Genomic DNA, 121,896 nt, shown 5'->3' with positions numbered 1-121,896 from the left:
AGAGGCCCCCAGATCTCCAGGGGCTGGGTGGTTGGCCTTTCTCTGAATTCCCCTCAGAAGCCAGCATCTGAGCTCAAACTGCCTGTGCCTGAACCCTAAATGGTTATCATCACCCTCCAGTTCCTGCCCTGATCCCATGCAAAACCACTCTCACACTTTTCTAGCGACAAGGGAGAGGAGTGAGTGTGAATGTTGAGGGGCAGACTCCCGCTAGTGCTCAGACTCACCATGGTCCAGCTGTGTCCCCAGCCAAAGCACACGGTCTGACTCTTCAGAGGATGCCCCATGCACCTGCTGACCTTCTGCTGTAATCCCAGATTGCTTCCAGTGATAATGCTGGAACTGAAATATGTGTTAATGTTAGTTTCCTATTGCTGCCATAAAAAAATGATTACAAACTTAGTGACTTACTTAACACAGATTTACTATCTTAGGGTTTCACAGGTCAGAAGATCAGTAAGGGTCTCAATGAGCCAAAATCAATGTCCCTTTCTTCCTTTCTGGGGGCTCTATAGGAAAATCTGTTCCCTTCTGTTCTCTGCAGGAAAATCTGTTCCCTTCCAGTGGCTGCCCACTGGAAGACGGTCCGTTTCTTCACCTTGGACATCAATAATGTTGCATCTCTCTGGACCTTTCTTCCCTAGTCACATCTTCCTCTAACCACAGACATGAAGAGTTCTGCTCACCTATGTGATCAGACTGAGCAGGGCTATCTCCCCATCTCAAGGACCTTAATTTCATCACATTTGCAAGATCCCCTTTGCCACATAAGGTAACATATTTATAGATTCTGAGATTATGATGTGGACATCTCTGGGGCCATTATTCTGCCTACCAGAGTTTCCTCTTGTAGCACAGGGCACAATATTCTTTTTTAGAGACTGCAGTTGCAAATTGCATGAGATAGGAATATGGAGAGAAAATGAATTCATATATCATTTAGAGGACTAAACAAGCCACGTTTCCTTGATCCAAGACCATTTACTGAAATAAATATCCCTGCTTTGAAAATATTTTTTTGAGGGAAAAGGAAGTTCAACCATATTATAGGTATCCCTAGCTCACAAGATATGTCCAGAATTCAGAAACAATACAGTGGGATGGAAATGTGTCACAAAATCAAAGGATACCATAATAATATCAATTAGTGTCTACTTCTCTTTTTATACCTGAATATTTGGTCTCAATAAGATATGATTATGAAGTAGGCAAGGTAGGAGATTAAGGCACATAGACGCTTAATGGCTAAATTTAAGTTTCCTAAACAGATGCTGGGACCCAAAGCCAATCTTTGGGTCTGATGCTGGGACAATCTCTATTTTGTGAGGCACGTCTTTACAGAGAGATATTATTTCCTCAGTGATCAATGAGCTTTGGGTTACAGACCCCTGGGGAACCAGTGATTAAAAGTATTGTGAGTTCATTCAGATGTTAAGCATTGCCTGAAGCTTGAAAAGGTAATGGATTTCTGAACCTTTCAAATATATACAGGAACTGGTATGACTGAATATGCCATTTCCTTTGCTAATGTACTGCCTTGAGAGAAGCATCCTGACGTTTCATTTTCCAAATTAAGTGGGGTACTAAAAGTAAAATTTCCATTGTATGAGCATCTGAAATAGAAATACATGTTAACCTTTTTCTTAAAAAAGTTGTGAATCATTTTTCTCCGTCACTTCTTTTAACTTTCCATCTTTACAGGTAGGAGGGTCAACCAGACGGATATAACAGTACCTCCATTCAATAGTTATATGACAATCCATTTTAATTCATCCAACAAGAATTTCTTGTATATCCACCAGGTGTTAAGCAAAATTCCAGGCATGGAGGCTACAGCAGAAAAGAAAACACGAAAATTCTTGCCCTTGTGGAATTGACATTAAAACCCTTAAAACGTGAAATACTTAGAACATTGCTTGGTTCTGAGGAATAGCTGGAGAATTATTAGTTCTCATGATTATTATAATTATCAAGTTATGTAATATCTAAAAATGAGCATTCTAAAGTTTTTTTTTTTTTTTTAAATAGGACAAATTCCTCTGTATATTTAGATAGGAGAAATGAGAAGTCCAAAGAGGCAGAAACATTTTGCCGTGGGGTTCTTTCATTAAGCATTCTTTAGCATCATCATGTGGTGAAACCACTGACTTGGAAAGCCTGTTAACTGAGGCTTATTTATTTCTTTGTGACCGTGCTGCTCAGCTTGCAGGTTGTTAGTTCCCCAACCAGGGACTGAACCCCAGGCCTCTGAAGTGGAAGCACCAAGTCCAAATCACTGGACCACCAGGCAATTCCCTAACCGAGGCTTAAAAAGTTTTGCTAGTTTGTGCTGCGGCCAATGAAAAAATTTACACAGAGAGAACTTTATGTGTTTTTTTTTTCTTTTTTTTTCTTGTTTAAGTTGTTTCATCTCGCTTCTCTCCCTCCTCCAGAGCTAACTGATGATGCGCACTAGTGATGAGGACACGGACACCAGCCTGCTCAGGACTCTTGGTGTCCCCATCACTGCGACTCGGCCTCATCCAGCTCTGACTGCGGCTAACACTCAGGGTGTCTGTAGTTCCCCTTCAGCCGTCACAAAGAGGAAGCCTGGTTCGCCCAGCTGCTCTTTCTCTGCCCACAGCCCCACTGCAGGCCCACAGGAGTATATGGTTTATCTGTACGTAAGCCACGTTGCCATCCCAAGTCACATCAGCAGTAACCGGAAGTTCAGGCAAAAGCGTCGTGGGCACCAGTACCACTTACAGCAAGGACTGGTGGGCCACCCTCCGACTCAGGAGGTCTTGAGGTGGGATCCAGGAATTTGCACTGCTAATAAGTTCCCTCCAAACGCTATTGACCCTGCTGGTGAATCTTGTGTGTTTGTGTGTAGCAGATATATATATTCTTCTTTATCCATTGCCGATATTCACTATGGTTGCTTCCATATCTCGGCCATTGTAAATAATGCTGCTATGAACTTTTCTCAGTAGTATTGTTGACTTTTTCAGCTGTATACCCAGGAGTTGACCTATTTCAAATCCTGAAAGATGATGCTGTGAAATCGCTGCCTCAATACATCAGCAAATTTGGAAAACTCAGCAGTGGCCACAGGACTGGAAAAGGTCAGTTTTCATTCCAATCCCAAAGAAAGGCAATGCCAAAGAATGCTCAAACTACCACACAACTGCACTCATCTCACACACTACCAAAGTAATGCTCAAAATTCTCCAAGCCAGGCTTAAGCAATACGTAAATGGTGAACTTCCAGATGTTCAAGCTGGATTTAGAAAAGGCAGAGGAACCAGATATCAAATTGGCAACATCTGCTGCATCATCGAAAAAGCAAGAGAGTTCCAGAAAAACATCTATTTCTGCTTTATTGACTATGCCAAAGCCTTTGACTGTGTGGATCACAATAAAATGTGGAAAATTCTGAAAGAGATAGGAATACCAGACCACCTGACCTGCCTCTTGAGAAACCTGTATGCAGGTCAAGAAGCAACACTTAGAACTGGACATGGAACAACAGACTGGTTCCAAATAGGAAAAGGAGTACGCCAAGGCTGTATAGTTGTCACCCTGCTTATTTAACTTATATGCAGAGCGCATCATGAGAAATGCTGGGCTGGAGGAAGCATAAGCTGGATTCCAGATTGCTGGGAGAAATATCAATAACCTCAGATATGCAGATGAAACCACCCTTATGGCAGAAAGTGAAGAGGAACAAAAGGGCCTCTTGATGAGAGTGAAAGAGGAGAGTGAAAAAGTTGGCTTAAAGCTCAACATTAATAAAACTAAGATCATGGCATCTGGTCCCATCACTTCATGGGAAATAGATGGGGAAACAGTGGAAACAGTGTCAGACTTTATTTTTTTGGGCTCCAAAATCATAGCAGATGGTGATTGTAGCCATAAAATTAAAAGATGCTTACTCCTTGGAAGGAAAGTAGTGACCAACCTAGACAGCGTATTAAAAAGCAGAGACATTACATTGTCAACAAAGATCCATCTAGTCAAGGCTATGGTTTTTCCAGTGGTCATGTATGGATGTGAGAGTTGGACTATAAAGAAAGCTGAGTGCCGAAGAATTGATGCTTTTGAACTGTGGTGTTGGAGAAGACTCTTGAGAGTCCCTTGGACTGCAAGGAGATCCAACCAGTCCATCCTAAAGGAAATCAATCCTGGGTGTTCATTGGAAGGACTGATGCTGAAGCTGAAACTCCAATACTTTGGCCACCTGATGCAAGGAGCTGACTCATTTGAAAAGACCCTGATGCTGGGAAAGATTGAGGGCAGGAGGAGAAGGGGACAACAAAGGATGAGATGGATGGATGGCATCACTGACTCGATGGGCATGGGTTGGGTGGACTCTGGGAGTTGGTGATGGACAGGGAGGCCTGGCGTGCTGAGGTTCAGGGGGTTGCAAAGAGTCAGATATGACTGAGCGACTGAACTGAACTGAGCTGAACTGAACCCAGGAGTAGAATTTCTGGACCATGTAATAATTCAACTTGTAGATTTTGAGAACCTTCCAAACTACTTTCCACAGTGGCTGCAGCAACTGACATTTCCACCAACAGTGTTTAAAGGTGAACTTTTCTCTGTATCCTTGCCAACATTCCTATCTGTGTTCTCTTTGATGATACCCATTCTGATGAGATCAGACCAGTTAATCCTAAAGGAAATCAATCCTGAACGTTCACTGAAAGGACTGATGCTGAAGCTGAAACTCCAATACGTCTAGGAGTTTTATGGCTTCCAGTCTTAGTTTTAGGTCGTCAATGCATTTTGAGTTTATTTTTGTATATGGTGTTAGAGAAGGTTTTAATTTCACTCAGACTGGAAAAACCGAGGGCCAAAATCATGGGGCAGGGATATCTAGGTGGAAGCCCTTGAGAAATGTGGCTTTGCAGACTTCCCTGAGCTTCAGAGCCTGCTGAGAACTAGTATTGAGTATGGAGAAGCAACAGTTCACACTGATGTAGGAAGACCCTGAAGGACTCTTTGCCCCAGGCACTGCCCCCACCCTCTTGCCTGCCAGGCATTATGCTGGTTAAGTCTCACTATGGCCAAAGTGAAGAAAAGCTGGGTCTCATGAAGAAGAAAAGAGATTTAACTCTAAAGGAGATGCAAGAATTAACTGGCAGAGTGGAGAAGTTAGAATCCCTCAGGCATTGTCAGTGGGAATGTAAACGGGTATAGACACTTACGAAAACAATTTGGCAGCTTCCTCAAAAGGTCAGACACAGAATTACCATATAACCAAACAATCCCATTCCTAGTATATATCTAAGAGAAATGAAACATATGTCCACACAAAACTTGTATACAAATGTTCATAGGCTATTCAAAGCAGCATTATTCATAATAGCTAAAAAGTGGAAACAATCCAAATGTCCATCATCTGAAGAATAGATAAATTAAATTTGGTATTTTGGCCATAAAAAGGAAAGAAGTGCTGACTTGTGTTACAACATGGAGGAAACTTAGAAATATTATTCCAAGTGAAAGGAAGCAGGCACAAAAAGCCGCATATTTTATGATCTCATTCACAAGAAAATTCCAGAATAGGCAAGTCGATGGAGACAAAAAGTCGACTGTGTGTTACCCAGGGCTGGGTTGGGGGATGAGGAAATAAAATGACAATTATTGAGGTTTGGAGTTTCTTTGGGGAGGGTGATAAAAATGTTCCAAACTTCAGTTGTGGTGATGGTCATATAATAATCTGAATATATGAAAAATCACGAATTACATACTTTATAAAAGGGTGAACGGTATGATGTATGAAGTATAATTCAATAAAGCTATTTTAAAATGAATTAACTAGCGCATATGAACCATAGCCAGGAGAGGCAAACCCTGGGCCGGAACCATGTGGGCGTCTGATTAATGCTCGGAAAAAAAAGAATGGATAGGCAAGAATATACTGACTTGGAAGAACTCACCTTAGACTTGGGATTTCATACCTCAGCAAGGACCCCAGGGACAGGGGCAGACACACTATTAGAGTGGATCTAGAAGCTGTGAGAAATCCGTGGCTAATGTAAATGAAGGTGAAATGCATGGGTTGCTGAGTCACATGGAAGAAAGGACTTCATAGTTCAGGGAAGTAGAGATGCTATTTGGATTTATTCTGAGAGGCTAGAAGACCCACCGAGCACCATATTCCATGGGAAGGTCCTGAGGACATGCTACCTGCCAAGGCAGGCACCGGACAGGGGGGCGCCAGCATCACTCAGCAGTTCAACAGGAGAGGCTCACATTGTCCTGGTCCCAAAGGGAGTATACTCTTTCGTGCCCAGGAAAGTTTCCAATGGACTACAAGCCACGACTTCTATCAGGCCACGTTGGACTGTTTGTGTTCAGGGATCACCAGGCAAGACAGGGAGTCTCTAAGTTGGCAGAGAAAATGACCCTGATTAACAGGAAAAGTGTGAGAACAAAGTTATGAACAAAGCTAGTGGAGGTGATGGAATTCCAGTTGAGCTATTTCAGATCCTAAAAGATGATGCTGTGAAAGCGCTGCACCCAAAAAAAAAAAGAAAGTGCTGCCTTCAATATGTTAGCAAATTTGGAAAACTCAGCAGTGGTCACAGGACTGGAAAAGGTCGGTTTTCATTCCAATCCAAAAGAAAGGCAATGCCAAAGAATGTGCAAACTACCACACAAGTGCACTCATCTCACACTCTTCCAAAGTAATGCTGAAAATTCTCCAAGCCAGGCTTCAACAGTACATGAATCGTGAACTTCCAGATGTTCAAGCTGGCTTTAGAAAAGGCAGAGGAACCAGAGATCAAATTGCCAACATCCGATAGATCATTGGAAAAGCAAGAGAGGTCCAGAAAACACATCTATTTTTGCTTTATTGAATACGCCAAAGCCTGTGACTGTGTGGATCACGGCACACTGTGGAAAATTCTGAAAGAGATGGGAATGCCAGACCACCTGACCTGACTCCTGAGAAACCTGTATGCAGGTCAAGAAGCAACACTTAGAACTGGACATGGAACAACAGACTGGTTCCAAGTCAGGAAAGGAGTAGTCAAGGCTGTATATTATCACCCTGCTTATTTAACTTATATGCAGAGTACATCATGAGAAATGCCAGGCTGGATGAAACACAAGCTGGAATCAAGATGGCCGGGAGAAATATCAATAACCTCAGATATACAGATGACACCACCCTCATGGCAGAAAGCAAGGAAGAACTAAAGAGGCTCTTATGAAAGTGAAAGAGGAGAGTGAAAAAGTTGGCTTAAAGCTCAACATTCAGAAAACTAAGATCATGGCATCCGGTCCCATCACTTCATGGCAAACAGATGGGGGAACAGTGGCAATAGTGACAGACTTTTTTTTTGTGTGTGTGTGGGGGCTCCAAAAACACTGCCGATGGTGACTGCAGCCTTGAAATTAAAAGACGCTTGCTCCTTGGAAGAAAAGTTATGACCAACCTAGACAGCATATTAAAAAGCAGAGACATTACTTTGCCAACAAAGGTCCACCTAGTCAAAGCTGTGGTTTTGCCAGTGGTCATGTATGGATGTGAGAGTTGGACTATAAAGAAAGCTGAGTGCCAAAGAAGTGATGCTTTTGAACTGTGGTGTTGGAGAAGACTCTTGAGAGTCCCTTGGACAGCAAGGAGATCCAACCAGTCCATCTTAAAGGAAATCAGTCCTGCATATTCATTGGAAGAACTGATGCTAAAGCTGAAACTCCAATATTTTGGCCACCTGATGCGAAAAGCTGACTCATTTGAAAAGACCCTGATGCTGGGAAAGATTGAAGGTAGGAGGAGAAGGGGATGACAGAGGATGAGATGGTTGGATGGCATCACTGACTCAATGGACATGAGTTTGAGTAGGCTCCAGCAGTTGGTGATGGACAGGGAGGCCTGGCATGCTACAGTCCATGGGGTCACAAAGAGTTGGGCACGAATGAAGAGACTTAGCATGCACACAGTAAGCTTTTACTCTAACTGAAAGGCAGAACTATTACACAGTTGTGTGTGTGTGTGTGTGTGTGTGTGTGTGTGTGTGTGTGTGTATGAATATTTATTTATTTAGGTGCACCGGGTTTTTGTTGCAGCACATGGGCTCTTCAATCTTCACAGTGGCCTTTGGGATCTCCTAGTTGTGGCAGGTGAACTCTTAGAAGCACGTGGGATCTGTTTCCCTGACCAGGGATCAAATCCAGGACCCCTGCATTGGGAGTGTGGAGTCTCAGGCACTCGAACCCCAAGTAAGTCCTCATTATACAGCTTTGAGATGGTATCTCACACTTTTCCTGTTCACTTTAGTTCAGTCGCTCAGCCCTGTCCAACAACACAGTATGGTACTGGCACAAAGACAGAAATATAGATCAATGGAACAGAATAGAAAGCCCAGAGATAAATCCACGAACCTATGGACACCTTATCTTTGACAAAGGAGGCAAGGATATACAATGGAAAAAAGACAACCTCTTTAACAAGTGGTGCTGGGATAACTGGTCAACCACTTGTAAAAGAATGAAACTAGAACACTTTCTAACACCATACACAAAAATAAACTCAAAATGGATTAACGATCTAAATGTAAGACCAGAAGCTATAAAACTCCTAGAGGAGAACATAGGCAAAACACTCTCCGACATAAATCACAGCAGGATCCTCTATGACCCACCTCCCAGAATATTGGAAATAAAAGCAAAAATAAACAAATGGGACCTAATGAAACTTAAAAGCTTTTGCACAACAAAGGAAACGATAAGCAAGGTGAAAAGACAGCCCTCATATTGGGAGAAAATAATAGCAAACGAAGCAACAGACAAAGGATTAATCTCAAAAATATACAAGCAACTCCTGCAGCTCAATTCCAGAAAAATAAATGACCCAATCAAAAAATGGGCCAAAGAACTAAACAGACATTTCTCCAAAGAAGACATACAGATGGCTTAAAAACACATGAAAAGATGCTCAACATCACTGATTATCAGAGAAATGCAAATCAAAACCACAATGAGGTACCATTACACGCCAGTCAGGATGGCTGCTATCCAAAAGTCTACAAGCAATAAATGCTGGAGAGGGTGTGGAGAAAAGGGAACCCTCTTACACTGTTGGTGGGAATGCAAACTAGTACAGCCACTATGGAGAACAGTGTGGAGATTTCTTAAAAAACTGGAAATAGAACTGCCAAATGACCCAGCAATCCCACTTCTGGGCATACACACTGAGGAAACCAGATCTGAAAGAGACACGTGCACCCCAATGTTCATCGCAGCACTGTTTATAATAGCCAGGACATGGAAGCAACCTAGATGCCCATCAGCAGATGAATGGATAAGGAAGCTGTGGTACATATACACCATGGAATATTACTCAGCCATTAAAAAAGAATTCATTTGAATCAGTTCTAATGAGATGGATGAAACTGGAGCCCATTATACAGAGTGAAGTAAGCCAGAAAGATAAAGACCAATACAGTATACTAACACATATATATGGAATTTAGAAGATGGTAATGATAACCCTATATGCAAAACAGAAAGAGACACAGATGTACAGAACAGACTTTTGGACTCTGTGGGAGAAGGCGAGGGTGGGATGTTTCGAGAGAAACAGCATTCGAAACATGTATATTGTAGGGTGAAACAGATCACCAGCCCAGGCTGGATGCATGAGACAAGTGCTGGGGGCTGGTGCACTGGGAAGACCCAGAGGGATCAGGTGGAGAGGGAGGTGGGAGAGGGGATCAGGATGGGGAATACATGTAAATCCATGGCTGATTCATGTCAATGTATGGCAAAAACCACTACAATATTGTAAAGTAATTAGCCTCCAACTAATAAAGATAAATGGAAAAAAAAAAAAGAGTCTTCTCCAACACCACAGTTCAAAAGCATCACTTCTTTGGCACTCAGCTTTCTTTATAGTCCAACTCTCATATCCATACATGACCACTGGAAAAATCATAGCTTTGCTTGGTGGACCTTTGTTGGCAAAGTAATGTCTCTGCTTTTTAATATGCTGTCTAGGTTGGTCATAACTTTTCTTCCAAGGAGCAAGCATCTTTTAATTTCAAGGCTGCAGTCACCATCTGCAGTGATTTTCGAGTCCAAAAAAATAAAGTGTGTCACTGTTTTCACTGTTTCCCCGTCTATTTGCCATGAAGTCATGGGACCGGATGCCATGATCCTAGTTTTCTGAATCTTGAGCTTTAAGCCAACTTTTTCACTCTCCTCTTTTGCTGTCATCAAAAGGCTCTTTAGTTCTTCTTCACTTTCTGCCATAAGGGTGGTGTCATCTGCATATCTGAGGTTATTGATATTTCTCCCGGCCATCTAAACTCCAGCTTGTGCTTCCTCCAGCCCAGCATTTCTCATGATGTACTCTGCATATAAGTTAAATAAGCAGGGTGATAATATACAGCCTTGATGTACTCCTTTCCTGATTTGGAACCAGTCTGTTCCAGTTCTAAGTCCAGTTCTGTCCAGTTCTAAGTGTTGCTTCTTGACCTGCATACAGGTTTCTGAAGAGGCAGGTCAGGTGGCCTGGTTTTCCCATCTCTTTCAGAATTTTCCACAGTGTGCCGTGATCCACACAGTCACAGGCTTTGGCGTATTCAATAAAGCAAAAGTAGATGTGTTTTCTGGAGCTCTCTTGCTTTTCCAATGATCTATCGGATGTTGGCAATTTGATCTCTGGTTCCTCTGCCTTTTCTAAAGCCAGCTTGAACATCTGGAAGTTCATGGTTCATGTACTGCTGAAGCCTGGCTTGGAGAATTTTCAGCATTACTTTGGTAGTGTGTGAGATGAGTGCACTTGTGTGGTAGTTTGCATATTCGTTGGCATTGCCTTCCTTTTGTATTGGGATGAAAATTGACCTTTTCCAGTCCTGTGGCCACTGCTGAGTTTTCCAAATTTGCTGGCGTATTGAGTGCAGCATTTTCACAGCAAAATCTTTTAGGATCTGAAATAGCTCAACTGGAATTCCATCATCTCCACTAGCTTTGTTTGTTGTGATGCTTCCTAAGGCCCACTTGACTTTGCACTCCAGGACATCTGCCTCTAGGTGAGTGATCACACCATCATGATTATCTGGATCATGAAGATCTTTTTTGTATAGTTCTTCAGTGTATTCTTGCCACCTCTTCTTAATGTCTTCTCCTTCTCTTAGGTCCATACCATTTCTGCCCTTTATTGTGCCCATCTTTGCATGAAATTTTCCCTTGGTATCTCTAATTTTCTTGAAGAGCTCTCTAGTCTTTCCCATTCTATTGTTTTCCTCCATTTCTTTGCATTGATCTCTGTGGAAGGTTTTCTTATCTCTCCTTGCTATTCTTTGGAACTCTGCTTTCAAATGGGTATATCTTTCCTTTTTCTCAGCTATTTGTAAGGCCTCCTCGAATTGAGAGAGAAGGTTGATACTTCTGGAGAATCAACAAAGTTGCCATCTTTGATAAGGACAACTAATAATAGCAAACACTTAAAGGATATTTATTTTTATTTATTTATTTGGTTGCACTGGGGTCTTAGTTGTTATGTGCGATCCAGCTCCCTGATGTAGGATCAAACCCAGACCCCCTGCAGTCGGAGTTTGGGAGTCTTAGCCACTGGACCACCAGGGAAGTTCTAATGGGAAACTTTTTTTGAGGTATTGTGGAATGCTAAGCCTTGTACATCTTTATCTTATTTAATCTTCATAAAATACATAATAAGATGCTGTTATTATTCCCATTTCTCAGGTGAAGAAATAGTGGCTTAAAAGGTGAATACCTCTTGTACGTTGGTAGCTTTAAACACAACTCTTTCTGAGTCTAAACATTTGCTTCTCTTTATGAGAAAGTGGTCATGATAAGTGCCATTCACTTTTCCTTAATTAAATAAATATTCACTAAGTGTTTAAGTGCCAGGTCTTGGCACTTTTGCTGATATAATGGTGAACAAATAAGCAGGATACTTGCCTTTCTAAAGCTTATTGCCTAACAGTGGGGCAGGACCATGAATCAAAGGAATTCAGGGCTCGATAGGGCAGCAAGCTTGTGTTGAGACTGATGAAGATAATCTCTGACCTGGAATCTATATTTGGGCACAGTTAATATGTGAAACCTTGGATAAAGTATTGACCTTATAGTCTCATTAACTGTAAAATGGGTATAGTAATAGTAGGTTTCTTGACAAGTGGTTGTGATTTCAAATGAGGAAATGTGTGAAAGCTCTCGGCAAACTGCAAAACAGTCAGCAAGTATGAAAGAACTTGAAATATTTTTTTCACTTTTTTCCCAAATGAGATACAACTAACATACGGCATTAGTTTCAGGTACAACAGAATGATTCTGTATTTGTACATATTGCAAAATGGTCACCAAAGAACTTTCCTTCATATTAATAAAAATTCACACATAGAAAGAATAGAACAATAAACACTCAAAAAAAACCCCATAAACCAGCTTTAACAATGACCAAGTCATGGCTAACTGCTTCATCTCTAGCCATCCCCCTCTTTACTGGATTTTGAGAAGTAACTCCTTGGCAACAGCATGTCTTTTTATCTATCTATTATCTATTTCAATACATATATCTCAAATGAAGAGATTCTTTTTAAAAAAACATACCTACAGGGACTTCCCTGGTAGTTCAGTGGTTAAGAATCTGCTTGCCAATGTAGGGGACAGGGGTTCCACTCCTAATTCAGGAAGATCACACATGTCATGGGATAAGTAAGCCCATGAGCCACAACTATTGAGCCTGTGCTCTCGAGCTGGTGCTCTGCAACACCAGAGAAGTCACCATAATGAGAAGCCCATGCACTACAACTACAGAAAATGTTCTTTCAGCAATGAAGACCCAGTGTGGCCAAAAATAAGCAAACAGATAAACAATTTAAAAATAAACATACCCACAAGGGCTTCCCTGGTGGTCCAGTGGTTAAGAATCCACCTTGCAATGTCGGGGATACTGAATTCCATCCTTGATCCAGTAAGATCCCAAATGCCACGAGGCAACTGAACTGGTGTTTCATGACTACTGAGCCCATGCGACTAGAGTCTGTGCTCCTCAACAAGACAAGGCATCACAATGAGAAGCCTGCACACTGCAACTGGAGAGTAACCCTAACTCTCCACAACTAGAGAAAGCCAACGTGTAGCAACGAAAATACAGCACAACCAAAATAATTATATTAATGTAAAAAACCCACAAATACCACTATCACTCTTAAAGAACTGAAAACAAAACTGACAGTAATTCCTAATTTTACAAAATATCATAATTTGACTTAATGGCTATATTTCTCTGGTTGTCCTAAAAAATTTGAGATCAATAGGTCTGAATCCATATTTAGACAAGATTCATATCTATTGCAATTGGCTGAGATTTCATTTTTAACCTATAGGTCCTCTCTTTTAGGTTTTTGTTTTGCCTTTTTCTTTCCCCCCTGAAGAAATTGAGTCCTATAACAGTCGTTCTTAAACTTTAGCGTGCACCAGCGTGCTTTATAAATCATCTGGAGAACTTGTTAAAAGCACAGATTGCTGCGTCTGGTCTCCAGACATCCTGATTGAGTACTGAATCTCTAACAAGTTCCCAGGTGATGCCGATGCGGCTGGTCTGGGACAACACGTTGAGAACCACAGCCTGGATTTCTCTAACTGTATCCCCGGGAGAAGGAAATGGCAACCCACGCCAGTATTCTTGCTTGGGAAATCCCACGGACAGAAGAGCCTGGCGGGGGCTACAATCAGTCCTTGGGGTGGGAAAAGTGTCAGACCGCACACAGTGACTAAACAAGGGCAACAACAGCAACAATCCCTTGGAGAGGGTTCCTTCAACACGTTCATCTTCCATTTTCCTGTTAAGTGAAGCTTATTGAGATGCCTACATAACAGCATAATGTTTTAAAAATGAGGGTTTGGGACTTCCCTGGTGGTTCAGGGGTTAAGAATCCACCTTCCCATGCAGGTAACTCTGGTTCCATCCCTGGTCGGATAACTAAGATACTCCATGGCACAGAGCAGCAAAGTCCAGCGCCACAGCTACTGAGATGTGGGCTTTAGAGCCCGTCCTCCGAGAGAAGTCAGTGCTTGGATGAAAAGCCATTGGCCGCAAGTGAAGCCGCTGCCTGAGGTAACCAGAGAAACCCATGTGCCCAAGAGCCACAACAAAGCGCCAGCACAGACAAAATTATGTAAACAAACAAACAAAAACCCTTCAAGGTTTTAAGGTACGTGTTAGAGACCTAATGTGGATGGGTTTAAATCTCTTCAGACATTTATTTGCCTTGTAACCTTGGGCAGATCACTTAATTGTTCCGTGAACTCAATATTCAGGGTCCTCCTGGGGAGTAAATGTTCACCTAGTAAAATGTTCAGCTAGCCTACTGCCTGGCACATAGTAGTGAAAGTCACTCAGTCATGTCTGACTCTTGCCACCCAATGGACTGTAGCCCGCCAGGTTCCTCTGTCCATGGGATTCTCTAGGCAAGAAGACTGGAGTGGGTTGCCATTTCCTTCTCCAGGGGATCTTCCCGACCCAGCAATTGAACCCTTGTCTCCTGCATCACAGGCAGATTCTTTACCGACTGAGGTAGGAGGGAAGCCTGGCACATAACAAATGCTCAATAAACTTGATTATAATTTTTTTCAACCAAAAAATAATAATGGGGCGCACAGGCTGCGGAAGCTTATGACTTCTGGGCTTTTGTTGTTTTTACGTAAGCAGAGCCAAGGAGGAAGGCTCTAAAGGAGACCTACCTGGAGAGAAGTGGAGAGAGGACAAACTCTCAAGGCCACTTCCTAACTCAGCCTGGGGCTTGGCCCCTTTAAGGAGGGCGGGGACACGTGACCTACAGGGTCACATGGCTCGCGGGACAACATGGCTGCGCCCGCGCTAGGGCCAGCTCGAGGATGCGGCGCCGGGCTCATTCTTGTCCTCTTGTTGTCGCTGTTCTTGCTGCTAGGCTGGGCGGCGCGGGGCGAAGAGGCTGGGCCTGAGGCAGGCGCGCCGTCCCTCGCGGGCTCCTGCGGTTGTGGCAATCCCCAGCGGCCCGGGGCCCAGGGAAGCTCGGCAGCCGCGCACCGATACTCGCGGGAGGCAAACGCCCCGGGCTCGGTCCCCGGAGGGCGTCCATCCCCGCCCACCAAGGTGCTCTCTCGATTCCCTGATGATGGGTGGGGGTCGCCAGGTTCCTCTACAGGGTTGGGATGGGTAAACCAAGTGGTTGGAGGAGGGCAAGTAAAGATTAAATCACATCGCCAAGACGCGCACTGGTCGATCTGGTTTGATGAGAAGTTCCTCCGCCCTCCAAAACAGCTGGGTCTTGGGGTTCTGCGTAATTCTGAGCATTAGGTAGTGGTTTGAGGACAGTTGTCTCTCCTTTTCTTGTCTGTCATTTCCTGCTTCCTCTTCCTTCAACCCTATCTTCTTGACAAGGTTCTCAGAATTTTAAGTTAGACAGACGTAGGTTTAGACTTCCCAGATGGTGCCAGGGTTATGAATCCATCTGCCAATGCAGGAGATGGGGTTTGATCCCTGGGTTGGGAAGATCCAGTGAAGTAGGACATGGCAACCCATTCCAGTATTCTTGCCTGGAAAATTCCATGGACAGAGAAGTCCTAGGCTCCTCTCATTAATTGTGAAGGAATCAGGACACTGGGTGTCAGTATCTATAACACTGTTGTATATTTACCAGTAGTCTCTTACTGTCGATTCTGTTTCTTTAGTACTTGTCCTATTTATTCTGCTGTCCCTAGCACTTTAGCAGATGTGAAGAACTAAGTAAAACAGTGGTAGTAGTTGTTGTTGTTGAGTTGCTAAGTCGTGTCCAACTCTTGTAACCCTGTGAACTGTAGCTTGCCAGACTTCTCTGTCTGTGGGATTTCCCAGGCAAGAATACTAGAGTGGGTTTCCAGTTCCTTCTCCAGGGGATCTTCCCAACTCAGGGATGGGACCGGGCTCTCCTTCATTGGTAGGCAGATTGTTTACCACTGAGCCGCCTGAGAAGCCTCCTGCAGATCTTATCTAATCTCTTTCCTTTCTGCCCCTTCACTATTTCCATATGCTGACACAGTAGTATCTGTTTACTCTGATATAACGAATACTAAAGATACTTGACTGCTGGTGTCTCACCCCAACTAGCTTGTGAGAGTGATGGGGGTCAGGATCATGATCTTGTGACTCTGTATAGAGTGTTAGGAGGTTGGTAACTGGACTTCTTTTTGTTTCTCCATCCTGTGTTGTAATTATTGGCATTTAAATTTTTGTTGTTCCTCAAAGGATGCCCTGAATTATTAGCATTTATCTTTTGTGTGGTAAGGAGCTTTGGTTACAATTACAGTGTGTGTTGGCCATATTCCTCTAACTTGAATGGTGATTGATAGTCTGTCCCTCCTTCTGTGAGAAAGCCATCTGTTGCTCTGCTTAGTAGCAGGGTTGCTGTCTTATTTGCATGTACACTGGTCTGTGTCAAACTTTTACCAAGGACCTTCTGGCCAGTACTGGACATTCCTCATTTTAAAAGCTCCAATGTTTGATTGATCCCAGAATATGATGTAGGTATATTTTGAATTACATTTTTAAGATATGCTGTTTTTTCAGCCCTTTAGAGTGGTTTCATGTCCAGATTGAGTATTGTATGGGTCATCTTTGGCCATATTTTGCATTCACTTTAAACATTAATTAAATTAATTATATTTTGTTTACATGCATTTATTTTATGTTCATTTTCACTTCCATTCAGTTTCTATAATGTTTAACAATTGTTGAGAACACAGCTCACAAGCCTTGAAGGACTCCTAAACTTAATTCTTGAACATGAAATGGACTTCTTATCAAGACAAAGGACTTCTTAGGGGGCTATTCTTTGTCTCTCTATTTTCCTTGTTTTCCAGTGTTTTAGTTTATATGCAAATGACTTTAGTCTCATTCTGACACTTACTGATTTATTCTGAATTTTGGAAGTCCAGTATTATGGGAGAGATACATGGTCCTAGTGATAACTCTTTTTCCTCTTAATTTTCTTTCTTCTTTTAGAAAAAGGATTTTTCTTTTTGAGCAGTTTTAGGTTCAGAGCAAAATTGAGAGGATGGTAAAGAGATTTCCCATGTATTCCCTGCCTCAAAACATGCATAGCCTCTCCCATTATCAACATCCTCCACTAGAGTGATATGTTTGTTACAACTGATAAACCTACACTGATATATCATAATCACCCAAAGTCTATACACTTGACCCGTGAAAAACATAGGTTAGGGACACTGGCTCCTTGTGCAATCAGAAATCCTTGTATAACTTTATAGTTGGACCTCCATATCTGTGGTTCTGCATTCCAGGATTCCACAAACTTTAGATCATGTATGACAGTACTGAAGTATGTATCTTTTGGGGAAAAAAACATATAATTGTACCCTCGCAGTTCATACCTGTATTATTCAGCAATCAATTGTAATTTACTTTAGGGTTCTCTCTTTGTGTTGAACGTTTTATAGGTTTAGACGAATGTACAGTGACATATATTCATCACTATAGTATCATGCAGAATATTTTTATTGCCCTTAAAATCCTCTGTGCTCTGCCTATTCATCCCTCTTCCTCCTCCCCACTGGCAACCACTATCTTTTTACTGTCTCCTTAAGTTTTGCCTTTTCTGTAATATCTTATATTTGGAATCATACGATATATAGCCTTTTCAGATGGACTTCTTTCACTTAGGGATATGCATTTAAGTTTCCTCCATGCCTTTTCATAGCTTAATAGCTCATTTATTTTTAGTGTTGAATAATGATGCATTGTCTGGATGTACCACAGTTTATGCATCCACTTAACTGAGGGGCATCTTGCTTCCTTCTGAGTTTTGACAATTATGAATAAAGCTGCTATAAACATCTGGGTGAAGATGCTTATATGACGACATATAGCAGGAGTATGTTTAGTTTTGTAAGAAACTGCCAAACTGCCTTCTAAAGTGTCTGTACCATCGTGCATTCCACAGTGTATGGGAGTTCCTGTTGCTCCACACCCTTGTCAGCATTTGGCGTTGTCAGTGTTTCCGATTTTGGCCGTTCTAAGATGTGTTCTAATGGTATCTTGTTTTAATTTGCATTTTTTGGTTGACATGCTGAGCATCTTTGCCACCTGTATATCTTCTTTGGTGAGGTTTCTGTTAAGGTCCTGGCGTTTTTTATCGGGTTGTTTTCTTATTGTTGAGTTTTAAAGGTTGTTTATTTTGGATAACAGTCCTTTGTCAAATGTGTCATCAGCAAATATTTTCTGCCAATCTGTTGCTTGTCTTCACAATTCCTTGACATTGTCTTTTGAAGAGTGGTCTATGTTTAGATTTTTTGTTTGTTTGTTTCTATGTGAATATCCAATTGTACCAACATTTGTTGAAAAGACTGCTGTAGCTCTGTTGTATTGCTTTTGCTCCTTTGTCAAAGATAATTTGCTTGTGTTTATGGAGGTCTATTTCTGATCTCTCTCTGCAGTTTCATTAATCTAGTTGTATGTTCTTTAACCAGTGCATGTCTTGGTTACTGTAGTTTTATAGTACATCTTGAAGTTGCATAATATCTTTCCTCCAACTTTGTTTTTCTCATCAATAATGTGTTGGTTCTTCTAGATCTTTTGCCTCTACCTATAAACTTGAGTATCATATTATTGATATCGATCAAATAACCTGCTGGGATTTTGATTGAGGTCGTATTGAATCTGGTTTTTCGTTATTTAGTTTAATTCAACAAATTTTTATTTGACACACATGTAAGACTGTGTCCTGTGTAAGGGGCATAAAGAAAAGAAAGACTTATGCCCTACCTGAAGGCATTTATTTGTTGATAGGTCTTTCTTTCTTCTCTTTCTGTCTTTCTCTCTCACACACACAGATTCACGAGTACATGCAAGCATCATTTTTCTATCGTGACTGTGCTCTAGGAGGAGTATGTACAAAGCAGTTGGAGAGGAAGAAAGAATCTTCCTGGACAAGTCAGGAGGTGCTCAAAGAAAAGCTGCATTAAACTAGGCTTTGGAAGAAACATTTTCAGCAGTTGGGGATGGTGGGGCAGCTTGAAGGACCTTTCAAGGAGGAGAATAGCATGGGTACAGACAAATCATTGTACAAATGCATTGGTGTATTCTAGGAAATGTAAGTAATTTAAGGTTTCTGGGGGTGACATTTTCACCCTATTTTATGTAACACCTTTTAGGTGTGAGTTGTTTTTTTTTTTTAAACTTTAATTTAATGAGCACTTGGCAAGATGAGGTACACAAAGAAGTAAATAGCACTGGGCTTTACTCTCAAGGAATTTAGTTTCACTAGAAAGGTAAGGCAGCAAGAACTGTCTGGGAAACAGTAGAGGTTCTTTCAAATTTTACTTAAGTTCCCTCTGGTTAACAAAATATACAGTGCTCTTTGAGAAAGCTTGTCTAACAGTGTTCTACACTGCTGAGTATTTTATAAAAAGGTATCAAAATATTTTAATTTCCTTGTATCTTTTACAATAGTTGTTTGATGTGGCATTGAGGATAATGAGATGATAAAATTGTATGTGCCATCTCTGTTTGTATAGGTGAAGTCAGTTGATTTCCTGTCTGAGAATGGTTTGATAGGGTAATGCTGACCCAGGTTCAAGGCGTGATTGAATGCCATCTCTCTGACCCCTTGCCTCCAGTAAGAAGTAGTGTTTTTATCCTCTGTGTTCTCAAGTATTTTGTCATTGTTTGAGGGAAATGTCTATATTTTCTTTAAAGTAGTGTTATTTGTGTAATTGTTTGATATATCATTCCACATGGGAAGCAATTTTTTAATCCTACTTTAATCTCTGTATTCTCTGAGTGCTTTACACATTTAAGCACGGTGTAACAATTTCTGGAATGATCTTACGTTTTGGTTGTTACTGGCTACAATATTGAGAAACTGCCAAGGGAATAAAGGGCATCAGATACTTTTTAAAGAAACCTTTGGCAAGTAGTCATTTTGCTGTATCTCATCCTCCCAAAGATCCTGTGAATAGAATCATAAACTCACAGGGCTTGAAGGGACTTTGGTATTCCATCTGCAATTAGTGGCAAGAGAGTGAGAGGATGATGGAGGTAGATAATTCTACATAGATAGTTAAGGAAGCACTTTGTGGGAAGAACCAGGGAGCTTGGTTCTCTTGTTCACTCAGCTTCCTCCAAGAACTTTTAGCTTTTTGCTTAGGTTTGAGAAGAGGAAAGAGGGAAAAAGGAGAGTGCTACACAGAAGAGTTGCATATAAGTTAATTTCGTATTTGTGTATAAAACAAAAACCCATACTTTGTACTGCGGTTATGGGAATGTTGGTTTCCAGGTTACTTTAACTGAAATTTGCTGCTGACACATTGAGTTTGTTCTTTAACAACTAATTTCATTTGACTTACCTCGTTTCAGAAGACCAGACCTAACTAGTGAATGTATTGATGAAAATGCATCTATTTCAGAGCTGACTTAAAAGTTTAGGTTTTTTACTTTATAAGCTGTGAATATGAGTCTGTCAGCAGCATACGAGGTAACTGTTATAATATTTAAATATATCTCACTTTCTCTGTTTAAAAAAAAAAAAACCCACAGAGGCAAGTGAAAGAAAAGATTCTTAAAACTAGCTTCCTGTTATTGTTCAGTCACTAAGTTGTGCCAGGCTTCCCTGTCCTTCACCATCTCCCAGAGTTTGCTGAAACTCATGTCAGGCTTCCCTGTCATGCCAGGCTTCCCTGTCCTTCACCATCTCCCGGAGTTTGCTCAAACTCATGTCCATTGAATCGGTGATGCCATCCAACCATCACATCCTCTGCCACTCCCTTCTGCCCTCCGTCTTTCCCAGCATCAATGTCTTTTCCAGTGAGTTTGCTCTTTGCTTCAGGTGACCAAAATACTGGAGCTTCATCTTCAGCATTAGTCCTTCCAATGAATATTCAAGGTTGATTTCCATTAGACTTGACTGTTTTGATCTCCTTGCTGTCGAGGGGACTCTCAAGAGTGATAAAAAACTGGGGGAGGGGCTCTCACGACTGGGAAGTTCAAGTGCAGCTGTGGCCCCAGACACAGCTGGATCCAGGACCGCAGGCAGCATCTCCAGGTCTCTCCTTCTCTCTCTTGACAGCTCTTCTTTCTTCTGTGTTGGCTTCACTTTTGGGTAGTATCCCTTCTCAGTTCAGTTCAGTTTAGTTCACTCAGTCGTGTTCAGCCCTTTGCAACCCCATGGGCTGCAGTATGCCAGGCCTCCCTGTCCATCACCAACTCCTGGAGTTTACTCAAACTCATATCCATTGAGTCGGTGATGCCATCCAACCATCTCATCCTCTGTCGTCCCCTTCTCCTTCTGCCTTCAATCTTTCCCACCATTAGGGTCTTTTCAAATGAGTCAGTTCTTTGCATCTGGTGGCCAAAGTATTGGAGTTTCAGCTTCAGCATCCTTTCTACTGATAAAAAAAAAAACAACAACTGAGAGAGAGAGGTTTCTTTCCCTCATAGCACCAGCAAAAGTTCTGAGATTAACTGTGAGTGGGTTGTGTGTCTGTCTCTAGTTGTATCCCTGCGGTCAAAAGAATGTGGTGATGAAAATCATCAGACCTGAGTCACGGGAGGTGGAGCAGTCATCCAGCTCCCCCGCCCACCCCGCGTCATACTCTCAGCTGAAGAAGTGGTTTTCAAAGAGATGTCACTTGCTCTTAGAAGAACAGGAAGGAACAGGTGCCAAGTGAGCAAAAATAATAGATGTTCACTGCACCTGGCCAGAGTGTGTAGCCCGAATACAGTCCTGGTGCTAAGAGGGTCACTTTGACTTCACGTGTGCTTTTGGCTTGGCAGTAGCAGAAACTGCGGCGGCAGTGGGTTTGAGCTTACTGCCAAGGAGGAATGGACTGTTTGAACCTGGACCTTTATGAAAACGTGGTGAAAGTGGTTCTTTGTATTTGGCTTATGACTGTGAGACCGGATGCTCCGGGTTTCAATGGAACAGCACCTTACATTTGCAGGACTGAGATTTCACTTCACTAGTATAATTTGGGAATTACAGTACAGTGAGAGCTTTGTGGGCTATTTTTGTCTATCGCCTCCAGAGTGGAAACTTGGCTTCTTCGGTGTGGGTTATCTCTGACAGTCAATGAAAAAGAGGGGGTTGGGGGGAACCAATCCAGGAGTCCACAGTGGAAGTCATGATTGTGTTCGCATTGTTGGCACTCACCTGGAGGGAGAGTGGGATCAGAAACTGAGATAATCGTAAAACTTCATTCGCTACAACAAAGCCCACAGCTTCCTGTGGACCTTGTGTTTGTAGGAAGGTATGAACAACTGTTCTTAGAAAAGGACCTCCTTGTCTGCTGCTGGAGAGCTTTTATTTTTTTCCTTTAAGTCCTTTATCAGACATGAAACCTTGTATTAGATCATTTTAATAATCATTTTAAGCTTTCATCTACAGGCTTCTATTTTTCTACTTCTTTGCAGAGCTGCTTAACATTCTGACTTCTCATCTCAGGACTGAGGGATCTTGTGTCCCAGATGCTTGACGAATGATGAGAATAATGTGGGAACCTAGCTCCGTCTCTGAGCAGAGTCTATTCAGCAGGTTTCACTGTGATGCAGACACGCTATCCATGTCTGAGATGGTGTTATAGAAGAAGGAGAATTTTTATAATTAGGAATAATTCAAATGATACATTTTTCATTGTATTTGTGAAATCATCTGTTCAGTCAATGAAGTTTCTTTCTCCCCCTCTTCCTTCTTCCCTTCCATCCTTCCTTGAATTATGCACCATACTAGGAGCTGGGGGTAGAGAAATCAAAACTTTATTTTTGGTCCCCAAGGAGCCTGGGATCAAGGGCAGGTGTTGGGATAGAATGGTGTTTAACAAAGGACCCCTAATGAGTAGTGTATGCTGAGCCAGCAGACGGAAATGTAGGAAGGAAAGGCTTTCTGTAGGAGATAATCCTTGAACATGAATGTCATTTACAGAGAGATGAAGTGCAGATAGAGTCCAGGGTGAGAGAGATGGGCTCTGATGCTTCAATATTTTATTTAACTCTGAAAGGTGATGGAGAACCCTAAAGAATTTAAGTAGGAAAATGGCATAATCAAATTGACACTATACTGTTTTTTTGAATAGAGAGTACATTACATGGTTTTAAAACTGAAAAATAATTGTCTAGAAGGGTGTATAGTGAAAAATTTTCCACTTACATAATAACCTTGCCCTCCAACAAGCACTGCATGAGTTTCTTGAATATCTTCTCAGAGCAGTATTCTGCAAATGTAAACAAATACAAAAAGAAAATGTGAATCTATATTCTCCCCTCACTTCCTTTTCACACAAATGATAACATACCATGCTTTCTTTTTTTAAAAAAAATTTATTTATTTTAATTGGAGGATAATTACTTTGCAATATTGTGATGGTTTTTTGCCGTACATCAACATGAATTGGCCATTGTCCTCTCCATGCCTTATCCCTTTATCCTGGTGAGATCTCTCCATATCCATATATTAGAACTGTCTTCTTTCTCCCTCAATTTTCCTTCTTTTTCTTTTCTTGTGGCTGCTTAATTTTCCATTTTATGGGTGGCCCACCACTTAGTTAATCATTCCAATAGTGAAGAATATTTAGGTTGTTTCCAACCTTTTTCTGTTCCAAGCAGAGCTTCAATAAATTGTGTTGGATCCAGAAGACAGATATTTTGGAAGGTTCAGTAGGGGCTTGGATATTTGTTGTATGAGTGGTTTGAGTGGAGGGTTGATGGCTTAGAGAGGAGCTAGGAGAAATGTGAAAGTGTGAAGCTGGAGGCAAAGGAGCCAATTGTGAGGCTACTGCATTTATTGAGAAACAGAAAAGGGGAGAGATGAAAGGGATATATATTTAGGCGACCCAGTAAAACTGACTGATTGCTTTACTCTTGGGATTAGTGGATGGGCGAGGTCAGGGATGACTTCTTAATAATAATACATTGGACATTAAACATTTATTACTTATGTCATAGATGAAAGCAGCTCCATTTTCCTTGGGAAATACATGCACAAAATTGAAAGCAACCACCAGTAAAGAGAGTGGAGATAGAGAGTAGGAAACCATGATTACTGATCATTACTTTCTGTTACTTCTGATCTTGTTTTTTGAACTCTTCTGCTCTTATTACTAAGCCACATTTTCTGTTTTTATTCCTACTAGCTATTACTCTTTAGTTTCTTTTTTTCTTTTCCTCAAGTCGAATTTTTGTTTTCTAGATCAGAGATCTGACAAGTCCTAATCTGCTGAGAAGTGAGTGAATTGCTTTTTCACTCAAATGATTAGCATGTAAGACACTGTCTGCAGAGTATACTTCTGATACGTATGATTGTGTTGCTGTTTAGAAATTGAGATACAAATGATGTGTCATAAAACTCGCCCTCTGAAAGTTTACAATTCAGCATTTGTATTAGTATAGACACAAGGTTTCAGCAAGTATCATCACTAATTCTGGGACATTTCATCACCCTGAAAAGAAACCCCATACTCATTAGCACTTATTCCCTCTGCCCACCTCCCTGCAGCCTCTGGCAATCACTAATCTACTTCCTGTCTCTTTGGCTTCAGCTCTGGGCATTTTGTATAAATGGAATCATACTATACACAGCCTTGTGTGAGTGGATTCTTTCATTTAGCATCGTGTTCTCAAGGTTCACCTGTGTGGTACTTCATTTCTTTTTATGGCTGATTTCTATTTTGTGGATGTGTGACATGTTATTTGTTCATCAGTGGACAAATGAATATTTGGGTTGTTTCCGCTTTTGGGGTATTATGAATAATGCTGCTAAGCACATTATTGTACAGGTTTTTTCATGGATATATGTATTCTTTTATCTTGGGTATAATCCTAGAAGTGGAATTGCATGATCATGTGTTCACTTTTTATGTAGCTTTTTGAAGAACTGACATTGTTTTCTAAAGCAGCAGTGCTATTTTACATTTCTGCCAGCAACTAGAGAATTGCAATTTTCCTGCATCCTTGTCAACACTTGCTCTTATCTATGTTTCTGGTTACAGCTGTGCTGGTGGGTGTGAAGTGGAATCTCATTGTAGATTTGGTCTGCATTTCCCCAATGATGCTGACCTGTGTTTATTAGCTGAAAATTTTAGGTGTGGTCCTCCGATCTTAAGTTTAGTGCTAGGACAATATGTGAACAAGGTAGCCTCAGTTGCTGCCCTCTCGGTGTTTAGAATTTATGTAAAAGAGTTGTTCAGTCACTAAGTCATGTCTGACTCTTTGAGACCCCATGGACTACAGCACGCCAGGCTTCTCTGTCCTTCAGTATCTCCCGGAGTTTGCTCAAACTCATGTCCATTGAGTCAGTGATGCCATCCAACTATGTCATCCTCTATTCCCCTCTTCTCCTCCTGCCTTCAGTCTTTCCCAGCATCAGGTTCTTTTCCAGTGAGCCAGCTCTTTGCATGAGGTGGCCAAAGTATTGGAGCTTCAGCTTCAGCATCAATTCTTCCAATGAATATTCAGAGCTGATATCCTTTAGGATTGACTGGTTTGATCTCCTTGCAGTCCAAGGGACTCTCAAGAGTATTCTCCAGCACCCCAATTCAAAAGCATCATTTCTTTGGTGCTCAGCCTTCTTTACGGTCCAACTCTCACATCCATACATGACTACTGGAAAAACCATAGCTTTAACTATGTGGATCTTTGTCAGCAAAGTAATGTCTCTGCTTTTTAATGTGCTGTCTTATAGATAGAAACAAAGTAACTGAAGTTAGAGTTTTGATAAGCTATTAAACAAGGACAAGGCATGGTCCTTAGTAAGTGTTTTAGATTTTCCATTTGAGTGATTTAGGTCTTTTCCATTATCATTGGCAACCTCGACTGACTGAGTTGGTTTTAAAAGATATTATATGTGGCATTTTTATATTTGCTTTTTAAAATAGTTTAAAAGGAATAAGAATATAGTAAAGGAGGAAAATGCAGAGATGTATGAAGTGAAGTGAAGTGAAGTCGCTCAGTTGTGTTTGACTCTTTGCAACCCCATGGATTGTAGCCTACCAGGCTTCTCCATCCTTGAGATTTTCCAGGCAAGAGTACTGGAGTGGGCTGCCATTTCCTTTGGATGTATAAAGAAGTGGAATATTCTCTGTGCCTCTGACCTCCAGTCATTAGGAGCTTGGTGACTTTTGCTCTTAAACCTGCTTCCATGGTGTGTACAGATATATTTTCCTTTTTTTTTTTTTAAATTTTTATTTATTTATTTGGCTGTGCCACTTCCTAGTTGCAGTATGTGGGATCTAGTTCCCTGACCAGGTATTGAACCCTGCCCCTCCCTGCATTGGGAGCACAGAGTCTTAGCCACTGGACCACCAAGGAAGCCCTTTTTATTTTTCATTTATTTATTTATGCATGTGTGTGCAGATATATATCATGAAGAGTTTTTCCTAAATAAATCACTGTCCTAAAGAATCTTCACTTCTTTCTGTGACTAGTCGTCTGCTGGGGTATGGAGTCATCTTATTCATTTCTCAGTGGCCCTGTGGCGGGGGTTCGCTCGCTGGGTGCGGGCACTTTACACGTGACCCAGGTTCCCTCTGGCTGCGGTGGCCTGACTTCCCGTGTTTCCCCTTTCACTGCAGATGGTCCCCATCCCTGCCGGAGTGTTTACAATGGGCACAGATGATCCTCAGATAAAGCAGGATGGGGAAGCACCTGCGAGGAGAGTTGCTATTGATGCCTTTTACATGGATGCCTATGAAGTCAGTAATGCTGAATTTGAGAAGTTTGTGAACTCAACTGGCTATTTGACAGAGGTAACGGGATTGGAATGGGGAGGAAGGACTTCATCATTTGACCACTTTTTACTGTGTTCCCAGTGCTGAGCACTTTATATATGTTTCATCTAATTTTTGTTTTCATAGAAACCCAGCGAGGCAGGTTACTTTTCAGGTGGCAAACTGGGGATTATCAAAGCAGCTTGCCCTGAGTCCCATAGCTGGTTAGTGGTGAGGTGGGGTTCAGGCCTTGCTGGTGGGACCCCAGCACCTGTCTTTTTAACCTTGACGCTCGAGTACTGTAACATGCCAAGAGTGCCACTGTCCACTCGGGCTTTTTGAGATAACAGCATGTAAAGTAAGGCCACCCTTCCCTCTCAAAAAATTATAGTTCATCTGTTTCAGAAGCATGGCATAATTCATAAGTGATAGATGAAGAAGTGCAGCTTTTCACTTTTGTGGTTTTATTCCAGTGCCTGATGACACACAAGGTTTCCTTTGGCAATTCCAGCATTTGCTGTGGTTGCTGAATCACAGAGCGATGTTCTGAAAGTGGATGTTTGTCCTCAGTGGTCCTAGGAAGAGGGAGGCTTTCTCAATGATGGAAGCTTCTGAGTGTCTCAGATATCCTTGTTATACATATGTAGGTTTCCCATTTTTCTTACCAAAGGAGTCTTCCCTTGCCTTCAGTGTGTGGAGTCCCTGCCTTGTTTTTGCTTTTGTTTCAGGGTAGAACATCTTTTTTATTAAAAAAAAAAAAAAATTTCAGAGTGAATACTGAAAGCAAGACAACTTCCAAATTTGGTTTTGCATTTCTTTGGCATTTCCTAAAATATACAGAGTGATTGCCTCTTTGTCCCCATTCCTAGTGAGAAGTTTCTGTTCTTTTTGTTTCATGAGAATACTCTCAGATCAAGTTCCTCAATAGTCTGCTGAAGTTAGAAGATGGCTTCTAAGGCAGGAAGTTTCCCATAGACTAGGGTTCTCCATCGAGATTAGACAGAATGAGTAGAATTTAGGGTGTCTAGGAGCATGGATGACGGAATACTACATCTGGATTTCTCTAACTGAAATTGAGCATGTCCTTTAGTTAGGAAGTAGACAGTGTGGTACAGAAATGGCAGCAATGCCTGTGACTTTGTCCTCAGCAGAAATCACAGACACTTTGTGTCACATTATTCTTATCGTAGAGCTCTTAATCTTAAAATTACTTGTATTCATCTCCACCTTAGAAATGATAATTATGAGACCTGCCACTAGATCTTATTTAATATATTAAAAAATTAAAAAAGACAGATATGTACCTATAGACACACACCTGTATATATTACTATAGCTCACATTTGTTTTTGTGAATATTTTGATATAACTCAGTTTCTTTGTAATTTTGTTGATTTTGTTTTATACACTTAAACATTTTATTCTGAGAAGGACGTTCTTAAGCTTCACCTGACTGCCAAAAGGGCCTAGGGAACAAAAAGGGTTAAAGCCCTGCTTTGGATAAAATGCTCCATGTTTTTATGGCACTTTACAGTTGTTTGTTTTTGTTTTTTTCCATTTCTCTAGCTTCATTTTACATCACACTTCCATTGCTCATCACATTCTGATCCTGCTGTTCTTGTTTCTGTTCCTTGCAAACTGGACACTCTCTCCCATCTTTGGGGCACAGCCCATACTTTCCCCTGCATGGGATTTCCTGCCTTTCCCCCTTTTTTATGGCTGTCTCCTTCTCCTTCTTGAGTCATCTCATTTTTCTCAGGGAGGCTTCCTCTGCCCACTCTCAAAAGGAGACTTTTCTCAAGACTCTCCACTTTACAATGTCAAATAAAGTTGTACTTATTTTCTTCCTTTCTTTTTTCAACTTGACTTTTGTTAAAGGTGCTCCATATATAAGTGCTCTAAGGTCAGAGTCCATGCTTGTGTAATATTGACCTTGTATCTCTGTCATGTAGCCCAAAGGCAGGCATCTGTTAGGTCTTTGATCAGTGTTGTTGAATGAGGGAGTGGTCCAGGTTTTTAGACATGGTGATGCCACAAGGAAATACAGGAAGAAGAACTGGGATGCATAAAAGTTGATGAGCTCGAATCAGGAAAAAGAATTTGAGGCGCTCATAAGGCCTGAAATCCAGGGATGTAGTAGGCAGTTACTCTCATCTAGTGAGGAGAGGATATGTATGCAGGTAGAGATTTGAGCATCATTTGAAGTGCTGGCAGTGGTTAAAATGATGAAATTGCCAGAGGCAGCAGGTCTGTGCCTCTCAAGTGGGATCTCTTAGACCACCTATATTAGAATCACCAGCGTAGCTGTTCATACATGCAGGTTCCTTTGCCTCACCCCAGACCTCCAGAATCAGAAGCTCTGGGCTTGGGGAGCAGTAATGTGTAGAGGCAATAAGTTTGCCAGCTGATCTCAACTGCACAGGGCCCAGGAGCCACTGGAATAGAGTAAGAAGATCAGAGGAGCAGGGGAGAACACCAGGGAGCAACAGTGTTTTAGGGGCTAGAAGGAGAGCCCAGGCATTTCAGGAGATGAGTAGGAAGAATCCGTAAGGAGAAAGAAAACCGGAAGAGTAGAATCATGGAAACCAAGAGGCTACTTTGCATATTTGCTGATTGGGGCCACATGCAGCAAAGAAAACCAAGTAGATACAGACTTGAGACAGTAACATTAAATAAAAATGATTAAAATACAGATTTCCGCCCGGTGTTCAAGTTGGCCACTTGAGATTTATCAGCACAGCGGACGCCTTAGTGGCGCTAGAATGGAGCTAGAATTCTTAGTGGAGCTAGAATGTGTCAGAATATCAGCAAAGAGTGCCATTTGCTTCTTTTAGCTAGATTCCAGGAGTAGAACAAAGGAAAAGGTTGATATGTGATCTGATATGTAAAGAATCCTGTTATTTTCCAAAGTCATTTATAATACTTGGGGAGATGTGTTTCCATCAACAGAAACAATCACAGGCTCAAAAGCTAATCTGTTCCAGTCTGCATCCTTATCAGCTACATGAGCCTAAAATGAAAATGGGCTCTGTAAGTGACACTAACCTGTTTTAATAGGAAGCCAGATGCTTTAATGTCATTTCTGAATCCTTTGGGAGATCACATGATAAAATTAAGTTCATTTGGACAAGAAGAACCACTCAAGTAGCGTACACAGAAAATGGCGCTTGTGAAATGTGTTTCTGCAAACTTTTCTGGATTTTTATTTCCCTTCTTTCCTTCAGGCTGAGAAGTTTGGTGACTCCTTTGTTTTTGAAGGCATGTTGAGTGAGCAGGTGAAGTCTGACATCCAGCAGGCAGTAAGTAATGTTTTAATAGGCTCTCATATTTCTCTACTGCTCATTAGAAACGGCTTGGGTGAAAAATCCAAACTACAAGCCCTTCCCCTTCCCCCAGATACCTCACCATTTTCCTGCTATAGATTTTCCCCTAGGACAGGCCTCTGGACCAGGACACCATGTCTTGAAGAAAATAACACAAACCTGGGATAATGTCTAAAGTGTTGAATCTGACTTGAGCTACTATCTTGTGAACCTGAGTATAAGTGAAGCTTACCTGGGCTTTAAACACTTCTGGGCTTCTTTTACTTATAACCCTCCATTCTAGAATGGAGGGTTAAATGTGTGTTTTTGTTTTTTTTTCCTTCAATTTATTTCTATTCTTAAAGTCTTGGTCTCATCAGGTGTTGGTATGGAGAGAGAGCGTCCTTTTAAAGGATTCGTGAATTCATGTGATCAGAGTAACATTTATGAAAGGGGCCCTTTGCTCTGGATGATCACAGGAAATTGAGGCCAGAACCTGGTCCTTACCATCCAGGGTGAACCCTCTTTTAGAGGGGATTCTGGGGAGTCGTGGAAGCAGTGGATGAGGCCTCTAGAAGCACCTGTGTGGTGAGGGGAGCTCAGGGTTTCTGTTGCAGACATTTTAGTAGGTTTGTGTATATTTGAAGTGAAAGTGAAAAGTGAAAGTGTTAGTCACTCAGTCGTGTCTGACTCTTTGCGACCCCATGCACTGTAGCCCATCGGGCTCCTCTGTCCATGGGATTCTCCAGGCAAGAATACTCGAGGAGGTTACCATGCCCTCCTTCAGAGGATCTTCCCAAGCCAGGGGGGTGAACCCGGGTCTCCTGCTTTGCAGGCAGATTCTTTACCGTCTGTGTATATTTGCGTATATATTTACTTATCTGTCTCATGAGAAGGCAAAAAATATACAAGGGAAGGAGGGTAGGTAAGCTGGAAAGCTGAAGGTTTACAAAACAGGGCTGAGGATGCAGAAGAAGGAGGTGGTGAGAGAGGAAAGGAAACAGGGTCAGCTGACCCCAGAGAGACTGAATAAGACCTCGACCTGGAAGACAGGAATTCAGCACTAATCTTCCTTTCTTATATAGGTTCCCTTTCAACTCCTGCCTGAATCTCGTCTTTATGTGTTGGCATCACCATTCTCTCTTGTGAGCTAACCATCCTGGCTTGAGCTGGCTTTCTGTACACTCATGTAGAAAACCTGGGGGAGATGAGGGGGAAAGATGAGGTAAAACCAGACTTGCTCTCAAGCCATTTTATAGGAGAATCAAGCCTCCTTTATGTATATATTTCATATTACTTAATTTTTTATTTTATTTTTTGTCCTGCTGCCTTGCAGCATTTGGGATCTTAGTTCCCTAACCAGGGATGCTGAGTCTTAAGCAGTGGACTACCAGGGAAGTCCCAGTGTTTTAAAAAACATGACTGAGTTCCATCTGAATCTCAAGGTTTTCTTTACAAGTTTACATTACAAGTCTGTTATGTTATATGATATACCCTGCCCCCGCCTTTTTAAAGGGGTTTGGGGTCACACTAGCTTAGTGTTGATGAGCGAACAGCTCAGGCTGTCAGGTCTTGTTTTGCGATAGGGAGTGCAGATGGGGGAGGGCACGCACTTTTTTGTTTTTTTTTTGGGCACGCACTTTTTTGTTTTGCGCTTTCAGATACAAGGCCTCTTGTCACTTGAGAAGCTCTGAGCGCTTTAGGCATAAAGACTGATTATTACTAGGTTCTGCCGGTGCCTTGTTAAATCCACAGTGAAGTGTGTGTACTGGTAACTAGGACGAGGATAAGCAGCTGTTACCCGGTCATAGTATTGGTCACTCACTTAAGTGCTCATAATGGAAAAGCAAGCCTTTTAAATCATATTTAGAAAGGGCTGGAATGAGTGAAATGAACCTGTTGGTGATTTGAGGGAGCTAAGTTTTTGTTTTTTCAGCCTCCTCTTAGGTCTTGGCATACCCTCATGCACTAGATCTATTTTTAAGCTGGTGTTTCCACGAGTGTGGGAGAGGAGATGGGCCACAAGGTGACTTTACGTGAAGCAGGTGAATCAAGGTGGTACGTGGCCAAACATAAGATCACACAGTCTCAGGCTCAGGGCTCTTATAAGACCTGATTAAGTTGAGAAGAAAGTCTCATCTGAGTGTTTGCTTGTCACTAAAACTCAGTGAAAGTGAAAGTTGCTCAGTTGTGTCTGACTCTTTGCGACCCCATGGACTATACAGTCCATGGAATTCTCCAGGCCAGAATCCTGGAGTGGATTCTTAGTTCCCTTCTCCAGGGGATCTTTCCAACCCAGGAATCGAGCTCAGGTCTCCCACATTTCAGGCAGATTCTTTACCAGCTGAGCCACCAAGGAAGCCCCTAAAGCTCAGTAGTACTTGCTAATCCCCCTTTTAACATAAAAAATAGGCCTCAAAACCTTCCCCAGGTTTCACTGGCTGGCCGGGATTTATTAATGTGATTTACTCTTATGTATATTTTAAATGTAATTATTTTATAAGATTATTAACTTTCATGCAGTTGTTTTAGATATTTACAGTCATGTGATTATGTTTCATGTAATTCTTTAAAATAAATGTAATTAAATTAATTATTTTAAATGTCGTAAATGTTCTCTCATGACAGGAAATACTAGGGATATACCTTTTCAGAAAAAGCCTTTCCATTGTAAAAGAAAAATCAAATACAGATCACACAAATCATGTGTGTCATTTTACTGTGTTACTCTAAAGCAAACATCATTGTAACCTTGTCTTAAGTCAGAAATTAGAATTTTGCCACCTGCCCTAGTGACCCCAACCATGTGCCACATCCTGATCACCACCCGCTCTGTCCCTGAAGTAGCCACTGTCTTGCTTTTTTTTAAATAGTTTTTTTTGTTGTTTGTTTGTTGTTGTTTGGCCGCACCATGCAGCGGGTGGGATCTTAGTTCCATGACCAGGGATCGAACCTGTGCCCCCTGCATTGGAAGCACGGAGTATTGACCACTGCACCACCAGGGAAGTCCCTATCTTGCTTTTTAAAGTAGATTCTTCTCTGCATTTCTTTATAGTATTATCAGCAGGCGTGTATCCCCAAGACTGCCAATGTTTAGTCCTGCCCATTTAAAGCAAATTTGTGTCTTTTAAGATTTTTTTTTTACTAAGTTAAGACTATTATCATCTGTGGATTTCCCTTCCATTATCCTGCTCCTCCCCAGCCCCTGGCCCTTGTCTGCCGCACCCTCCCCACCCCTGCACCCCCCAACAATTTATCTGTGAAAGAATCCAGGGTTTTTTTCTGGATTGCCCTCTCATGTTGCATCTCAGCTCTTCTTTCTGTCCTGTGCATTTCCTGCCAGTGGTGTCTGGATCCATAGGCCTGATCAGATTCACGTATGGACCCCATTGCAAGACCTCAGTGACACGTTCTTACACCACCAGGCACATAATATCTTTCTCTCTTTTTGTAATGTTACCTGCTGTTAATGCTCAGTGTCAAGATCCATGAGTTCATTGGGAGTTGGAAGACGTTGAGAATATAACAGTTTTTTTTTAAATTAATTGAGATTTTATAAAGAGGTGGTTCCCTCATCTGCTATTTTCTTAACTGTTGATACTGTTCATACAAGAAAGATAGAGTAGATGCTTGATTCTTTACTAAAGAAGCGATCCCCTATTCCTCTCTAGAAATAACCAATTAGATTTCTTTTTTTTTATTTAAACATTTAAAGAATATTGTAAATTTACATGCGGTTGTAAGAAATAATATAGATATCTCATGCACCCTTCCCCTGGATTACTCCAGTGCTAGCATCTGAACAACCATAAAACAATTTCACAAACAGGAAGTTGACAGATGAAGGTAAATCTGGTTTTACCAGTTTTATATATACTCATTGGTATGTGTGTATTTAGTTCTGTATTGTTTTAGCAGAAATGTAGATTTTTATAATCACCAGATTTTTTTTTTAAAAAGTCATGAACCTATGGATTTAAACATTCTTAAACATTCTTTGTTTTCTTCTTTAGGAACTCTTAATATATCTGTTTGTAGGATTCAATTTCAGTGTTTATCACTTCTTTTGAATCATTTCTATATTTTTTTTTAATTAAAATCTTTTCTTCCTTTACATCTTCTTTGTCTGTTAGATATTCTTGTATTCATTTCTGAAACGGCCTTTTCTTTTGATTTAGTTATTTCTTGATTTATCTATCTCATCTGAGTTTGCTGATCCTGTTTTATTTTATTCTCTCATGAGTCATTTTCTTAATGCCCTTGACCTCATTTTGACATGGTGCTTTGAGCATCACTTACCCTTTAGAAGAAGGCGTGATCCAGGGTAGCTTCTGTCGCTTGAAGAACTCTTTTATCTTCAGTTGTGCTCACATGGGCCTCAAAAACATGATCTCCTGTTTGCTCAGAATTTCCTGCATCTCTTCCCTTCCACTCCTTCTCCTTTTCTCTCTTGTCCCTTGTTTTCTAGTGTTTGATTTTATTCTCGCGGCTTTATCCTTGGTGAGGGACTCTGTTCTGGAAGGGACCCTAGCAGGTCAGTGTCAGGAATTCTCGGGCCAAGACTGTTCAATGGCCTTTGTACTTTCTCATCACGGGTCCCTAACGCGCACTTACGCCACAGTGGGCAGACTCCATTCCCGTTTTCATTGCTTCTTCACATTGTAATTCTCTGCTTTCCGGTGATACCTGCTGGCTGCTTTGGGATTTTCCTCATCATGGCTCTGATGACTTGTTGCTTTCTTCTGTTTTCTCCTGTCCAGCCATGACGACCGTGCAGGTTGTGTGGCTGTTGGCAGTTTTCCTTTGCATCTTTGTGTTCTGGTTTGGTCAAGGTACCTTGTCACATAGATTGGCTGTGCATATTGTGCTTAGGATTTGGGTGTTTTATCTAGTGGTTATCTAAGTGCTGTGTCTGGTTCTACACATCGACTTGGAGAGATTCAAACTGTGCTGGTGCTGCTGTCCTCTTGGGTTTGTTAGTTTTTTAATATATAACGTTTAGAGTCAAAGCATCAGTCTAGCTCTCAGGGTTTTCTTGTAGAGATAAATGGTGAATTTAATGGTGAGAAACAGAGTAGATGTGTGTGCAGAAGTTTACCTACTTGTGATTATTACTTGGATGTTTCATTTAAAACAGTGTCTTAAAAACTATAGATATCAAATCCTAGAAGGGATTAAGGCTAGCTTTTGTTGTTGTTTTTTTGGGGTTTTGTTTTTTTACTCTAGATAACTTAAAATACCTTAAAAAGATGGTCTTTAAAATATATAATTTCTAAAGAGTATGTTTCATTTTTACACTTGTGTCATTAATGTATCTCCTAAATCTTCGACAGAGGAATAGCAGTGAGATGGGAAAAAACAGTTCCTCTTGGTGGGAACCTGAGAAATAATGATCACTATTTGTTTGTGCTTTAACACTTTCAAAATTGTTAACAGTTTAAGGAAACAAATTGCTGAGTAAGTGTCCTTGAAAAAGGAGGATGAGAAGCTATTTTGAGACAATCTTTTCAACCGAAAGCCAATTTCATTAAGGATTCAGAATTACTAAGACTGCTTCTCCTTTTTCTTCTTTTTTCAAATTTAAAAAAAAAAAAGTCTCTTCTGCCTAAAGGACATCTTTTGGTAAATGTTTTTTTTTATTAATTTTGTTCAAATATATCTTGCTTCATTACTGAAAGATGGAAATGGCAACCCACTCCAGTATCCTTGCCTGGAAAATCTCATGGACAGAGGAGCCTGGTGGGCTGCAGTCCATGGGGTCGCAAAGAGTCAGGCACAACTGAGCGACTAACACTTACACTGAAAGATAATTGAGCTAAGTAAGGATTTACAGTTGGCAGTTATTTCCTCCCAGTACACTGTAGGGTTTAGTTCACTGTCTTCTCGTCTTTGTCATTGCTGTTAAAACGTCAGCCATCAGGAACTTCTGTGGCTGTTCTTCTGTAGGTCATCGAGTTCGGCCCACTGTTAAAACGATCTCCTGTCTTTGTTATTCTTCAGTTTCACTGTGATTTGCCTAGATGTTGGTTTCTTTCCATTTTTCTGCTTCAGTTTCATTGAGTTTCCTGAATCTGAGGACAAGTGTTTGTAAATCATATCTGGATTATTCTTAAGCATGATCTTTTTGAGTATTGCCTTTTTCTCCATTCTTTCCTCTGGGGTTCCAGGTAGATGTTGGTTAGTCACCCAGTCTTCCATGTCTCTTAACTTCACATTTGAGTGAATATATGTATGTGTGTATATTTATACTGTGTATACTTAATATGGTTATTTTTTAAATATATGTATATATTTTATACTGTATACCTTAGTATGTATATTTCATTTTAATTTCTGTTAGCTTTTGGCTATATCTTTGGTGTTTTTTTTTAGTCTTCAAATATATTTTGCTTCATTACTGAAAGATAATTTAAGTATCTTTAAGTATAAAATAAAATTAAAGTTTAATTTTTAAGTATAAAATTAAAGTTGCTCTTAGAATTAGAATATACACACCTAACTCCTCACAATCTGCTACAGAGTTAACATTTTAAGACTTACTATAAAAAAAAAACAATAAGACTTACTATAGAAGCCTTATTACCATGTAGGTTCCTTTATCCGACTCCCTATATTATAGTTGTTATATATAGTAAGTACATCTTCGTAAATGGGAAAGAAACCCCAACATTTTGCTTATAACACTCATACATATTTTTTATAATTTAAAGGAGAAAATAATCTATTCCATTTACCCAAACTATTTTTGTTGTTCTTCCTTTATTCCTAAAGTTCCATATTTCCCTTCAGCTGAAAAAACTTGCTTTCGCATTTCTTTTAGAGCAAGTCTTTTGGTGACGAATTCTCTTACTTTTTGTTTATCTGCAATGTGTTTATTTTACCTTTATTCTTGAAGGATGTTTTCACTGGATACAAAGTCCTGGGTTGACACTTCTTTGCTTTCATGACTTTAAAATATTGTCTCACTCTTTTCTGTTCATGTGGTTTCTAATAATAGACATTTGAACCACTAATCTCTCATATGTATTGTGTCATTTGTTTTACTGACTTCTTTCAAGATATTTCAAAAATCTTTTATCTTTAGCAGTTTGATTATAATGCTTTTGGACATTGTTTTCTTAGAGATTATCCTGTTTGGGGTTTGTTGAGGTTCTTGTGTCTGTAAATTTATGTCTTTAACCATATTTTGTGGAGTGTCCAGCCATTATTCCAAATATTTTTTCAACACCAATTTCTCCTCTCATTTTGTGATATGACACGCTAGTGTTAGACTTTTTATTATTGAAGAGGTTCCTTAGACTTTGTTCATTAAAAAAGTTTTTTTTTCTCTGTTTTTAGATTATACACTAGTGATACAATCTAGTATTCTAGTGATATGTCTTCAAGCTTCCTGTTTTCTCTGTCATTTTCATTCTGCTCTTAAGCCTACCCAGTGAATTTCAGATACCATATTTTGCAATTCTGAAGTTTCCTTTTTAAAAAATAGCTCCCGTTTCTCTGCTGAGAATGAATGCCTAGCTTTTTATTCATTTCAAGAGCATTCACCTTTATGTCATAGCTGATAGTTATAATAGCTGTTTTGGTCTTTGTCCAATAATTCCAACATTTGGGTCATCTTGGGGTTTGCACCTGTTCATTTTCTTTTCCCTTCACTTTTGGATCTCTGGATCCTGTTATAATACTCTGGAGAATGTTGACTTTTTTTTTTTGAGGCAGTTAACCTGGTAACCTGGTTAAGTACAAATCAGAAGTTTTGCCTTGTCTACCACTAGTAGTGATTTTGTAGCTCTGTTTGTTCTCCTTTTCATGCTAGCGTAGCACCTTAATTATTTTTTCTTCATTCTAACTAGAATTTTACTTTTTAAAAAATTATAGTTATTTACAATCTTGTGTTAATTTCTGCTGTAAAATGATTCAGATATGTGTATACAATATTTAAAAAAATATCCTTTTTAGTATGGTTTATCTCATTTCACTTGTTAATCAATTTCTTATAGCGATATTAATGCCTACCTAAAAAAAAAAAAATGCCTACCTAGTTGTTGTCATCAGTTGCTAAGTCATGTCTGACTCTTTTTGACCCCATGGACTGCAGCATGCCAGGCTTTCCCTGTCCTTCACTAAACTCATGTCCATTGAGCCTACCTAGTAGAGTATTGTAAAGATCAAATGAAGTCATGTTCATAGAACCACCTAGTAGTACAATGTCTGGCACATAAAGAGCCTTTTAGTAAATGTTGCTCTGCTTTCTTCAGATGGACTGTCTCTTTGCTTGGCTTAATTGAAAATTTAGTTAAATTTCCTTTGCTTTACTTTTGCCCATTCCTAAGAATTGGCATTGCCACATATAGCATTGTACCAAATTACAGTGATATTTTCAAAGGATTTGCTGTCATGGGATAAATCTTCTTGGATTATCTCAGAGTCCTTGGCTAGAGGAATATACAAGTGATACATCTTTTTTGGTAGGAAAGTGAGATAAAATATATGTAACATAAAATTTACCATTTTAACTATTTTTAAATGGATAATTCATTAAAGTTACGTACATTCCCAATGTTGTACAACCCTCATCACCACTATGCACTTAAAGAACTTGTTCGCCATCCCAAACAGAAACTCTGTACCATTAAACAGTAATTTCCTATTTTCCCCTCCCCAACCCCTGGTAAACCTTGATTCTACTTTGTATCTGTATCAATTAGTCTGTTCTAAGTGCCTCATAGAAGGAATCTTACAATATTTGTCCTTTTATGACTGGCTTATTTCACTTAGGATAATGTGTTTAAGATTCATTCATGTTGTACCATGTATCAGAATTTCAATCCTGGATAAACAACAAAAGGCTACTGTATAGCACAGGCAACTATATTCAGTATTCTGGGATTAACCATAATGGAAAAGAGTATTTTTAAAAAGTGTATTTATATGTACAACTGAATCACTGTTGTACAGCAGAAATTAATACAACATTGTAAATCAACTATATGTCAATAAAAAAGAATTCCATTCCCTTTTTAAAACCGAATAATATTCCATTGTTTCTGTATACCACATTTTGTTCATTTTATCTGTCAGTCGACATTTGGTTTGTTTTCAGCTTTTGGCTATTATGAATAATGCTGCCACGAACACTGGTGTACAGGTGTCTGACTGTGCTTTCAGTTCTTTTGGGTGTATATAGTGACATTTATTTGAATTCATGCCTCCTTGATTGTCTGCCATCCATCAGTGGGGTCTGTTTTTTGGCTTGTGGAAGAAATGAGCTGAGCTCCCTCTGTCTGAGGATTTCCTTTCTGGATTTAAATGTAGCCTGTTTGTTTAGCAAGCCATCAGAAATGTCCTCTTGTCACCTAGGTACTGTACTTCTCCTGGGAATACTAGGATGAAAGCTACCTTCCCTGTCTTTTAACTGCTCAAAGTCTAAGGAATGCAGTAGCATTGAATTCAAACCAATATTAGGTGTTTTTTTTTTCTGAATTATGACTTTTTAATATGAAATATATTAGAGAAACAAGAATGAAAACACGTATATCATCTGTTTAAAATTTATCAAAAAGAGTAAGAGTATATGAAGTCCATCCCATCCTGAAGTGGAAGTACCTCAGCAGTGCCGATGAAGAGAAGTGGTGAGGAGTAGGCAGAGATGCCTGCAAAGCTGAATTTGTTAGGGTGATCAGGGAATGCCTGTGTGAGGAAAAGGCATTTTAGGGAAGCCTTTCAAGTGAGGAAGAACAAACCTGGGGATCAACTAGGACAAAGCTCTGCTGGAGTGCCTTCCATGTCCTGATGCTTTGACTATCCATATTCAGCTTTGCATGGTCAGGTTTCAGCTAAACTTACTCTGGGCAGTCCATTTGAAATGCCTGTCTGTTGTCCAACATTCCAGATTGAGATGCTTCCATTTATTTGTTCTTACAGCTTCTTATGCCTTCCTTTCACATTATTTATCTCACTCATCATTATTTGTGTAGGTGTTTGTTGAATGCCCTTTTCTTTACCTGAACCGTCCTGTGACAGTGGGTGAAGCTGTTCCCGTATTATTCACCATCTCCCAAGCATAATACCTGTCACTTAATAAAGACTTAATAAATATTTGCCAAAAAATGAACAAACGCCATTTGAGTATCCTCTATGGGAGCATTCATTTTTGAGAGCCGCGGGGCTCAGACCTGGTATGACCTGTCTCATGTTGGAAAGGCAGCTTTTTCTTGGCATGAGAATGCTGATTTGATCAACAGGGTGAAGGTGAGTTCACAGAAACTGAGTTTTTCAGGAAGTCTGATCCAGGGTTGGCTGATTGGATAAGAAGAGAACATGGTCAGACAACCGTGTTCTATGTCTGGTTTTGAAAAGGCTGGTTGTCTGCCTGTCCTGGGAATCAGTATGTGGTGTAGACTCAGGAAGCAATTGATAACCCTGGAAGGTGAGAATCCAATAAAGTAGGATAACAGGGCACAGTATTTGATTCCAACCAGCTCTAAAACAAGGTCCCTGATCAGAATGAGTGTTAGTGAGGCACGGTGGGCTCCCAAAGGCTCAGATTTCAAATATCTCTTTAAGAGGTTCTTAAGTGTCTTTTCAAGTCGTGGGTCTTTTGAGGTCTGACTTGGATTAGAAAATAAAGATGATTCTCTCATCTCCTACCTCCCAGGTGTTGGCATTTGTGCTGTAAACCTCCACAGTGAGACAAAGACTGTCAGGTAGGGAGTTCTGCCCAGGGGATACGCAGCTTTAGGAAAAACTTATGCAAAAAAAAGAGGATTTAGAATGGATGAAACTTTCGGAATCATCTGTGAAGAACTTTCCTCTTATAGATGAGGCAACCATGGCCCAGGAGGGGAAATAGCTTGTCTCAGTTCTGGGAAATGTTTAAAGGTAGTGTGTGTGTGTGTGTGTGTGTTTAGTCACTCAGTTGTGTCTGATTCTTTGTGACTCCCCACACTTAGCGTGTGTGTGTGTGTGTGTGTGTGTGTGCTTGCGCGCGCTTAGTCACTCAGTTGTGTCTGATTCTTTGTGACTCCCCACACTTAGCGCACCAGGCTCCTCTATCCATGGGATTTTGCAGGCAAGAATAGTGGAGTGGGTTGCCATTTCCTGCTCCAGGGGATCTTCCTGACCCGGGGATCGAACCCACATCTCCTGTGTCTCCTGCATTGGCAGGTGGGTCCTTTACCACCAGCGCCACCCGAGGACCAGCCTAGTACCTTTCCGTCAGAGGCCCTTTTGCAAAACCCATAGGACAAGGGCTGATTCCCCCTCTCTATAAAAGCATGTCCTGTTGAAACACTAAAGTTTTAGTTGGTGTTTATCCAGCAGAGGGTCACCCACGGTGGGGAGGGGTTTGGAAACCATGGAAGCCTCAGGAACAGGTGAGCTTATTTGTTAAATAAATGTTTATCCCATTTATACTATGCACCAGGCAGTGTTCCAAGTACTGCGGATGTAAGTCCTCACTCTCCTGGGAGTTATAGCTCTAGGGAGAAACACACTCTACACAAGTGAACTTTTAACTAACTATGCTAATGGCCTGTGAATAAAATAAAACAGAGTAATGGGGGAAAGAGTGGTTGTGTATTGTGGGGTTGGGCTCTTTTATGTGGGGGGTCGTGGGGTGGCCTCTCTAAGGAAGTGACACCTGAGCTGAAACTTAATTGGTGAGTAGGACCCAGCATGACCAGTAATGAGGGCGTGATAAACAGGGGGAAATGGGGTGGGAGCTAGGCTTAGGTTGGAGAAGTAGCAGCAGGTGGATGACCTAGACTTTCTGAGCCTCAGAGAAGTTTGGGTTTGTTCTTTAGTGCATCTGGAAGCCACTGGATCTAGTTAACTTTTTTTTTTTTTTAATTTATTTTAGTTTGGCCGTGCTGGGTGTTTATTGTAGCACATGGGCTTTCTGTAGTTGCCCCCAGCATGTGGGATCTTCGTTCCCCGATCAGAGATCAGAGCCGTGTCCCCTGCAGTGGAAGTGGATTATTAACCCCCCGACCACCAGGGAAGTCCTCTCTAGTTAACATTTTAAAGAGAGCACTCTGACCTCTGCGTGTGTTTTGTCGGAGGCCAGGTGTGACATGATGCGGCTGTGGAGCAGGCTGGCAGGGGGAGAGATGCTGAGAAGGGTCTGGTGTTGGGCATCTGAGAGCAGAGGGGGCAAAGGAGAGTGAGGACTCAAGTATGACTCCTGGGTACTGGCCTGAGCATCTGGGGAGGCTGTGATTCCCTTCACTTGAGATGGTAGAGCCTGGGGAAGGGTGAATACGTGATTGAACCTAAAGAAGACTAAGAGGTGAAAGAATTATGATTATTCTACACATGTCTGCAAGGTGATCCAAAGGGAATTTGACTTGTTCCACGTGATGCTTGGAGCCTGATCAGTGCCAGCAGATAAAGGGCTTTGGAGGCATTTCTCTTCCACTGTTGATGAAGCCCTCTGTTGGTTAGAATGGTCTGAGCTTGAGTGTGTACCTGCAGGGAGGTGATGTCTCTCCGCTAAATTGTTGAAGCTAAGATGGGTATCATCTACAAGTAGAGTGACCATTGTAATTTATGGTCCACATTGGGATATTTTTCAGAATAAAATGGGTTGCTCTTAAGTATGCCAGAATAACAAGTATACGTCTGGACTGCCTTGGTTAAATGAGGACTGTTGTTCATCCTGCCTTGCATATTCATCCTAGGGATACTGTAGAGAGGATGTCTTTGGTTGGGTGTGGGTTGAAAGCAGGTGTCCTCTGGGCATCTTTCAAAGTCTAAGGTTCTGAATATCTTTGGTGTATTTTATTTCACAGAAAAAGTTGATGTTCAGATTTTCTGGATTAAGTGAAGTACTCTTACGGTACAGGCAGATCAATGAAGTAGGCGTGTAATAAAGGCAGCCTCTCCTGTGGAGCATCCTTCTCACACCCGTCCTACCTCACTTGCTCCTCTTCCCCTCCTGTGGGACACATTTGCAGAGTGACACCCCCTGACTTTAGTTGGGTGCCTGTCCTTGGGCATGCAGTACAGCCTTGAATTCATCTGCTTATTTGTCTGTCTTCACCCCTAGATCGTGTGCTTGGCTTCTCCACGCCCCAGGCCTCTCACAGGGCTGCATAGGACAGACACCCATCACATGTTTACTGAATGTATAAATGAATGAACGAATAGCATTGTAAATGAGTTCTTCAGCTCTCTTGTACCAATGGCTATACATACTTGTTTTCTGAATGCTTATGCTAAATCCACACTGTAGTAAGCCTATTGATAAGTTCTCTTACTAGGCTGACTTTGCTGATTGAGAAAACCAAACTGAGAGAGGCTTGGTAACTTGCTCACTGTCACATAGCTAGTAAGTAGTCAATAGTCAGGGTTGGAACCTACCAGACACTTGGCTCAAAGACCATCTCCCGTTGCTCAGAACTTAACCATGACTGTTATGTAAGCAGTTCAAAGATTTTGAGAAGTTCTGCAATTAAGAAAAACTAGTTTAACTTGATTACCTGAGTGCTTTCCTGGCTGGATGGACTGCTCTGATTGTGGAACTTCCTTCCACCTATCCCCTGCTGCCCCCCTCCTTCCCCCTGCCCCCATAGCTGTTAGCTATTAACATCTTGTGGAAGACTCTGGAAACAGCTTTTGGAAAAGCCTGGGTGGTAGAACAGACTTATAAATTGAATACCTGCGGCTGTGGGTTCTTTCCCTGGCTCTGCCACTACCTGCCACATTTCAGGGCTTATTTTTCCATCCTTAAAATGAGGGAATTTAAACAGTTGGCCTCCCTATCCTCTCACCTTTAGAACCCGGCAGCATTGTAAGCTCGCCTGTGTGAAGCATGCAGCCAGGCTGGGAGAGCTTCTTAGGTGCCTTTTCTGTCTTCTGTTTGACCTTTTTTCTCAGAAGCCTCAGAACTTGTAAGCCACGAAAACAAAGTACAGAACGAATCAAATATCATTCAGATTTTCGGTAATTTCCCTGTTTTAGACATTGAGAAAGGTTCATAGGTAAGCCAGTAGCAATTCAAGGAGCTTAAATGAAGCCTTTTTGTAAAGAGTTGTAATAAAAGCTTCTTTGCCTAAAGGAATAAAAACTTACTTAAAAAAATAAAAAATTTTTTCTCTTGTTTTTAGAGTTTTTTTTTTTAAAGCCTCAGATCCCAGACCTAGAGAGCATTATGCTAAGTTAAATAAGTCAGAGAAAGACAAATACTGTATGTTATCACTTATATGTAGAATCTAAAAAATGAAACAAACCGATATATAAAACAAAACAGAAACAAACTCACCTATTTAGACAACAATCTCGTGATTACCAGTGGGGAGAGAAAAGGGAGGAGAGGCGAGATAGGGGTAGGGAATTAGAAGATACAAACTACTGGAAACTAAATAGATAAGGAACAAGGATATGTTGTACAGCACAGTGAAAAATAACCACTGTTCTGTAATAATCTTAAGTGGCGTATACATTATACACCTGAAATGAATACAATATTGTAAATAAACTATACTTCGATAAACAATTTTTAATAAAAAGCCCCAAATCTACTTTCGCCGTATTTCTGCAGGTCTCAATGGAGAGTGAGTCAACTGCCTCACTTTTAAAGGGTTCTTGGATGCTAACGATCTTTTATGCGTTTTTTATACATTGTCTATAACAAGTGACACTCTAGGATTTCTGCTCTTCTCTTAAGGACATGTAATAAATGTTTAGAGCATACAAAGTGGTATTTCAGGAATGCAGTGAATTCTATAATGAGGAATTTGACTAAGAACTGGAGCAAAAATGTTGAACATTTTCAGATCTGCCTTAAGTTTCATAAATATTTGTACTCTATGAAAAAGCATGCATTTTTCTGCCTCACACATTCTATTAAGTAGTCAAGGTACCTGATTTAGGATTTAATTTGAAATAAGCTGTCAGACCCGACTACCTATCTATTTTCATGATGAATTTGTTTTTACTCTTTATTCAAGCTTACTTCTCAATTTTCTACATTTGTATTGTAGAAAATACAAATTGTATGGGGTGCTGAAGAAAGAGATTTTACTCATTGTGTGCTTCCTATTCCACTTGACTCCTTCAGTTGCATTTGATTCTCATCCAGTTTTATTTATACTTCATGAATTTGAACAGATCTGCGATTTCTTATTGTTCACTGGTGCCAGTTGAAAAATTCTCCCAGGCTGTTTTTATAGGGGTAACTGTCATGTTTATACTGCGTTTCAAAAAACATCCATCTTTTTAATTTGCTTGTCTAAATGCATTTAATTTTTAAGAGAACAGTTGTAAAGTTGTGAACTTGACATTTTTACACTTGAATGTGCATATTAACACAGCGCTTTGTCTTTTTCCTGCGCCGACTTTATTCTGGGCTGTGTGTGTATAGGAAGCATAATTTACCCCTTCTGGCAAAAATAAAGGCACCGTCGCTGTCTTCCCCCTTTTCTTTTCTTTTCTTTAAGCTGTTACTACAAGTCTGGCCATGTCCCTAGGGAGAGGTGGGAAAAGATGTCTTTGCCCTCTGAAGTCCATGTCTCAAGGGGACGTCAGTACTCACACGGATCCTATTTACATTGTAATTGGTTGCTGGCTGTCTGGTACAGCTGTTTCAACTTAAACCCAAGACAGTTGCTATGGAGATGGTTTGACTAGAAATAGGTCAAGTAAAGTCCTTTTCTCCCTGGATGTAAGGGAGTGCTGTAACTCAACTAGAAGTGTCTCAGTTGAAGAGAAAATGCGTAGATGGGCAACCACATCCACTGCCCCCACAGTTTCTCTTTGTAGGATGAGGCTTATCACAGATGCCAGACCGCTCATGTTGTTGCTGTGACTCTGGAAAGAACACATCTGAAGACTCTTTCTGTTAAAAGGAATCATAGATGCTACAATTTGCAGTGTAACCTTGTTTAACTGGCTTATGTATGACTCGAAAAAGTTGCCTGGAGAAGGCAATGGCACCCCACTCCAGTACTCTTGCCTGGAAATCCCATGGACGGAGGAGCCTGGTTGGCTGCTGTCTATGGGGTCGCACAGAGTTGGACACGACTGAGCAACTTCACTTTCACTTTTCACTTTCATGCATTGGAGAAGGAAATGGCAACCCGCTCCAGTGTTCTTGCCTGGAGAATCCCAGGGACAGGGGAGCCTGGTGGGCTGCCGTCTGTGGGGTCGCACAGAGTCGGACACGACTGAAGTGACTTAGCAGCAGCAGCAGCAGAAAAAGTTGCTTATTTCATAAGTTACTAAACATAGTAGAATGGCATTTATTTTCAAGACATGACCAGGAGTTCAAGAGCAGGTCTTTTAAAATATGGTTAGCAATGATATTTGGAAGAAGTTATCTGGTGACATCGGATGGGATTTGTTGTATGTTTGTCTAGAAAGGATGTCTTTCCCAGTCCAACTTGGCTAAGATGAGTGATGTACTACCTGTAAGCTAAGTCCTCTGTTGTGGGTGACTCCGATGCTTATCTTTCCTTCTTCTTGTGCCTGGTGCGGAAGTGGTTCCTGACTCTGCATCTGACCATTGTGATGTAGAGTTACAGTCTTTCTCATAGGCGGGGGTGTCATATGTTCCTCTCATAGGTCCCCAAGCTTTGTCTAGTTTGGGGCTTCATGAGTGTGGAGACAATTTTTTTTATTTGTTTTATCTCTTTTAAAAATTTATTTGTTTTTTAATTGGAGGATAATTGATTTACAATATTGTGTTGGTTTCTGTAATACATCAACATGAGTCAGCCATACATACACATGGCCCCTCCCTCTTGAAACTCCCTCCCACCTCCCACCCCATCCCACCCCGCTAGGTTGTCACAGAGCACCGGGTTTGAGCTCCCTTGGTCAGACAGCAAATTCCCACTGGCTATCTGTTTTACATACGGTAATGTGTGTGTTCCCATGCCACTCTCTCTACTCCTCCCACTCTCTCCTTCCCCCCACTGTGTCCACAGTCTGTTCTCTATGTCTGCCTCTGTATTGCTGCCCTGTAAATAGGTTGATAAGTACCATCCTTTTAGATTCCATATATATGTGTTAATATATGATGTTTGTTTTTCCCTTTCTGACTTACTTCACTCTGTATAATGGGCTCTAGGCTCATCCACCTCATTAGAAGTGACTCAAAATATGTTTTCTGGCTGAGTCGTAATTTGGTTCTCATAGTTGGGTGGGGAGTAGGATGCTATTGGCATCTAGCGGGGAGAGGTCTGGGATGCTGTGGGGCATCCTACAGTGTACAGAACAGCCCCCTCCATCAAGGAATTATGTGGCCCAGTAAGTCAGTAGTGCTGAGATGGTCTGTATTGGATGGGTTATTAAGAAATGTAAAAGATTTCGGGAAAGAATGACAGTAAGAGATCTGGAAAGCAGATATGGAAAATGAGAAAAGTGTGTGTATATGATGGGAAAGAAATTGAGTAGGAACTATAGCACTGATGTGTGTACCTGGACCCACCAATTTGAGTTTTACAGATATTTTTGGAAGAAGATAAAGTGAGTAGTTAACCATGTAAGATTAGTATTAATATGTACAATAAATAATTGAGAAACTCTCAATATACCAACTGTCTTAAGTCATACTCTCAGGATTCTGGGAGTTGAAGATTTCCTTTAGGAATGAGGTTCCTAAAAAGGGAACCTGGCAGACAGTAGGCGCACAATAAATATATGCGACCAGAGTGAGTTGAGGGGAAACAGAGAGAAAAAGGGAATGGACTCAGAGGCCACAGGGGCAGCTGCCCCAGGTCTACCCACACAAGCCAACTCTGTGGAATTTCCCAACTGAAGAAGGCTGGGAACCTTGGAGGACTTCTGCCATTAAGGCTTGTGTTTGGCTGTCTTTACTAACGCTGTGCATGTGTGTACCCTGGGATCCAGCCATTCCACTCCACAGCGTGCTCTCAGCAGGAATGCTTCTGCATATTTCCTGAGTCATGAGCTACCAAGAATGTTCACAGAAGTAGCACCATTCACAGTAGCTCAAACTGGAAACTGCCCAAATACCCATCAGCAGTAGAAGAGATAAGTAAATCCATTAAAAAAGTTGCTAATGATGGAATATTTCAAAACACAATAGGGTATAAGAAAAATAGGCATTCTAGTTTCCACCACCCAGATTTAACAAAGGCTAACATTTTGCCATATTTGCCTTTTAAAAATTCTTTTTTTTTTTTTTTTTCATTTGAGAAATAGAACCTTCTGGTGACCTTAGTGTTGGGAATGGGGTAGAATTGGGTGAGTGATCTCTGAAGATCTTGGAAATGTTAAGAGTGAGATGTCCTGAGCTTTCTCTGCACGTCTTCCCTTGACGTGGAATGAATTACCTGTCACTGGCACTTAAATGGGCTTCCCTGGTGGCAAATATCAAACAGTGTAGTCAGCGAGAACACCCCCCCCCACCCCCCGCCCTGATTAAAGATTCCACAGTGCTGCAGAAGAAAGAGGAGGAAGGCCTGCCTTTCACCTCTCCTGCTCTCTGAAAGAGAAAACACTCTGCAGTAATGTCCTCAGAGGACATAATGCCTCTTTCATTGAGATATAAAAGAATTTGGCTTTTCCCATCAAATTGTGATTGGAATACCGTGAATGTTTTGATTGTGCTGATGTGAGAAAAAGAACAAGAACGGAGTTTGGTGTTCTCGGTGATTGCTGTAATTGTTAGCCGGGCACACATCCCCCATCTCTTCCACTCAGCCCGGCTCGTCAGGACACAGAGGACTGAGAGCAGCATTGTCTTGGGGATACCTTGAGTCCATTCTGCTTTACAGCAGAAGAACCATTTGCAAACTTCTGTTCTTTACTTAGTATTAGCATCATTGATGATGGTAATTTTTTTGGGTAACTCTCTCCTTGATTGTCATGAGGTCCATGGTTGACTGCTTCCCTTTACTGAGTGCTTGCTAAGTGCTTGGCATAGTCCTAAGCCCTGGATGTATGTTTGGTTTCCTCGTAATAATCTCTGAGATAGGCATTGTTACTGTTTTCATCTTACAATTGAGAAAACAGATGTAGGGAGGTTCAGTAGGGAGGTTGCCAAGGGTTATTACCCTCTGCATGGCAGAGTCATAATTCAAATCTCATTTTGCCTGACTCCAAAATCGTTTTTAACCAATCTCTAAACAATCCCAGGTAGTGCAATGGTAAAGAATCTGCCTGCCCATGCAGGAGATGCAAGAGATGTGGGTTTGATCCCTGGGTTGGGAGGAGGAAATAGCAACCCATTCCAGTATTCTTGCCTGGAAAATTCCATGGACAGAGGAGCCTGGCGGGCTGCAGTCCATGGGATTGCAAAGAGTCAGACACACAAAGAGAAAGCACAAATGAATGAAAATGAACAAAACAAGGCCCACTTGATGTTGGTACATGGGTTGACAGAGCTGTAAAGCGGGAGTTAAGGTCCTGGGAACAGGACGTGAGCTGAGCACTTCCCAGTCCTTTTAGAGTCACCCTGCTCTGAGTCTGCGGTGGGAGCCTGGGAGGCTGCTCTCATTTCACAGATGAGGACTTCGGGGCCAGACAAGCAGTGGGCTTGCCCAGAGCCACACAGCTCATGTTGGGCTGGATATTCACCAGGATCTTTTGTGCACACACTCCAGCTCTGTATTCAGTCTCCTACCACCTTGGTTGACCTTCAGCCTGGCACCAAGTTGTAAGATTAATGTTGTTTCCTCATCTTTTACATCAGAGTGGTACCAGCTGTCCCAGTTGTTAGAGATTATAGAGCATTAGCTAGCAGTGTGTCTTTTTAAGATTCTTGGAAAGATACACCATTTAGATACATATTTGTTTAATCACTGCGGTGCTTTATGATGCGAGGTAATACCTTTTCTAAAAAACTTTTTATGTTGTATTGGGGTACAGCTGATTAATGTTGTAGTAGTTTAAAGTGAACAGTGAAGGGACTCAACCTTAGATGTACATGTATGCATTCTCCCCCAAAGCCCCCTGCCATCTAACCTGCCACATAACACTGCCTTTTTGTTTGTTTGTTCTGGGTGCACGTGTGGCTTGCTGGATCTTAATTCCCCAACTCGGGATTGAACCTGGAGCATAGTCCTCACTACTGGACCACCAGGGAATTCCCGAGATAATGCTTTTTTTTTGGGTTAGATTTAATTACATATACATATTTTTGATATTCTGGAAGAATGATTTGGTAATTTCATGGAAGTTGAAGACCTTAAGTGAGATTTTTTTTTTTTTTTTATTCTGCATGGACTAAATCTGTTTTTTTAGAGCTAACCTCAGCTTATCCTGTGTTGCTCTGAGGTTGCAGCTGCTCCGTGGTGGTTACCTGTGAAAGGTGCTAACTGGAGACATCCAGAAGGGCCCGACTCTACTGTCCTACACAGGTGAGACTGGTGGGTCTTAGCCTAGATGATACTTTCATTTCAAAATCAGTTCCTATGATGTTGAAGAGAAACTCAATGTCCATTGTCTATAAAAGAGTATGATGAACTCTAATCCGTTGGAAGGGGAATAGGATGACTAGAAAGAATCAATGTACAGACCCAAACATTGTGCCTACGTCATGGAACACTGTTAAAATTCTTTTCTTTTCTTTTTTTTGATGTGGACCATTTTTAAAGTCTTTATTGCATTTGTTACAATATTGCTTCTGTTTTATGTTGTGGTCTTTCTGCTGCCAGGCATGTGGATCTTGGCTCCCTGACCAGGGATTGAACCCACACCTCCTGTGTTGGAAGAAGTCTTAACCACTGGACCACCAGGGAAGTCTCTGGAAGGCTCATAATAAGTGGCCTCTTGTCATCCTCATTTGGCCTTTTAGAGGGTCCCCTCCTGTCATTCTTTCCCCTTTTGACAGTCCTATTACAAATCTCATGACGTGTAACCTTTACAGATTGTTCTTCCTCATGAGTAGGCCATCATGAGGACGGAGATTGCCTCACAGAGAAGTTGGTATCTTGCCAAGTGGCCACTGTAACAGCTAGGCCTTGGGTATAGAACTCATGTTCTCTGCGGTCCTGGACTGACATACTTTGAAGCCACCATCTGACTGAAAAACCACAGAGCTGCAAGTCGGTCAGCAAGTCTCCAGGGTGGCAAAGAAATAATTATCTCAAGCAAAAATAGAGTAACACTTTAAGCCCTGGAGGCAGAGAAAGGTTTAGGTCAGGACTCAGCGTCTCAACAGCCCAAGAAAACTGTTCTCCTAACCCAGTTTTTCAGATGGGATTCTCGAGTCTCCGTTTTCAACATTGTTCCTGCTTACTGCCCTCAGTGTGAGGGAGCCGGAAGTACAGGCAGTTCAGCTCTAGGGATACAGCTCCTTGATAAATGTCATTCTTTCAAACTCTTGAGTTGGTAGGCCCTGGGGTAGAAATAGACTCTGAGGTGGAAAGTTGTGGGATTCTCAGATACCTCCGGTAGATGACCTTCTTGCTGCTGCTGCTGCTAAGTCACTTGAGTCGTGTCCGACTCTGTGCGACCCCATAGATGTCAGCCCACCAGGCTCCCCCGTCCCTGGGATTCTCCAGGCAAGAACACTGGAGTGGGGTGCCATTGCCTTCTCCGTGATGACCTCTTAGCTCCCAATATATAGCTTCTTTCTGAAATATCATAGTAGAAGAAAAAGCTGAAGACAGAAGGAAGACCCAGAGTGAAATGTATTTTATCCACTGAGTCCTTTTGAAAAAAGTACATGTCTTTAAACATCAATGCTGAAAACAGTGACTGGCGTGTAAAGGTACTCAATAGACGCTTTGGAAAGAATAAGTGAAAGTCACGGTGTAATTACTATAGGGAATTCAAAGATGCTTAACAGGGACTTCCCTGGTGGTCCAATAGTTAAGAATCTGCCTGCCAGATTCTTAGAGTAACTCAGAGGGGATGTGGATTTGATCCCTGATCCCAGAACTAGGATCCCACATGCCACAGGGCAACTAGGGTCTCATGCCACAACTACTGAAGCCCGTGCACCCTTGAGACCGTGTTTCACAACAAGAGAAGCCACCACAATGAAAAGCCCATGCACCACCACAACAAGACAAAGCAACAGAGTCCTTGCACAGCAACAAAGACCCAGTGCAGCTAAAAAAAAAAAAAAAAAAGTTTAAGAAATGGGCCAGGAATGAAGAGTCCACTGGAGGAAGAGTGAGCAGGAACTAAAGTTATTGGTGCTGAATAAATATGTTTATCCCCTTATTCTCAAACTTCCCCCTAATCTTCCCTGCCCCGCTATACTGTTAGAAAAAATAGAGGCTTACTTGGAATATGCTGGAGTGAGGCAAATAGAGCAGACTCATCTACAGCAGAATGACACAAGAGTTTAAAGCCAAGTATCACAGATTGGATTCTTTGGAAACAGATGCTGAGATAGAGCTTGGTGTGCAGACTATTTATTAGGGATCCACACCTGTGGGAGGGACGGGGAGGAAGCAGGATTGGGCAGAGGGAGAAGCCCAGACTGCAGGGCAGGTCCAGGAAGTCCCAGCCAGTCCCTCGGGGGTGGGGTGGGGGGGCGTGCTCTGGGGCATAAATGACCCATAGGATTGAGCCCTGGGTGAACCCGCATGGCTGTGCCTTTATGCTCCTGCTGTGGTTGGTCGTTGGTGACTGTGAGGTGGCTCTTTGCAACTCTCCTGAAGGAGCTGAGCGTTGGAAGCTTCTGGTCATACCATGTCCAGCAGCTGCAAAATCGTTCTTTCCTCACAGAAGAAAGCATTGGTTGATGCACCTGGCTGGTGCAACTCCACACCGGCTGCACCAAGTTGAGATTCTCTGGGGTTTCAGGCCTGCCAGCAAACTGGAGTAATGGTTCGAGTCTGGTGCCAGGAGGGATCAGAACCTATTTGGGAGCCTGGGATGTCAGAAACCCTTGGTGGAGGCGGACAGAAGTGCGGTGGGGCTGGGTGGGGGGCGTTGACCTGGGGACCAGGCCCACCTCCGCGTCACGGATTGAGGTGAAGGCGGAGATGGGCGGTTGGTGGGAGCCGGTCCCTGTTTCCTGTTCCGGCTCCGCCCTCCTCACTCTGCGTCTCTGTTCCCCAGGCCCGACCATCCGGTTCTCCACGTCTCCTGGAATGATGCCGTCGCCTACTGCACATGGGCGGGAAAGCGTTTGCCCACGGAGGCCGAGTGGGAGTACAGCTGTCGAGGAGGCCTGCAAAATAGGTACTTGGAGGGTCTCCCCTTGCTTAATAGTATGTGGATCTTTTTTCTAAATCCACAGGGACTTACTCTGGACAGTTGATTTAAAACCACAACCACCAGGGCAGCTCTGTCCTACTGGGCTTTCCTCACCTTGGTGAAGTTCCGTAGAAAACACCCATGCGGAGGTGGGCGCCAGCCACGCAGCCACATCCCCGGGCCACGAGGTCCTCCTTCGAGCCTCTCTGGCAGGCTGCCTTCGCTTTTAGGGGTTTCTTATGTTAGGCGTCTCCTGAAACATCAGTATTTCTCTGCTTTCAGAGCCATTATACACAAAACTCACGATTGGGTCTCAGCTTCTAGGAAAGGCTCCTTAAAATAGTGAAGGCTTTATAAAAAAGTGCGGTGTGATGATGCCCCGTTATGCTTCCGTATATGACCAGAATGATGGCTGCTCTCCCAGCCTCCTGTAAGCCCCTCTGTTAGTGAGGTGATTTATATCAGGCCTGGTGAGTCCTCGGGAGAGACTGAGGTTGTTGTGAGCTTGACATGATCTGGTTGTGTGGAAGTTAAAAAAAAAAAAATTCCTGATTAAAAGCTTTATGTATTAAAAAAATAAAATAACTCGCTTGGAACAAGCGAGCAGTGCGCTCTCTCCCTTTCACTGCCTTCCTCTTCTTGACTTGGGTCCAGAAACCTGTGTATGTTTGACAGACTGATGCCGGTGTCTCTTCTGACAGACTTTTCCCCTGGGGCAACAAACTGCAGCCGAAAGGCCAACATTATGCCAACATCTGGCAGGGCGAGTTTCCTGTGACCAACACCGCGGAGGACGGCTTCCGAGGGACCGCGCCAGTGAGTAGCGAGGTTCAGAGGGCTGCAGCCCCAGCGCACGGAGAAACCGCTAGAAATGAGGGAGCATGTTGCTCAGTCTCTGCTCTACGTCTGGTACCCTTCCTGCCTTCATCCACTACCGCACGTGGCAAATGCTAATACTGAGACGATCTTTTTCATGACACGTTTTTCTTTCTGATTCTATAATGCTATAGAAACTTTGAGAAAAACCAGAAGAGTTGCAAAGGAGAAAATTGAAAGAACGTGGAATCTTACCACCCAAGATAGATAACCCCTATTAGCATTTTGGTGGAATTCCTCCCATTCATTTTCGGTATTAATGATACCAATAATTGCTAGGAGTTCATACTTGCAGTGTGCCAGGCATGATACTGAGGTATTTGCATGAATTATCTCAGTTAATGTTTCACTCTGTAAGGTAGGTACTGTTATCCCCATTTTTTCAGGTGAGCATTCTGAGGCACAGAGAGGTTAACTAACTTGCCCAGGGTTACACAACTGGAAAGCCACACATCTGGGATTTGGACCAGGTTGGTTTGTTTCTAAAGCCCATGCTCTTAACTACCATAGGTGCCAGTGTAAATGTTTCTCGTGTTTGTGTACCTATATATTTTTTACATATTGCTTTGGGATCATACCATTATATTTAAAATCCTACTCTTTTTTCCCTGTGTAATATCAGGAACATTTTGTCTGGCGTTAGCAGTTCTTCACAAATACATGTCTTTTAGCAGCTGGATAGCTTGTCATTTGAATTAACCCTAATTTATTTGCCTCTTATTTTTGCAAAGTTAGGTCTGTTTTTTTGCTAAATAACAACATCTTGTGCGGAAATTGGAGAAGGCAATGGCGACTCACTCCAGTACTCTTGCCTGGAAAATCCCATGGACAGAGGAGCCTGGTAGGCTACAGTCATGGGGTCACTAGGAATTGGAAACAACTGAGCGACTTCACTTTCACTTTTCACTTTCATGCACTGGAGAAGGAAATAGCAACCCACTCCGGTGTTCTTGCCTGGAGAATTCCAGGGACAGGGGAGCCTGGTGGGCTGCCGTCCATGGGGTCGCAGCACAGAGTCGGACACGACTGAAGCGACTTAGCATCAGCAGCAGCAGCAGCAGTGCATAAATATAAAATTTTATCTCTGATGATTTAAAAAATTTTTTTATTGAGGCATAGTTGATTTATAATGTTGTGTTAGTTTCTGCTATACAGTGAAGTGAATCAGCTACACAGATGCATTTATCTGCTCTGTTTTTAGATTCTTTTCCCATACAGATCAATTCTGTGTATTGAGTAGAGTTCCCTGTGCAATACAGTAGATCCTTAATAGTGTGGTGATTTTTTAAAAGGTAGATTCCTAGCAGTGAAATTAGTGCGTCAGACCAGAAAAACTTGGTAAGAGTTTCAGATACGTAATGAAACTGTTTTCTGGAATGCATGTAGCATGTTTCCCTCCATGAGTATTCCTTTCTCTCTGCTTTGTCAGCAGAACCATACACTAATGAAGCAATGATAAAAGCATTTTGTTTTTTCTTGACACATTGAGCAAAGATGTCTTGTGGTAGGGAAATAGCACCTTACTGGATTTGTTTTTACAGAGGATAATATTCTTTCAACAATCTTTCAAACAGTTGTCATTTTAAAAAATATTTGTGTTTTTAATATTTGTTCACACAAAAATAATTCTTCCAAAATTTGTTTATAAATGTAACACACATATGTTATTTGGAGCAGGACCAAATGATTCCAGAATTTCAACTGAAATAATAAACAAGTGAGAAAGACAGACAATTTTTGGAAGAGATGAGGGATGAGAAGACACTTGACTTTTCAGAACCTGAAACATACTTTGAGCCGTATAGTTAAAGCATTACAGTTGTTTTTGCAGGGGTGCAGAAGCAATGTAAAAAAAAATTGCATGAGAATATGTTGCCTTTAAATAGGCATAGGAACTCAACATGTGTGTGCTTTTAAAATTTCACATGTATGAGTTAGGTATATGATAAAAGCACCAACACAAACCAGTGGGAATTGGATGTATTTTTCAACAGAGGCAAAATTTATTTGCTACTCTACAGCAAAGTGAAGTTGGTTCTTTTCAGGTTTCCTTCTGGATAGCTTGTGCTCTCAGGGGCACATAGTTTTATTCAGTAAAATGAGTGATTAGAGACCTTGGGGTCTAAGAGATCTCAACCTTTTTCTCAAACTGTACATGGGTAAGAAGGCCAGTTGTTATCTCATGGGCCACTGTTGGTCAGCAGAACCTGTGCTGCAGGATGAACACAACAGGGAGCCTGATGAAGACGCTTGGGAGACCCCAGGAAAGGTGACACGTGATGCAGAAGAGGACACTCAGCCTTGAAGCACATATAGCATAGGCTTCTGATAGACCCAGGCAAATTACATAAGCACCTGTCAGTTATAAAAGACCATGAGAATCTGTATTGAACAGTTATGAATGTTTTACAGCACTTAATGGCTGCAGAATTTCATATCGCTCTTTAGACAGATGAACCTCCAAGGAAAAAGTCATTTATTCTCAAGTCAGTGCATCTTCTCAGAAAATAACAATTTCCATATGAAATAAGGATACTTTACAGATATTTAGAGTTGGAACATTTAACTGGGGATGTTCAGCAGATGTCTGCATTGGAGGATGTTCAACAGAACTTACCTGAAGAAGTTGCCATGGAAGTTCCTAAGATAAAATTAGAACATTTGCCAGGACCCGACATGAGAAATACTACCTGAAGAGAAGGAAAACCAACACATTGTAGAGAGGTCACGTCCACCTTTGTTTGGAATGAGACTTGACAAAAGATTTCTACCTTTAAAGCGGGACTATTTCTCTCAGGTCCTCCTTAGCTTCCTTGTGGCCACAGGCCTTGGTCCCTGGAGAGCAGGAATCGAACTTCCAGTGATGGGATGGACTACAGTGAAATAGTTCCCTCACCTGCTGTTTTATTTTATTAGTTTCACTCACTAGTTTTATTTTTTATTTTTTTTTAGTTTCACTCATTAGTTTTAAATTGAGTGAACTATTCTGACCGCAGTGAACCTGAAGAATTGGTTTTCTGTTTGATTGGACCTCTGTTGTAAGTTATCAGTATGTTTTGGCTTTCATACATATCTACTCATTCACCTGAAAATAAACATGTTGAAAGTATTTCTTCTGAGCTTTCTGGAAGGAAGTTTTGGTTGGTGTGACTAACTGAACAAAGAGCAGTTAAAATATTTATATTCTTGTGGTAATTTTGGGAGTGGTGACCTCCAGATTTTATCTCACTTAAACATCCAGTTGTTTACAGAAGGAAAACCCCTCAAACCTTTCAGTAGATGCTGTTATTGTTTTCTCATCTTAGGGTTTAACAGCACCACATAGGCTGACTTGCTTGCCCAGCATTTGTTGTGTGTTGTCATGTAAAGAGGACCTTAGACTGGCTGACCTCCATTAGTCTGCTCTCTAAGTCTGAGAAATGGTTCCTCCCTCCACTTCTCCACTTCGTTCATTCCATCTTTCAGTTGCTCTCATGCCCCCTTGCTCCTTTCCATCTTTTCGCTGAAACAAATTATTTTCTTCTTTTCCTTCCAACTATTTTTCTTATTCTTCTTCATTATCTCCAAATTCTTGAAAGAACAGTTTATGCCTCTGACCCCTTCTCCTTCACTGTCTCTCTGACCTTTAACCTCTGACCTTGATTCTCATAAGATGCTTCTACCTTTGTGGAGGAGGGTTCATCTTCAGCTCGAAATCTCTCCCTCTAGGGAGTTTCTGCATATCTTCTTTCATTCTCTTACCCTACTAATCCCACCCTGCCTTTCTAGATTGGATGTTTTTAATTTTTGGCATCATCATTCTTTCTCCCTCATTAAAACTCTTTCACGTCTGTGTCATCAAACCCTTTCTGCCTTCAGTCGACATGCATGGAATTACTGAATGAAGCAGTGAATAGGTACTGCTGTTTCCATAATGAATGCTGAGTTTGGAAGCAGAGTGGTAAAAATTTTCAGCTTTCCCCATCATCTGGATTAAGTTTTTTTCGGAGTAGCATCATAACTTTATTGAAGTGCCCTGGATTGCCCACATATCAGATGGTTCCAGATTTATGTGTAGATCTAAAACCTTCTGAAGTCAAGTAGGAAATTAATTTTATTCCTTTTAGTTCTACTTCATTAATTGAGAAAAAACATGAACTTACAAAAAGATTTTTTTTTTCAAAAAGATTTTTTAAAAAGAACCTCAATGATATCTTAATTTTTTTTCACTTAAAAAATAAAAGTTTCCCTCATGTATGAGCATTTCTCATAAAATATGTTAGGAAAAAGTTTTGAGTCCCTAAAATAGCAAAACTTGTTCTGTATGCATTTACTATTCAGTCAAAGGTTTTTCTCTGGTCCTCCTCCCCACCTTCCTCTACGCTTTAGTACCATGTCTGTGACATAATTATGTGGCAGACTGTCTGATCTACCTTTGAAATGTGATGTAATTGCTGGCTGAAGAGCCTGTGCAGCTTGCCTCATGCTTCCAGGTCCCAGGGATTGCAAACTTTCTTTGTTTTATAGATAGCGCTTGATAATGAATTCACAGTTTCTCTATAATAAGGAGTCCCATCAGTGTTTTGACAATAATGACTCAGGCTTAAAGATAAACTGGTGAGTTGGAGGGGCTGGTGGAGAGGACAGAATTGGCTTGAGGTCTCTCTGTGCCTGAAGATGTTGTGGCCAGCAGAGCTCAGCTGTGATGACAAGACTGATACTGGGTATAATGCCATTTCTCTCATGCTTCTGAAAGTCCCCAGATAATTTACCTGCCACTTCTCAATGAGATACGGATTTGACTTATGATCAATACTAGTCTCTCTATTAAGAATTATCTCATTGACTTTCTTACCATGTAACATAAACTGTTCTTAGGTTTCTGAACTCTCTTTGAGAACTCAAAGCTGAAAAGTATCTTCCTCTGTTTTTATATTGGTCAGATTGTATTTTCACTGTTGGAATGAAAATTCATATTCATACTTTGAAGTAAGAGGTCTTTGTGCATTTTTATACTAAAGAGGCTTTCTAGACAAGGTGAGTAGATTGACAACATTTCCCCCTTTTTTTAATTTTTAGGTTGACGCCTTTCCTCCCAATGGTTATGGCTTATACAATATAGTAGGGAACGCCTGGGAGTGGACTTCAGACTGGTGGACTGTTCACCATTCTGTTGAAGAAACGATTAACCCAGTGAGTATTAGTCTCAGAATACATATTATGAAAAGGTTACACCCATCTTTGGGCAGATTATGGTAGGAATTTCGTGTGTTTTGGCTATTTATGTACTATTGAAATTAATCTTGGAATTTCCCCAAGGAATATTAAGCACATCTTTTTTTTTTTTTCAACCTTAAGGCATTGTGAAGAAATGTTTGTGGACATTTTATATGCTGCTGGATCGTTACAGTGATAATGATTTGAGGAAATCTGCCTTTAACTGTAGAAATTATATTCAGCCTCATAAATGTGATCAAAGTGATGAGATGTATAAATAACTAGCAAAATTCATTAATGTTCATTAATAACTATTGAGATCTGGTAGGTGGTATTTATCATGTTGCTAATTGCCTGAGTTTTCATTGGCTGAAATTTTGATTGAAGAACATTGTTTGGAGAAAATGAGAAGGATGTTTTCTGGGTGAATGTTGAATCAGGAAGTTGAGTCATTTGATGATTATTTCCTGAACTCCACAGTATGTCAGTTCATAAACCTTGGGAATGTAGTAAAATTAAGTTAAATTTTACCGTCTCTGGCATGGGAGTACTATTAACTGCAGCTAGTGGGCTACTCTGCCTCTAAAGTCAAGCTCTCTCAGCATATATAATAATTTAGACACTATAAGAATTAGGTGTGCAGGTGGGAAGTACTTCCTTTAAAAAGAACATGTCTGAGTATTTCTTGTGTGAACAGATTGGGGGGGATGCCATTTAAAAATCCTATCTCTAGCAAACTAGACAGTCATAAATCAGATCCAGGAATATATATTTATACCCAAACTAGCTAGACTGGGAACTTAATATGCTTAATTTTAAACCTTAACCTCTTGAAAACTTACAAAAGGTAATGATAAAGACAATTAATTCTTTGATCTCTTCTCAGTGAAAGGTTAAACAGCTCAGAGTAGTTGAAGAAATTGTCAGACTCTGTGCCTCGGGCCTTTTTTTTTTTTCCCGTCAGAATTTGGGCATAAATTTGTGTGATATGCTTGATTTTTCTTCACAGAATAACACATGAATTGCTCATGAATAATCTATAGACAGAAATCTCCTTTCTTGGGGACAGATGAAAAAGCTGATTTCTTCAGAAATGGTCACTTCCTCCTTGTTTTCCTTGGCAGGGCTTGTGGAATTTGTGGTCAAAGGCAACCCATCTCTCCAACATGAGAATAAGGTTGTGAAATTTTCGGTGGGTTTGAGGTTGGGAGATGCCATTCTCTACTGGCACAGTGTGACTTGGCGTTTGCTGTCAGAAGCAGAAATAGAATTTTTTTCTCCCCTTAGATGAAAGCATCTGCATGTTTGGAAAGGGTGCACCAGGCTTCAAAATTCTGGCAAGTTGTGAATGTATTTCTGTGACCATCTGTTGTCGAGCTGAGTGCTTATTAGCTTTCAGTTTTATAATTGCTTGTGTTGCTTCTAAGGATTTACAGAAAAATCCTTATATTCTTGTTTTCAGGGTCCCAGGCTCTGATCTTGGATGTTGTCTTTGCTCTATGAATCGTTAGCCTTGTAGGTTTCTGTCACAAAGGCCTCATATGCTTCCTGGTTTGACTGGGATTAAATTCACCAGTTTGGAGGACTGATACCCAATTCCCTTGCAAACGCAGACTCTATCCTTCAGATCTTTACAACCAGCACCGCTGTCGTCTCTCATCTGTTTTACTGCATCAGTCTCCCCGTTGGGCTCCCTGGCTTCATTCTTTCTGCTCTGTTGCAGCTGGAATGATCTTTATAGAGAATACGTTTAACGCTTTCACTCCTCTGTTTAAAGAATAAATAAAGTACAGACTCTTGAACATGACTTCTGAAGGCTAAAATAATTTAGCCATTGCTGATCGCTCAATGACCACAGCTTTTTCTTCCTTTCAACATTTCATTTTGAAACATTACAAAAGTTCAGAAAATAGCATAACAGAGACCTATGTATCTGCCATTATGATACATATTTAACATATATTGACAGCTTACTGTATTTACTGTATTTCTTTTAACCAAAGAAAAATAACAAAAACTATTCTGTCAACACTTGATAATTGTCTGTATTTTTAATTTAAGCTGTTCTGGTCTGTGTATAGTGCTATCTCACTGTGGTTTTTTAGTCATTACATATATATACATATATTTTTATTTTATTGAAGTAGAATTGATTTATAATATATTAATTTCTGCTGTACAGCCTAGTGATTGAGTTTATGTATATATATACACACATACATTCTTTTTCATATATATGTATATATGCGTACTTTATTTTATTCATATACACACATTCTTTTTCATATGCTTTTCCATTATGGTTATCACAGGACAGTGAATACAGTTCCCTGTGCTATACTGTTGTTTATCCATTCTTTATGTATGAGTTTATATTTAGTCATCATATATTAAAGTCTGTATCTGATAACTCTCATAGCATGCCACGCTGTTGACCTGCTTCCGTTGTGTGTCATTCTTGGGTTTTGGTTACATCTTATTTTCTCACATGCTCCAGTATTTTTTATTGAGTGCCAGACATTGTGTGAGATAAGTTGTAGAGATTATTTGAGATCTGGAGAGTGGACTCTTTCTCTGGAGCAGGCTTATCTTTGCTTCTGGAAACTTACATATCATCTTAGGTATTCTAGCCAGTAATTGAGGTGATTTGAAGCTCAGCTTCAGTCCCTGTGAGGGCTAGATGTGTACAGCTCTTCAGGGTGCCAGCCAGCAGGCTAGGGGGTTTCCACAACTCTTCTTCCTTGGAGGGCCCTGTGCAAGTTGCTCAGTTGTGTCCGATTCTTTGCGACCCCATGGACTGTATAGTCCATGGAATTCTCCAAGCCAGAATACTGGAGTGGGTAGCCTTTCCCTTCTCCAGGGCATCTTCCCAATCTAGGGATCAAACCCAGGTCTCCCGCATTGCAGTCAGATTCTTTACCAGCTGAGCCACCATGGACGCCCTAAGCTCCAATTGTTTCATTGGTCCATGAGTCTATACAAAGTTCTGTTCAGCTTCTCAGTATTATACTTGCTGCAGCTGGAAACAGCTGACCTCTGGGGAAAGAAGCTCACCTCTCTGGGCTTGTTTTCAGTCTGGGATTTGAGCTCAGCAGTTCCTCACAGCTCTTGATAGTTCTCAGCTGAGCGGGTTTAAACTCCTATTTCTCTTCGAGGTCTTAATTTATCTGCCTTTCTTCCCTAAGGGCTGTGTGTCTCCAGTGCCTAGCAAAGAACCTGGTCCTGTAATAAAGCCAGTTCCAGATACCTAGAATCAAAGAGAGTTTGATCACTGTTCATACTGGAGGTGTTTCAAAAGCAAAAGCTAGGTAAAACTTACATTTTCAGGGTAAATTTTGAACCAAAGTAAACATTTCAACCCAGGAACGGACCCCTTCAGTGTCATGTGTATATTTTAGCTCCAAGACTAACTCATAATGACAAATACTTTTCAAGCTTCTTTGGAGAACTTGGGAACAGCCAGTGCTCTGTAGGCAGAGGCTATTCAGGGAATACCTTTTTCTTGTTCAGTGACTTCCAGGGAGCAAAAGTTAATCATTAGTGTTTATTTTATTGGCTAGTAACACCTTGTATGCTTTGTACACAAAATCCTAGGAGAGGCGGAGGTATTTGGCCATATGGAGTGAGGGTCAGTTTGGTCTTGCCTGGTCGAAGGTTCTGGGGAGTGTGCATGCATGCTTGTGTGTAATTTTCGAAACTGCTTAGAATGACGTCTTGTCTTTCTACACAGGTGCAATCCAGAGTGTGGCTGCTGATGCTACTGTTTTTTTTAACCCAATTAAGAAGTAATTTGTATGTGTGTGTGTGTGTTTTCCTTTGCAGTTACCTTACCTAGAAACCCATATTCATCTCTGGAAGTGTGTGGTGGGACTTGTATCCTTAGTCACTCAGTCATGTCTGACTCTTTGTGACCCCATGGACTGTAGCCCTCCAGACGCCTCTGTCCATGGGATTTCCCAGGCAAGAATAGTGGAATGGGTTGCCATTTTCTCCTCCAGGGGATCTTCCTGACCCAGAGGTCGAACTCACACATCTCGCATTGGCAAGCAGGTTCTTTCCCACTGAGCCACATGGGAATCCCCCAGAAATGTGTGGTACTTTCAGTCAAAGACTATATAGAACTTATCTAGCATCCTAACTTCCCACACCTACATCCTTACTTCACTACCCTAGTACCATATCCAGGGTGCCATGGTACCCTGGTTCATGGGTGATATAAAAGGATAGAGTAATATGTAATATCTTTGCCACTCTCACTTAAGGTACACAGTTTCATTGGGGCAGCTTTTTTTTTTTTTTTTTGTCCTAAGGGAAAGAAATACAGCCTTAGAATTAGTCAAAGTAACGTGGATTTTAGCTCTGCCACTTGATATTAAAGAATCTCTCAAAAAAAATTAAAAAAAAAAATAGAGGAATCTCTCTAAGTTTAGGACATACCCCAAGTTTCCTTATATACAAATTGGGACTAATTATACCTATCTCTGGAGAAGGCAATGGCACCCCACTGCAGTACTCTTGCCTGGAAAATCCCATGGACGGAGGAGCCTGGTGGGCTGCAGTCCATGGGGTCGCTAAGAGTCGGACACGACAGAGTGACTTCACTTTCACTTTTCCCTTTCACGCATTGGAGAAGGAAATGGCAACCCACTCCAGTGTTCTTGCCTGGAGAATCCCAGGGACTGGGGAGCCTGGTGGGCTGCTGTCTATGGGGTCGTACAGAGTCGGACATGACTGAAGCAACTTAGCAGCAGCAGCATACCTATTTCATGAAATTGTTGGCAAATTAGATCTGATAATGTTGCATGTGAAAATATAATGTTAGACCCCAGAAGTACTATTGTGCTAGTGATTTACTTTTTTTTTTTTCTTAATTATTTTTTGCTACGTAATTGGAAGATGATATGCTTCTTTTTGGGCTTCCTAGGTAGCTCAGTGGTAAAGAATCTAGCTGCCAGTGCAAAAGACGTGGGTTTGATCTCTGGGTTGGGCCCATCCCCTAGAGAAGTAAATGGCAACCCACTCCAGTATTCTTGTCTGGAAGGTCCCATCAACAGAGAAGCCTGGTGGGCTAAAGTCCATGGGGTTGCAAAAGAGTTGAACATGACTGAACAACTGCACACACACAAATACATGCTTCTATTCAGCAGAATTAATAAGAAATGTTGGCCTTTGGAAGCAGAGGAGGAGAAAATGATGTTTATAAATAATGAATGCCTAATATTCTTCATATCCTTACCTTTTGTTAACTTATCACGTAGTCATCCTTACAATGAAAATCTCTCTTTGTGGCTCATTAGAGTCCAATGGGAATAAAGTTTCCCAAAAAGTATTCCTCCTCTGAATGAATCCCTGATGCTAGTCAGACGCTATTAGCCAGAGATTCTGTTTGTTCTGTTTTTGTCAATGTGGAGTTTGACTCTTCAGTTCGATCATATAACTCTAGACATTTTGGGAAATGTGTTCTGTTTTGCACGGCTGCGGGGTTGTGGTGTGGGATTGACCAGGGAAAACATAAGCCCTCTTTTTGTGCTGGCTGTGGTTTGGAGTCTGCACTCTGCTTGTTTTGAAGAACACACCTCTGACCCTTGCCTGTCGCACAGGGCACGTGCCAACCTCTGACCTGAGGTCAAAGTGGACCATATATTGGCAGATGCCTCATGGTCAGTCCTGTTTTTGCCATTGGGTGGTTGGACTTGGGACTTGGACTGCATTTGTCCATCCTCTAAATTCTGCCTTTATTTGTTCCTCATCCCCGTAATGCCTCTGGCCACACACCACTATATGAATCAATGAATTTTGTGCATCAGAAATGTTAGACTCCTGCTTAGCCTGTTTCCCAGACCTCCTCTGCTTTTGGCATGAGACTGGCCTTGTCTCAGCCTGGCAAGAGACAGTAAATATCACATCTTCCTGAGGTGAGACTGTTTCACCCATGGACTGCCCCCTTGGCAGCCCAGTCAATGCAGCTCACATTCCTGGAATACCACTATTAGGTAGCAGTGCCCGGAGAAGTTGATTAAGGATTTTTATCTCACATAAGACCCTTTATTCACGTATTTTCAATGAGGACAGTTTAGAATAAATCAGTTTGATGGAAAAGTAACCTGGTGTCCAAAATGAAAAAGACATGAAAATATTCAGGAAGTTGACTTAAACTTGATAATAAATTACTATGGTTGTAAATTATACTTAATAAGTCCCAAAAGGAAAGCAGGGTGGTCAAAAAAATCAGTCCCTTGAGACCATGTTTATGAAAAGAATTTCATCTTCTTCTCCCTAGGGGAAGATGGAAATTGTTCCAGAGGAACAGCTGATGTTGATCTATAGCCACTTTTCTTTGTGGTTGTGGAGTGAGGTTGGTCATTCAACAACCGCAAAAAACTGTTGACAAATAGAGGAAATAAGCTCGAGTATATATGGCTCATATATTTAGATCCTGTAAATGCATTTTCAAACACAGTATCCAGTTACATGCTTCTTGCTTGAAAAGAGTGAATGCTAATTTCAGTTGCTATTTGGAAGGTGGTAAAAATGCTGTTTGTTCATAATATTACCTTCAGAGTCTCATGTTACAGCTCTTGACTCTTCCTGAGCAGATAGTGCAGGACACCCAGATGTATCGTGGCTCCCTCTCTTAGTTTGGAGGACCAGTGGATCTTGGTGGGAAATGAAAAACTCCAGCCTCTACCACTGTAGGATTCTTGTTTTGATCCCAGGGACACTTGTGGTCCTGCAGCCTTGAGCTTCAAACTTCCTGGGCCAGAGAACTGTCTAATACCTGGGGCATCTAGTTGTGTCATCGGATGTGCCCACTGTTTGATGTTTTCCCACGGCCAACCGCATATTTTCACCACCAGAGCTTCACCTCACTGGTCCTCATTGTACAGTTGGTGAGAACACAGACCATGGCTTCTGTCTTGTGCGTGCAAGTTTTTCAGACCCCCGAAAACAGTCACAGCCTATGCCCCCTCATCTTTCTCTTTCTAGATGAGCATCCCCATTCTTTCAGTTGCACCTGGAATAACTGGGATTCTAATCCAGGGCAACTGGGGTTACAGTCCTTTGTATAATATAAGTGGGAAAAAAGCCCCCTTTTCTAAATGAGCATCTGGAAATGTACACAGCATTCTATCTGTATGTTCCTTGATAGATGCAAATAATAGTGCCACAGTCCTTTTCCCTCCTTCTCTGTCATCGGGTCTCAGACTGCGGTAGCCGTTAAAGGCTGTGCCAGCGGAATCCAGTCGAGGGCTTTTGAATTTCATTGCTGTTACTGTGGTTAGCGTTGTGTGACCCTGGGCAAGTCACTTAACTACTCCGGGACTCAGGTTTGCTTCTTTCATCAGTGGGGACGTAGATTCCCGCTTCACAGAGTTGTGAGGAATTGAGAGAGTGTTGGTAGCAACTTAGACCAACATTTGGCAAAGAGCAAGCATATGGTACATGGCAGCTTTGGTTTTCAACATTGCTGGTTCTATCCCCCTTCTGCTATGTGGCCTCTGACTATTATGTACAGTTGCAGCAGGGACAGGAAGAGCAGCATCTCCCCGTTGGCCCCTCATAAACTTTTAGTAGCCAAAGAGTACTTCCTCTTTTTCTCCTGGCTTCCCTGGTGGCTCAGACAGTAAAGAATCCGCCTGCAATGTGGGAGACCCTGATTCGATTCCTGGGTTGGGAAGACCCCATGGAGAAGGGATAGGCTACCCACTCCAGTATTCTTGGGCTTTCCTGGTAGCTCAGGTGGTAAAGAATCTGCCTGCAATGGGGGAGACCTGGGTTCAATTCCTGGGGTGGGAAGATCCCCTGGAGGAGGTCATGGCAACCCATTCTAGTATGCTTGCCTGGAGAATCCATGGGACAGAGGAGCCTAGAGGGCTGCAGTCCATAGCGTCACAAAAGTCAGACACGACTGGGTGACTAAGCACACACACTTTGTCCCCCATGTTTATTGACTTTAGGCTGAGTCTCTTTAATTATTGTTATTATGCAGCTGTGTTTTATGCATTTATTTATAGGTAGTTTTTAAACTGTTTTGAATCTTAACGGCCCTATTTTGAAATGTAATGAAGAGCCTCTCTATTCTCTCCATCAAATTCCTTGTTTTTTTTTTTTTTTTAAATCGGTTTCAGCCTTGAGAGACAGCTTACAGACTTCATTGCGACTATCAGCCCTGTCATTTATGGTAGTGGTTTTCCCTTCCAACTTATTAGAATCAACCAGTTCAGCTTTTTTTTTTTTTCCTGTCATCTGAGAACTTACTGTGTTGTGGGGCAGTGTTGTCTCTCAGGGATGCAGAGATGCACGAGATAGCCGGGCTGTTAGGGAATGTCTAGTCTAGGGAGACGTGGCGATCAGGTCAATCAAGATGCACTGCGGTCAGCGTTGCTGCTGGGACTTCCCTGGTGGTCCAGTGGTTAAGAATCTGTCTTGCAGTGTATGAGACCCAGTTTGATCTCAGGTCAAGGAAGCTCCCACATACCGCAGAGCTACTAACCCTGTGTGCCGCAATCACGGAGCCTGTGCCCTAGAGCCTGTGTGTTGCAACTACTGAAGCCCAGGTGCCCTAGAGCCTGCGGTCCACAGCCAGAGAGGCCGCTGCAGTGAGAAGTCCATGTATCGCAACTAGAGAGTAGCTCCCCCCTGCCCAACTTGCTGCAACTAGAGAAAAACCCTCACAGCAACAAAGACCCAGCACAGTCAAAGATAAATAAATAAACAGATCTTCAGAAAAAGGGTTGCTGCTGATGTGGCTGTGATGGGGCCTTGCTGAGCTCTCCTCTGCTGGTTGGAGCAGGGAAGGCTTTTCTGAGGAGGTGGCCTTGGGAAAGGTGGCAGCAGCTGTGGCCTTCCAAACACAGGAAGGCCAGGGTGTGGCCTCGTGAGGAATTCATGGTCAGCAGAGAAAGGATTTTCACCCTTTACCCTGCTGCTTTCAGATCCTTTGGTGAAGGGAATGGCAACCCACTCCAGTATTCTTGTCTGGGAAATCTCATGGACAGAGAAGCCTGGCAGGCTACAGTCCATGGGGTCACAAAGAGCCAGACACGACTTAGCAACTAAACAACAACAGCTTCAGTTTCTTGAAGTAAAGCCTCAAAGCCACAGCTGCCCTCTGCTTGCCCTTCAGTCCCGAAGCATCTTGCCTCTTCACACTCACAGTAAAAGCAGTGAGAGGGTGTGTTTCTTTCTTCTGATTTTGCCGCAGTGTATTTTTCCCATCCTTATGGGCACGACTGAACTGTTTAAAGAATTTCCGTTGGCTGACCAACTAGGGGCTTAGGAGAGTGACTGGTGAATCGTCTTCCTTCGTTTGGCATGCTCAGTGAAAGGGCTTTATGCACTCTGTTTCACAATGGAGAGCACTTCTGGGAGGGGAGAGACATCTGCTCTAAGATGGGGTAACGGAAGGTCAGCATCGCCGGTTGGGGTTATAACAGAAACATTACAGGCAGAGAGTTTGCTAATGTGCTTATTTGCTGTCCTCTGTCAAGTTCTTGCGGCTGCGCTGAATGACAGAACCATGGCTTGGTGATGAAAGCAGAGGTCGTAGCCTGGAATTTCACCTGAGATTTAGCTTGAAAATGTCCAGGGGCCTTGGGTAAGTCATCTTGCCCTTGTCTGGCTTCCTGCTTCATCTGTAAATGTCACTAGGGATGTAGCAAGTCATTCTCAGGACACAGTCAGTCTGGACAATAGCCCTGAGGTCTGGTGCTGGCTTGGGAAGTAGAGTGAAGTAGGATGAAGAAGCTGTTGGAACGTGCTTAAGAGGACAGGTTTTAAAATGATTCACACTCTGTTGTTCCACATTCTAGTTCTGCCCCTGGATGGAATGGTGGCCTTAGGAGAAAGGGAGGACATCTTTTGATTTTGTTTCTTTGTCTATAAAGTGGGAGTAACAGGAAAATTTAAGGACATAGGGTTGTTCTGAGGATTCACAAGAGATTCAGGCACGTGACCCTGTATCCGTCACACAGTAAAAGAGAGCTAATTATTTTCCAAGTACCTCTCAGTCAGAACATCCTTTTTGAAAATTCTTTCCCCTTCAGCACATCCTCTTACTTGTTAGACCAAATTGTGTTCTTTTCTTCCATTTTATTTGTTAATAAGCATTTATTGAGCACTTGCTCTGTGCTAGGGGCAGATACAAACATCACACCATCCTTGTCTACAAAGAGTTTGATTTTCAGAATCCCTAATTATGTTTCCTTCCATGGTGTGCATGCTCAGTCACTTCAGTTGTGTCCGACTCTTTGCAGCCCCATGGACTGTAGCCCGCCCGGCTCCTCTTTCCATGGGATTCTCCAGGCAAGAATACTGAAGTGGGTTGCCATGCCCTTCTCCAGGGGATCTTTCTAACCCAGGGATCAAACCCACGTCTCCTGCGTTGCTGGCAGGCTCTTTACTGCTGAGCCACCAGGGAAGCCCTGCTTCCATGGTACTAGGAAGCTTTTGCCCCACTGATGCTTAGGAAGTCAGAACCAAAACCCAGGTTTTTTTGGCTTCCCTTCAAATTTGTTTATTCCTTCCCTGCACCTCTGTTTAACTGGAAGGGAACCGAGGGAAGGGAGGGTGGAGAGCTGACAGGGTCTCTCTCATTTGGTTCCCTGATTTATTTGGGTCTACAGCTGACAGGCCAGATCTGAGCAGCATTTCTGGTCAGAGGGGTTAATCACCAGATTTTAGGTGTTTGGAGGCCTCCATTATGGGTCAGTTGCCTAAGGTTTTTCTTCTCTGTTCCTGGTGTGGTTTGAAGTGTGAATCGACAGCCGGAAGCTTAGGTGCTGTATCCAGAGCCAGATCCTCTCCATTGGGCTTGGCATCCCGTCTTCCACCTCTGTGACCCTCCCTTCCCATCTTCTTCCTACTCTAGCCTCCCTGGACAGATTGTTTTTTTTTATGTGAATCCCCCAGCACTCCCCCAGTATCACAGCCCCTAATTTATGCTTAACATTTTCAGCTAAGGCCTCTGTCTCATCATGCTTGACAGTCAGCAAAGGTTAATGTATGTGTATTCACCGGTACACAGAATAATTCTCTTCTTTACAGTTTCTCATATACAGTAGCCTATAGTCATAAACACTTTGACCACAGCACTTCTAAACCAGAGGTGGAATTGTTACACATTGGGAAGAAAATGTGTGTTCCCTGTCAATCTGGATCCAGTCCCCCAAGCCCTTCCCTACACTGGCTTTCTAGACAATGAAATGTGTTTGGGTTACAGAACAGGTGTGCCTCAGACCCTTCTCCACAGCCTGACTTGTTCCCAAGGCCACCAAGTGCTTGTGTGAGGAGCCACATCAAAGTCCTTATTCTGTACATTTATATTTGTTTTTTTTTTCTCCTCAAAGAGCTCAGAGTGCTCTGTCTCCCTCCCTGTTTCTCAGAGACTCTTCTGTATTTCTCATACCTGCAGAATATTCCTGATTGTGCAAAAGGAGGCTGGTGGTCTTAGTGTCATTTCTTATGATAACTCATAAAGTGGAGAGAGGTTCTGACTTTGCCCCAGATTTTGAATTTGATTTGCAGAGTCCAGATGAAATCCCAGGTCTTCTGATCTTGAAGCTCATACAGTCTTGGCCAGTGTCCAGATGTTATTTGAGCTGCAGAACTTGAAAGGCTGCTTACTTCCTTGTAGTATTTTACCACAGACTGCACACGTTAAGTCAGGAATTTCAGGAAGTGTGGTAACTCTGAAAGATAATTTAAAGAGATATGAATTGCTGAGTCATGCAGAGGCTTCTTCCAAAAACAAGTGAGAGGCAGTATGGTTTTTTATATGCCTATGGTTTTTTTATATCTTGAGATTTTAAATCAGTTTCCTGCCCTTTTTACCTTCTTAATCTCTTATTTCCTTCCACTAAATTGTTCTTAAAAATTATTGATTTGGCAAGTCAGTTTTCGCACTGAACATTTAGCCTGTTAATGAATTGTGAAGGAATTTGATGTCATTTTCCCTTTCTATCGCTTCACCTTTCATGTCTTTCCCTATGCCATAGTGTGACTCATTTGTTCTTTCCCTAAGGATCTGGAAATTAAACCATGTTATTGAGAAGAGAAGAAATAGAACAGTCTGATTATCTTTTACATCAAGTTATTCTGGGGAGGATATTCATGTGGATATGTGAACATATTTATAATATAGGTATATTCCTATCCATATGTATGATTTTTATATAAATATATGCTTTTATTCATTCAGCAAAGTTTATTGGGAAAAGGAAATGGCAACCCACTCTAGTATTCTTGCTTGGAGAATCCCATGGATAGAGGAGCCTGGTGGGCTACAGTCCACAGGGTCGCAAAGATTTGGACATGACTGAGCGACTACACTTACTTACTGAATGCTAGACTTATGAGCTGGGTTCTGGGAATCCCACAGACATGATCCTTTTGCCCTCTTGGAGCCTGCAGATGTGAAGGAGTCAAGCAAATGCACATAATTACATATATGTGGTCATGTCTTTAATTATATGTGAGGAGGAAGTTTAACATGATGGTTAAACTCAGGCAGTTTGGGAGTTGGATCTGGTTTCCTATCTTAGCCACCTACCCGCTGATCAAGCTGGAGCAAGTCACTTAAATCCTCACGCAGCTTCCCCATCTGTAAGTGAGAAATAACAGTACCCCTTGTGGAGAGACTGAGAGATTTCAACGAGGTACCACAAAGAAATTGTTTAGTGTAGTGAATGGTATGTAGTAAACACTTGATAAATCTTAATCATGACTAGTTTTTAATATGCAATGAAAATTTCAGTGAGCTGTGAAATGGCAGCTCACTCTGAAATCTAATTCATGAAAGACAGTTATTCTGGGCCTTTTTAGGGATGTGGAAACAAGATAAGACATCTGGTAGCAGGCAACTATACACTTCTTTCTGTGGACAGTCTCTGCTTTATACACACTAAAAAAAGTAAACACTGTTTCTAATGAAGTGACAGAATTGGACACTTAGCACTTGTCTACTTTCACAGTATACCAAGTAAAATCATGGAAGTAATCAAGTATTCTTTGCAGAAAATGTTTAACTAAAAATATGATTTGGTATAAACTAATTGCTTATACTCTCTCATAACTTGCTAATGAGTTGTCACTGAAGAACACAGAACATTGTGAGTATAAGAGAATGTGATATACGAAATCCTTACGAAGACTGTAAACTGGTTTTGTCATTTCTCAAGTGCTTTAGAGCCATATCTGTTTGCAGGCAGGACGGAACAGTTTCACAGCATCATTCAGAGAGAAGCAAGTGGCTGAATGTGGAGTAGACCTTTCAGCAGATGTAGTCTGTACCCTGCGATCTTGGGTACACTTTCACTGTCCCAGAAGTCACCTTTCTTTAGGATGATGCTACTGTGTACCATAAGGGCTTCCCAAGTAACTCAGTGGTAAAGAATCTACCTGCTAGTGTAGGAGACGTGGGTTAAATCCCTGAGTCAAGAAGATCTCCTGGAGGAGGAAATGGCAACCTGCCCCAGTATTCGTGCCTGGGAAATCCCATGGACAGAGGAGCCTGGCGGGCTACAGTCTATAAGATCACAAAGGGTCGGACACAACTTAGCGACTTAACAACAGCAGCTATATATTGTGCCTTGTTTAGGATGAAACAAACTGATTTCTCTGTTCTTCAGAACCAGCCCCTCCAGGATTGGATAGACTGTGAATGCTCTTTTGTGTAGTATGTTAGCATATTAAGCTTTCTGGAAGTAAAGAACTACTTGCATTATTGGATGACAAATTCTGTTTAGCAATGTATACTATCAGCAGATTATGAGAAAGTTAGTTCTTGGTTGTGGAAATCCAGTGTGTTACTTGTTTTCTCTTTATAGTTGCTTCCTCTGTGTTTAGGTTGACAGGTTTTTAGCATTTAGTTATTTTATGGCCTTGTGTTGAAAAACTACCATGGATTTTCACAATCATTGTGATCCATATTTCAAATAAAACATATGTATCTACCATTGTATAAGTCATAGCGTTAACCATTTTCTTGGGACTTTGCTGCTTTTTCTCTTCTCTTTCCTTCCTCCAGAGAAGTTGGATAGAGTGACCGTAGAAGCTGAGGTCCTTGGCCACCCCTTACCCACAAGGATGATGACTATTAAAAAAAAATGGTGCAACTTCTTAGAAAAACAACATAGTGGTTCTTCAGAATGTTAAAAATAGAACTCTGTGATCCTACAATGCTACTTCTGAGTGTATGCCGCACAGAATTTTTCAACAATTATTTCATTTTAGTTTTTAAAATTGAAATATAGTTGATTTACAATATTGTTAGTTTCACATGTATAGCAAACTGGTTCAGTTACATAAATATATATATATATATATATTCTTTTTCAGATTCTTTTCCCTTACATAATAGGTTATTATGAAATATTGAGTATAGTTCTCTGTGCTATGCAGTGGGTCCCTGTTGATTCTCTGTTTTACATATAGTAGTGTGTCTATGTTAATTGCAAACTCCTCATTTATTCCTCCTCCTGCTTTCCACTTTGGTAACCATAAATTTGTTTTCTATGTCTGTGAGTCTGTTTTGTATATAAGTTCATTTGTATCTTTTTTTTTTAAGATTCCACACAGACGTGATATCATTTGTCTTTCTGTGTTTGACTTACTTCACTTAGTATGATAATGTCTAGGTCTATTCATTTTGCTGCAAATGGCATTATTTAACTCTTTCTTATGGCTGAATAATATGTGTGTATGTATCACGTCTTCTTTATCCATTCATCTGTTGATGGACTTTTAGGTTCATTCCATATGACTATTGGAGATAGTGCTGTTATTAACACTGGGGTGTAATTTTTTTGTTTTTGTTTCTTTTTTAAAAAGTCTTCTGTAAATCCTGAAATCTTTAACTTTGCTGTATTTATTTATTTGCCACGCAGTTTGTGGGATCTTAGCTCCCCACCAGGAATTGAGTCCAGGCCCACAACAGTGAGAGCACAGAGTCCTAACCACTAGACCACCAGTGAATTCCCCGAGTGTATTTTTTCAAATTATAGTTTTCTCCAGATACATACCAGCGAGTATGTGTTGGATCATTGGGATTGGTGGATCATATGATGGCTCTATTTTTAGTTTTTTAAGGAACCTCCACACTGTTCTCTGTAGTGGCTGCACCAATTTACATTTCCACCAACAATGTAGAAGGGTACATTTTTCTCCACACCCTCTCCAGCATTTATTATTTGCAAACTTTTTGATGATGGCCATTCTGGATTGGTGTGAGGCCATTCTACTGCATCATAGCTTTGGTTTGCATTTCTCTAATAATTAATGATGTTGAACATCTTTTCATGTGTCTTTGACCATATATATATATCTCCTTTGGAGAAGTATCTATTTAGATCTTCTCCCCACTTTTTGGTTGGGTTCTTTTTTTCTTTAAATATATTGAGCTGTATGAACTATTTGTGTATTTTGGCAATTAATCCCTTGTTAGCACATCATTTGCATTCTTTCACATGTAGCTGTCTACCACTTATTGAAGAGATTGTCTTTTGCTCAGTGTATTCTTGCCTTTGTCATAGATCAATTGCCTATGTAAGTGTGGTTGTATTTCTGGGTTCTCGCTCTTGTTCCCTTGAACTGTGTCTGTTTTTGTGCCAGTACCATACTGTCTGAGTACTGTAGCCTTGAAGTATAATCTGGAGTCAGGGAGCATGATTCCTCCAGCTCCCTTCTTTCTTTTCTAGATTGTTTTGGCTGTTCAGGGTCTTTTGTGTTTCTGTGCGAATTAAAAAAAAATTTATTTTAGTTCTGTGAAAAATGCCACAACACTTCTGATACCAGATGTGTAACGTTTTCCATGCCTACTCCCTGGACACCATCTGGATATCTTTTGTTCAGTTCAGTCTGATGCTGACCACATGGAGTCAGCACAGACTCCAAGGTTTAAGGGCTCAATCCCGCAAGTCTGCCCCACTTCAGATGCCAGTCCAAGTATTGGGTTCTCTGGGTGCCTGCACTTCTATCTGAGGTGGCTCCTAGGTCAGGAGTTCCCACAGTGCTCCCCTTTCAGATTTGATAATGTGCTAGAACAGTCCATAGATCCCTTTACTTACTATCACGGGTTTATAATAAAGGATACCAACGAACAGCCAGATGCAGAGATACACAGGAGAGTATCTATGGGGTCCAGGAGAGTCCTACACACAGGAACTTCTGTCCCTGTGACTGTGGGGTGTACCACCCTCCGAGCACATGAATGTGTTCACCAATTCAGGCTCTTCAGATACCATTGTTTGGTTGTTTTATGGAGGTCTCGTTACATAGGTATAATAGATTCAACTCTTGGCCATTGGTGGTTAGGTTCAATCACCAGAACCCCTCCCCTCCCCGGAGATCTGTGACAGAAAGTGAAAGTTGCTCAGCTGTGTCTGACTCTTTGTGACCCCACGGACTAAACAGTCTTTGGAATTCTCCAGGCCAGAATATGGGAGTGGGTAGCCTTTCCCTTCTCCAGGGGATCCTCCTGACTCAGGGATGAACCCAGGTCTCCCACATTACAGGCGGATTCTTTACCAGCTGAGCCACCAGGGAAGCCCCAGAGATCAAGGGGTGGAGCTAAATGTTCTAACCTGCTAATTGCACCTGGATCTCTCTGCCTGACCAGGGCCCATCCAGAATTTACCTAGGGCACCCCCCCCACCCGCCCAGCTACCAGTCATCTTATTAGCACACAGAAGACACAAGTCACTCTGGAGAATCAGTACAAAGACAAAATATGTAATTTCCCATTGCACCACAGGGTTCTCTACTATCTTACTCTTCATTCAAACCTTTCCCCCTTTTTTTGTTGAATCTCTGCTTTTTGACCAAATGCAATTATATAGAAACTTAAGCGCAAGGCATACATCCACTGGTTCAAATAATATTGACATCTATAGTCTCAGCCACTGTTTAAGGCTCAAATGATAAAGCAGGGAATAGAGCAGAGTCTGTGGTGTCAAGATGCCTGCCCTATTAGGAGAAGGAAAGCAATTTGTAATTTGTCACCAGTAGTAAGTGTTAGTGTATTTCATTTTTTCTTGCAGTGTTCTGACACCACATGTGTGTGTTTTTACCTGATATCAAATATTTAATTTTTCTCTAACATGAGCTGGGTGTCCAGAGATTCAGTCCAGTTCTGATGCTTACTCCTGGAGTTATCACAGACACAACAGATTATGAACTCAATCCTACAAGTCTTCCAATACTTCATATGCCAGCTGAAAATGGGGTACCCAGGCTCCCCACACTTCTGCCTGGCAGAATGTGAATTTGGGGGTTCAGATGAGCCCTTAGCTCAGGCTTGGTAATATACTAGAACAACTCACAGAACTCAGGAAAACACTTTACTTATGATTGCTGGGTTTAATTTAAAGTATACAACTCAGAAGAGGCAACAAAAGAAAGATTCTCATCTTTCTCTTCCAAGGATCTCAGGAGCTCTGAGCCAGGAACTGGGAACAAAGACCAAATATTGGCATTTTGATACCACAGCAAGGAAGAAGAGGGACGTGTAGGGTAGGAGGAGAGAGAGTGGAGTGATGGAAGGTGGAGGAGGGGGTGTGATATTTCAGGCTGTCTGGGGCTTGTCATTTGACAGAGACAGTAAATGGTGTGTGAAGGCTGAGAGAAGAGTCAGAAAGAGCTGTAAGTGCAACGGACAATGATATCATGAGGGACTCAAGAAAAGGGATAATGGGAAACAGACCAACGTCATGTTGCCTTGGGAAGCAAGACCAGGGGACTTGCCTGCCGGTCCAGTGGCTCACACTGCAATCCCAGTGCAGGGGGCCTGAGTTTGATCCCTGGTCAGGGAACCAGATCCCACTTGCCACAGTTAAGTGTCCGCATGTCACAACCAAAAGATCCTACATGCTCCAACTACCAAGATTCTGCATGCTGCAACTAAGGTCCGGTGCAGCCAAATAGATAAATGACAAAATATTAGGAAAAAAAGAAGCAAATCGACACGCTATTGTGTGTGTACATAAAGACACTTTCTATGCACCTGACATTGTGACTTACTGAGATTTCATGGCACCTGTCATTTGTTCTGTAATGAAAGGAAGATGTTGGATTTCCTTGTTATCACTTTATTTCTGAGGCATGCTTTTCCCTTGGAGGTATTTGAAAACCTTTCCAGTAATACACAAGGGAAGATGAGAACTTACAAAGTAGGTCTATGAAATGGAACAGGTTTTTCCATGGTTTGAAGCTGAGAATGAGATCCCCAAACCCCAGGGGATTTGAGCCAGAGAAACTACTGAAGGTATCCTCGGTATGTGGATGTCTGTTTAGATGGTAAGTGTTGCTACTTTAAATGTGTATTTATTCTTAAGTGAAAAAAGCAGATGCCTTATGCCAAGAGAAGTTCATTTGGAGAAGCACATCTAACAAGGGGCATTATTTCAGCTCTATCCTGAAGCTGATGAATGTCTTTATTTTTAAAAAAATATGAACTCTCAACTCAGTTTCCCTTGGGCCTAGCCATTTTCTTGCAGTGAACTTGTGAAATATGGAAGGGCTTGGGCTGTTCAGACTGTAACAGTAGAATGATTTCTTTAAAAATATGATACCACATCAGCTGTTAAGGGGCACATGGCTGAGTGGCTGAGTGGGAGCCTGGAACCAGATGGCCTGGGCTTGACCCCTGGCTCCTCCCATTACTAGCTGTGTTACACAGGACAGGCAATTTAACCTCTCTGTCCTTTGAGTCTTCATCTGTAAGATGGCCCTGATAATGGGGTGTCCAAACATCCCTAGCCTGTGCACATGCCTGGCACAGTTGTTAATAGCTGCCCTATTCACTCCCCAAGGTATCCTTATTTGGACAATTAATTATATAGTTGCCCTCCCAATAATAGAACCTGCATCAGAATATCATTTTAAAAATTCAAAACAGTAAAACAATACCTGATTCTATTGTATGCTCAGTAAATATTAGCTGCTATTATTAGCTGTTACAGTTGGAATCAGTGTTTTAAATAACCAGTTTTATGTATTATCCCCCAAAGGAAGAACTGTTATATAGTCCTTGGGCTATGAAAGGGGCATATTTTTTTGGAAGATGGAGGACCACGGACACTGTGAGCTAGTTAATACCATGTTGAGAATTCTCTTCCTTTTTAGCCGGGCGTGGGCGAAACAAGTAGCATGGAGGAAATGACTGTTTTCATTCATTTCTCTAACAGGGTAATCACCATACAGCGCATGCTGGTTTTACAGAGAAAGTACTGCGGGGGTTGTTAATTTGGACTGTGTGTTTAATGTGCTATTCTTTCCAATCTGATCTCTAGTTTCCTTTCTTTGACCTTTCTCCGGGTGTCACCCTCCTTTTCCTCTCCTCATGCAACATCTAAAGCTAATTGCAGTCCCTTATGTTGGTCCCTGTGCTGGGGGTTGAATAAAATTACACATAACTGAAACAGCTTATTTGAAGTACTGGTTTCAGCCACCCACTCTTAAAATCCCTTGTCACGTTTGACATCAGGTAACTGAAGTGAATTTTGGGTTTTTTTTTTTTTACATTGTTTTTCACAAATGTGCCTTGGTCAGAGGTGCAGCTAGTCTGGAAGAGTCAAGCTGGATAAGCACAGGGGTGGGATGGATCTCGGCTTCTGGTCTTGTCACTTGCTAGCTGTGTGATCCGGATCTGTCCATTTATTCCATCTCTCTGAGCTTCACTATTCTTCATCCCTGGAATGGGGATCATGATACTTTCTGCTTCCCAAGACTTTTCTGAGGATCAAATGAGGGAAGAGATATTATGGTAGTATGTTCTAAGGCAGATTTCCTTTTTAAAAAGTATCTGTGTATTTGACTGCATCAGGTCTTAGCTGAAGCCTGTGGGCTCTTCATCGCATCCTGCAGGCTCTTTAGTTGCTGCACACAGGCTCTCTAGTGGCTGCACGTGGGCTTAGTTGTCCTACAGCTTGTGAGATCTTAGTTCCCCAACCAGGGATGGAACGCACGGCCCCTGCATTGCAAGGCTAGTCTTACCTGCTGGACCACTAGGGAAGTCCCAGAGTTCCTTTCTTGAAAAACAGTTGAGGTGATTGGAAAGAAATTCCTTTTAGGAGACACACAAGCAGACACTAGAAGAAAAAGGTTAAAAAAACTGCTCCTGTTGGTGTGTTTCTGAGCTGCCTATTGCTATAGTACTGGGTGGTTTAACAAGGGCGTTGCTTTACCACGCATGAAATGCTTCAAATCAGCAGTAAGATCATTTTTCTTTAATCCTGAACTTGAGAATGCCAAAATTAAGCCTATGGAAACCTGGATGATAAGATAGCTTAAAGGCTTGATGAGAAGTCAGGTGTGCAGAGAGCCCAGCTTTTAGCCAATCAGGGCAAGGATGGCTTAGCTCTCAAGGGAAGATGCACGCTTCTAGGATCAGAAGGTGGAGAAAGAAACCTGTCCTTTTAAACTCCAAACCCCCTATAAAAAACTTCTGAGGAAACTTTTGACTCCTAACATTTGGGGGCTCTGAAAGTTTTTTCTTCTTTTAGCTTATTCTGATGTGTGCTTTCTCTCATTTAACTTAAAAATTGTTCTTACTATAGAAAATTTCAAACATGCAGAAGTTGAGAGAGTGGTGTATTAAATCCCCATGTCCTTCATACCTACACTTAATAATTATCAGCTCATGGCTAATTTAGTTTCATCTGTATTTTCTTGCACTCATCCCTGCTCTCCTTCTCCCCTGGATTATTTGAAGTTGATTCCATATCTCTTAGTTTATTTAAAATAACATCATTTAAAAATCTGTTTATTTTTATTAAAATAGCTTTAATGTGGTATAATTTGCATAAATGTGATATAATTTGCATAGTGTACAATTTGACCAGTTTATATATATAAATAAGTATATGTGTGTGTGCCGTGCACAGTCATATCCGACTCTTTGCAGTCCCATGAACTATAGCCTGCCAGGCTCCTCTGTCCATGGAATTTTCCAGGCATGAATACTGGAGTGGGTTGCCATATCCTTCTGCAGGGGATCTTCTTGACCCAAAGATCAAACCTTTGTCTCTTATAGCTCCTGCATTGGCAGGTGGATTCTTTACTGCTGTGCCACCTGAGTATAACTGTATATACTGATCAAAAAATAAATATGTATACACACGTATTCATGAAACCACTGTAGTATAGGTAGTGAACATAACCATCACCCCAGAATTTCCTTATGCCCTTGGTAATGGCTCTACTTTGCTCTTTCTGCCTCTAATACTCCAGCAATTGCTGATCTGCTTTCTGTCATAGTAGATTAATTTGTATTTTGTATGTTTTAGAGTTCTAGATAAATGGAATGTACAGTATGTACCTATTTTTTTTGGTCTAGCTTCTTTCACAGTGGCATAGTTTTTATTTATTTAACAAATACCATTGTGCTCCTGTTGGGTACCATTTTGGAAGTTGCAAGACCTCTTAGGAGACAGTTGTAATAGTCCAGGTAGAACAGGGAGCAGGTGGTTTGGAGCAGGATGGTTACTGTGGAGATGATAGCTGCCATCCACTAGAGATCTGCTTTGGAGGTAGAGCTCATCAGACCAGCTGGATGTGGGGGTGAGAGAGAGGGAGGAGTCAAGAATTACTCCTCAGGATTCTTGCTCGAGCAGATGGGTAGGATGTAGTGAAATGGAGGGAGACTCTGAGAAATAGGCCTGACTCTGTCCTAATTTCATCCTTTACTGGGTGTCCATTGGTTTTTCACAGTTATTATCATTGGTTGATCTGAGGCAGTATCAAATCTGCAGATGAAAACAGTATTTAGTGTTTAAGATATTCACCAAATTGCTAGGTCTTCTCACAAATATTATTAAATACAGGCCAGCTGCCATTGTGAAATTGAAGATAGTGAATTTCAGTTTTCTCCTCGGGTGTTGGTGATGTCATTTGTACCAGGAAAGGGGAACAGAGAGTAGTGCAAAGTCAAATAATACTTTCACTATATATGTGTATGTGTATATAAGTAACCGAAATGTTTAGTTTTCACCTAAAAAGCAATAAATGTGCAAACAGGAAACTGATCAATACCAGGGAAAAAGATTAAGTAGAAATTGAGTGAGCACAGATACTGGATTTAACAAAGACTTAAAAGCAGCTATTATATTTAAAGGACTAAGGGAAAATATATTCAAGAATTGGTAGAAAATACTACGTGAATCAACAAATAGAGGCTAACAACAGACAAATAAAAAAGATAAAAGAAGAACCATGTGAAATTTCTAGAATTGAGAATATAATAACTGAAATGAAGAGTTAACATGATAGCAGATTAGAAATGGTAGGATGCCTAAATCAGTGGACTTGAAGGTAAAGTCAAAAGAAAATTTCTAAACCAAAGAACAGAGAGGGGAAAAAAAAACTTGAGACTGATCAACAGAGGCCTGTGTGACGGTATCAAACATTTGAACATGATTTTAACACATGTATAATAGGGGTCCCAGGTGGAGAAGGGAGCAAGAATGGGACAAAACATTTTTGCAAGATTATCTAAATACCAAACTTGATGAAAATTATCTTCAGATCCAAGAACTTCAGTGAACTTCAACCAGAATAAACACAAATGAGAAATATACCTAGACATGTCATAGTCACAGTGCTGAAAGACAAAATATTGAAAACAGCAAGATAAAAGTACCTTATTACATACAGGCCAACAATAGTGTGATTAGTGACTGTTTTCTCATCAGAAACCGTAGAAATCAGAAAATGGTAGAGTGATATAGTCAAGAGGCTGGGAAAAAAAGAAACAAACTAAGACTTCTATATCTAGCAAAACTATCCTATAAAAAATGAACATGAAGAAAGTCTGACTTTGGTTCTAGGAAAATGGAGTAGACATAGATTTCCTCTTCTTCCTACTAAATATGATGAAAACTCTGGACCCTATCTAGAAAAGGAGCATAAAAAGTCCCTGAAAGGTGTTAAGACAGCAGAGTAACTGCAGACCTTGGGCCCTAGGAACGACATGGTGGTGAATTCCATAGGTTTTTCTTTTTGCCCCATGTATCCCAGACTTAGAGCTGAAGAAACCACCAACCTCCAGATGCCAAGGGGTGTAAACAAAGTCTCAAGAAAAGCCTGCTCTCTCTAGCCAAAGGAGCAAGCAGGAAACAGTCTAAAAACACAGTAGACTTCTAGTCAGTCTAAGACTTACTAAACCACCCTACTCCGTGTAGGCACCATAGAAAAACAACTGTTCTCCTGTGCCTGCAAAGGCCAAGAGGGACCTCATGCACCCTCATCAGGCTGGTTGAGGTGCCATGATCTACCTGCCAGTGTGGTGTCAGAGCAGGCCAGGTGGGGTGCCAGGCCTTTCATCATTGGCTGGCAGTAGTGAAGCCGACCCTTCCCATGGTGCAAGTGGATGTTGTATGGGGAGCCAGAGCTCTCACCTCCTCCAGCGGTAAGTGAAGAGTGTCCCTCCTGAGGTGACAGTGGAGACCAAGTGGGGAACCCGGACTTCTGCTTCCACCTGGCGGTAACGAGATGGCTGTCTCCTTTCCGCTGTCAGCGTGGTGCCAAAGAAAGCCAACTGAAACAGAATGCTTAAGTAAGAGCCAGAGGGACCTCCTCGGTGGCGCAGTGGATAAGAAGCCTGCCAGCGCAGGGGACGTGTGTCTAGTCTCTGGTCCGGGAGAATCCCACATGCCACAAAGCAACTAAGCCTGTGTGCCGCAACCACTGAGCCCACACTCTAGAGCATGCAAGCCACGACTGCTGGAACCTGTGCGCCTAGAGCCCGGTGCTCCACAACGGGAGAAGCCACCACAATGAGTGGAAGCCCATACAAAGCAATGAAGACCCAGCACAGCCAAAAACAAATAAATACATAATTTAAAACATTAAAATGAAACTCAGTGGTACAGTTATTTTGAAAAAAAGAGCCAGGGTCATGTAACATATAAACATTATCCAGGTTTCAATTGAATAATAAATTGTCATACCAAGAACAGGGGAGACACCAAACTAGATGCAAGAAAAACAGTCAATAGATACTAATATGTTTGAAACAAATGAAAAAAGAGAATAGAAACTTCAGAAAGGAAATAGAAAATATAAATGGGAACTAAAGGCAAATTCTAGAACTGAAAAACAGAATAACCAAAATAAAAGCTTTGTGAATGGGTTCAGCAGCAAAATGAAAGGGACAGAGGGGGAGAAAAATCAGTGAACTGGAAAAAAACAAATTATTCAATCTAAATGTTGGAGAGAAAATACAAAATGAATAAATGATGTCTCAGGGAACTTTGTGATTGTTAAAAAAAAAATCATCTAAAATTTTGTCTTGGGAGTCCCAGAGGATAGGGGAAAGAGCATGGGTTGAAAGGTTACCCAAAGAAATAATGGCTGAAACCTTCACCAATTTGGGAGGAGACTTAAATCTGTAGTCAAGAGGCTAAGTGAATATTAAATAGGATCATCCCGAAGAAATCCATACCAAGACATACCATAATTAAACTTCTGAAAACCAGAGACAGAAAATCTTAAAAACAGCCAAAGAAAATCATCACTTAACCTATAGGGGATGAGCCAGTGTGAATGACACTGTGTGGGTTTCTCATCAGAGATCCTAATAAAGGGCAGAAGAAGTGACGCGATCCTTTCCGCCTGTATTCCTTATGGTACATGCTAAGTCGCTTCATCGTGTCTGACTCTCTGCGATGCTAGGGACTGCAGCCCACCAGTCTCCTCTGTCCATGGGATTCTCCAGGCAAGAATACTGGAGTGGGTTGCCATGCCCTGCTCCAGGGGATCTTTCTGACCCAAGAATCAAACTCGGGTCTCCTGCATTGCAGGCGGATTCTTTACCCCAGAGCCACCGGGAAAGCCCCCATATTCCTTATAGACATGATTATTTTTTATGTGTCGAAAACTGCCAACCCAGAATCCTTTATCTAGTGAAATGTCTTTTAGGAATAAGAGGAAATCAAGACATTTTCAAATGAAGGAAAACTACAGAATCTGTCATCAGCAGCCCTATCGTAAATGAATGTCTAAAGGAAGTTCCCTGAACAGAAAGGAAATGATTCAAGAAAGAATCTTTGAACATCAGGATGGGAAGGAAAAATATGGGTACATATCGTAGGCTGTCCTCTCAAGATTTACAAGTTTTGTTTGATGTTTGAAGCAGAAATTATGATGTTGATGTGTTTCTAAATATGTTTGGAAGAAGTATTTAATGCAGTTATAAACAGGGGAAGCTAAAGAGATATAAAGGGAGGTAAATTTTCTGTACTTCACTGGAATTGGTAAAATAATACCAGTAGACTAATATTTTATATCTTATCACAGTTTTGTATATGTATAAATAAAGTAAGTATTATATATATTTAATACTTGTATAGTAATGTATACTATATATTTAAGTTATATGTTTAATGAATATACATATACTAAATATATACATAAAACTGTGATTAAGCATTGTAAGTGAATAAAAATGAATTTCTTTAGAGAAATCTTTCTGCCACAGGAAGGCAGAAAAAAGAAAACAAAAAGTAGAAAACAGACAAAAGCAACAACAAAATGACAGTCTTAAGTCCTAAAATATCAATAATTTCATTGAAAGCACAATGGTCTAAATATTAAAAGGCACATTGGCAATGTGGATTAAAATACATAACCTAACTATATACAGTTCTACAAAAAACTCACTTCAAACATAATGATATAATAGATTGAAAACACAATGATGGGAAAAGATGTTTTATGTAAACAGTAATCAGAAAACAGCAGGAATGGCTATTTTAATGTATAAAATAGACTTCAAAGCAAAGAAAATCGTCAGAGTCAGAGAAGGACATTGTTTGATGATAAAACAATCAATCCACCAAAAGGATGTAATAATACTAAACATGCATGCCCCAGTGAAAAGAGCTGGAACAAATGAAGCAAGAATTGATAAAACTGAAAGGAAAAAATAGACTAACCTGCAGTTTTCAGTGGAGGTGATAATGCTCCTTTCTCAGCGATTGGTAGTATAACTAGATAGAAAATCAGCAAAGATACAGAAGAACTCAACACCGTCATCAGCTTTCACGTGGGGTCTTACCTGTTCCTGAGCACAGTCTCTGTGTTCACTGTGTATGTTTACTTAGGTTCTTGAATACTGGTGGTGAAGGTCATGCAGGCATGGCAGCCTCTCTTCTTACCAGGTATGTAGGCAGAAAGGTGAGGTGTTCAGACACTCCAGTCTGTAGCTCCTTTAAGTAGTTTTAACCTGCTTCCCTGGTGACTCAGTGGTAAGAAATCCACCTTCAGTGCAGGAGACCCAGGTTTGATCCCTGGTCTGGGACAATCCCCTGGAGAAGGAAGTGACAGCCCACTCCAGTATTCTCTCCTGGAGAATTCCATGGACTGAGGAGCCTGGTGGGCTACAGTCCAAGGGTTGAGAAAGACTCAGACACTACTTAGCGACTAAACAACAACAGATTGACCATGAGAGATGTTGTTAGTTTTGATTTATTGATCCTTTCTTCAGCAAAGAGAAATGGAGGCATTTCCCCCTTATAATAGTTTCCTAGAGCTGCTGTAACAAATTAACCACAAACTTGGTGGCTTGAAAAAACAAAAGTTTATTCTCTCACAGTTTTGGCGGCTAGAAGTCTGAGACCAAGGTCCTGGCAGGGCCATAATTCCCTTCAGAGTCTCTAGAATCCTCCCTTGTCTCTTCCTAGCTTCTGGCAGTTCCCCGGAACCCTTGGCATTCTTTGGCTTGTAGCTACATCACCCTAGTCTCTGCCCCCATCTTCACATGACCTCCTCTGTGTCCTTTCCTCCTGTTACAAGGACACCAGTCACTGGATTTAGAGCTCACCAAAATCCAATGTGACCTCATCTTAACTAACACAACATTTACAAATGTGCACATTCCCTATTTCCAAATTTGGTCATATGCTGAGGCTTTGGGTGACCATGAACTTGAGGGAGGGGGCACTATTCAACTCATTACACGCTGCTAGTAATGTTTCTGTTTTTTTGTTTGTTTTGCAAAGTGGTAAGCATTTCAAACAGATGTAGCTAATCCTGTAATCCTGCATCATGTTTTCTGGCAAAAATAGTTTTATTTCTAAGGATCGGCTGAGCAGTTACCTAGAGGACTGTATTAACTGCTGTGGTCTTACCAGCCTGGGGTGATCTCTTTAGGACTTGTGTGTCACTTTGTTGAATGTCATTTTTATTGATTGAGGATTTGGTTCATATGAGATGGTGATAAAAGGGAACTATTTTGTTCTCACTCCTTCCTGTTAGCAAATCAGCTCCTTCTTGTTCTTGGATCTAACTTGACAAAAGAATTGAATCTTGTGTGCCAGCATATGCTGTGAGCGACTTTAATCAGAATTTAGACTGTCATTTGGTACATTATAACCCAGCATGCGGAGAACCACCTGAAGCAGTGCAATGCAAGAATCCCCAAGCGAGGAATTTAATGTAGGAGAGAGTGGCCATTCTGTGGGATAACAGCACAGTTATAAATGCTTTCATCTCTGCTTCGGTGAATTCTGGGTGATTATGCTACTTTTATACAATAATAAACTCACCAAGCAGAGTCTGTGGTAATGGCTGTCAGATTCCAGATATTCCTGGAAAGGATACTGTGGTGTGAAGTCATTATTTTCAGATGTAGTTCTTCTCATTTATAGCTTGCCCACTTGTAATCAATAAAAGTTTAACAGTGTAACATAAAGCAGTTAAGGGCATGGAAATAACGTTGGCCTTGCAATGGAATGAAGGCTAGCCAGTGGCTTGGTCTTTGACAATTTTTAAGTACCTGAAAATGCTTTGAAGGAGACATGAAGTTCTGCTCACAAGTTCTGCTCACAGTATGTTACTGTTTTCCAATCAGCGTGCTAACTATGCTTGGAGAAAACATGGTTCTTTTAGGTTCTGCCACTTAGATCTGGGCCTTTGACAAGGCAAAGGAAAACTCAGATTCCATGTTGGCTCACACAGTAAAGAATCCACCTGCAATGCAGGAGACCTGGTTTTGATCCCTGGGTTGGGAAGATCCCCTGGAGAAGGGAATGGTAAACCCACTCCTGTGTTCTCGCCTGGAGAATCCCATGGGCAGAGGAGCCTGGCGGGCTACAGTCCATGGGGATGAAAAGAGTTGAACACAACTGAGCAACTCACACTTTGAAAGAAAAAAGAAAACTGAGATGAGAAGCACTGTTCAGCCTTCTCTTATTTTCAGTAAACAAAGAGCAGGCAGCTGTATCATTGGTTGACTTTTTGTGTAACAAAGGAAAACCAAAAAACTCTTATCCCTCTCAGACTTCCCAGATGTGGTTCTGGTTTGTAGGAGTTTACTGCTAGCTCTCAGATACTCTTTGCATGGCTAACCTAATCATGAGGCTTTTGACCCTGGCAACTAAAACTTTACAGTGTTCATTTCTATTGCAGTTTTTCCAAAGCCCTCCTTAGAAGAAATAGTCTTACATCTTGGCTTGCTCTTTCTGGCTTCAGTTCTCATTATAGTGGTAGCCACCATTCAGTTTCCTATACTCTTGGTCTCTAAGCTCTGGAACCAGGCTGTCTCAGGGTGAATCCTCATTCTGACATTTGTTTAATCTCAGAAGTTGTTACGGAAATCACATGAGTTAATACTTGCAAAATACTGAGAGCCCTACTTGGTTCATAATAAGCACTATATAAGTGTTTTTGAGAAAGATAAACTACATTCTTTGTCTTGATTGTGATGGTGGTTATATGATTATACATTTGTCAAAACTCATTAGAAGTGTGCATTTAAACATTGTAAAAGTATAAGTTTATATAAATTATACCTCAGTAAACCTGACCTAAAATTTTTTTAGAGAGAAAAATTATATCTATTTATTCAGCTAGGAAAGGGTTTATAAGGTGTTGCACAGTAGTATTTTAAAAACATAATTCAAAGAGGCTTGCCAGTCTAGGTCTGCAGGCCAGTTATAATGCAGGATAAATTTGCCTGTCAGCATGAGAAGCTGATGTAAGAGATGTTGCCAGGCAGCCTCTTAGTCATCTAGGAAGGAAACACTCTAGGGTTTGGGTTGCTTAAGGTAGTCACAGAGTTCAGCAAAGAGTGGGAACTTGAGTTGGACCTCAGAGGATATAGGATTTGGAAGGCATTCGAGAAGGTGCACGGGTGCAGATGCAAGATCCAGGGACAGAAAAGCATGTGCCCCATTTAGGCAACTATGAGAGAGCTGGCTGGATTAAAATAAATGCTCTGACTGCAGATGGAGAGGGGAATGGCTACCCATTCCAGTATTCTTGCCTGGAGAATTCCCATGGACAGAGGACCCTGGTGGACTACAGTCCGTGGTGTTGCAAAAAGTCATACACGACTGAGTGATTAACACACACTCCCTCTCTCTTTCTGACCTTGGGGGGGCAGCTGTACTATCTGAACTAATGAGTTCTCTTCTTTTCATCCACAGAAAGGCCCCCCTTCTGGGAAAGACCGGGTGAAGAAAGGTGGATCCTACATGTGCCATAAAGTAAGTCAAGTCACTAACCTCTATTTTGGTGTTCTAACAGCAGGTTTATGGGTCCATTGTAATCATTAATCCCCAAATGTCCCATCCATGTCTATTAATACATCTCCATCAAAGCAAGAAAAAAAAAGAAGTTTGGGCACAGGCATGGCAATAAGTGATGCAAGAAGCAGAGGTTATAAATGGTCTGTTGTCAACCATATTCCATCTGTTGTATTGTGACCCTTTGAGAGATCTTTGTTGTCCCACAAATCTGGGTGGACTATATACCTTTTCCAGCATGGAAGTCTGGAACCACACCCTTAATTTATTTGAGGCTCCAGTAATTTTTTTGGCTTTTCTATTGCTATTAAGGTAAGAATTATAGGTGGAGGGTAGATTGTGGTATATTGAAATGGAAACATCCCAAGTGTTCTTGGTATATAGAATGTGCTTTGTAGAATAAACATTAATCTCAGAGAATGCTTTTTCTCTTTGGGCTGTGATGTCAGTGTCAGAGACAGTTGTTCTTGGCTAGTAGAAGTGACTCAGTGTTTCATGAGTAGCCTTTTTTAAGGAGTTCAGAAATTGAATAGCACGCCTCTCCCTTTTTTTCTTTAAATCATGTATTTTTAGTGTCTCCAGCACTTCAACTTCTGTCTTTCTATCCCTATGCAAAGATGGCATTTCGCAGATTGTTCCTCCAAGGAGCATCCTATGATAATTCAGTCAGTCTAGGCAGTTAGAGACTTAAAATACCCTGTAATGGCTCCAAATTAAGTTATTAATTTGATAATGGAGGCATTGTCAAACTTTGCCTTAAAATAATGGTTCTCAAACTTTATTGCACATTAGAATCATCTGGGATCTATAAAAAGTACTGACGCTTGTTTCCTCACTCACCTCATCCTGATTTGATTTTTCTGTATTATGACCTGGGCATCAGGATTTTAAAGCTCTTGAGGTGATCATAACATACGTCAAAGTTTGGGAACCACTGGCCTAAAAAGACTCTCTTAAATTATGTGTATGAGAGAGTTCATAGGTGTGTGTGTCTTCTTCATTTCTTAGAATTTTTAATATAATCATTTAGATGGAATTTCATAGAGTTGATTCAAACTATGCTTTACACCTACCTTTATAACAAGATGTAGACAAATTTATCTTTAAAATTCTAATTTTAATTTTAAATTAAAAGCATCACCCTAGGTCATTCGAGTAGTTTAAAATATTCACATACCCATCTGTCTGTAGTCCCAGATTTTTTTTCTCTGATTCAAGCTGTTACTGCAGGTGCATCTGAATCCTCTTGCTGGGGAAACCAGACTTCCGTGAAAAACAGGTGAATCTCTTTTTGCACAGCAGTAGTTCAAAACTCTAGTTGCCACCAGTTATGTCTATGACATATGGCACTTTTCTTAATTGATGATCCATTTACTCTATAAGAATTGAGGACCAAAAGATCTTTTCTTCACAGTTAAGTGGAGAAAATGAAACTTGTAAGAAACATTTCAAGTATGAACACCAAAATATCCCAGTGCCATACATATAAATGTGTCTACTTTACCATTTCATTTTGCTTGCTTATTTTAAATGTTTTAAATTTTTATGAGCTTCTTAGTTTATGCTTTTAAAATATCTTTTAACCTATTACATGCTTTTAATAAATACAGTTACATGGCAGAGTTGATTTTTGTATATTTGTATTGTGAAACCTTGTTAAACTCATCTGTATTGGTAACTTTTTTTGTAGATTCTATTGTATTTTCTACATAAGTGGTTATACCAACTGGGAGTGTAGACAGCTTTACTTCTTCCTTTTTAATTTGGATATTTTTTATTACTTTCTCTTGCTGTATTTCTCTCTGGCTAGAACCTCTAGTATATTGTTGAATAGGAGTGATAAGTACAGTCTTATCTAATTTTAGATCTTAGCGGAAAGACATTCAGCTTTTCAGAATTAGCTGTGATATAAGCTGTAGTGTTTTCAAAGCTGCCCTTTGCCAGCTTGAGAAACTTTCCTTCTAGTCTTAGATTTTTGAGAGTTTTTATCAGAAATGGATGAGGATTTTGCCAGATGTTTCTTTGAGACTATTGAGATGTTTATGTGGTTTTTTTGTTTTTAGTCTGTTAATATGGTGAATTTATTTGTTTGTTGTTGATTAATCTCTGGGAGTTTGTGTCTTTCAAGAAATTTATCCATTTCATCTGAGTTTATGAATTTATTCACATAATCTTTGCATTTTCACTTGCTGTTTAGACCATTTACATTTAACATGATTATTGTTATGGTTGGGTTTAAATTTGCCATCTTGAGATTTGTTTTTCTCTTTGTCTCATCTGTTCTTTTCCATTTGCTGCCTCTCTTGTTTTTTAAACTTTTTTGGATTAAGTTCTTTAATCACTTCATTGTCTCTTCTTTGGCTTATTAGCTTTAGCTCTTTGTTTTAAAATTTTTGTGGTTGATTTAGAGTTTATATTACACATCTGTAACTTTTCTTAGTCACCCTGAAGGATAAGTTTTAATTTAGTCAGGATCCAAGGGGTGGAGAGAGTGTTCCAGAAGAGAGAATAGCAGAGTGGGCAAAACTGAGTGGGAACCACAAGATTTCGCAGAGAGAAATGGCAGCTCTAGGATCTCAGTCAAATTAATTGTAAATGATGTAGGTATTTAACCTCAGTCTGGTTATTTTGGTGAGGTCAAGGAAATAGCACAGTGTTGATTGCGAATTACTTTCAGAGTGCTTATTCTTTCCACTAGATTAAGAGTGACAGCTTTAACTGCCACTAGGTATAGTAAGTGCATTAAACTGTGGAGTCTAGAATTAGATCTGGGCTGGAATTCTGTAACTTCTCTTTGCTAGTCTTTGCCTGTAACCTTAGACACATTACCTAACCTTTTTAAACATCAGTTTTCACATATGTAAAATGTGCATTATAATTGCAGCTACTGTAAGTAAGGTTCTTATGAGGAACAAATGTACCAAACAAATGTATACGCACACATACCTAGCTCATGGTAAAGACTTAGTAAGTTAGTTAGTTACTGCTAATACCATCATTCTTGTTTTTTTTTGTTTTTTTTTTTTGTTTTTTAAAACAACAGAAATTTATATTCTCACAGTTCTGGAGGCTAGAAGTCCAAGATTCAGGTGTTACCAGTCTGTTTTCTTGAGGTCTCACTCCTTGGTTCAAAGAGGGCAGCCTTCTGTCTGTGTTCTTGCAAGGTCTCTCCTCCATGCATGCAGGGCTCTTCATTTCTTAATCTCCTCTTCTTACAAGAATGCCACTCAGATTGAATGAAGGCCCATTTTAACAGCTTACTTTTAATGTAATTATCACCTTAAAGTCCCGCTTCCAAACACAGTCACATTCTGAGGTACCAGGGGTTAGGGCTTCATGCATAAGAACTTGGAGGACATAATTCTTTCCAAAACAGTGCCATCATTCTTAATCATCAACCCCTCCATCTTCTCTTCTGAATAAAGAACCAGCGAATGAACTGCTAACTGGATAGGCAGAATCCTAGAAATAATTCTTACGGCAAAGGTGAAAATCAGTAAAAGAAAGAAAATCAATAAAAAGAAAAAAGAATAGTTAATTCATTTTGAAAAAAAATCACCTTAATTAGAAGGTGACTTATTTTTGATCATTATCAGGGCCAGTCTGCATGACTAAAGTAAGCTCTGATGATTGTTTCTGACTTTTTGGAGTCCGTCCAAAGTATGGCTTCAGTAAGGATAAGAGAGCACAGAAGGAGCAACTGTGAGTCAACGTGGTGTTAACAGCAGATTCTAGAACGGGACTGAAGAAACTCTAATCCTAGATTCATGGTTATAAGCCATGTGATCTTAGGAACACCATTACCATGCCTATGCCTCATTTTTTCCTTTGTGTATATGACGCACAGATAATACCTACCTCAGGATTATTAGAATTAAGTCACTTAACCCATGTGAAGATTTTAGAACAGTTCACATAGTAAGTACTCAAGAAATATTAGTTGTTTTTGAAGTTGTTAGATTAATTCCCGTGACATCTTTAGCCCAACCCACAACATGGAGGAAATTCTTACTCCCTGCCCCCACAACCCCACCATTTTACACCAAGATTACTAGCAAAAGGAGTTGATCAAGTGTATTGACAAGGGCAGTGGATGGGAAATTGAGAGACCTGGGTTCTACTGTGTAATTTTTCTATAATCATTTTGTTCCTAATGAGCTACAGATACCTCAAAACTATTCTTTATACCTAAAACTCTTCCTCTCATGAAAGCCATATTGCCATCCCACTTGACTCCAGTGCCCCGAGGCTAGTAAGCCATTATCTTAAATGGATTGTTCTTGAATCCAGGCTCAGGTGCTTAGTGCAGCTATGGAGATCAGTTTCACACAGTAATTAGCTATTTTGATGAAATGGGGCTAAAACAAGTCCTCACCACTACCTCTGTTCTTAATTAATAAAATGACCTATATTTTAGCCACTCAAAGTCCTAACATCATTAATAGCCATTTTTGGTGCTAAAAGTAGAGTTGGGAAAAAAAGAAAGAGCAATGAGGACATATGAAATCAGGCCATTTTCCTCTTTAGTTATGTATTTCATTAGTTGCCCATTACTAGAATTTAAAATGAAATACTTATATTAAAAAGTGTTTGCTGAGTGAATGAGTACATTTAAAATGCGATGATAATGTGAATTGACTGTTTTCTCATGTGATCGTCCTGACGTTTTCAACAGTAACTTGTAGTGAGACTTGCTTTTTAGGGTTTAGTTCTTTATCATTTAGGTAAATGGAAGAGTTTAGGTATTGCTGTGATCCAGTGGAAGAGTAGCTCTTTTTATCACTTATTTGAAGCTTTTTTTGTTATGTAAGCAAAACATTTTCATTGCATAAAAATTAGAAAATAAATAATAAACAAAAATGAAAAAAATAATTTACCTTGCTTTCTAAAGAATATATTGATAGTATTCTACTCAACTTTTTGGTGCAGTTTTAATTTTTCTTCCCCAAATAGAATTATGCTGTATGTACCAGGGTCTTCAAGTATGGCTATAAGCAAAATCTCTTATACATCATGAGTGTCTTTTCTGACCACAGTGTTCCAGGCAGGCACAATTTGTTACAGTTGCTACAGCCTGTATTTTGTGGCATATGAACACCTAATTTTAAAATAGTTTGTTATATAATCTGAGAGATAAGTTGCATATAGAACTGTGCCATTCACCAAAGACCTAACCCTAACCCTTGTCACCAGAGATAGTCCCTCACCTTTCCCATTTATATAGCAAATAATTTTCCTATTTATGTAGCAAATGCATGCATGCTAAGTTTCTGCAGTCATGTGCAACTTTTTGCAACTCTATGGACTGTAGCCTACCACATTCCTTGGTCCAAGGGATTCTCCAGGCAAGAATACTGGAGTGGATTGCCATGCTCTTCTCCAGGGCATCTTCCCAACCCAGGGATTAACCCGTGTCTCCTGCACCTCCTGCATTATAGGCAGATTCTTTACCGCTGAGTCACTGGAGGAGCCCAAAAAGTAAAGTAGAAGTTGCTCAATCCGACTTCTTGTGACCCCATGGACTGTAGCCTGCCAGGTCCCTCTGTCTGTGGAATTTTCCAAGCAAGAATACTGGAGTGCGTTGCCATTCCCTTCTCCAGGGGATCTTCCCGACCCAGGAGTTGACCCAGGAGTTGAATCCGGGTCTCCTGCATTGTAGGCAGATTCTTTGCCATTTGAGCCACCAGGGAAGCCTAGCAAATGCATAACTGTATTCAGATGCTGGCAAGAGTAATATCATCTTTACAACACAAGATCTCTAAGTCCTGCAGGAAAGCTGATGAGTGCTTTTGTTTTAGTTAGGAAGTGGGTTAACCCAAAGAAGTCAGATAAGACAGGCCAAATGAGTTCTTTTAATTAAGAGTTCTTTTAATTAAGAGCATTATAAAGTTAACAGTTAAAATAATCTCCACATCTACCACTTAACTTTTTCATATAAAGATAAGATGAAGCATTTTGACATTATCCCATTAGTAGACCATTTTATCAATGGAGCAGATTGAGAAAAGATTTGCCTAAGGTTAAACAACAAAATGGCTGTCTGAGGAGGCCTTACAAATAGCTGTAAAAAGGAGAGAAGTGAAAAGCAAAGGAGAAAAGGAAAGATATTCCCATTTGAATACAGAGTTCCAAAGAATAGCAAGGAGAGATAAGAAAGCCTTCCTCAGCGATCAGTGCAAAGAAATAGAGGAAAACAACAGAATGGGAAAGACTAGAGATCTCTTCAAGAAAATTACAGATACCAAGAGAACATTACATGCAAAAATGGGTTTGATAAAGGACAGGAATGGTATGGACCTAACAGAAGCAGAAGATATTAAGAAGAGGTGACAAGAATACACAGAAGAACTGTACAAAAAAGATAATCACGATAGTGTGATCACTCACCTGGAGCCAGACATCCTGGAATGTGAAGTCAACTGGGCCTTAGAAAGCATCATTATGAACAAAACTAGTGGAGGTGATGGAATTCCAGTTGAGCTATTTCAAATCCTAAAAGATGATGCTGTGAAAGTGCTGCACTCAATATGCCAGCAAATTTGGAAAACTCAGCAGTGGCCACAGGACTGGAAAAGGTCCGTTTTCATTCCAACCTCAAAGAAAGGCAATCCCAAAGAATGCTCAAACTACTGCACAATTGCACTCATCTCACATGCTAGCAAAGTAATGCTCAAAATTCTCCAAGCCAGGCTTCAGCAATATGTGAACCGTGAACTTCCAGATGTTCAAGCTGGTTTTAGAAAAGACAGAGGAACCAGAGATCAAATTGTCAACATCCGCTGCATCATTGAAAAAGCAAGAGAGTTCCAAAACATCTATTTCTGCTTTATTGACTATGCCAAAGCTTTTGACTGTGTGGATCACCACAAACCATGGAAAATTCTGAAAGAGATGGGAATACCAGACCACCTGATCTGTCTCTTGAGAAATCTGTATGCAAGTCAAGAAGCAACAGTTAGAACTGGACATGGAACAACAGACTGATTCCAAATAGGAAAAGGAGTACATCAAGGCTGTATATTGTCACCCTGCTCATTTAACTTATATGCAGAGTACATCATGAGAAACACTGGGCTCAATGAAGCACAAGCTGGAACCAGGATTGCCGGGAGAAATATCAATAACCTCAGATATGCAGATGACACCACCCTTATGGCAGAAAGTGAAGAAGAACTAAAGAGCCTCTTGATGAAAGTGAAAGAGGAAAGTGAAAAAGTTGGCTTAAAGCTCAGCATTCAGAAAACTAAGATCATGGCATCTGGTCCCATCACTTCATGGGAAATAGATGGAGAAACAGTGGAGACAGTGTCAGACTTTATTTTTGGGGGCTCCAAAATCACTGCAGATGGTGACTGCAACCATGAAATAAAAAGATGCTTACTCCTTGGAAGAAAAGTTATGACCAACTTAGATAGCATATTAAAAAGCAGAGACATTACTTTGCCAACAAAGGTCTGTCTAGTCAAGGCTATGGATTTTCCAGTGGTCATGTATGGATGTGAGAGTTGGACTATAAAGAAAGTTGAGCACTGAAGAATTGATGCTTTTGAACTGTGGTGTTGGAGAATACTTTTGAGAGTCCCTTGGACTGCAAGGAGATCCAAGTAGTCCATCCTAAAGGAGATCAGTCCTGAGTGTTCATTGGAAGGACTGATGTTGAAGCTGAAACTCCAATACTTTGGCTGACTGATGTGAAATGTTGACTCATTGGAAAAGACCCTGATGCTGGGAGGGATTGAGGGTAGGAGGAGAAGGGGACAACAGAAGATGAGATGGTTGGATGGCATCACCAACTCGATGGGCATGAGTTTGAATAAACTCCAGGAGTTGGTGATGGACAGGGAGGCCTGGTGTGCTGCGATTCATGGGGTTGCAAAGAGTCGGACACGACTGAGCGACTGAACTGAACTGAACTGAGTGACTGAACTGAACTGAACTGTCTTGTTCTGCATTGTATCCATTGTGCCTGGAATAGCATGTTGCGTGTGGTAAACCGTCAAATATTTAATGAATAAATAAACTGTGCTCTGATGCCATCAGCCTTATGGCTTTGCTGTTCTCTTCACTTGAATTTTTCCATTTTCATGCCTCTGACATCATTGTTTTGTCCACTTAACATACCTTCTTTCCTCCTTTCTAAGTCCTGTAAATCAGTGCTACTTAATCTGTAGCCCATGGGCCGATAGCATGAGCAGCACCTACCAGCTGGTTAGAAATACAGAATCTTGGACCCCAGACCACTCTTACTGAATCGGAATCTCTGTGTTTGTGACTTGGAAACAGATATTTACGTGAGTTCTCCAGGTATTCTTCTATATCCCCAAGTCAGAAGTTGTTATTATTTAGTCACTAAGTCATGTCCAAGTCTTTTGCGACCTGTGGACTATAGCCTGCCAGGCTCTTCTGTCCATGGGATTTACAAGGCAAGAATACTGGAGTGAATTGCCGTTTCCTTCTCCAAGGGATCTTCCCGACTCAGGGATCAAACCCACCTCTCCTGCATTGGTAGGCAGGTCCTTTATTACTGGGCCACTTGGGAAGCCCTAGTCAGAAGACCTCAGCCATAATCAGCTAAATCCCACTCTGGCCAACTTCTGCCTTCCTAAAATCATTCCTAAAAATGTAGACATCCACAAGTGACCATTTCTTCCTGTGAATTAGTAATAGCCCCACATTCTTTTAACCCCAGCCTGTTTTGCCTTTTTGATGTGTAATCATTGTTTCCTCATCCAGCCTGTGCGCTCTAGCCAGACAGTGTATGCTGAAGGCAGTCAGGAAACACTTGACTGGTTTTTTTTTTTTTTTGGTCATGTGTGGTACAGTTTTGGAACATGACTGTCCCTATTTGACTGCCTGCTTCCCCCTGAACTGCATTCTTGCTTCAGTGTGGAATCCACCACTCACAGTGGTAGCATGGGACCCTGCCTTATCCACAGGATCTTGACTCTAGAAATCCCAAAGCACTTTGCCTCACAGCAGCCCAGAGTCAGCCCTGCATATACCAGAGCTTCTGCTGGGTCTTTCCGCGTGGTCACCTCTAGCCAGTTTGGAGCCCCCATTGCATCCCAGTCCCAGGTTGTAGCAGATGCCATCAATATTTTCATTATTTAAAGCATACTTTTTATTCATTGTCCCTCTGCCTGCCTGAATATTGGTAATAGTGTTATATTCCTCACTGATGGTGGGGAAAATGAGAAAATTGGTTGCTATTGTTTCACTATCTGTAAAAGAAAAGCATGTCTTTTTTTTTTTTTCTTCTATGGTAGAAGTGCTCCAGAGAAGTGCTCCAATTTCTTTGTCAGCTTTTAGAGATAATTTTTATGAAGATTAGAAGCATTCAACTTTTGTGAGAGAAAGGAGAATAATAAGAATTAAGGGGGGGGAAAAAACCACCTCTCTCATGCTGACCTATTTTCCCCTCCACAAATTATCTCTCCTTCATGAGTTCCAGAGTTTACACTAAATGATTCTTTGCTGTTTCTTTAACCAGCAGCAGGGACTTTAATTTCACAGGGTTCACTCAGAGTTGATGCTTTTCAGACTTTGGGTAACTAGTTTATTTTCATTCTCTGTTATTTTGGATTAAAGTGTAATCTTAGGACCTAAGAGTTCCTTGCATGGTTATTTTTGGAATATGGAAGCTTTTGAAGTGTTTAAATCAACTCATCTTGTGGTTATTCGCTGAATATCTAGTAGGTGGCCAGGAATATGTTAGACTCTCTTATTTGTGCAAGTATCTGTGTACACGCAGGAGAATTTATCAGGGGCGGGAAAGAAGCATGAGATGTGATACCTTTCCATCTTGTAGGGAAGCAAGCATACCACAGTTAGACCTGGGTTTAAATTCTATTCTTTGAATAAATGCGTCATCTAGGATAACTCATTTAGTTCCTCTGTGCTATTATAAGCAAATGTGAATGAAAATATGTGATGAAGGTGCCTTGCACTGTGCTTGGAGAACTTGATGTCTGTATGTGTTTGTGTGTGTGTGTGTGTGTGTGTGTGTGTATATATATCTCATAGTCTGTGCTTGTAAAACAATATAAAACAAATCCCCTGCACAAAAATATATAGCTTTATGAGTTACTGTGATTTAAACACCAAAAACAATGTATTAAGAAAAAAGTGTTTTTCACAGCATTTCCTACTCTTGATGTTCCTGGGTTTGCAATTTAATTTTTGCCAACTAACTGTATATTAAGTAGTATCTTGATGTTGTTCTTAATTAATATTGTCTCAATTGCCATTTAGCTTTATTACTTGGTTTCATGGCAAATACTATTCTACATGTAAAGATAACTTTTCAGATTATAAACGTAATACTTATTATCAGAAATTTGAAACTCCACTGCCTGAGGGTTTCCTTATAACTCAGTCAGTAAAGAACCTTGCCTGCAAGGCAGGAGACATGGGTTTGATTCCTGGGTTGAGAAGAACCGCTGAAGAAGGAAATGACAACCCACTCCAGTATTCTTGCCTAGAGAATCCCATGGACAAGGAAGCCTGGCAGGCTACAGTCCATGGAGTTTCCAAGTGTTGGACACGACTGAGTGACTCACACACACACCATTCAGATTCTGGTGCATTTTGAATCTTTCAATCTGTTTTTCTGTGGCATACATGATGATCTAGATTGAGATCACACTACATATACAATTTCATATCCTAACTTTTTCATTTAACATTGTATCCTGAGACATTCCTGTGTCATTAAATGTTCCATGAAAACATGCTTTTGAGTGGCTACTTACTAGTCCAACTTCTGGATGTGCCACAACTTAAGTGACCATTGCTTGTTTCATGGTTTTTGACTATTCTAAGTAATGTTGACAGCAACATCTTTGTATTATATCTGTGTCAAGTTTATAATGTAAAGGACATTGGTGAGCTCTAAATGTGGTACCTTTTTTTGAAACCTACATATTCCATGTGCATGGGGTGGGTGCCTATAGGGGAAACACTGTTTACAAGTTGGCATAACTCTCCATAGCTGGTACTTGGTTACCACATGATTCTGACAGTTGAGACCCTTCAACCGAGAGTCCAAGAGCACTCACCTGTCTGGTTCTTTCCGCAAAGTCCTACTGCTACAGGTATCGCTGTGCTGCTCGAAGCCAGAACACACCCGACAGCTCCGCCTCGAATCTGGGATTCCGTTGCGCAGCTGACCACTTGCCCACCACGGGCTAAGAGCCAAAAAGAGCCTTGCCGAATCCGAGAAGTCGTGTCTACTCTGCACGCGGCTTCCCTCAGAAGGCTGAACAACCTCGTGTGAAGACTTCCCACCCCAAGGTGGGTTACATACCTGCCCAGTGGCCAAAGGAACCGTATGGCGAGACCAAATCGCTGACCTACATCAGCATGTGCGCTTTATTGTGTGATGTGTTTCATGTTTTACTTTTGAGAGTGTTTTAAAGAGGAAGGAGGTGGAGGGCACCCTGAGCTCGGCTTCAGGAGGCCTGTGTTCCACCCAGGGTCTGCCCATGGGTTCGACCCCAGGGTCCCACTCTTGACCTTTCTGGGCCTCATTGAGTTCATCAGTCCAGTGAGGGGATGCACAGTGTGATGGCTGAGGCTCACTCCCGACTGACAGATCCTCTGGATATATCAGATTCTATTGTGATTTCATAGTGAGAATTTATGACAGATGATTTTTTAGCTATTTTTTCCCCATGTGTGAACCTCGGGTGATACTAATCATGTGAAATAGTTGTTCTCTTATGTATTATTTTCAGAAAAGAATGGGGTGGGGTGGTGGGGATGAGTCTTTATATTCATACCGCACTTTGCTTTTTCAAGGAAATCAGTGTCTTTACATTGTTATGATGAATCCCACTTGGGCCAGTGATGGCATGCTCAAGTTCAGCCATCGGAACACGCAGGAATGTCTGTGGGGTGACTCTACTGTGCTTTATCTTTTAACATTAAGTGCCTTTGGTTTGGGGGGCAGCTGTAAGCCCTATTCCCCCTCTCCCCAAAGCCTTCGGTGAATGTGAACTGTGTGCTACACAGAGAAGCCTGTTTAATTCTAGATGTAGGAAAAAAGGAGCAGGAACCTTGAATCAACTATATTCAAGGTACCCAGTATTTTGTAATAGGGAAGTAGGAAATCCTGTTGTCTGTGGAGTATCCCATGCTTTGGATCGTGCACTATGTCAAATAAACTGGTATCTGCTAAATCAGGCTTCTGTCTCATTGGTTCCTTTTCTCTTTCACTCTATTAATGTCTTCTTTTTAAAAAATGACTTTGTGCTATGTGAGATGTATGTGTTTTTTTATGTAAAAAGTTTTTTATATATGCATGTGTGTTGTTTGCTAGAAAACTTTTACATTGATAGCTGCTTGATAACTTTGATATGGGAGTAATTTGTGGGAGTGTTTATTCCAAAACACAGGGTGTTCTGCCAGGAACCTCATTATGACCTTGCTTCTTCATCCTCAGTAGATGAGACAAAGTCAAGGGCAGTGCCTCCATCCTGTAAAAACTGACAGGTGCTTCACATGCAGGCAAAGCACCTCGTTTCACAGCGATGGCTTCCAACCAGAGATCTCTGTCATCAGGATCCCAGCCTGATTCCCCGTTCTTTGAAGACTTCAAATTCATGCCTAGCCTATCGTTTGAAGGGAAAGACTCATCTTGAGGTTGGTTATTCAAAAACTAAGTCAAATAATATTCTGAAGGGTTCAGCCAACCGTTAACTGCAACTTTTGTGCCTAGTCTGTTAATGTTAAAACGTTTATCTTGAAAAATAGTCATGTTGCTGGGGTGTTTGTCCACATTTGTTAATCTGTCGCTTTGTGGATATAAAATGTTTCTTTACAGACTTTGATCCAGTGATGATTAATTCAGGCAAAACAAACAAAAAGCATTTGCTTCATTGAAAAAGCTAATAGAGGAAATAAGGTATTTTATTCTTGAAGTCACCACTAGTCAAGCACAGTTTTTGTTTTTACTTACTACCTCCCACCTGCTTGGATTTTTCACATGGTTATACTTTTACTGTGTATATTTTGGATTCTTCTCTTGGTAATTAATGTTATATGGCATAAATATTTTGAGGTGTGTTTTGGCTTAGTCTTTAGAATTGCATTTTTAGCAGCAGCAGAATGTTAGAAAGCATTAAAACAAAATCCTAACAAATCCTTCATTTAAGAGCCACACTTCCAAGTTACTAGGGCTTCCCTGATAGCTCAGTTGGTAAAGAATTCGCCTGCAATGCAGGAGACCCCAGTTCGATTCCTGGGTTGGGAAGATCCCCTTGAGAAGGGATAGGCTATCCACTCCCATATTCTGACTTTCACTCACTCACTCCAAGTTACCAGCTACAGAGTGCACCAGACTATAGACAGGCATGGCCACTACACTTTATAAAATTGCATGTTGATTTATGAACAGACCCAAGATCTTAGTATAATAACTGCAGCTTTAATGCTGTATATGCGTTCCTGAAACGCCTCACCTTCTGCAAAATCGCATGTGAAAAATAGGGAGTGAAAGGGAAAAAGAGAGGTGGGGTAGAGCACTCTAATCTTAAGGAACCTTGTAACCAGAGTCCTAACAGCAGTAGTAACTATCCTGGTAAAATCAGTAGCTCAGTTAAACCTGCACTCACATCTGTAGGCAGCATCACAACCCGTCAGTCCTTTGCTGCCTTAAGCCGTGGGACTCCTTCATCTTTCTTCTCCAAGATGTAAATTTTTAATCACATTTACTTTTTAAAATTATTATCATTTATTTATTTACTTATTTTTACTGCGCTGGGTCTTCATTGCTACGCTCGGTCTTTCTCTAGCTGCGGTGAGTTGCGCCTACTCTTTGTTGTGGTAGGCGGGGCGTCTCATTGCAGTGGCTTCTCTTGTGCCAGTGTCTCTAGGGCGTGCCAGTTCAGTAGCTGCGGCCCATGGGCTCAGTAGTTGTGATGAACTGGATCAGTTGCCCCTTGGCACATGGACTCCTGCATTGGAAGGTGGACTCTCAACCACTGGACCACCAGGGACGTCTGGCATTTGCTCTTTAACAGGTCACTTATGTCAGAAGTAAAGATCTGATTGTGGTTTAGGCTTCTCCATCAGTCTTTTTGAGATTGGTGGGGTTGGGGGAAGCAGTATTTTTGTAGTATCTTCATTTGAACACTCAGATATTCAGAGTTTAATTAACATAGGGCAAGTTTTAGCAATTTTGAAGCCACTAAATAAACCACTACTTGTGCTTCCATAGGATTAAAAAAAATTTTTTTTTGAGACCTTCATATACTGCTTTAGTTTTCTATTAAATTGCAAGAAAGTTTACCCTGATTGTTTCAAAACACATTTCAAATAACACACACCCCAATGTGACTTTTACAGTCTACCATCTTCCCATTTCTGTTCACTAATCACTTATGAGCTATTTCTGCTTCTAAGAAATGTTCATTGTTGCAGAGCAGACTGCTTGGCTAATGTGTCAATACCAGTATTGAAAATTCTGCTTTTGTTGTTGTTTTTGTTTGTTTTTTTTTCCTCAGGAGTTCCTATATTGGGTCTATGTTTCTAGTTCAGTTTTTTGCTCCTTTGAAGCATATGGGAATTTTAAGATTTGTTCTCAAATTTGCTTTGGTCGTGAATTCTGGACAACCTTAATTTGTTTTAGGAGCAAGTCTTGTCTTCTTTTTTAAAGCTTTATAAACATGGTTAGAAGGTGGTAGGTGACGGGGAGCTATGGTTGTGGTGATCAAGAGTGGCATTTCTTTCTTGATAAACATCAAATTACATAGAGGCCTCAAACTCTGTGTCGTTCAGCCTACAACTAAAAGTGACATTGTGTTTTCTTCATTTACCCCTCCCTCCCCACCTTTGTTTTGTTTTGTTTTGTTTTGACAAAGTATCCCTGTTGTTCTCATGACTCTTTAGGAAAAGAAGAAATCAAAGATTCAGAGATGCTATATGCTTTAGTAAGTGTTGATTTGGGCTGGGATGGTGTGAGGTAGTAGCTCCAAACTAATGTGTTGGTTAATTCTGTTTTCCACTGGATTCTAGGCCCATTGCTGATCAGCTTTTCAAAACAGATCATGTTATCAAGCTACAGATAGAATTGTTGTTGTTATGTGGTAAAATCTGTAGTTCAACTTAAGGAAAGGAGTATTTTGGGGGGAGAAAAAACCATGGAAATATGATGTTTTCTGTTCTGAGACTTCAGGAATTTCATACAAGAGACTAGTGTGGGATTTATTTTTTCTTTATAAAATTATATTTTGCTTGCATTTCTTCCTCCTCCTAACAAATACTTACCTTACTGTTGGCAATATTTCTCAACAGGGAGTTAACTTGCAGGCTGGCCATTAGGCAGTCATAGGAGGTGCAGAGCCTGGCTCTTGTGGGAACAGGGGACAGGTGAGAAACAGGCTGAGTAGTGCCCATTCTTAATGTGCTGTCCCTGCTCTGCCCTCCTGTGACTGCCATACAGAAATGTGAGCCCAAACTTGCTGGATCATCCAGTTTCTGAGGGTACCTGACTATGTGCATTTTCATGTGAAGTCTGAGTTTTTAACATTGGCAACTAATTCAGATTTTTTAAAAAAACAAATACTGTAGGACCTAATAAATTACTTCTGTGCCCAGATTCAGCCTATGGGGTGCCACTTGTCAACTGAAGTTACGAAAAGTTGATTCATTTCATGCAGCACAAAAATCTCATGTATTTCTTTCTGAAAAAAGACTGATCAAGCAAGTAAGTAACATACCAGTTAGAAATGTCCAAGTGTGAGAAAGGGCAGTAGTTTGCCCAAGGTCATTGTCTTATCTACCTTTTTGGCAACAGGAACCAGTTTTGAGGAAGACAGTTTTTCCACAGATGGAGGTGAGGGGGCAGAGATGGTTTTGGAAAGATTTAAATACATTACATTTATTATGCTGCCGCTGATCTGACAGGAGGTGGAGCTCAGGCAGTAATGCAAGCGACGGGGAACAGCTGTAAATAGAGATGAAGCTTTGCTCTCTCAGCCACTGATCACCTCCTGCTGTGTGGCCCAGTTCCTAACAGATCTGTGGCCCTGAGGTTGGGAACCCCGGCCTTAGGAAACCCCTCTCCTCCATCCCCATCCCACCCCACCTAAAATCATCTAACAGCCACAGACAGTCTCAGCAGTGCTATCAATTCATTTTCATTAACTCTGGTACTTATTAATAAGTGTGCAGACTAGTATCAGAGAATAGAAGAAATGTCAGTTTCTTATCTGTTGGTTTCACTTATTAAAATTTAATTGTCTGTAATACAAACTACCCCAGAGTAGGCCTTGTTTTTATAGGTTTTGCCAGAATCAGTCATACTATTAGTGAAAAGCTGGCCTTGGTTGTTTCATGTGCTTAAAACACCATGGAAATTATTAACTCCAGGAGCCTCAGATGGAGCACTGGCCACAGGCCAGAACTCTTTCCTTCCTCTGACTCTTGTGTTTAGACCATTAAAGCAGGGGTTTAATTAATTTTTTGATTAAGCAGAATCATTACAGATAATATTCAGGTAGACTGTAAAATGAGAAAGGCTCTTTTCTGAAGCTTGCCCTATTTAGGATTGGAAAGTTGGAGGGATTAGCACCAAGGGGGTGGAATTTTTCAGCTTCAGATCAGATTCTAATCGGCCCCCAAATGGTAATTGACCCCGCAGTCACCATTATGAGAAAGCTGGTTGGACCTTTGGAATTAGTCACCATTGTCAGAAAAAAAGGTGATTCCATTTCAGGGTCATTGAAGGTCGGGTAGGGTTCTGTCCCACACCTGGGTCTGGGCCATGCTTGACAAACTCCTTGTTTTCTTTGCTGAGGAAATGGAAGGCTGATCAGAGTAACCCTTTTCCAGCATGTCAGTTTGGCACCTCTCCGGGGTAACATTAGTAGCTCTGAATCAACAGTTATGAGGAAAGTGAAACCAGCTGACCGTCAATCAGGGGACCAGAGATAAGCCTTCGTTGTCAGGTGGTGCTGATCAAAGTTTCACCTGCCTTTAGTCTGGTGCCTGTGAAGAGAGAGGGGTCTTTTGTGATTGCTTCTCTGAAGGCCACAGTTTTTCTCTGCTCCAGACAGAGAACTTGTCAAATGAAATTTAATTTCTTTACTTTTAAATGACGTGGAAGGATGCCCTTTTCCTGTCCTCCATTATTGTCTTTAAAAGGCAATTTAGGGACTTCCCTGGCAGTCCAGTGGTTGAGACTTCGCCTTCAAATACAGGGGCTGCAGGTTCGATCCCTGGCTGGAAAGCTGAGATCCCACATGCCTCGTGGCCAAAAAAAAAACCCCGAAACAATATTGTAACAAATTCAGTAAATACTTTAAAATGGTCCACATCAAAATAAGTCTTTAAAAAAATAAAAATAAAAGGCCCTTAGCATTGTGTGAAGAGAGCACCAATCAGATTATCTGGGATCACTTCCTTGCCCCTCCACCTACTCACCTTGTGACCTTCAGGCAGGTAACATCTTCTCAAGTAAAATGGGGATGGTAATAGCACTTAGACCTCTAGGGGTTGTGAGGAGAGATGAAATAATGCAAAAATAAAGTGTTTAGCAGAAATTACTTGGGTAAGTGTTTGCTGGGTACTTGTTTCTTTTTTTCAAACTTTAAACTTTTAATTTTGTATTGGAGTATAGCCCAATAACAGTGCTTTGGTAGTTTCAGGTGAACGGTGAAGGGACTTAGCCGTACGTATAGAGATATCCATTCTCCCTCAAACACCCCTCCCAGCCAGGCTGACACATAACACTGAGGCGAGTTCCCTGTGCTATACAGTAGGTCGTTGTTGGGTATCCATTTGGAATATATCCGTGTGTACATCCCATCCCAAACTCCCTAACTCTTGGTACTTGTTTCTAGTGAGTGTGATAGGATCAGAGGAGCAGGAAGGTGCTACCAGACAGTCCTGGTCAGTCATGGGTTTCAGCTTAGAACAGAGAGCAAAGTTCAGAGAGCAAAACAGAGGGCTAAGAAGGAGAAAACAAAGAGGCTGAATTTAAAAGCAGAACTTGACCTCTATCTCAAATATTAAAACACAGGGAAAAAAACTGACATGAATGACCCCCAGACTTCTGTTAATTCTAGGTTGGCCAAAAAAGTTTGTTCAGGTTTTTCCGTATGATATTATGGAAACACTGGAATGAATTTTTTGGCCAACCCAGTACTTGAATTTGAAAATATTCTGATAGTGTGTGGTCCATCTGTTCCCCAAAGTTCTCTTTAAAGGAAAAGATATTAGATCTGCTTATTGCTACATAGTTTGTATAATTCTGAAGCTTTTCCTCTTCAAGCTACCTCACAAAGAACCTCTGGCAGGTTTGATACCAATGAAAATGTCATTTGTTAGCATGGCAATAATTAGAAAACAGAAAAGGGAGGGCAGTCTGTTGGCTCATAATATTCTGGTCAGCCTGTTAATGTTTTCTGTGGTGTCTTTAATGTTAATTTACATGCCAGTTTTAGAGAATAGCTGTTTAGGTAATTCTACTAAGTCATTTAAGTTATTTCTTCTTGCTTAATTCTTCTCTGAAATTATTGGTCCAGGATGTAGATTCTAAATTTACAAATTACCACATTTAAAGCTCAAAACCATGCTCAAAGAACAGTTTAGGGTTTGGCAGTTTTTATAGGGATCAGTGTTACAGGTTTTGAGAACAGCAACTCTCAAAACACGGCCTCTGGACCCCTTTCAGGGAGTTGAATCAAATCGATCTTCATAATAATACTAAGATGTGATTTGCCTTTTTTATACTCATGGTCTCATGAGTGTACGGGGGCACTTTCCGGAGACTTCAGGATGTACAGCCTAATGGCTCATAGAATATGAGCTTGTGTAGTTTTATGTTTAAAAATGTTTCCAGTCTTAATTTCTAATATACTAAATGTTAGCTCTGACCCAAATAGCAAAAATTCTTTGTGGTCTTCAGTCATAGGCATGTGAGGAATCCTGGGGCTTCCCGGGTAGTGCTAGTGGTAAAGAACCCACCTGCCAATGCAGGAAACGTAAGAGATGCAAGTTCCATCCCTGGGTCAGGAAGATCCCCTGGAGGAGGGCGTGGCAACCCACTCCAGTATTCTTGCCTGCAGAATCCCCAGGGACAGAGGAGCCTGGTGAGCTATGTTCCATAGGGTCACAAAGAGTAGGATGTGACTCATGTGACTTTGCACACGAAGGGGTCCTGAGAGCAAAACATTTAAAGGCTGCTGATCCAGGAGAAAAGTGAGATCTGATGGGGACCGAGTCTGTCTTGGGAATAATGAGCAGCCCTTCTCCATCTCTTCAGAGGACAATCCAGTAGAACTGAGTTTAAATGGCTGCAGGAGAAAGTAAAACGATCTGTTCAGAAGCGCTTCCTTCCTCTTCATTTCGGGATACCTATTAAATGCAGAGGAGAATTTCCTGCCCTGGCTCTATGAAGACCCACCAGTGAGTGAGTTGAAGCCGTCACCGGGAAGGGTCAGAAAGAGGAAACTTTGCGGAGGAGCGCAGGCAGGCAGCCCCACCACCGGTTGTCACATATTCACAGAGATGCTGATGATGGAGTTGGCTCCTGAGAGACAGTTCTGTGTGGATGGCCTTGTACCATCCTGTAGTCAGAATCACTCTGATGTATCAGTAGGACTCCCCAGAAGGGCTTTGGAATATCAGGTACACACAGTGTAAGCCCCCCCACTGTTGCAGCCTCTGTTTAAGGTGATGTGGTCTTGGGACCCTGCTTGTCAACTGCCTGCCGCCTCCGATGGTGGTGGTTTCATAAGCAATTGAGGAAGGTCTCAGTGTTCCTTTCATGAAATAGCTGGCTTTCTCCTGGCGGAATTCGTCTTCGTTGTGCTGTAAATTGTGATGGTTCTACCTTCCTGCCTGGCTTGTTTTCCAGTCAATAGTTTTAGGCACTCCTTAGCCAGATACTGTGCCAGTTGTTTTATGTACCTGATCTAATTTGATCTGCAGGTGATCTTGGGAAGAAGCAGTTATTTTGGTTATTTTTGGTTAGCATGCCCACTGTGCACTTAGGAAGCTAGGACTCGGTGTTTGCAGGGCATCCAGGTGACACAGCTGAATGAAGCAGGACCAGGACTCACACCGCTTTTGTGACTTCACTTCTCTCTACAACATCACTAGATCCGCGGTTTTAAATTAAGTTTGGGGTGGGGAGGGGTGGGTTGAGGAGGGGAGATTACTGAGGCGAAAGGTAGCCTCAGGAGAAAAAAGGCAAAGATCGAGGAAGTGGAATGGCTTAGTAGTTACTAACTTCAGTAGTTAAGAATGACCCTGGAACCAGACTGTCTCGGTTTAAATTGTTCTCCTACTGGTTGCTTGATGTGTGACTTTAGGCGAGTTCCTTAACTAGTTTGTTTTTCAGATTTTGAAAATTAAATGGAAATACTTTTAGAAAAGGTAGAATTAGGCAGGAGTGTTAAAACCATCAGTGTAGGGTGCTGTGCTGTGCTTAGTCACGTCGGACTCTGCAACCCCACAGACGGTAGCCTGCCAGGCTCCTCTCTCCATGGGAATTCTCCAGGCAAGAGTATTGAAGTGGGTTGCCATGCCCTCTTCCAGGGGATCTTTCCAACCTAGGGATCGAACCCAGGTCTCCCACATTGCAGGCGGATTCTTTACCAGCTGAACTACCAGGGAAGCCCCAGTATAGGGTGATCTGCTTGCAAATCTTTACTGGCTTTACATCATTTTCAATATGGCAGTGAGATTTCCAAGGTTAGGACTACATGGTTTTCTTCACATCCTTTTCTTTCCCAAAGTGTGCTGCTTGTTTTTACAAAGTGATTATCTTTCCATAAAGAAGCAAATTTTTAGGGGGAGAGAAACCTGTATGCAGGTCAGGAAGCAACAGTTAGAACTGGACATGGGACAACAGACTGGTTCCAAATAGGAAAAAGAGTACGTCACGGCTGTATATTGTCACCCTGCTTATTTAACTTATATGCAGAGTACATCATGAGAAACACTGGGCTCAATGAAGCACAAGCTGGAATCAAGATTGCCGGGAGAAATATCAATAACCTCAGATATGCAGATGACACCACCCTTATGGCAGAAAGTGAAGAAGAACTAAAAAGCCTCTTGATGAAAGTGAAAGAGGAGAGTGAAGAAGTTGGCTTAAAGTCAACATTCAGAAAGCTAAGATCATGGCATCTGGTCCCATCACCTCATGGGAAATAGATGGGGAGACAGTAGAAACAGTGTCAGACTTTATTTTTCTGGGCTCCAAAATCACTGCAGATGGTGACTGCAGCCATGAAATTAAAAGATACTTAATCTTTGGAAGGACAGTTATGACCAACTTAGATAGCACATTAAAAAGCAGAGACATTACTTTGCCAACAAAGGTCCATCTGGTCAAGGCTATGATTTTTCCAGTGGTCATGTATGGATGTGAGAGTTGGACTAGAAAGAAAGCTGAGCGCTGAAAAATTGATGCTTTTGAACTGTGGTGTTGGAGAAGACTCTTGAGAGTCCCTTGGACTGCAAGGAGATCCAACCAGTCCATCCTGAAGGAGATAGGTCCTGGGTGTTCATTGGAGGACTGATGCTGAAGCTGAAACTCCAATACTTTGGCCACCTCATGCGAAGAGCTGACTCATTGGAAAAGACCCTGATGCTGGGAGGGATTGGCGGCAGGAGGAAAAGGGGACGACAGAGGATGAGATGGCTGGATGGCATCACCGACTCGATGGGCATGAGTTTGAGTGAACTCTGGGAGTTGGTGATGGACAGGGAGGCCTGGCTTGCTGCGATTCATGGGGTCGCAAAGAGTCGGACACAACTGATCGACTGAACTAACTAACTAACTAAAGGAGAAAGCTGGGTGTGGGGAACATTCATCTGCTGGAAATAATGGAGATCAAAGGGTGCATTATCAGCCCATTCATACCAAGCTCAAATTTATGAAAAAATTACAGCTGATAAGATGACTGAGATCATGTGTGAAGAGTGAAAGGAAAAGGGTCCTGCACCATGCTTGTTGAATAGCGCTCTGAAAAAGCATATGGGAGGACTTCCTTGATAAGAGTCAGTTCCCTGGTCTTTGTGACAGTTTCTTACTCACTACCCCTAACTCTGCCAAGGGACTGAAAACTGGGTATTGTTTCTTAAGACGTGGTTTCAGGACAGCTTCCAACTTAGCATTTTCTTCTATTCCAGAACATTTGTAAATATTCAGTTTGGTGGGGACAGGAAAAAAAAAACAACCTCATTAATGTGGAAACCGCATTCACATTTGTAGTTTTGTATTTATTAACAAACTCTTGCTCCAGGGTGTATTAGGCAAGCCAAGGGGTGAATCATGTTGATTACCGCTTCTGGGCTGTTAGCGTTGGTCTCTTTTGGAGCCAGCCGTGGTACCTCCATCCATGGCAACTTGAAGTGATTTTATATGTAATGTTCCCCCTCTAGTGGCCAGATTGGTTTTGGTTTTTGCTATTTTTGTACAAATGATCCCTAAAGTTGGAGAACCTTTCACTGAGGGGTACTGTGGATTTGGGGAGGCAAGTGGGAAAAGATAAAGAAGAGTGTGCACATCTTTATTCCATAGGAAAAATTGATCTGAAGTATTTGTCCCATCCAGTCTCGTGCTTTTGAAAGAGCCGGTGGAGATGAGACCCTTTGGAAGGGAGGAGGGGTTTTAGAATGATCTCTCATCTGATTACTCTGATTATTTTCCGAATTTCTACTGCCTTTATTAGTAAGTATCTTATTAATAAGTCCATCAAATTCCATTAGAAAAACCTTTATTTTTTTTAATTATAAGAGCAATAAAATGCATTGGGTAAAACTAGAGACTCTGAAAAATATGCAAAGTGTCCTTCATTCTGTGAATTCTGGTCTTTTCCCAAATCTGTGCTAGGAGGTAACTATTATGAACAGTAAGTGTATCTTTCCAGACTTTTTGTATGCATTTACAAACACATATTATACATATGTCTGTTGATAGCCATTGAGTACAGATGATCATCAATATGTATTAGGTTGGCCAAAAAGTTCAGTCAGGTTTTTCCACAGAAGGAAAATAGCCAACCAAACTTTTTGGCCAACCCAATACTTAGATGCACACAGAAATCATACACAGTGTATTCAACTTATTTTTGGTTTTTGTGAAACAAAATAGAGTCAAATTATCAATGCCATTCATTTTACATGTTTTGCATGCCCCATGAAAGTACTGTATAAGTCCAGCTCTTTTTAAATAGCTGACTTATTTCATTTATTTAAGCATTCCCTTATTGATGAATATTTGGGTTATTTTCAGTTTCCATTGTTAAAAAATTTTCTAATAAAACCATTTGTGCCTACTTATATCTCTGCCAGTTTGTGCAGATATGTTCTGTAGGATAAATTCCTAGGAGTAACTCCTGTATCAGAGCTTACGGTTACTTTAAATTCTGACAGATATTGATAGCCCTCTGAAAAGTCTGTCCCAGTCTACTTTCTCACACACAGTGAAGCTGCAGCTTTTCAGTACTATTTTTTTTTTTAATCCTACAACGAATCTGAGAATAACTAAGGTAGCTCAGTGTAGGAAAATTCTCCTGTAGGAGTCAGACCTAGTTGTCAGAGGGTGATGAATGAAATCAAACTGAGGTCTTCATCTGGCCTTAGCACTGCATCATTCCTTACTCTCTGTGGCTGAAATATAACCCTGGGTTATGTGATAGGTCCAATTTTGATTGCAGATGAGTTCAGTCTGCAAAAGTGATTCACTGTTAATGAAATCAGTATTAAGGAGTAAATTGTTTCCACTCCCTACCCCTGCCCACAATCCACAGTGACCTCTTTGCTGCCTGTAATTACTATGTTATTTTCCTCCTTGTGGTTTGGTGATCTGGACCCCATCTCTGAGTTATTAATTCTGACCTTTCCTATATATGGCTTGGTTGGGATGCTTCAGACCTTAGGGGCCCCTGAAAGTTTAAAAACTCATAGTCTGAAGGTCAGAAACCTTGCCTGTTATTGAGTCTCAGCAGCTTTGTATTCCCCATCTCTCTACTCCATCTGATGTCCTCAGAGCTGGTCCCTGTGCCGCGCCTGGCTTGTTGTGTTAGAAGTACTCCTGAGAGTTGTCACAAATGCGTTTTCCTGAGCCCATGTCCCAGAAGACTAAGTGAATAGGGCTCCAGTGAGGCCCGGGATCACTTACTTTTTCAAATCCCCATTCTCACCTCTGGGGCTGCTTACCCCCAGAGGTAAGCTTTAGTTGCATTATCTATCAGATGAAGGCTTGAAGTATATCAGATTCTCCTGTAGGGAAAAGGAGTAGCGAAGGTTGTCAGGAAATTCTGCCTGCGATTGTAGATGGGGAGCATTGTAAAGGAGTCACTCGTGTGTCCATCTTGGTGGAAACATTGGCAGCTGATAACTGCTTCTGCTTTAGGCTCTGTTTTTTGGCTTCCTTCTGAATGACACAGACCAGTTGGGAGGAAATGTGTGCACCTGCCTTGGCACAGACCTACGGCAGACCCCTCATTTCACAGTGAGGGACCCTTCCCTCTGGGATTCTGTGACTGGGGTCCCTGGTGAAGTAAACACAAAGGCGAAGCCAGGGAAACAAAACTAAGCAGTAGCTTTTGCTTTAAAAACAGTAACAACAGAAGGCTTTCCATAGTACTGAAGCGCCAAAATGATGGCTGGTATGTAGTAAGTGTTTTTATAAATGTTTATAAATGTAGAAAGAGCCAAATGACCTCAGTTTTTGAAATTTGCATTGAGGACCTAAAGTTGGCCTGCTAGCAGCTCCTTGTTGGTTTGTGGCTTTTTGGTTATCCTTGGCATGTACTTTCTCTGTTGGGACCTGTGGGTTTTGCAATATGAACATGGAGGTTTGGAGTTTTTATGTCCCATAATGTCTGTAAGATTCTAATAATCAAATTGGCTTTGTGATAAGGGATAAATGATTACTTACTGCTTTGTTTGTCCTCAGAGTGGCACTGTTGATAAACAAATAAGCTGAAACTGCAATTGGAGAATTCTAAATTAATTTCCTCTTAATTAAAAAAAAAGTGTGAATTAACATTTGTTATCACCATAGATGCTTTATGGCAGTGATGGAGTAGGTGGACAAGGTGTTTAACCAGCTGTGAAAATATAGGTGTATCAGTAAAAAAAAAAAAAAGTTTTTTTTAAAAGGGAAAAAAATATGACTTCACTGGATTGCTGTCCAGTAATGAATGCCTAATGAATGCTTATTATACTTTAAACCATTTCAAATGATAGGTGCCAAAAAGTCTCCCTGCCTTTAGCCTTATGAGTTTCCTAAATTTTAGAAAACCTATTTCTGTCTGGTATCATAATGAGAAATTGATACAAATGTCAAATTTGCACACACACACACGAGATTAAAGTGTTTTGAAGACCTATGAAGTATAGACATAATATATAGACCTTTCAGTTGAGACCCTCTCACTCTTGTTTATTTCTCATATTGAGCTGTACATGCTTTGAGAATGAGGATTGCTTTTGGTCTCTATTTCTCCAAAATGTAGCATAACAGGTGCTTGGAAACTTATGCTGAGTTAAATATGAGTTCAGGGACTCGACTTCACTCCACCCAGCACATACTAGATAACTTGATTTCTGAGGAAGGAAGGAATGAATGAATGAATGAATGAATAACAGAATTGTTTAGGTGCCTGGGGGGATCAACCAGAACTACTTCCCACGTGCTCGTCTTGGGGAAGAAAAGTAAGGGCCAAGTGTCAGGTTGTCTATAAAGCTACACTGATTTCATTTTAAGAACTGCTGAGATATTTTAAGAGATTATATGCGCCCCTCCCCACCTTCCCTGCACCTTGTGTTTCAGAAAAGGTGGTGGTAGTAAATATAAGTTGATTGTAAAATCCTCTTACTAAACCAAGAAAAATCAACAATTCAGTAGCCAAACTGGTTGTAACTGCTACTGCTAAGTCACTTCAGTCGTGTCCGACTCTGTGCGACCCCATCCCTGGGATTCTCCAGGCAAGAACACTGGAGTGGGTTGCCATTTCCTTCTCCAATGCATAAAAGTGAAAGTGAAGTTGCTCAGTCTTGTCTGACTCTTCGCGACCCCATGGACTGCAGCCTACCAGGCTCCTCCGTCCACGGGATTTTCCAGGCAAGAGTACTGGAGTGGGGTGCCATTGCCTTCTCCGAAATAGTTGTAAACTAGTCAAAAATTTGGGAGCAATTACTGCAGAGAAAGGTAGGGTGCTGGGAGGGTCAGGGGTTTGCCAAAGATCAAAGATTAGTCTCTGAACCATCCTTAATTTCTACACTTGATGGAGTTGAGAATGCATTCCAGTGAGTGTACAGTTGGGGGAGTGGGAAAGAGGTAGACTGGTTACTGGAAAGGAAAGGAGAAAGAAGTTACTTTTAAGAGTTGGGGAAGACTGGAGAAACAGGAGACAGACACTTCCAAAAGAAACAACGAAAACAAACCCACTTTGCCTTGAGGGTAAATAGAAGTTCTAATGGAGGGGATTAAATTATGTTTAATACCGGCTAGGCAAATACATTTCAGGTTTGTTTGGAAGCACTTTTCTGTATCTACCTACTCTGCACAAATGCCTAGAGGTAGTGGTAGGTTAGAAAAAGACAGAGTGGTTTAGGGGTGGAGGGAGGGTGGAGGGTGGTCTGGTCAGAGGGGCACATGGTGAGCAGAGGCCTTGGGACATGCTTTAGCCCTTGTTAATTGGCTGCCCTTGTAGACAGGGAGCATTGTATAGGTCTAAACCAGAAGACTAATCGAAGTACATAGCAGGGATAGTGTTGAGGTACATCAAGTAATTTATATTTTCCCAGTTCACCCATGGAGACTTGGCAATGAGGACAAGGCTGGGCAGGTGGCTGGAGGAACATGAATGACAAGGAGACAGCAGGCTGATGGAAGTGATGGCTAGCCAGCTAGCAGCAGACTGAAACAGGAGTAGGAGGGAAGGAAGGAAGAAGAGACAGGGAATTAGAATTGCTGGCTCTCTTGTTACTTTAGCTGCCTGGAAGCCATGTAAACAGGTAGCCTGGGAGAATGTAAGAATACCAACAGTATCCAAAAAGACAATCCAGAGTATTCTGCAAAAAGAGGCAAGGGTAAGAACAATTTAAAGTAAAATCACACACACACACACACACACACACACACACCCCCCCCCACACACACACACCACCCCCCAGTGCCCTCTGAAGGTAAAGTTAAGCAACCTGCTTCTCTAAGTTTCTTCCAGAAGGGAAGGGGAGGATAAGAGAGAGCATGGCTTTTCAAGGTGGACCTCAGAGAGAGATGAGTGAGAGATGAGGTGGAGAGGGAGGCAGGGGCCATCTGGTCATGCTGAGCACTTTGGGCTCCATCCTGAGTATGATAAGTCACTGAAGGGTTTGAAGGCAGAGGATGCCCTGTGGGGATGGTGAGGCTAGAGGCAGAGAGGCTGTGGCTGAGAGAAGAGAGGCTGTGGGTGAGAAGAAATGATGGATGCCTGGAATGCAACAATAATGGGGCAAAACAACAGATTTGAGAGATGCGTAGGGCAGGGAATGTATAGCACTTGGTGACTGATTATTTATGGGGAAGAGGAGGAAGAATCACAGATGACTTGTAGTTTTGGGCAGTGAGGCAACAAGTAATGCCATTAACTGAGTAACAATGTATACAAAAAATAGCTTTTTATCATCCCAGGGAAATCCCAAATAATTATAAAGTAAAAGGGATGATGAACTAGAGAGGTGGAATGGAGTGGGGATGGAGTTTCAAGAGGAAGGAGATATATATATATATGATTATGACAGATTCACGTTGATGTATGGCAGAGACCACCTCAACATTGTAAAGCTATTATCCTCAAAGTAAAAGTAAACTCCAAGGATATTCTTCACATACTCTTCATAATTTGGCTGTAATTAAATGATCAAAGACAAGTATTCTTTTAATTAATTGATTCACAGATCTCCTTTGGGAACTTATTCTTCCACAACATTTACCACCAAGAGAGACTTAACACTATATGGAATCTAAATGAATCTTGACTATGATAATATAACATGCGTGTGTTTGGTTCTGTGTAGCACAGTGTAAACCCAGAAATATGCCTGTAATGGTAACCAAATTTATATGGTACTTTACAGCCTACATAAATACAGTATTTCCTGTGAGTCCCATAACAACCTAGCCAGGGGAGCCAATTCCTTCCTTCCTTTTTAAGCATCAAGGCCAGGACAGCTTGTGGAAGAACCATAGGCAATATGTCAAAATATTTAAAATTTTAAGTCCAGTTTGACAAAAATGTCTTCATAACCACAAGAATAGACATCATGTATAAAGTTACAGGTTTTTATATGACTGAAGTTGGCAAAATATCATATATGATGAAATTTAATTATCCTTGGGCTTCCCTTGTGGCTCAGCTGGTAAAGAATCCGTCTGCAATGTGGGAGACCTGGGTTCTATCCCTGGGTTGGGAAGATCCCCTGGAGAAGGGAAAGGTTATCTACTGCAGTATTCTGGCCTGGAGAATTCCATGCACTCTATAGTCTATGGGGTTGCAAAGAGTCAGACACAACTGAGCGACTTTCAGTTTCAATTATCTTTGTTCAATCCTGGCATCAAGTTGAATTGACAATGCTTGGATGGATAATAAAATAATGACTTGTGTGATTCATAATTTTTTTTATATAATTATTCTAAAGGATCAATTTTTCTTATCTTCCTTTCAGTAAAATCATAAATTGTGCTATTATAAACAGGATTTTCACATGGTTGATGTCCTGTTAACAGTGATGCCAAATGAGACACATCTTTTTGAGTCAGTGTAGCTCTTCGATAGTTTTTTTTAAATTAAGTTTGAGAAAGCTTCACTGTGCTGAAACAGAGTTGAAAATAAATTATGCAATTTACTTATCATGTCCAAACATTTAATGATATTATATCTGATGAATTATCGTTGTAGAAAAAGATGTTAACTTTGTCACATAAACTACTATCACTTATGTTGTCATTTTAAGTATCTCTTTAATGAGAAAAATGATAAGAACCATGTAATGTGAAGAACCAATATCAAACTTCTAGACACACACATCTGCAAATTTTAAAGTAGTATGAATTACAAAATATTTGCCTCCATGTGCAACTGTAATGCATACTGTGCTAATTCGTAAGAAACCACACAAACCACTGGAACGACAAACTCAAACAGAAAGAGAAACAAGAAGATTGATATGCAGTACTACAAGGAAACCATACTTTGTTATTTAAGAATTGCATTCATGTTGAGAGGAAGGATGTGACAAATTAATCTATCCATGTTCTTACCAAACTAAGTGCTCCTACTGTTTAAAATCTTGCTGCCTTGTGAGCAGAGTCTATCTCTGATAGTGGTGATGGCCACAAAAAAAATCACATTAGATGTAGTCTAATGTAATCACATTAGATGTTTTGTTTTGAGGACATGAATAAAGCAAGTGAAGTATTTCCCTGGGTTCTGAGAGTGCTTATTCCTGAGAGTTCAGTTACAGGTTACCAGTTTCCATGTGAGAGGCACCCATATCTTCTTTCTTTTTCTTATGACAGCTTTGAAAGTGAAAGTGTTAGTCGCTCAGTCATGTCCGACTCTGTGACCCATGGACTGTAGCCCGCCAGGTTGCTCTGTCCATGGAATTTCCCAGGCAAGAATTCTGGAGGGGGTTGCCATGCTCTTCTCCAGGGGATCTTCCCGACCCAGGGATCAAACCTGTGTCTCCTGCATTGCAGGCAGATTCTTTACCATCTGAGCCACTAGGAGATACAATTCACATAACATGATACTCATCCCTTGAAAGTGGTTTTTAGTATATTCACCCTAAAAATAAACTCTGAACCCATTACCAGTCACCTCCTGTACCTCTCTTTGCACCAGCCCCTGGCAAAAATTAATCGACTTAATGTTTCTATGGAATTATTCTGGACATCTCATATAAATAGGATCACATAATTTGTGGCTGTTTGTGTCTGGCTTCTTTCATTTAATGTATTTTCAGCATTTAACCATGTTGTAGCATTGTCAGCACTTAATCCCTTTTTATAGCCGAATAATCTGTGATATGGATATCACATTTTGTTTATTCATTTATGAGTCAGTGGACATTTGGATTGTGTGTACTATTTGATTATTACAAATAATGCTACTGTGAAGGCTTGCATACAAGTTTTTGTGGGACATGTTTTCATTTCTCTTGGGTCCACACCTAGGAATGGAGTTACTAGGACACGTGGTTACTCTATGCACAGCATTTTAAGGAACTAATCAAATGACTTTACGAAGTAGTTGTGCAATTTTACAACTCTACCAGCAAAATATGAAAGTTCTAATTTCTCCACATGCTTGTCAACACGTGTAGTTGCCTTTTTCATTGTAGCTGCGTTAGTGCTGCATTATTGCTTAAGCCCTTTACAAACGTTAACTTGTTTGATCCTCTCAATAATGCTATATCCAGAAAAGGGAATTCAGAGAAGTTCAGTAACTTGCTGAACGCTCACGCACTGGAGAACGGTGGAGCTGTAATAAGGAATATGTTACACAAAGGAAACTCGGAACACTCAAGGGACTGATAACAATTTGGGGAGACTTTCAGCTCTTTTAAATGAGATCTTCCTGAATTTAAGATAAAACCATGTATTCTATGCAAGACAGGCTCCTGTTGATGTATACTTAATCCACTTCTGACTTATGTTTCAGAATTAGGCTGTATTGGGGCTCAGTATTGAAAACAAGAGGGAGTAAAATAATCTCTGAATATTCATTTCAATTAAGGCAAAATTTTCCATTTAGTCAAGAATAAAATATACTAGCCACTGATACTAACATTTTGTGATTATTAACTTGAAATTTTAAAAAATAATTTTAAAAAGACTTCAAAAGTTGTGTTCTCCAAGTATGTTCTTTATTATTCTTGGGTGAAAACAATTTCTGAAGTACATATTTCCACATTCTTAATGAATTCAGTGGAAATTGACATAAGAGCCATTTTTATGTTTTAATTCCATGAATAAACACAATACCTTTAAAAATTCTAATTTTATAGTAATTTATAATTGTAAAAAGCAAAGAGTCAGACATGATTAAGTGACTTTCACTTTATATATTTTTATATTATAATAATCAAACAGAAGTATATCTTTTAATATTTTCTCTCAAAAGTGTAAGTGTCAGCTTTTTAAGGAACATAGCAATTAAGTAAATGCAATTAATTCAGTGCCTATAAAAGATGTGAAAGTCTTCAACTCTTACTTTGGGAATCTGATTTCCAGGTGCACATGTGCTCAGTCATGTCCGACTCCTTGTGACTCCATGGACTGTAGCCCACCAGTCTCTTCTGTCCATGGGATTCTCCAGGCAAGAATGCCAGAGTGGGTTGCCATGTCCTCCTCCAGATCTTCCCGATCCAGAGAGGTGAACCCCCGACTCTTAATGTCTACCTGAATTGGCAGGTGGATTCTTTCCCACTAGCGCCACCTGATTTCCAGGACTGTGCTGTTTAAGAATACACTTGTGTATGAGTACAAAAAACTCCAAGGCTGAGTTCTGTCTTTGGAAGAGACATCACAATGGAAGATACTGCTCATGTCCTAACTGCTCATGTCCTAACTGAATATCACAGACAGTGATATTCAATAGATAAGGAGCAGAGGGAAGAAGGAAAAGGGTATTTGTAGAATCAGTGACCCACTCGTGTTCCTTCTGATCATTTCCTTATTCTTCTTTTTATGTTGTTGTTAAATTTTATCTTTACTTTTTATTTTTTGACCATGGCACATACCATGCAGGATCTTAGTTCCCTGACCAGAGATCGAACCCACATTCCCTGCAGTGGAAGCATGGAATCTTAACCTGAACAACCAGGGAAGTCTCTCCTTATTGCTTCTTAAGTAAAGCACTTGAAAGACCATTTTAAAATTGTTAACAAGCTGCCTTACAAAAAGCAGGACTGATTCAGAGAAAACAGTTACAGAGGAAGGTTGGTAGGAAGAAATGATTAGTTTGGAGGAAAAAATCTGTTTAGAACAAATTTGTATGTTTGTAATTTGGGGCATTTTATGTGTATATAGTGTCATTTGTTCACAGGGAATCATTCCTGATAATGTTATATGGATATGCACACTGTAACATAGTTATTATTACCTTAACAGTTTCATTGAGATAATTCACATACCATACACTTCATTCACTTAAATGTACAATCCTTTTTATGATATACAGGAGTACAGTGTTATATATAATATGGGCCCCTATGATATACCTTTCAAAGCTTACAGTCTCTTGGTGGTAGAGTTTAAATGTACAAGAAAAATTATAGGGCCCAAGTAATTATTTTAGCTTTCAAAAAATCTAATAAACCTCCACAGTAGCTTTGTTTTTGCATTAAGGAAGGAAGTTAGAGATGTTTGCCTCTCCAGAAGTTTAAATGCAATTATAAAATTTCCACCACCTTCAGTGGTGTTGACAGTGTTATTTTCATGTTGTTAAAACATGGAGTGAAGCTGTTTGAAGTTTTGAAGCATAACTTCACAAGTTTTCCAGTATAGCCATGATATATAGCAAAAATTTTACAGTTTGTTTCCTTTTATGACTTTTGGTTATACACATGGAAGTCATTCTCATGGTTATAGTTTTCACTATGGGTGGTGATCATTAGGGTTTTAGTAGGTGATAATCAATCATGTCCTTTTCCTTGATTTGTTCAGCAACAAATGAGAAATAAAATGTAGGAGTCAGACAGAAATGAAAATATCAGCTTTATTACTGATAAAATGGATTGTAAAGTAAGGCTTAGGTATATAGCCATAAGGGCTTCCTTGGATCATTGATTAGGTTTGGTGCTAGTACTGGAAAATTCAAAGTAACAGTGGCATCAATGATGGAAAGACTATTTCGCACCTAAAAGTCCAGAGGTGTCAGATCAAGACTGGTACAGAGCATTGCACAATATACCAGCCCCAGACTCCTTTCAGTGTCGCTGCTTTGCTGTGTGTGGTTTCCTTTTCATTTAGGGGACCAGGATGCATGCTCCAGCGCGTTATCATGTATACCTTACAGCCAAGAAGAAAAAAGAGGTGGGTACGGGAAGGATGTCTCAACTTAAGGACCCATTTTCCCTCATATTCCACTAACTGCAACATAGTCCCTTAGACACATCTAACTAGGAAAAATGAGTACAGTAACATATGAATGAGTTCTGTTCCAAGA

At 41.0% G+C, this 121,896-nt stretch overlaps 1 protein-coding gene and 1 long non-coding RNA gene across 3 annotated transcripts; one reads left to right on the top strand and one right to left on the bottom strand.

The window, feature by feature from the left end:
• Positions 1-227: 227 nt before the first annotated feature.
• Positions 228-14,739, bottom strand: LOC122424649. Its single transcript, XR_006264492.1, has 3 exons — positions 14,713-14,739; positions 1,637-1,830; positions 228-342 (listed from the first exon to the last, which is right to left on the bottom strand). It is a non-coding gene; the product is annotated as an uncharacterized LOC122424649 (long non-coding RNA).
• Positions 14,740-14,796: 57 nt separating this feature from the next.
• Positions 14,797-100,898, top strand: SUMF1 (sulfatase modifying factor 1). 2 transcript variants are annotated; one of them, XM_043442695.1, is made up of 9 exons: positions 14,797-15,103; positions 26,566-26,739; positions 29,925-29,999; positions 50,244-50,326; positions 52,986-53,108; positions 53,825-53,939; positions 59,058-59,171; positions 88,616-88,675; positions 99,794-100,898. In XM_043442695.1, exons 1-9 carry the CDS (start codon positions 14,834-14,836, stop codon positions 99,902-99,904), a joined length of 1,125 nt encoding a protein of 374 aa, XP_043298630.1. In that variant the 5' UTR covers positions 14,797-14,833; the 3' UTR covers positions 99,905-100,898. The 2 variants fall into 2 exon arrangements, with proteins under 2 accessions (XP_043298630.1, XP_043298631.1); XM_043442696.1 differs by lacking the exon at positions 59,058-59,171.
• Positions 100,899-121,896: the final 20,998 nt, after the last annotated feature.

This window comes from Cervus canadensis, chromosome 22, assembly GCF_019320065.1.
Source record: "Cervus canadensis isolate Bull #8, Minnesota chromosome 22, ASM1932006v1, whole genome shotgun sequence".
In the NCBI taxonomy this organism is placed as follows: Eukaryota; Metazoa; Chordata; class Mammalia; order Artiodactyla; family Cervidae; genus Cervus; species Cervus canadensis.
Note: the sequence above shows the minus strand (reverse complement) of the source record. Positions and strands in the feature narration are given on the sequence as shown.

Bases quoted from the DNA above. Each gene is read 5' to 3' on its own strand.
- SUMF1 (XM_043442695.1), top strand. From the start codon at position 14,834: ATGGCTGCGCCCGCGCTAGGGCCAGCTCGAGGATGCGGCGCCGGGCTC. The intron at 53,940-59,057 runs GTGAGTAGCGAG...TTTAATTTTTAG, and splicing joins GCTTCCGAGGGACCGCGCCA to GTTGACGCCTTTCCTCCCAA. The intron at 88,676-99,793 runs GTAAGTCAAGTC...CTTTCCGCAAAG, and splicing joins GATCCTACATGTGCCATAAA to TCCTACTGCTACAGGTATCG.